General features: G+C 36.4%; 2 protein-coding genes across 12 annotated transcripts; one reads left to right on the top strand and one right to left on the bottom strand.

Moving 5' to 3' along the window:
• Window positions 1-5446: 5446 nt before the first annotated feature.
• Window positions 5447-8520, top strand: LOC111020012 (heat stress transcription factor B-3). The gene is made up of 2 exons (XM_022296549.2): window positions 5447-5858; window positions 7783-8520. The coding sequence occupies exons 1-2, from the start codon at window positions 5589-5591 to the stop codon at window positions 8290-8292; spliced, it is 780 nt and encodes a 259-aa protein (XP_022152241.1). The 5' UTR covers window positions 5447-5588; the 3' UTR covers window positions 8293-8520.
• Window positions 8521-10267: 1747 nt separating this feature from the next.
• ABCA1 (ATP-binding cassette A1) lies at window positions 10268-111277 on the bottom strand. 11 transcript variants are annotated; one of them, XM_088124926.1, is made up of 41 exons: window positions 111054-111270; window positions 110663-110742; window positions 109836-110004; window positions 104803-104885; window positions 93045-93267; window positions 80650-80879; window positions 80461-80521; window positions 80157-80243; window positions 65923-66155; window positions 65709-65823; window positions 65525-65614; window positions 62056-62249; window positions 61864-61976; window positions 55134-55262; window positions 53576-53682; window positions 47825-47887; window positions 44769-44855; window positions 43047-43148; window positions 42800-42984; window positions 42321-42375; window positions 42141-42212; window positions 40731-41450; window positions 40408-40586; window positions 38174-38384; window positions 36415-36498; window positions 35066-35107; window positions 34890-34986; window positions 26646-26773; window positions 26454-26558; window positions 25007-25153; window positions 18254-18532; window positions 16651-16786; window positions 16194-16273; window positions 15966-16073; window positions 14919-15069; window positions 13784-13920; window positions 13623-13697; window positions 12577-12877; window positions 11403-11536; window positions 10675-10736; window positions 10268-10569 (listed from the first exon to the last, which is right to left on the bottom strand). In XM_088124926.1, the coding sequence occupies exons 1-41, from the start codon at window positions 111138-111140 to the stop codon at window positions 10488-10490; spliced, it is 5823 nt and encodes a 1940-aa protein (XP_087981052.1). In that variant the 5' UTR covers window positions 111141-111270; the 3' UTR covers window positions 10268-10487. The 11 variants fall into 11 exon arrangements, with proteins under 11 accessions (XP_087981052.1, XP_022152228.1, XP_087981105.1 ...); XM_022296536.2 differs by having other exon boundaries at window positions 43050-43148; XM_088124979.1 differs by lacking the exon at window positions 65525-65614.
• Between the last annotated feature and the right edge of the window lie 6186 nt (window positions 111278-117463).

Here is a 117463-nt window from a genome sequence, read left to right as displayed (position 1 = left end):
TATGGTCGCGATCAACTACTAAAAGTGGCATGGCCGTCGTCTCATAGACGACCAAGTGGGGAAGCATTATTTTTTGAATAAATTTCAAATGAAGTATTTTTTTCTTTAATTTTATTTAATGCAGCATTATTTTAAAAATAAGTTTAAATAAAAATATTATTAAAAAAAATCCCTCAATTTTTGTTATAAATATATTACTTAACCCACCTTTGAACAAATTTTTAAAATGAGGATATTTAATTTCTAAATCAACTATCAAATAAATATTAAAAACACTGAAAATCTATAATACAACTTTACTTTTTATTGAATGACCTATTTTCAAACGACCAATCAAACATGTTATTTTTTAAGTCAAATTTTTACCTAAAAAGTCATAAAATGGTGATATTTACCCCTAAGAACAAAGTGGGGTAAAAAAAAAGGTGGATTTAAATGGGAAGAAGCTCAACAAATTAAAGAGTAAATTTTTCTTTAAAAAAAAAAAAAAATTAAAACAAAAGTTAATCTCATTATCTTCGAGAAATTATAAATTATTGAAGTAGATACGTTACGTCCAAGACAAGAATCCAAGAGATAATATACCCATTTGAATTAAAGTTATGTAATACAAGACAAAAGTGTAGCTACTTATGAATAATAAGTGCATGTCAAGCTTTTAAATTATTTAACATTACTTGTTTGGTGAGGAAATTAATTTTTTTTTTTATAATTATTAGAATAACTCCCTGTATCAAATACAAATAATTGATTAATTATTATTAGTAGTACTGGTAAATATGCACTGTATATGTAAACTATAACACTGGAAAACAGATTACAACATAACTAGCTACAAACAATATAGTTCTGACAATTTGATGAACACAGTTAAATATAGTAGTGACACGCTTCAGTAGCGCTGACGTGAAGACAATTATTCGCTCTGCACAAGCTGCTAGCAGTCTACAGCAATCGTTTCAGTAGGATACAACGACTAACTCTAGTAGAACAGCAACCTCGAACTACTCTGATCTGGCAGAACTCTTAGATACTTGCTCTCAATATAAACAAGATGAACAACTCAAAAGAAGAGAGAACTCTTGTGGGAGGAGGAGAATACTCAATTGTGTATGCTTGGATATTTCAAAATGAAGAAAATCACAACTATATATAGTTGTGTAAATATGAAACTCCTCACACATGAATTAAGTTAACTTTAACAACACGAAGAGAAACTCCTCATTTGAAGTATAAATTCAACTTTAACAACATGTAACTCTAACAAAATAAAGTTACATAACACAAAATTGAAACAAAAAACAACTTATGAAATAAATAATGAATTTGTTACAAATATAAAATAAGTTGTAAATTCTTAATACACAAATTTAATTCGGATGTTAAATTTGTATACTCGACGATTTTCTCACTTTCTTTCACATATTAAACATCCAACAATTAATAGAATAGATTACCATTTAAAATTTTAAGAATAATTAAAATTAATTTTATGTATTTTTATTTTATGAAAATTGGTTAATGGTTTATATTAACCTATCTATTATTTAAAAATTGTAATAAATTTAAAAATAAAACTATAATATTATAAATTTTATGGGGATTTATTAAAAATTGTAATAGACTCTTACAATAAAAAGATTGACAATTTAATTTTAAATTAAATATTTTTACTTAATATTCAAGTATTGTTATTAGAAAAATAAGAAAAAATAATTTGAAAAATATAATAAATTTCTTATAAATTTTGAACATAAAGGACATCAAGTTGATAAATTTAAAGCATACACAAATATTTTAAATATAAAATAATATTAATTATAAATTAACAATGAAAAGAAACAATAGATTTAAAAAACTAAAGAAAAGTATAGATATATACACTTTCATTAAAATAGTATTTATCTCATCTCGTAGTTGGTAACAAATACTATTGTTCAACGACGTCAAAGTGACTAAAAAAAAAAAAAAACGTCAAAGTGGAATTGTAACATCTGAAGCTAGATTTGAGATACATATTGAAATTAATTTCATGCCACTTCAATGTATCACATATATTTTAAGCTACTTTAATTTTAAGATTAAAGAGATTTTGAGAGCAACGGATTGAGAGAGACTAAAAAAAATAGAGGTGGATAAATTAGGTAAGAAAACAAACTAAAAATAAACAAAAAAATGGAGTTCAAAATGGTGGTAGATAAATTATGTATGAAAACATTCTTTTATAGTAGATGATGAAAAAGTTACAAAATTTTTTTTTTGAATTTCACGACTTATGAAATTTTAATATTAATTCTCAAAAGTATTAATTGAGGTTTTTATTTTCTTAGAATATATATTAAGTGAATATCTTTTTTTTAAACATATATTAAGTGAATGTTATCTTTATACATCTCAATGCATAAAAAATTATATTGTGTGCATCTCTAACCTACACTAATATATATTTTGAAACTATTTTAAATTAATTAATTAAGTTTAATATATGTTTTAGCTTTAATATTTTGATGATTTTTTAATTTAGTTTCTTACCGTTGGTAAATGTTAAAATTGGCTGATATTAACTTACATAGCATAGCATAATATTTACTGAATTAACAGAAATTTAAGAGAAGAAAACCTAATTCATCCTCTAAATTTCTATGAAATTAATACAACTTCCAAGTTTTGGAAGTTGTTTTTCTTTTTATGTTATTTTCTCTTCTCTGATTTTCCATCCATTCAATAAATATTATGTCATGCAAGTATATCATCAACCAATTTTAACACTCAGAAACATAGAAAGACTAAATTGATAAATTGGATCTTTTTAAACAATACGGACTAAATTAAAAAATCATCCGAAGATTAGGGCGTAAAAATTACATTTGGCGAATTAATTAGGTTGCCATGAAAGAAAAGGAAAAAGAAAAAGAAATCGAGTCGCCACGTGGCAGTTGGAGGGCAAAGAGGTAATTAAGAATTTATGTAAGGTTGAGAAAGAACTTGGCCTCAGCGGCCGAACCCCAATCCAAAAAATCCAATAAAATAATCAAATTTGTCAAAAATTGTAAATTTCTTCCACGCCTTCACGTCAGCGCGTGCGTTACACGCTCCAATAGTCAAAATGGTTTGTGGCCTAAAAAAGTTTCTAGAATGTATGCAATTTGAATTTTTTCAACCAAATGAGGCATATTTTGACAATCTTCTTCCACCTAATGGCCCAACATACCCTAAAATTCAAGGAATATCCGAGACTAATTACTATTCTTTTTTTAAAAAAAATATTTATACCTATCAGTGTCCCGATCCTACTTCGACTAATGTTACCGGACAACCGTTTGACCCTACTACATTTGGTTATCAAAGTTTCATATAAGAAATTAATTACTAAACATCATGTAATTTGAATTCATTCCTGAGATTAATTACTATTTTAGTCTTATACTTTAAGTTTATTTAGTCTTTTGTATTTTAAATTTTTATTCATCTTAGCTCATGTATTTTGTTTCGATCTCTGCACTACATTTCGCTCACTGAATTTTTTTTAAAATGTAGTCATAAATTTATATCTCTATTATATGTAAAATATGTGTTAAAATTTTATAAACATGGACTAAAATGATCTTTTTTAAAAGTACAGGAGGGCTCACGAATGACTCATGTTTGACATCCGAGAATTTCCCGCCACATAGCTAGGTTTTTTGTCATGACTCTGTTACCACTTGTTAAGGACAACATTATCCCCCTACTTCAAAGTATTTTTCACAATGATATGATATTTATCTACGCGCTCTAGACACATAACTCTCACGACTTTAATTTTGGTTTCACCTAAAAGGCCTCTGGCCAATTGAGATCGTTGTACCAAACATTTTGAAATTACAGAGATTGAAATGAATCAAAATTAAAAATATAGAGATTTCAAATAAATCAATAATTTGACGAGACTCTAGAAGATTGATAAATTGAGTGAAGTTTTTACCAAATAATATGCTTTAACAAATTGAGTTATACTCGAATTCTAATAAGAAGATGTAGGGTAGGTCATTGTTTTGATAGGACCAATTGACCCACCACTTGACTTTCTCTCTCTCCTCCAAGAAAATTTGTTCTTCGTAAAATTTTGGGGAGAGAGAAGTCAAAGATGAACAATTTAATTAAAGTGAGAGAGAGAAAATGAAATTAGGTGAAGGATTTGTGATGTTGTAATCAAAGAAAGTGAAGTATCAAACTCTCCCAACTAAAAAGAAACCCTCAACTTTGAACCAAACAAATTAAAATCTCAATGTTTTGCTTTTAATTTTCATGTATATATTATTGGATTGCTTTTCCTCCCCACTTTTGACTCAACAATTATAATATTTAAATTGTTTAAATTATGTGTAAAAAGGGTATAAAGTGGTTTTTCTCTTTGCTTTTTGTTTATAATCTCAACATTATAAACATGGGTTATTGTGAGGGGGTGATCTAGGTTTTTCTTTGGGGAAAAAATTGAGAATACCATAAATTTGAAATTATTTTAACAAAATATGATAATTTTTTTCTTTTTTCTAAATTTGAAAATATTTGTCTTCCTAACTCTGAACTCTAATAGTTGTGTCCATTTATTTCTTAGGTTAAAAATAATTTAATTATGTGTCTAAACTTTTCCTTCTGATTTTTATTTCATAAAGTTCTTACCTTTTAACACCTTGATGATATCTGGAATAAAATTAGATTATAATTTTCTATGATTTGTTTACAACATGACACGAAAAAAAACTTAGGTCAATTAGATAAAATAAGAGTAGGTGGGTAAAAAAATCAAATGGTTGAGTGGAATACATTTTAAATCATCGTTTTTGGCCCACCCCTCTTATATTATCTTATCCATCTAGCCATAACTCTCTTGTGCCACTTATTGTCACGGGATAGTACTCTAAAGGAAAAAAATTTGGTGTTACACAAGTATGGATACTCGTTTCATTCATTATTTTGACACGTTTCAGTATCGTATTTAAAATAAAGAAAGATCCACACTAACATTAAAAAATTATTTATAAAGGTAAACTAGATATGATATACCAATATTTTCAAAATTCAAAATTCAAAGACCAAAACTATTATTTAAACCTAAAATAAGAAAGTCTTTAGTTTCTCAAAAGCTCTTACTCACTCCTTTGACCCAAAGATGCTTAGTCAAAACAAAACCTCACACCATATATAGATAACATGAAAAAATGTATAATATATATGAATCAGTCAAAAGCCAAATACATATATTTAAAAGGAAAAAAAATCCATCTTTTTTTGCCCCAAAAGTAAATACGAACACATCATATATTATCTCTTCATCAAAAACTTTATCCTTTTCCTAACAACAAAGCAAGTTTAATCTTATTCAACACAAAAACCTAAAACAAAACATCATTAAAATATTCAAACAGAGAAAAATTTTGACTATAAAACATAGAAATGGTCGTCCATTTCTCGAGAGAGAGAGAAGAATTCTTGTTCTCTTCATTATATATCTACAAAACCCCTTTAATTTCTCCTTCTCTAAAATCCCACAAAATCCATAAATTCCATCCATATCCTCATCTCTCATATTCTACTTAATTGTTAACATGGAGGCCGGCGTGAGCAATGATCGGAAGGGGTCGCCGGCAGCGGCGGCGGAGGAGGAGAGTGTGATAATGAGAAAGTCAACGCCGCCGCCGTTTCTGGTGAAGACTTATAAAGCAGTGGAGGATCCGGCGACCGACGACGTGATATCGTGGAACGGCGACGGGACGGCGTTTGTGGTGTGGCAGACGGCGGAGTTCGCCAAGGATGTTCTTCCTACTCTCTTCAAGCACTGCAACTTCTCTAGCTTTGTTCGCCAACTTAATACATACGTACGTATCTTTTAATTTTTTTTGTTTTTATGGTTAAATTATGGATTTCGTCCACTAATTTCAATTTGGTCCTTATAAGTTTCGATATGGTCCCTAGTTATTATTTAAACTACTTTTTGCTGCTCACTTGAAAATCTTACCTTTTATCTTCAGCTAAATTTATATAGTTGGTGAGATTTGACCAAAATATAAGGATCAAATGGAAAATTTTGACCGTCAACTCGAAACTTTTGAAAAAATTATTAAATTGACTCAAATCATAAAGGTTTAATTTGATGGGGTGTGATTGGAAATTCAAATTTTAACTTTTAAGGAAATTCTAAATGTCTTTACCAAATCTTGGGTTGAAATATGTTTTGTTTTTAGCTTGGGAATTGACGAGATGAAAGAGAAAATGCATGGGTTTAGATCTTGTTAAGTTTTTACTAAAAATGGAAAATTAAATAGGAAAAGGAAGAACAAGATATAGTTTGGCTAAGTTATGTTTTGTTTTTTGTTTTTAAATTAGGTTTTTTTTTTTTAATTTCTTCGAATCGATTCCTGTAAGAGAGGCTCATTGTCTAAGTAACACAGTAACCAACATAGAGTTTAAATTCAAGACCTCATGATAAATGATACCACAAGGCCCAAGATCCTTGCCCTGTTGCGTTGGTTATCGGGAATGAATAAGTTTTGTTTTGAGTATGATATATATACTTTTTTAATTTTTGAGAATAGGAGAGTGGGTCCATGAATTTTATGATGGGGATTAGATTTTAAAGACAAAATATTATTTACATTTCTTTTCCTTGTCTCTTATTATTTTTTTTTAAGATATTACCCATTCAAACAAAAAGATGTAAAACTAAGGTCGTGAGGAGGTAAACGTTTTGAAATAAACTCAATGGCCTTTTTTGTACCTTAGTTTACTAACAAAAATAAGGAACATGTAAATAACTAATTCTATAAAATTATTTAATATATTTTTACCAATAAATTAATTGAAAAGTTAACGAGGTAAAACAAAGTCAAACCGAACAATACTTCACCCTACAACAAATCTTGATTTTTATTATCGTAGTGATCAGTAGATAAAACACCCATTATATTCGTTAGGAGGGTAAATTTATTGAATTAGAAAAAAAATAAAATAAATAGTAGAAGGGAGAATAAAGTCTTTGTTTCTATCTTCAAAATAAATTTTGATTTTGACCTTTAGAGACTTAGTTTACTTATAAAGATTGATATTTCAAACACAACAAAATGGTTAAGTTGTACTTGTCCAACCTAACTTGATTTTGAATTTTTTCAATCAATAAATTTATTTTATTTGACATGTGGTTTAATTAATTGCATAAATTAAATAATAATCATATTTGTTACCCATACTAAATGGACGATAACAAAAGAAGGCAAAATCTTTAAAAGGCTTTAGTGAGCATATTAAGGCATACTCCTTATTTTTTTTTGTCCAATTTTGTCAATGAAGTTATTATTTATTTAAAATTTTAGTTTAGTTATGTAAAAGACATTTTAAAGTTAAGGATCTATTATATTTATTGTAACTCATTAACTTAAATTTTTGGAGTCTTAAAAAGAAAAATAATAATAATTAAATTGAAATTTTGAGTGGGCCAGAAAATTTTCACTATTACATTTACTTTCTATTTCAATCCTAGTATTTTTTTGTTTGATTGATTTTGTTAATAAGTTTATATTATTTATTTATTTTATTTTGTTTAGATATGTATTAGACACTTTTAAAGTTCACAGTATTTTTTTTTGTTTGATTGATTTTGTTAATAAGTTTATATTATTTATTTATTTTATTTTGTTTAGGTATCTATTAGACACTTTTAAGGTTCAGAGATCTAAATTAACAAACTTATAATATTTAGCCATATCAAGTGCTTGATTCTCTTCTCAAATTCAAACTTTTTCGCAGGGGTTTAGAAAGGTGGCCACGACAAGATGGGAGTTTTGCAACAACAAATTTCAAAAGGGTGAGAAAGAAAAGCTCTGTGAAATACGAAGAAGGAAAGCATGGACGTCCAACAAACAACGCGTAGCCGAAGCATCAGAACATCACGAGCTCGATGAAGATCAAAGATCATCCTCGTCGAACTCGTCGTCTTCGGAGTACAATACTCTCGTGGACCAGAACAAGCGGTTGAAGGAAGAAAACGGGGCCTTAATCTCCGAGCTCGCGAGCATGAAAAACAAGTGTAGAGAGCTTCTTGATTTGGTGGCTAAGTGTGGAAAAAAGAGTTCAAAGGAAGAAGAGGTAGATGAGAGGCCAAAGCTATTTGGAGTGAGGTTGGAGGTTGAAGGAGAGAGGGAGAGGAAGAGAAAAAGAGGAGAAAACAATCAAGAGATCAATGAAACAGCAACTTTCTTGCTATCTCAATCATGCAAAATGAAGGTCAAAGAGGAGAAAGCAATTATTAGATTTTAAAAAGGCTACTAAAAAATCTAGTAGCTTATAGAAAGATTATGCTTGTTAGATGGCAAATAGTGCATTATGAAGAAGTATAGAAACATAATCTGTAAAAAGATTTTATTTGATTTTTTTGTTTTGTTTTTGTTATAATTTATAAAGACTAATAAAGGCTAAATGGCTAACATGTAAAATGGGCACAAGCTCCACTTTTCAATTTATATGATCAATGTGGTGTTGACACGATTCATAAGGGTAAGGGTTAATGTAGATAAAACTCCCTTCATTCATCTTTCTTTTGATTGAAAATTACTCTAGGATTTGTTACCAATGACACGAATCAGATTACTCTTCTTCTGATCCGACAGGTTCTTTCCCAACTCAAATTGAAAAGGCTGTCTCACATCGAGGACCTCGACCTTTCCTAAACCCTATCAGCCAGATAGAGGCAAAAAAATATCTTCAAAGACGATATTCAATAACTGAGAAAGCGCATCCGAACCAATGATATCAGCGACGACTTGCGTGAGACGGGAGCATTAGAGTTTATAGTACTACAAATGTCTGAAGTATTTATTTATTCTTACCAGGGACATAAATTTCAAATATAAAGCCAACCAACAGTTCAATGGTTAAGATATATAGTTATTCTTTAAGATTAAAGTTTGAATTCTCACTCCCACATTTATTATACTGAAAAGAAATTTCATATCACAAATATTATGAACATTTATTTCTCAATAGAATAGAGAAAAATGCAACTTCCACTGTTGGTAAACCACAGTCCTATATTTACACTAGATAGCAGTAATTTCTTTGGGCTTTTTCTGAATAAACAATGTTGGTGTCAAAGCAAAATAAAATAAAATAAAAGTTTTGAAACAATGAATATCTTGATAGATGATAACAACGATGTATAATTATTATAGAAAGAAAGTTTGTCCGCAAACCATCATCAACTTGAATTTGAAATAGCTTCTTCAATAAGAGCAATCTATTGACTTTATTTTAGTTGAAGAATTCAACCGTTTTGATAATGATAATGATAATGATAGAGCTATTTTTCATTAATACGCGTTGAAGACGAAGTAAAACAAACTTGAGAAAGAAAGGATCAAAGAAAATGAGAAATTGAGAATGATCTATAAATGGTTTAAGTAAAAAAAAAAAAAAAACTTAATCGAACCCATATTCGACCAATAGGATGTGGAAGAAAGAAAGCATCAAGCCTCACATAGATCAATTGCCTTGTATTCATTGCTGCTAGATGAACCCATCAGCTAGTCAGAATTAGCTTTGGACTCAAATCCATGCTAAAACAGTAAAATTGACCATTAATTCTATACACTGGTTCGGTTCAATTGGTTGGTCAACTTTTTTAAAAAATAATAATTGGATCCGTACTTTTTGTGCAAAAATATCATCTTTCATTAGGGTTCTCTAAAACGACGTTGTTTTGCTTGGTGCAAAATGAATCATCTTATCTAAATTATTTTTCTCCAATGAAATAATGAATCGCTTGTATATATGACAACAAAACTAATATAATAGCAAATATAACATCATGATGAATTTGGAAACCTAGGAGGGAAAAGAAAAAAACCCAACTCAAATCCACTCATGAAAAGATTTAATTAACGTTGAAACATCTATTAATCTATTAGAGAATATAATCTATCATTGATAGATGTATGATAGACTATATTATAAATATGTTTTTCCATAACAATTGGTGACGATCTATATCGACTGACTACTATCAATTTTCGTTCGTTTATACAATTTTCTAAAATTTAATGTGCGTCTCTAATGGCTACGATTACATCTGAATTACTTGACCAAATGCACAAATGATAAGCAAATAAGCGAATAGGCCTAAGAGAAATTATTCAATGTAGCGGGTACTCATAGATGCATGAGAAAAAGATTATTTTATTTTTTTTTCTTTTTAGGCTAACACGATTTTAAATTTAGTAGATAATGACAAGTGATATGCAAATTTCTGAGCAAACAGTGTCCTCCCTTTGTTGCTCATGGTCTTATAAGCAATAAAACCCCATACCATACATTTTTACATCAAAATGAGTAATTCTCATGCAACATCAAAGCATCTCATATCATATTACAATGTTATATTTACTAAAGTTGTGACATACAAAAATTTCTCAAGAAGTCTCATGGACTTGAATGAGAGCAGATATATTCACTTCTAATTAAGGATTTGAGGCAAAATGATTAAATATTGTTTCTAATGTTGATTGGCCGAGACTGTATTCGGCAATTCCGAGCTGTTTTCTGGATGAGGAAAACAAACATCACAGAGTAGATCAGATTGCTAGTCAAGCCAAGTGATTAAGAAAACTCAGAAGAGCACGAATTAAGTAAATGGATAGATCTTACCTGTTTCTCTCAAGGTGTCCAAAAGCATCTGCAAGCGAGAGGCCGTCCTCCCCACAAGGCAACTACATTTGAGAAGATTTTGAAGCAATTTTTAATGCATCAATCATTCAAGGAAAAGACATACATTACCGTGTAAAAAAATCCACTCGTTATCAATGGCTAGCCAAGAGCTCGAACAGAAACCAAATAAGACTAACCCTGAAAGATAAAAGGATAAAGGAATACAACTCCCCAAGTATTCGAGGTACTTCTTCAGTATTCTCACTCAAGCCTAAACCCTGCTAAAAAAATTGCCATACTTTTCCCGAAGTCCAACCCTTCTATTCATAGCAAACTCCTAAGGACAAACTTGTTAATTACTGTACTACCCCCGGCTACATAGTTCTATCGAGCTCGATATTCAATCCCCAAAATGTTGATTTAGCAAAAGATGAAAGGAGCAATAGGACTAAAAGAATATGCAAATGCCCCATCCTTTGAGGGATCTTCTGGTGCTTGTACTAAATCCTATGCCTCTTCTTCTAAAACTATTTTCACGTCTCTTTCCTTGGGAAGATCATGGAGGCTTTTCTGGGGCAAAGAAGTTTTCAAAGCATGCACAATTTGAAATGATGGTTCAGAAAACTCGTATTTCTGATCTAAATATATCAAGGAGATAGAAATTGTAATTGATAGTTATAGAAACTAAGTTCCAATACTCAGAAAGCCACTACTGATCATAGTCATACCTGATATTTCATACTTAACCCATTGCATCCTTGGAATGTTGCACCAGCAAATGAAGAGAGAATAAATGAATTAATCTCTGAGAACTTCTCTGTGGCTAACCACCACTCACAAAATATAGGCAATGGTATACTGCCTGCAAAAATCCATATAGAAAGGTAACTCAGTACCATAATTTAGTAACTAGACAGTTTTTATTCAGGAAAAAAAAACATGCTGGATGGAATTTACAGCCATCTCTCAAAACACGAATTTAGTTTTGGCCACACTGGCCGTAGAAGCTTTTTACTTGAGGGGGTGCTTCTGGAAGCTCTAATAGGAGTGAATGCCTTTTCTCCTACCCTATGGTGATGGTCTGAAAAGATAAATTTTAGATTTTTTTCCTCGTATAATTGCATTTACTAATAAATTTGTACTCTTAAGACTTTATACTAATAAATTTGTACTCTTAAGACTTAACAAGTACAATATACATGATGGGGTATAGGCCTAGCAAAATGATAAACTACAATAAGGCACTCCTACGTCCCATCATCAAGGATATTTAAGATTTTTTGCTCCATAATGAAAACTAAGAAAAATAATAAGCCAATGGTTGTTTTTGATTTTCTGTTTTTAAAAATTACGCTCAGAAACGTCATTTTTATCAATGTTGTTCTATTAAACATTTTCAAAATCCATGTCAAATTTTGAAAGCCAAAAAGAAGTTCTAAAATTTTTTTTTTTTTTTAATTTTTAAATTTGTCGAAGAATTCAAATACGTTTTCAAGAGTGTTGAAAGTTATAATGAAATTGTATAAAAACAAGCATACTTTTAAAATAGAAAACTAAAAACGAAATAGTTATCAAATGACCCCCAAGAATTTCAAATAAAATAGGATAATTTTATGTCATGATCAAGGAAATATGACGGTTGTCCAAGAGGCATGGACATAAAATGAAAAAAAGGCAGAGTATTCCCTCTAACTTTCAATACCAATTAACTGATAGGTTCAAGTAAAATATGTGCATGAAGAAATGAATCTGACAGACAATGAATTTACAAGATGATGCTACATACACTCACTATCTTTATGAAATGATATTGGCAATGAGATATTTTAAAACTGACTACTTATATTTGAGGCAAAAGAGAAATATAAATTTTAAGGAGATAATGACAAGAAGTCCACGTACCATCTCTGAACAATTGCTCTGTCAATTGTTCACCAAAAACTCCAGGAGCAGTAGACGGTGAGGATACAAGTGTTTTTATTCTTTCTTCATTACCAAGCCAACGTCCAATTATGGTTAACATTTGCCTCGACAAACTAACCTCTGTCACTGATTGATTTTCTGCTGTGATCTCAATAGCTCCAATACAAACTTCAAGGTCATTCAATAAGCTTCTTGGGTGTGAAGGAAAATCAAAAAACCGTTCACGAATGTTTTGGCAAAGCTTATACAAGTCCTCTGAGAGGATTTCATAAGGTTTGACCTGCAGAAAGAGAATTCAAAATCAAAATATTTTTTTGATAACCCAAAATTGGTAGCTATAATTGGGGCACCCGTACCTACCCCAAAGCTCGGATCTAGGAGACATCAAGAGTTTTTGGTATTAAGTTCACCCAAGAGTTTGAATGCAAGACTTTATAGTAGGCGATACACAAGACCCATGCTTTTGCAAATAGGGCTACCCCTTGGGAGCAATTAAAAATCAAACTATTGATATCAAAGAATTATAGGCTGTTTGGAATTGCTTTTGCAGTGGTAAAAAGAAATCATGAAGAATTTTAATGCAAGCAATTATTTTACCGTCACAAAAATCCAAACTAAAGCCTTATGGTGAGTTGAACATACCTTCTAATTTAAACCCTATAATTTGTTTTTCCTTAAAATGCTACTTTATAAAAATGGTAATAAAAAATACTTACATGTTTGGTTACATTTTCTTGATTTTAATCACAAGTTTGTTTGGTTGTACTATATCTAAAATTGATTATACAAATGCCAAATTACCATAAAGTGATTCTACAGTAATTCCAGAAATCACTTTAGAATCACTCTTTGAAGAATCAATTTTTTAGTAATTCTTCAAAAATGATTTAAAATCGATCCGATTACTTCAAAAGTGATTTTTATTTGTTACCGAACACTCTAGATTAGAAAAATAAACATTTTTGGCCTCCAAAATCACTTAAAAAGTAATCCAACTACTCTCCGTATGCCATATATTACAGTACCTCAAGCTCAAGATGATTTCCAAATCGTGTTTTCAAATGCTGGGGACTTCCTATGCACTGTAGTTGTCCCCCGACCTTCAAATGAAAAATAAGCATAGTTAACATACGTTTCTAGGTAAAATCAATAAATGATTCAGTTTGTAGCAAGAATCACTTCCTACCATTATCCCAATACGAGTGCAAAGTGCTTGAGCCTCATTCATGCTGTGTGTGGTGAGAATAAGTGCTGTCTTTCCTTGTCTGGTAGATATCCGGGATATAACATCCCACATGAATCGTTTGGCAATAGGATCCATCCCTAGCAATGAAATAAGACAAATGGGAGTAATTGAATTGTGATGGTGATATATAAAGCACTACGAGGAATAAAATGCTACATAAAAGTTAAGGTCTCATTTATCTACCGAGAATGCAAATGAAGAAAGGAAACCATTTTATTTCATTTCACCAATGTTGTTTACACATGCTTAAAAATATTTTGGGGCCGGGATTTGCACAAAAGTTAAGAATGACATTTTCGACTTGCATCAATGGCATAAAATTAAGAATATAAACAAAAGATTGAATTTATTGCTGTCCATCAGTTTAGGCTTTTGAGTTCAATAGTGATTTAACATGGTATTAGAAAAAGATGTCCTATGTTTGAATTCCTGTAATGTCATTTCCTTCCAATTAATATTGATAGCCACTTGTTACGTTTTGTTGCTAATTTTTAGGCACGCAAGTGAGAGTCTTTTTTTTTCCCTTTTTTTTTTCCAAGAAAAAACTCCTCATTTATTATGAAAATGCCATATATCCAAAATATGAATTAAATCTACCAAACCCATTAGATTAAGCTTTTGAGTTGAGTAGTGGTTTATTCATCCTTAATATAGTATCAGAGCAGGAGGTCTGTGTTCCAACCCCTGCATTGTTGTTCCTTACCAATTTATAATGATTTCCACTTGTTGGACTGTGCAATTATCCAAGCCCACAAGTGAGGAGGAGTGTTAGATATCCAATATATGAATTAAATTTATCCAACCCATCAGTTTAAGCTTTTTGGTTGAGGGGTGATTCGTTTATTCATCCTTAATAGAAAATAAATAAATTTATGGTAACTCATCCGTCTAAGCTTTTGGGATAAATGACGACTTAACATATACCTTGCAAAGGGACAATAATGATTAAATTAAAATCTTGTTTGTTCATTTATTTCAAAGTTGTTGAAAATTATTCACCAAAAACAAACTCGGTTTACAGAAGAATATCAAATATAACCTATCAACAATTAGAAAAAATAGTTATAAGGAGTACCTGTGGATGGCTCATCAAGAATAACGACAGGAGGTTCGCCAATCATTGCAATTGCAACCGAGAGTTTACGTTTGTTTCCTCCACTGAGTGAATATGAAGGTTTATTAGCATGCTTCAGCAAGTCAAAGTCCACCAGTTTCTCCATAACGACCTACACAGATAGTCATACAATCTCAAATTTTTAAACGATGTAGACATCAAACACTAGAGTAAACTTTAATGTATTTACTTTTGAGAAAATTGGTTCAGATTGATTCTTGATTTAGTCTTAAATCTAAAATGGAAACAATAAAGAAAAACAACCAGTCATGTTAGATTTATTGCCTAGACGAGCAATTTAATCGATTCACATCTTATCACACTCAAATCTAAGGCCCGGTTTGATACCATTTTGATTTTCGTTTTCTATTTTAAAAAAATTAGCTTATAAACGCTTCTTTCACCTGTATTTTTTTGCATTCTTATTATTAAGATATCTATAAATGATTAAATTTACCCTAATCCATAAGCTCAATCTTTTGGGATAATTGATGATTTAACATGTAAAATGGTATCAAAACTGGAGATCCTGTGTTTGAACCTCTATATTGTCATTTCCTTCCCATTTAATATTAATTTATACTCATTGGACCTTGTGCAAATTTCTAACCCACTAGTGAGGCGGAGTGTTAAGATAACTATAAAATGAGTAAATTTATCCTAACTAATAAGCTTAAGCTTTTGGGTTTATTGGTAATTTAACCTATAATTATATAATTTAAAAAAAAATTTGAAAATCTAAGCCAACCTTTGAAAAAAAAAACAATTCTTTTTTAAATATTGCCAAAAATTCAAACATGTTTCTTCAAATGATGAAAACCATATCAAAGAAATTGGGAGTAGACATAATTTTTAGAAACAAAAAGCTAAACATGAAATCGAATGGGGGCTAAATAATTCAAGTTGACTAAAAAGGGGCAAGAAAGTAGTGCACGTGAAATCCTTGGATACAAGTTCGCACCAACTATTTTGCAAAAATTACACTGAAAATTGAACAAAGATACGTACATCATTTATCTTGAACTCAGGAACACCTTTTATTCTTGCATAAAGTTCTAGATGTTCCTTGGCAGTAAGGAATTCAAGTAGAGCATCGAACTGAGGGCAATATCCAATCTGCTTACAGATAGAACAAAAAAAAGTTCAGCTGCAGTATATATAACCATTGCAAAAATAATTAGGGTGTAATAACAGAAAAGTTTAAAATAAATGGGTAAAAATAATTGTTTTACATACATGACAACGCGCAGCCTTGGGATCGAATCTTATATCTTTTCCAAAAATGAAAGCAGTTCCCTCACTGGGAGATTCTTCACCTGGAAACGTTTAGCTTTAACATTGAAATTATATTGACTTTAGAAGATTTAGGATGACGAATATTTGAAAACTGTGGGGAGGGAAAAGAACGATAATTAATTTAAAAAGCTACAGATATTTTGTAAAGGATTAAATCTAAAGTTATATGGATTAAGTGTTGGACTTCTTGATTAAACAATGGGAACTCCTTTGATAAGTTATTGCGCTATACCAAAGTTATATTGATTGATCCGGTGAATCAGTAAAAATCTCGATAAGTTTCATTAACAATTAACTAAATGAAAGCTCGGATTCTCATACAAAATACGAGAATTGATGTACCCCCTTATCAAGAGTTTTGCCATAGTAGAAACTAAGAGGGAAAAACAGGTTATACCAGTAAGCATTGATAGGGTTGTTGTCTTCCCAGCACCATTTGTTCCTAAAAACCCAAAGCATTCTCCCTCTTGAACTGAGAAAGTTAAAGAATCCACTGCAACTTTCTTGTGGAGATAATTTTCTCCAGGATATACCTGAAAATGGTCACAAATGACTAAGATGCTACAATGATGTTCAACTCTCAATGTCAACAAAGTTAAGTTCAATCCTATCCAAGTAGAAGATTAAAAAAAAAAAAAAAAGCTTAGATTCATGCAATAATTTTAATGCTATGAAGAATCTCGACTTCCCCAATCAAACTTCCAATCTCCCCTTTGTATGGTTAAATGTCCACTTTCATGTTAAGTATACGGATAGCAGGCAGATTATAGAAAATGTAAATAAGGGATATACTTCACTTTACTTAAAAAATGCAACTTTTCATGCCTTTAAGAACATTACATTTACTTCTAACATTACAAATTACTTTTGTAGTCCCTAAAGCTATTTATAACGATAAATAATAGCCATTTTACCTTCAATTACTGAGAACTACACAACATTGATTATCACCATAATGAATGTAAAAATAAAAACTATTTATTAGGACGTAAGAGGGGAATTGGCCTATTAATTATTCGGGAGGAATAAAATTGGTTCATCCCACTAAAGCTGAGGGAAGAATTTGCCTATCGTTTATGGTTAGAAAAGGAACTGAACTAGAGAGGAAAACATGCCTACTAGCAAAAAGGGAAAAGATCATTTTTTAGCCATAAATTTTCCATTTCATATAACCTAAACTTGAATAAGTGATGCAATTATTATCCTCATTTAGTTAAATTCATATTTCGCAGCCACATACTGTAATGGTTGGACAATACTATTTTGTAGAAATTGATTCTTTTGGTCATGTTGGATGCTTTTTGACTTGATTTCAATATTTTATTGTTGAGTTTGAACACTTTTATTCTACTTTAGTTTGTTGCTAGGTCTGGGTAATTTTGAGGTTCAGTTTGGTCAATTCTAACTCTAGAGTGTTTTTTTATTTGATTTTTTTTTAATATGTATTGGTTGGTTTAGGAGTAGTTTTCTAATTTAGTTTTGAGGAGGTATTATTTGTGCCTTATTCAAGCCATTTTGTTTTTCAAAGTTTATGGTTAAATTGACAAATTGAGCCAAGCACACGGGTAAGATATAAAAATATTCCTAGAAAAATCATATAAAAGAGTATCTAAACTACCCTTAGTTTCTGTGTGAGGCTGGGAGGAACCAAAGAAACATAAATTTGGGTGAGTAACCTAAAGGTAATACAATTTAAGATTGACATGTAATAATTAGTCTTCTCAATGGTGTTCTATTCATCTTTGTTCAAGAACTATTCTTCCAACATTAATTGTGGTTCTTGGAATGCCTTATTTTCTCTCCTTAGTTTTTCGGTCTTTTCTACGTACTTCTTTTTTGGTCTTGTTTTTCTTTTGTTGTTTCATTCACTCCTTTGTGAGTTTGTATCTTTGAAGAACTTTTGCTTATTTTCATTCATAAATAAAAATTTCATATCTTGTTAAACAAACCTACAAATATCCCATCATAATCAATTCAATAGAAAATTGTAAAGAAAATACCTTTCGAAGATTACTCAAGCAAATAATGGCATTGTCAGTAGAACCTGATAGCACCCTATTTCTTTCTGCTTTCACATCTACATCGACATCAAAATCAGGAGTAGCATACTCTGAAGAAGGAGCAAGAAGGGGTTCCAAGCTAGGGGGTGAAGTTCCCATTTCAAGATTTGTGAGACTATTCCTCCAACGGTTCATCCACCGTCCCTTGACTGCACTTGGAGTCAATTTATGGAGAGGCAGCAGTTCAAAACCAAGAGTTAAGAGGAAGTAAGAAACACACTGTCAGAAGGAAAAAAAATTAATCAGAGAAGATAAAATATTGCATAGATAGACTTGGTACTAAGTTGAGAGAACATTTAAAACCATACTTACTCAATTTTCATCAAGATGACTCTCGTCAACATGTCAATCAACTAAAATGAATTTGAATCATGAACTAAATAAATTATTGTCAACTTTACGGTAATATTCCGGACAATATGAAGGGCATTTTTGTCACATTGTAATTTGTTTCTAGATATTTAATTATATGTTTAAAGATACTCATTGACTATCATTTTGCCTCTTTTTTGGAAACAAATTACCCTAAGATTAATTGTCAGGACAGTTAATAAATTGCCTCATAAACCTTCAATTTAAGTAAGCTTTAGCGCATTGGAGGGTCATCTCATATATTTATAATTTACAAACTAAAACCTACTTCAGCTTATAAAAACTTCCTTCTACCTCATTGTCTTTTCCTTCTTGTTCCTGCTCAAAGAGATTCTCCCTTCTTCCAGTAAAACGTGAGATAGGTGTATGAAAGAGAAGGCAAGCTCAAGCCTAACGATTCAAAGAAATGATTAGTTTCTTCTTCCTTTCTAGTGTTACGAGTATATTGTTTATTTAGTCAGATTTAAGAAAAATTAAACTTGTGAAAGCTTGAGGATAAGGGTTTTCGTGGAATTGACATTTGGTTTTATGTGAATGACATTTAGTCACATAGAGTAAGGAGCAATGGAACGCTCTCTCTTTAGGTCTTTCGTATTTCGATTCCTATATAAGTTAAAGTTCATTTGCAATGTCCTCAGTGGGTTTTTCAGTTTATTAGAGAGACTTAATTGTCATGGATCATGGTTCCAACTTTCAAGTAGCTGCTCTGTGATAGATGAGTATTTTTTCTTGAGACGATCTAATGAAGTATTTATGTTAGACGAAAAAAGAAAGAACCGTAGATTTGGGATTTTTCTTTCCTAGAACCGATTGCAATGGGTTGAAGAGGTTATTGTGGATTTAATCCAACATCTGCTAAAAGTTCATTTCTTCAAGCAATCTTGGGAAGTTGAAGGCACTTGCTGTATTAGGAAATTTCTAAATCAATTTGGTTGGAGTTTCGAATGTGCAACCTGTAGAAAATCAAGCTAAAGTTGAACCAATTCAGCTAGAAATTAGGAAGTTAGCTAAGATCTTTTAAACTAAATTGTTTCTTTTTAGTTCATATGGTTAGAGCCCCTTGTATAAATATGGATGTTACTCACCACTTGAGGAATAAGAAAAAATCTCTCTCCTATACAAAGCTTCATGGTATCGGAGCTTTGATTTTTTTTCCCCTCAAAACCTTAGCTTCGTCGCCAGAACCCTAGCCAAGCCGGACTAGCTTTCTTCTTCAGACGAAGCCGTCGCCTCTGTCACTACCCTTAGACGAAGCCGCCGTCATCGCTGCCTCCGTCGCCTCCGCCTCCGCCACCATACTTTTTTTTTTCCTTCAGAGAGTGACCTAATTGTTCTCTTTATTTCCTCTTATTTATTATACATTCTCCCATAAGGACAACACTACTGAACTTCTACGCTTTATTATACCACTTTAACTTGCCCGTTGGTCTTTTTAGAGAGAAAATTAAACAAAAAACAGAGAATTGAATGGGTTATCAAACAACCTTTTTTTCTAAAACTAAAAACCAAAAACCAAAAACAAGGAATGAAATGGTTCTCAAATAGGCCCGGTTGGATTTATTAATATTTGTGTCAATATTAGTTGTCAATATTTAGTCTTTATTGTTGATATTCAGTCTTTATGGTGTTTATTACTTTCCTTGTTTGTAGTAGGTCATTCTCCTATATAAGAAGACCTAAGTTACATGTTTGAATCAAGGAGTATATTTTTTACTCTCTCCAATTAACATGGTATCAGAGCTTAGGAAGTAAACCCTAACTCTCAAAACCCTAGCCATCATCAAAAATACCAAAACCTAATTTCAAAACCCTAGCCGTCAATCAAAACCCTGGCTGTCAATCAAAACCCTAGCCGGCATCCATTCCTCCTTCCGGTAAGTCTACCTCCGACGAACTCCCCACGACAACGCAGCTGTTGCCGTCGATCCGTCGTCCTCACCGTCGATCTGCACCGGTGACATCCGCACAGATCCGCCGCTACTCCCATCTGCGACGCAACCTGTCGTTCGCCGGTCTCCGTCATCCGCACAGATCCACCGCGACGTGACCCCTTATCAGTCGACCTCATCAGTCGACCTCCGCGTCCCTTCGTCTGGTATTCGCGATCGCCCATCTTTGCCTGGCGCACATCCTCGCCGTCTTCGATCCGCCAGCACTCTTGTCGGTCACCATCTTCTGCTCACAGTCGACCTCTTCTGCTCGCAGATCTCACCACCGCCTCTGTAATCATCGTCAATCCTGTCCGTCGGAGATTTTCTAAGTATTGCATTGTTCAGGGCTTTGGTTCAAATCGGTTCGGGTTGGTTCATCTGCCGTAACTTATTCTGACTTGGTTCGAATCTCCTGGTTATAGTTATCTCATTTCTAATATCAATTTGTGGCCTGATTTGATTTGGTTAATTACTATCTGGTGGTGTGATTCTGTTGTCAGTTTTTGTTCAGGCAAAGTTGTTCAGGACAAGTTGTTTATTTAAAATGGTCCAAATCTCAACTGACAATGGTAGAGAAATGTTTGGTGATAGTCGTGGTGACTCAAGTATAGAGCAAATTCATCATATCCTAAAATTGCTATCCTCCAATTTACCTTCTAATAACTCATGTGTATCCTTGACACAAACAGGTATTTATTCTAAGGCTTTCTCGTGTAGTAACTCATCTCCATGGATTATAAATTCTGGAGCTTCTGATCATATGACAAGTTCTTGTAATCTCTTTGAATCATACCTTCCTTCATATTCCAATGAAAAAGTTAGAATTGCAGATGGTAGTTTTTCTTCTGTTGCAGGCAAAGGAACCATTAAATTGACTGAGACCATTTCGTTACAGTCTGTCCTTCATGTTCCACAATTAGCATGTAATCTTTTATCTGTCAACCAACTTTCTAAAGATTCTAATTGTCGTGTTACTTTCTTTGAATCCCATTGTATTTTTCAGGATCAGAACTCGGAGAGGATAATTGGCCGCGGTAGGATGATTGATGGTCTCTACTACTTTGATGAAGGTACCTTTAGTAATAAAATAACTCAGGGTCTTAGTAGTATTAGTTCTCTTCCTGTTAGGGAACAAATTATGCTTTGGCATCCTAGACTAGGACATCCCAGTTTTTTCTATTTAAAATATATGTTTCCAAAGTTATTTAAAGGAATTGATTGTTCATCTTTTAATTGTGAAAGTTGTTTTTTAGCAAAAAATCATCGCTCCACATATTTTCCAAAACCTTATAAAGCTTCCAAACCATTTTACTTAATTCACAGTGATGTTTGAGGTCCTTCTAAAATCAGTACTCATAGTGGAAGAAGATGGTTTATTATTTTCATTGACGATCATACTCGCCTGTCTTGGGTTTATTTAATGTCAAAAAAATCTGAGGTGAAAGACATTTTCAAAAACTTTTATGAGATGATTGAAACTCAATTTCAAACAAAAATTTGTATTTTACATTCTGATAATGGAACTGAGTATTTTAATGAGTTTTTGGGAAATTTTTTGAAAGAAAAAGGTATGGTTCATCAGTCTACTTGTCGGGATACTCCTCAACAAAATGGGATTGTTGAAAGAAAAAATAGGCATTTACTTAAAGTAACACGTGCTATAATGTTTTCTATGCATGTTCCAAAATATTTATGGGGGGAAGCGATTCTCACAGCGACCTACCTAATAAATAGAATTTCAGAACTCCCATTGAGTCATTTAAAAATATTTTTCCAACATCCCGCATATATTCTGATCTACCTCTCAAAGTTTTTGGGTGTACTACTTACGTTCACACACCTAGTCATTTCAGGTTGAAACTTGACCCTTGCGCTATTAAATGTGTTTTCTTAGGCTATGCTTCAGGTCAAAAAGGTTACAAATGTTTTGATCCTCAGACAAAAATTTTTTTTGTGAGTATGGATGTGTCTTTCTTAGAAAATCAACCATATTTTACCCAAAATTCTCTTCAGGGGGAGAAAATGAATTTGGAAAATAATTTTTGGGATATTTCTGTTCCCCTTCCTAGTCCTACCTATTTGGATTTTACGAGTCCTTCGATGCCAAGCATAGAAACTGTCCAATTAGGGGGAGAAAAATACTACAAAACGATTTTGCGAATCCTAGTTCTGAGTTAAAGTTTTATACTAGAAGGAAATTCAATCAGAGGAACCAAGATCAAATAGTTACTCCTTCACAAAGCCAATCTGAGACTCCGAGAAATGAAACTGAACTGTCTGATAATCCTCTCTCTTCAACATTGTCTGGTAATCCCTCTTCTTCAAATTTTCAAAATAATTCACCTGTTGTCTCTGACCTTGATGTTCCCATAGCTATTAGAAAAGGCGTTAAAAGTTGTACCAAATATCCTATTTCGAACTACATTTCATATGAAAAACTATGAAATAGTCATAAGGCCTTCACATCTAGGATAACTAATTTGTTTGTTCCAAGGAATATACATGAAGCTTTAGAAGATCCAAATTGGAAACTAGCTGTCATGGAGGAGATGAATGCTCTAAAGCAAAACAGTACTTGGGAGATAGTAGAATTTCCAAAGGACAAGAAACCAGTGGGATGTAAATGGGTGTTTACCGTAAAATGTAATGCAGATGATAGCATTGAGAGATACAAGGCTAGATTGGTAGCTAAAGGCTTCACACAAACCTACGGGATAGATTATCAGGAAACATTTGCTCCTGTTGCAAAAATTAACTCCATTAGAGTTCTTTTGTCTCTTGCAGTTAATTCAAATTGGCTTCTCCACCAACTTGATGTGAAAAATGCTGAAGAAGTTTTTATGGATTTGCCACCAGGTTTTGAAAAAGAACTCGGTTGGAATAAAATCTGCAGATCAAAGAAATCTCTATGGCCTCAAACAGTCTCCTAGAGCTTGGTTCGAACGATTTGGAAAAGTCATATCGAGTTATGGATTTCTCCAGAGTCAAGCTGACCATACTATATTTTATAAACACTAAGAATAATAAAATCTCAATTCTGATTGTCTATGTAGATGATATTATTCTCACTGGTGATGATGAAGCAGGACTAGCTGGTCTCAAGAAAAATCTGGCAAGTGAGTTTCAAATCAAGGACTTGGGAACATTAAAATATTTTCTAGGAATAGAATTCGCAAGATCGAAGAAAGGTATATTCGTTAATCAAAGAAAATATGTTCTTGACTTACTTGGAGAAACAGGATTGCTTGGTTGCAAGATCGCAGAAACTCCTATTGAACCTGACTTGAAATTACAAGCAGCAAATGCAAAAGAAATAAAGGATAGAGAGCAATACCAGAGACTCGTGGGAAGATTAATTTATCTGTCACATACACGACCGGATATTGCATTTGCTGTAAGTATGGTAAGTCAATTCATGCATGCACCTGGACCAACTCATTTTGAAGCTGTCTACAGAATCTTGAGATATTTGAAGGGAACTCCTGGAAAAGGTATTTTATTCGAAAAGAATAACCACTTCCAAGTAGAAGTTTATACTGATGCAGATTGGGCTGAAAGTACTACCGACAGAAGGTCTACTTCTGGTTACTGTTCCTTTGTTGGAGGAAACCTAGTTACATGGAGAAGCAAAAAACAAAATGCAATGGCCAGGAGCAGTGCTGAAGCAGAGTTTAGAGCATTGACTCATGGAATTTGTGAAGGTATATGGATCAAAAGGATACTTGAAGAATTGAAGATTCCTCAGCCGACACCTATACGAATTTATTGTGACAATAAGTCTGCCATATCTATAGCTCATAACCCAGTGCTACATGACCGAACCAAACATATCGAGGTTGACAAACATTTTATTAAAGAGAAGATTGATGCAGGTACAATATGTATCCCTTATCTTCCGACAACAGAGCAAATTGCCGATGTTTTAACCAAGGGACTTCCAAAGAAACAATTCGACAATTTAATCAGCAAGCTGGCTATGGACGACATCTTCAAACCAGCTTGAGGGGGAGTGTTGGATTTATTAATATTTGTGTCAATATTAGTTGTCAATATTAGTCGTCAATATTTAGTCTTTATTGTTGATATTCAGTCTTTATGGTGTTTATTACTTTCCTTGTTTGTAGTAGATCATTCTCCTATATAAGAAGACCTAAGTTACATGTTTGAATCAAGGAGTATATTTTTTACTCTCTCCAATTAACAGGCCCTCAGTTATTTGATTAAGTATTTGTTTGCAATGCTCATCCAACACAATCTACAATAAAAAAGCCTCTAGAGGTAACATCAACCACATTTCCCATGAATATGAAAATCAAATATATTCCCCAAAAGCTGCATCCATAAAGTTGTAATTAGTCGTAATACAAATCAGTGCCAGGGATACACAAACCTGAACTGCAAGATAACACATCGAGGCACCCGTAACATTCCAATCATATACCCCATCACTTGTTTTATCTTTCATCCCCTGCCGAAGAAGAGCCAATGAGGCAAGTCCATCAGCAAAGCAAAAGCCAGGTGATATTCTGAAGAATTTCTGCACAAATACCCGATTAAGTGAGAAAAAATTAATGCTAAATCCATGCTTGGTGATGAGAGAACAAATTTTCTGAGGAAAAAAGAACTGAGATAAGCAGATCTGCATCAAGATGCTACACTGTCAGTTTAACTGCCACAGTTGTACACGACGGTTGAAAATCAACAGCAATGTGAGAAAAAGTAAAAATTCCCGTTGATAATCGGTCACAGATGTGCACAAAATCGAGATATTAAATTTGGAAAGACTAAGGTGATGGCACGGTTAGCTGATTCAATGGAGAAAGATATAGTTCGAAGTTACTTTTTCCTATCTACAAATTAGACTACGTGGTTTCTATAGCAAAGACTGACCGTGGATAAATCTCTCTGAATTATGAAATTAAATCTCAAATCCATATTTGCTAAGTATTAAATCTCCCATCCTTACATCCCCACTTGACTTGAGTTGCTTAAAAGAGTGGAGACTGTTCCAAAAGACCTTGATAGGTCCTTTCAGCATGATTTGTCTTTACTCACATGCTTCTTCAAAAAATTCCTCCAACCTAAAGATGGCTCCAAGTCAACATACTTAACTTTGAATTTTCTTATGAGTTATGATTGAGCTACCGAAAAGGAAAGTAAGCCTTGTTGGTATAAGTAGTTACAATCAATATTCTTTTAAGCCTTTCTTAACCATGCTGGTATGATCTCAAGATCCCTCTCATTTATTCTTTTAAGCCTTTCTTAACCATGCTTGTATGATCTCAAGATCCCTCTCATTTAGATGTAGCATTGGTTCATTCATGTACTCCTCCTATCTACTCGAGTATCACAGAGACCAAAAATAGATACCTTTTGAAAGTTCAGAAACTAAAATCGATATTCCAAGAGTTAAGGTACCAAAATGAGATTTGAAACTTTAAATTAATATGACAAATTAAACATTAATTGAATAATTTTTTGAATAAGAGATAAAATGGATGAAAATGAAGAAAAAAGTTAAAGGATACAAACTACAAAAGAGAAAAAGGACTAAATAGCCAAATAAAGAACAAATCTTCAAATATTACAAGAGAACAAAACATTGAGGAACGAAACGCCTAATATCTTAAAATACTAATTAAAGCTTCTAATTTGAATTTAGGATCTACCACTTGATCGCATACAAAAATTTAAGTACTCTTAATTTCTTATCAAGAACCATGAAAGAAAATATCTCTAGATACAACAGAAGACGAGAAAACCATTTACAATAATATTGACTTGTAAACCAATCAACTTCAATCAATGGCAATAACAAATGTATAAAGAGAATCAACCTTAAAAAGAGAATTTGTTTTTGCCGTTGCTTCAATCAGCCCCATAATAAATGAAATAACCATAAGAATGAGTCCAGTGAAAAAGTGGACTGAGAGAACCACGTTCTGCAGAGAAGATGAGACAGCATTAGTAATAATGATAGTTCATATCATATATTTTTAGATACGGCAAAAGAGTGAATTTTCTTCGACCTGGGCCACGGTATGGTCCAAAAAGAAAAATGTAAGGCAATATGTTGATGATGCAATGGCCAATCCATACTCCAAAAACATGACAGCCGTTGCTAGAAATCTACCTTTACCAATAAATTGATCCATACCTGCAAACATTTTTCAATGTGACAAAGATAAATATAAATTTACAAAGTATACCACAAGATTATCAGAACTAACAGGTGAACAGAGGACTGACGTCAATTTAAGGAAATATAAAAAGTTAACATATAAAAATTTTTGTAGACTTGATAAATGACTAAATTTACCATAATCAATCAGTTTGAACTCACAATGTAATCTAACATGGTATCAGAGTAGGAGATCTTGTATCCAAACTCCTATAATGTCATTTCCTCCACAACTAATATTGATAACCACTTGTTGGGCCTTGTATAAATTTTCAAGCCCACAAGGGGAGGGGAGTGTTAAAGTATTGATAAATGATTAATTTATCGTAACTCACCAATTTAAGTTTTCGAGTTATATGGTGATTTAACAAATTTAAACTAACATCTTTTCAACTGAGGCTATATTTAAAAATAATTTAAATATTTCAAATCCTCAAGAAATGCAAAATCTTCCATTTGTCTCTAGTTGGGCAGTGTCAACGCCATAGACAAGATTCAGTTCAGACATCCAACCTTGGTGCTTAGTGTCACAATCACACTTTCATGGGACTCAGGAAGCGATTGTTCGGAACTTGCTTTCACCCTCTAGCAAGTCAGCCAATGCGGAAATGAATAGCCGGTGGCACAAAGGCTATATGTCGCAACCTCCACCCCCGTTCTCGAGAAAACGGTTTGGAAAACGGGGTTAGAGAAAAAGGTTTTGGAAAACGTTTGTAAGCATTTTGGAAGTTGTTGTAAGCTTGAATGCAAGATAATAGATTAGCGGCAAGACAAGAATACAACGCAATGTAGGGAGGAGACTAGGTGTACCCCCCAAGGTAGATTATAAAGCATTTTGCCCTTGGCAGGTGTGAACATGCAAAGTGGCGAGGAGTCACTCGCTACCAAAAGTACAAGGAAAACTAAATACATGACATGAAAGTATGTGGAAAGAGGTTGTTATGGGCATGCGGCCACGGGCAACAGGCCCTGGACAAGCATGACCATGACATTCTCCCCCACTTAAATGGTTGACGTCCCCGTCAACTGTCGCTGCTCGAACTCTTCAATTGCTGCTGCAGCTGTCTTCAGTACGCTCCCAACTTATCTCTTCATCTGGGAGCCCTTTCCACTTGACTAGGAATTCCTGGACGTCCCGTCGTGGTCTTCCTACTCGGCGTGTTCTTTCGGCGAGGATTGACTCAACTTCTTTGTCAACCTTGTTTGTCAACGTGACTGCTGGACGGGTTACCTCGTTTCGTGTAGGGTCGACAGTGTCGGGATGGTAAGACTTCAAGTTGCTCACGTGGATTACTGGATGGACTTTCATCCACGGGGGTAGTTGAACCCTATAAGATGTCTTGCCCACCTTCTGAAGGATGTTGACGGGTCCTTCATATTTTCGCACCAGGCGTTGGTCTTTGTTACCTCGGAACCGAAGCTGTTCAGGTCTCAGCTTCACAAGGACTTGATCTCCTGCTTGGAATTCTAATGGTCTTCGCTTTTTGTCTGCCCACTTTTTCATGTGTTTAGACGCCTTCTCTAGGTATGCTCGGGCCACTTCGGTGGATTGACGCCATTCCTTCGTGAAATTGTAGGCTTGAGGGCTCTTGCCCACATAAGGATGGTCGACAACATGAGGTAACACCGGTTGTCGCCCGCACACGATTTCGAAAGGGGTTCTTCCCGTGGTGGTGCTTTTTTGGCAATTGAAACAGAATTGAGCTACATCGAGCATCTGGATCCAGTTCTTTTGCCGAGCATCAATAAAGTGGCGGATGTACTCTTCTAGCATTCTGTTGAAGCGTTCCGTCTGTCCGTCTGTCTGTGGGTGATAACTCGAAGAGATGTTCAAATTGGATCCTAATAGGTGGAAAAGTTTTGTCCAGAATGTCCCTGTGAAGCGTCCGTCTCTGTCGTTCACGATGCTCTCAGGAACACCCCATAGTTTCACAACATTCCTGAAAAATAACTGTGCAGTTATTTCGGCCGAACACATCTTCGGAGTTGGAATGAAGGTAGCATACTTAGAGAACCGGTCAACTATCACGAGAATCGCTTCTGTCTCTCCGACTTTAGGTAGGTGGGTGATGAAGTCGAGAGACACACTCTCCCACGGTCGTGATGGGATTGGCAGGGGTTCCAGTAAACCTGCAATTTTGTTTCGCTCGACCTTGCCTTGTTGGCAGATGAGACACGTTTTGGTATACTGCATCACGTCGTCTCTCAAACTCGGCCAGTAGTAGCCTTTCTTTAACAGGGCGTAAGTTCTCTGCCATCCAACATGGCCTGCCTACATCGTGTCGTGACATTCTCCAAGTAGGAGCTTCCTTAGGTTCCCAGAACGGGGAACATACAAACGGTTACCTTTGGTGAAGAGAAGGTCATTCTCCACCCAAAACTGTCTAGTCTTCCCTTCGTTGGCTAACTGAATTATCGCTTGGGCAGCTGGGTCATTCTGTAACTTCTCTCTGATGGCTTCACGAATGGATCCGGTGAGCTTGCTCGCTTTTAGGTGAGCTAACATGCACAGGGCCGCATGTTCGCCCTTTCTGCTAAGGGCATCTGCCGCCTGATTTGCTCGACCGGGCTTATGTTCGAACTGAAAATCGAACTCGGCAAGGTACTCTTGCCACCTAGCTTACTTGGACGATAACTTCGGTTGGTTGAAGAAGTGACAGACTGAGCTGTTGTCGGTTTTGACAACGAACTTGGCCCCTAGGAGATATTGCCTCCAGACCCTCAAGTAGTGGACTACTGCTAACATCTCTTTCTCGGAGGCGGCATACCTCCTTTCAGCATCATTCAACTTCCGACTCTCGTATGCAATGGGGTGACCGTCTTAGAGAAGCACTCCTCCCAGGGCGAAGTCTGACGCATCTGTCTCGACTTCAAACGGTCGTGTGATGTCTGCAATTCCCAACACCGGCCCCTCCATCATTGCCTTTTTCAAACTCTCAAATGCGGCGTGACATTCTGGGGTCCAGTTCCACTTCTGGTTCTTCTTCAGTAAATCCGTTAAGGGCCCGGTCTGTTTCGAGAATCCTTCCACGAATCGCCTATAGTAATTGGCTAATCCGAGGAATGAACGTAGTTCTGTGATGGACGTCGGAATTTTCCACTCTTGAATGGCTTTGACCTTTCCATCCTCCATGCCTATTCGACCACATTCTATCACATGACCCAAGAAACTGATGCGTTCTTGGGCAAACGAGCACTTTTCTCGTTTAACATACAACTGGTTCTCTTTGAGCTTCTCGAAAACAAGCTGTAAATGTACCTGGTGTTTTTCCATGGTTGGACTGTAGACGACTATATCATCTAGATAAACCACCACAAATTTGTCGAGGTATTCGTGAAACACCTGGTTCATTAAGGTACAGAAGGTGGCGGGAGCATTCGTAAGGCCGAAGGGCATGACAAGAAATTCAAAGGCTCCATACCGAGTGACGCAGGTCGTCTTCGGTTCATCTCCTTCTGCGATGCGCACCTGATAGTATCCAGATCGCAAATCCAGCTTAGAGCAGTACTTTGCCCCATGGAGTTGATTGAACAAGTCTGTGATGATGGGCAAAGGGTACTTGTTGCGGACTGTGAGTTTGTTTAATGCTCGATAGTCGATGCATAGGCGGAGACTTCCGTCTTTCTTCTTCTGAAAAAGGACTGGGGCCCCATAGGGAGCCTTAGCCGGGCGGATGAATCCAGCATTCAGTAGTTCATCAAGTTGTTTCCTCAGTTCGGCTAGCTCGGGAGGAGCCATCCGATAGGCGTTCTTGGCGGGCGGTTTTGCCCCCGGTAACAATTCAATCTCATGGTCTATCCCCCGTCTTGGAGGTAGATTTTTGGGCAGGTTGTCTGGCATTACATCGGTATACGCCTCCATGACTCGTTGGATTTCTCTAGGAACTGGCTCTTCAGAATTTCCGCTTTCCGCAACAGGAATGGCCATGAAGGTCGGCTCGTCACGGGCGAGACCTTTCTTTAGCTGGAGTGCTGATATCATCTTCACTCCGCTTGGTTGTTTGATGCTTGTTTGAGCAACTGTGGGATCGGAACCCGTTACAACCAGGCACTTAGCAAGGGGCATGGGGATGACTTTGTGTTCCAGCAGAAATTCCATCCCCAATACTACGTCGAAGTCGTCCATCCGCACTATCACAAAGTCGACCAGTCCACTCCATGTCCCTAGCTTTACTGAGACTCTTTTTGCAACTCCCATGATGGGGAGGGCAGCCGAGTTGACCGCTTTCATCTTTCCTGGGTCTTTATCCCATCGTAAGTTCAGCCGACGTGCTTCGGTTTCCGTCATGAAATTGTGGGTGGCACCAGAATCTACCATAGTGCTTCTTGCGGCTTTCTGATTGACCCATGCTTCCACATACATCAGACCACGTTCCAGGGGTTCCTTCACCTCCTCGGCTTTCTTCCTCGGCTTTCTTCGGCGTCTTCGGGAGGAGTATCTGTTTCGGGGCCTTCCGGTTCGATCGCTCGGTCGTTCGTCAGTGTGGCTTGGAAGGCCCGGAGAGCAGCTCGATTCGGACACTCGTATACTCTGTGCGGTCCCTTACAAATGAAGCAGGAGGGTCCTGCCCGATTGTTATTGTTTGGTGGGTTCGACCCTCTCCATGTATTTCCCCCTCTCTGCTGGAAGGGTCTGCGGTCTCCTCCTCCATTTCTGTCGGCTCCCCCATTTTTAGGAGACCCCGATCTAGCGGGTCTGTTTCCACTACTGGAAGAAGCTTGGGTCTTCCTTTGCTCTTGTGTCGTATCGTTGCTAAGATCGAACAGCCGTTTGGCTGTTGCGTAAGCAGTAGGGATATCTTGTACCTTCTGTTCATACAGTTTGGCCCGGGCCCATGGTTTCAAGCCCTCCACGAAGGCGAAGACCTTGTCTTTCTCGAACATATCGCGGATATCCAACATCAACCCTGAAAACTGCTTTACGTAGTCTCGAATATTCCCTGTGTGTCGTAATTCACGCAGTTTACGACGAGCAAGGATCTCTACATTCTCCGGGAAAAATTGGGATCTGAGTTCCTGCTTTAGTTTTTCCCACGTGTCGATGGTACATTTGCCCTTTTGTACATCTACGTATCTCGCTCTCCACCACAACTTCGCATCGTTAGTAAAATGCATTGTGGCTAGTGTGACTTTCGATTCCTCTGTCACTGTGCTTGTCGCCTTGAAGTACTGCTCAAGTTCGAAGATGAAGTTCTCAAGAGCTTTAGCATCTCGCGCCCCACAGAAGGGCTTGGGTTCGAGAACTTTCACCTTGTTGAACTGAATCGGTCCCCCAACTGGGGCCTGGTTTCCCACCGCTCTCATGGTGAGATTTATTTTGGTGCCTAATTCGGCCATCTCCGCCCTCATTTTGTCGATGGTGGCTTTGAAGTCGTCGGTCAGCTCACTGACCATCTGCACAATAGTCTTTTGGGAGATGTCTATTTCTTCGACACGCTCCTCCATGTGGGCGATTGAGCTCGATGAGCTTTCGCCATGCTCAAGGTTATCAGTACACTTAACCTTGTCTTCAAGGGTCTCAACCCGAAGCATTAACTCACGTATAGCAAGCCCGTCTATGCGGGCATTCACGACGTCAATTCCGTCAGCTTTGGTGGAGATCTCATCCAGCCGAAATTCCACATATCTAAGGTTGTCAGGGATTTCCCTCAAGAACAACAGCTGTTCTTCGATCTCGACGAGTCTGTCGACGTGGGACTTGCCCAACTGCTTTGTCGCGGACATGGTTACTGTTTTCCAACTCGAGGAGCCAACTAGGCTCTGATACCAACTGTCACAATCGCACTTTCACGGGACTCAGGAAGCGATTGTGCGGCACTTGCTTTCACCCTCTAGCAAGTCAGCCAATGCGGAAATGAATAGCCGGTGGCACAAAGGCTATATGTCGCAACCTCCACCCCCGTTCTCGAGAAAACGGTTTTGGAAAACAGGGTTAGAGAAAAAGGTTTTGGAAAACGTTTATAAGCATTTTGGAAGTTGTTGTAAGCTTGAATGCAAGAGAATAGATTAGCGGCAAGACAAGAATACAACGCAATGTAGGGAGGAGACTAGGTGTACCCCCTTAAGGTAGATTATAAAGCATTTTGCCTTTGGCAGGCGTGAACATGCAAAGTGGCGAGGAGTCACTCGCCACCAAAAGTACAAGGAAAACTAAATAACAAGCAAAACTAAATACATGGCATGAAAGTATGTGGAAAGAGGTTGTTATGGGCATGCGGCCACGGGCAACAGGCCCTGGACAAGCATGACCATGACACTTAGCCCCTCTTATGTAGAAATGCGCAAGAAGATGTTGACCACTTATTTATGGCTCATTCGGTTGCCGTAGTCGTTGGTCCTCCTTGCTCAAAGCCTTCAAACTTGCTTGGGTCCATCACTCTTCTGTTTGACATCCTTTTCTACAGATCCAGTTCAGACAACCTTTCCCCTATGAAAAGTTGGAACTGTGGCTCCTTGCTTTCTCGGATTTGATATAGGTTCTCTAGCTTGAATACAACAAACACACCTTTGCCAGCAAGGAAAGCCCTCCAACTAGTTGTAATCATGGTTTTAAATTCCAATGTCGAACATTTTGACGTCTCAGCTTTATGGAAATCTCGACAGAAATATTGATAAAATATCGATGTTCATGGATATTTCTTAAAAGACTATTTAAATATTAACAAATAAGCCTGTTATTATTAATATTATGCCTACATTAATGGTTTTTTTTTTTTTTTTGTATTTTGTCGATTTTATAATGATATAATAAAAATGTCAATTCACCCCCTTATATCTGTAGAACCCACAGACATATTGAAATGTCCATGAAAATTTAATATCCTAGTTGTGATATAGTATTGTCTACTATATGGCCTTGTGGGCCCTTAAATATAAATCCTTTTGTAATCGCACTGTAATTGATTATTGAACAAGTGGAGAGCCTTTATTTGACTCCATGGTCATGCTTATTAGGTACTTTTAAAGATCTTAATAGAAACAGCACATTTCTAACCAAAAACAAAAAAGGAAAAAAAGATCGGAAACAAAAGGTGAAAGCAATAGATATGAAGACTTCTGTTTATAAATTATAGGTCAGATGATAAGGTGAAAGGAGGGTCTTTTTTTTTTTTTTTTTTTTTTTTTTTTTTTTTTTTGAGAAAGGGTTTTGTGGTTGTGGGACACCAAAAATGTTTTCCTTGAGTTTTTAAATTTCTTGTTTCCAAAAAACTAAATCCCAGCTAGCATTAAACCTTTCAATCCGAGAGGAGAACCACCTCTTTTTTCATTATTTATACCAAAACTTGCCGTCATAACCTCACATCACAAGATTGTTTTGAGTGGAGACAAATGATTCATGAAAAAAGTTATACTGCATTATCTAATGACTAAGGTCATGTAGCTAGTCGGGTGTTAGCAACAAGCTGTCAATTGGTTATCTGGAGTGCAAGTTTTTTTGCCAGGTGTATTTGGATTTAGAGAAATAAGAGAACTTTGAGAGGTTTAAGGGGGAGGTGTAGTCTCTTGTCAGGTTTAATGCTTCTCTTTGGGTGTCTGTTACCAAAACTTTCGAAATTATCCTCCTAACCTTATTGTTAGGTCTAGTTTTGTTTGGCTCCTTTTTGGGCTGCCACTTTTCGTACATCCTTTTGTATTCATTTATTTTTTTCAATGAAAGCTCGACTATCCAATAAAGATAACAAAAATAAACACTGACAGTTTGTTGTTTGGTTGTTGATAGGCTAACTAACTAATGTTACCCTATAAGATGTATAGAATCTTGAGTAAGGAATTGCTCTCTCTCGATGACCCAATAACTTTTCTTGTTGATCACATTAATGACCGGTAAAAAATATATATACTAGTTCAAATACTAATAAATAAATACAGGGCCAACAAAAATGACTTGAAAGAAGTTTACTGTTGGTAACATAGACCTCTTGAAGTCCCCTAATAATGTGGGAAGAAATTGTAAAGGCAGTCACTTTCATTCACAACCCCCCTCATAGGCACAAAAGATCAAATTCCAAATTTCATTGAAGATTGGCATAAGAATAAAACTTGTAATCATCTGAACTCTGGAACGAATATAATTAGTAGAGAATGGACGTACCAAATATGTAAAAGAGTAAAAGTGCTAAACATGTAGGAACCAAGAAGCTGATAATGTCCCATACATATGTAGATGTCCAATATGAAAGTATTGAAACCTGTTAACATTATATTGTAGACAATGTTGGGGTTAAAAATTTAATAACAATGACAGAAGCAACTGAAGAGATGTCTTACCCCACTGATCATTTGCTGGTGTTTAGCTTTTGTTTCACGTTCCTGGATAGATTAAGATAATTTTATCATGCTTACATTAAAATAACTACAAGTCTATTTGAAAAGTGAGTTGCATGAGATATTTTTATTTTATTTAATCTAATCTTAAAATAAAATTGTGTACTTCCAAGCAAGATAATCATTCAATAAAATTACAAATAATTTACAACGTAATAAATAAGACCCTGTTTGTTTCAAGAGAATTTGAATGTAGGAATGGAAATAAAATTCTCTTTTATGGTGTTTACTAAAATTCTGGATAAGACCCTGTTTTTTTCAAGAGAATTTGAATGTAGGAATGGAAATAAAATTCTCTTTTATGGTGTTTACTAAAATTCTGTATTGGAATCCACTCGTGAGACCTAAATTTGAGAATCATTTCCTAAAAAGGGATGATTTCATTCCTCTCCATAAACTTCATCAATCTCCGTCTCATTCCATATTCCATGGCCCCAAGAACCTTTATTTAATTTTATACCATTGTTATTATTTAATAATATTTTATATTGATAATTATTGTTCTAATAAAATTTATATTAATCTGTTTTAATTGATGTAATTTCATTTTAATTAATTATTATTTGTTAATATCAAATAATTTGTGGAAATAAAGAATATTACAATAAAGTAAGATACTAATAAAATAATTTATAATTTATAGTTAGCTTTTGTTATTTTAACTAAAAATTATATTAGCATTTTTGATTAGCTAGAAATATGAAAGCAGTATTCTAGTAATTATGGTATATTTGATTTCTATTCCGATTGCAGAAAATTTATAGTAAACAACATCAAATTAATAACATTCTTATTTTGATTGATATTTCATTTCGAGTCTATGCAATACATTTTGGTAGATTTTTGTTATTCTAAAATTTTTATTGGAGAATGATCCATTTACAAAAGATCAGCATGGATAAACTGTTCTTATATTTTAATGATAATTTTATCATATCGTAAGAATTTTATTATTGCTATCCATTTGGAACTCTATTCACCAGAACCATTAGTAACCTATCAACTTATATTTTTGAGTTCAATGGTAGTTTAAATACCCGATTAGGAGGCCCGTGTTCAAACCTCTATAATGTCACCCATTAGTATTGATAGCCACTTGTTGGGTCGTGTACTAATTTTCAAGCCCACAAGTAGAGGAGAGTGTTAATAGTATGAGCAAAAAGATTAAATTACAGGAACCTATGGCTATTAGCCTAAACTTGGGTTCAACAATAGTTAAAAAGAAACACCGTTGAATCAATACAGCAAAGAATTTATGTCATGTTCAGAAGGGATTAATAAGAGTTTCTTACCTTTACAAGAGAGACAGCAAATGATGCAGGAATAAAACAAAATGCTATATTGACGATGACAGCAACAGCAAAAGCATCCAGATCCTACAAAATGACAAGATTCTTTTGAAGCGTACAGAAATGTATATATAGCACATAATATTAAGATCCCTTTTCGTATATAGGAGAATTTGTGGAAGAATCCGATTTAGTACGTTCCAAGTTAGTTTGCTTTTTTCTCTATAGTTTTTTTTGTTTTTTGTTTTTTTGTTTTTTTTAGCAAGATATGAACTCTTCATTCTTCATTGATAGATGAAAATGAACATAAATTTTTAAGAATACAAACTTGCGAAGGAGTGAAAGCGAGGATAAAGAAACAAAGAAACTAATAAGAATTACGAACATCCTAAGATGAACAAAGAATACTAGAAGAATAATTCACAAATAAATTAGAAAGCGAGCACCATTGAGGATACAAACTCTAGTATACGAGAAGGAAACATAGGAGCAGTAAAGCAAGAGATAGTCAACATCTTTTCTCTATTTACCAGACATGTTTTTAAGGAACTTTAAACACAATATAATTTTACTATAAGCGGAACTCCAAACAAAGATTGGAATCACTTTTGAAAGTTTAACCTGAATCATTTTGTAAAAAAAATAGAGATCTATAAATTTGAAACTCAATATAATTTTACTATTAAGCGGAACTCCAAACAAAGATTGGAATCACTTTTGAAAGTTTAACCTGAATCATTTTGTAAAAAAAATAGACATCTATAAATTTGAAACTCAATATAATTTTACTATTAAGCGGAACTCCAAACAAAGATTGGAATCACTTTTGAAAGTTTAACCTATCAATCATTTGTAAAAAAGATAGAGATCTATAAATTTGAAACTAACAATGGCGTTGTGTCAGTTCAGAGGAATCTATAGACTAAGTTATTTTAATAAGAGGAGTCTTCCAAGAACCGTAAGTATGTGAAAACGAATCATAATAGCAATGAAGCAAAAGATGGTAAATTTCTTTTCCCTATTTACCAGACATGCCCCAAATTTTTAAGGATGGCCGCATGTCAAATGAATGCCATGAAAGGAAAAAAAAAAATCTCTGACAGAAGATGATTAAGGTCGAAAGCATCTTTTGTTTAGAAGAGGAATAATTTATGGAGATGAGAGAAAACAAGTCATTTGTGTACTCCAATGATTACTTAATCTATGGGCATAACATATCTTGGAAACGCCATTTTATTTTATTTTTGTCACTAAAATCAGAGAACTTCCCATTAAGATTCTGAAAAGTAAAAGAGGGGGATTGGGCCAAACATGTCTCCACACAACACCATTTTATTCTTTTTATTTCTCGTTAAGAAACTGATAGATCCCCAATAACGAAGGGGGGGAGGGGGTAGGAAGTAAGGGGAATGGTGGTCCCTAGTTAGTTAAGAGGCAGTTGGGGTATTTTGTAAATAGGGTAAAAAACACCAACGGTAGAAGGTAGGGCTATCTTTTTGCTAGGTGTCTAGGGCTGTGTGGGAGAGGTACGAGAGCTCTCTAATCCTCCCTTGGCCCTTGTAATGTCTTCTGAATATCTACTAGAAACATATGAAAAATTTTAAATTATGATTCTGAAAGGTACACGAGGCATACACGAGGACCAAGGGATGACACAATATACTTATCTGCTAGCCTGTCATCCTTGACTGGAACCTAGTATAACAAAGTTCATACACACAAAATGCTGCCATACTCATATTCATAGAAAGAAATGACATACATGACGTTGCAAGTGCTGGCTTTTTGTCATGGGGAGAGGATGATTTCGTGTTTGAATGCTCATATTCTGGTCACCCGTAGCAAGCCTCAGAACTGCAGCATTGACCAAATTGATAAAGGTCGGAGCAGAATGTTGACAAGAACAGTTGTGCAGTACAGTGTATCCTAAACTGCCGTCACTGTTCTGATCATCCATTACAATTGCTCCATACCTGAAAAGCAGAAGCAGCGATCATAAATGGGTGCAATTTTCAATCCTTATTAATTCAAGGTACTGCTTTCTAGGGATCATGTGCACAAACAAAGGCACATGTTACAATATGTCCTATATTTTTTTTTTTTTGACAAAATACAAATGTTCAAGGGATAAACTCCCAAAAGGGAGTGAAAGAAAGCAAAGTGAAGAAAAGAAAAAAAAAGAAAAAGAAATCGAGCATCCAATCTTCATCTCCAACCTCTTTTATTCTGACATAATGCTATGACTATGAGCTTTGGATAATAATCCTCTGCATTCCAGCCCATAGTCATAGATTTCCAGCTCAAAGATTGTTGCAAGAACCCATTCCAAAGCTCATAGTCAACATCAAAATACTAGAGAAGTGCGGGCCAAACACCTACAAAATACAGCTACCTTCTGACTACAACATCAGCCCAATCTTTAATGTGGCGGATGTTTACCCCTATCAAGCACCAAATACCTTCACACTTGCAAAGTAACCGGAGGACGAGTTTGATTTTTAGGTTGAGGGAATCTGATGTAGCCTTTAGTTGTATTTTTAATAGCCAGTAATCTTATTGGTTGGTTAGTTTGTTAATTAGTTGTTTGTTTTAAAGGCCATTCGGTTAGGCTGGCTTATTTCCCTTACCCAAGACTCCTTTAGTATAAATAAGAGTCCTTTTCTCTTTGTAAGGTTGAACATTCTCTTCTCAAATAATATCCCGTCCTTTGGTTACACCACAGACTTCGTAAGCACTTTCATTATCCACTGCTTCCTCTACTTAAGGAAAGGGGATACATGTGTTGAGCATTTCTTTGGTGTTTTAAAGATTATCCTCTTTCAAGCCTGCATTTAATTCTCCAGTTTTTCTTGTGTCTCCATTTCTGATTGGTCTATCGATTCTCCTTTGAGTTGCTCGAAGGACGACATTGTTTCAGCTCTCAAGTTGAGTATTTGTGAAGAAAAAATATGTCTATATTGCTTTTATCTCGAAAAGAAGATTCAGATTCTTAAAGATTTCTTGAAGAATTGAAGGTATTAGAGTTTGCTTTACATGATTCTCCTTCTTCGGATTCTTCTTTGTCCAAGTATATTTTGAAGGCCCACGGTGCTTCAACATTTCTCTTTAAAGTTCTTTGGTTTCTCCCATGGTGGTTCTTGGCTCGTTTTGCTTCTTGAAGATGTTTTTATGTCTTTAATCACTCTTGTTCAATTGGGTTGTTTTTTCCCTTTTTGAAAAAACTCAAATCTCAAGAAGTTACATGCATACAAGGGAATCCTAAAATAAAGAAGGTAAAATGACAATAAAAGATAATATAAAGGGCTAATAAAATTTACTATAATACATAAACATACCAATATAAACCCTATAACATATGTAGTAATAAATAGTAGTTAAAAAAAAAAGTAAAAATTTGCATAGGAAAGGTTAAGAGTACTCGACTCATTGTGGCTTAGGAAGTGGCTAACACATTTGAAAGACCAGATAACGTCATGGTAAACTCGTAACGGCTCACATGTTAAAAATTCAATATGGGGAAATAGTCATGAAATTAAATTTAATGCTGTTTGGAGTCAAAATTATGTTTGGATAAAATGATTGGGCCATGAAATTCTAAGCATCATCAAACTTATTTCAAATATTATCTTTAAACTTTAAAAAAAAAAAAAGCAGTTGATATAACTCAACTAAAAAAAAACAGTTCTGTTCCGAGGCCTAATCTCCAAATAAATTCCAACGATAATTTTAAGTTATCATGTTAGCAGAACCCACAACATATCAAACCTTATCAGCCATGAAGCAGCTTGAACCAAAGCCCCTTAACAAAAATATCAAAGAAACAAATGATCTAAAATTGTAGTATTGAGTAATAGAGAAATAGAGAAGTTACTAGTGTCAATCTTGAGTAAGGAGAAATAAACTCATTAAACGAAGATCAACACAATCAAGGTTAATCCAAAAGCGACATTAAAAAAATGCAGACTTAAACAAACTGAAAAATATGTGTCAGCAGACCTTGATTGGTAGGATTCATTGAAGCTAGACATTAGATATTCGCTCATGGATAATAGAATTGGCCCCAGTGTTTCCCCTGCTGCTTCTATTGCGTTGGACAATGCTTTTTCAGCATCAGGGAACTTATAAGCACTAGGTTTATATTCTTGAATCCAACCACCTTCAATGTAATGTGCAACCTGTGCAACCAAATGCCAATTAAGTAGTTTTCACAAATGCCATAAAATGAAGCTTAACCCCAGGAGTATCCAGTGCTGTCTAAGAAGAAAACCTTATACACACACCAAAATGAAAGGACAAAGGTTTAAAGGATAATTGATAACCTGCTTGGAAATAGGCCAGTGCAGATCAAAAGGAATTGGACCACCACCACCACCACCGATTAATTGTGGATTAAATTCTGAAGTTGTCAGAGTTACTGATAGCTGGTCTGGATGTGGCTTGAGCTTAAGAAAGAGAAGACCAACAAACAAGAACACAGCAGGAATCAAAAGTTGAAATACAAGTGTCCTGCGGTCTCTACGAGCAGTTATGGCCCTCTTAATAAATAATGCTTTAGAATGTTGCCAAAACTTTGATCTCCATATTATGTCACAGCCACAGCATTGTACACTCAGAAAGTTCATAATACTGAAAACTGTAGAAAATATCAAGCCAAACGCTCTCTTTACTACAACAGCCAAGAACTCAGACTTTTCAGATTTCCCAAAATGCTGAGACGGAGAGAATTTGCTTGGCATGTGTTGAACAGAAATGTCAGAAACCACAGAACTAGCAAGGACATAGCTTTCTTTAAGCTCACTGGGTGCAATGTCAAAATCACATCCAGCAACTCTTAGGAATACTTCCTCAAGAGTGGTAACAGATATACCGTAACTTTCAATTCCAAGATGGTCTTTTTCATCACCAGCACTAGTACCGGAAGAACAATTCATTTCAGAATTAGAAACCGATCTTCGCATGTAATTTTCAATTTCCCTAAACATGCTCTCAAATGAAGAAGAGGATGTTATAGGAAGCTTAAAGGAGATCTCAGTTCCAACCTGAAAAGTAAAGTAAACATTCATATTGAAGGAAAATCCAACAGGGTAAAAAAAGTCAAAATTGCTTTATTATGAAACTATGAACTTCAGAAAAAAGTCTGTGCCCATCAATTTTCCTTCTTACCAACTTTATCAGTGCATTCAACACAAATAGTCACAAATTTGAACACAATATATTGCTCTCTATGGCCAAGGAATAATAAACACAAACATAATACACCAACCGTTGAAGTATGGTCTCCGGATGGAGGGTTGCCAAAACCTCATGCACAAAAATATTAAGAAAAAGAAGGGAAGAGGATAGAGGTAAAAACACACTTGTGTGTAAGAAAACAAACTCAGCAAATAAGAATCAAAGAAGCAGGCTTAAAGAGTACCAAGTTTACAGATGGACTGCCAAAACCTTATTTTCAACATTTTTTTGCATGTGTCACTCCCTAGGTGAGAAGGGAAAACATTGAATAGTGTTTGCAATATCTTTGTTCTTCAAACATAGTCAACCAGAAAGGCATTTGTAGCCTCGAGACGTAACTGTCACTATAGCTCATGTAAAAGCTTTGATTGTGAACACTTAAGATGTTCTTCAAGCAACAGCAAGTTGTGGGTGATCACAAAAAATAAGCTAATGGTGAATCTACATCCTTGTTAATAATTGAATGGAAAGAAATGAATAACAGGTGAATTGACTACCTCACTCACGCATACTGCTGATGGAATATGACGATAGATGATATCTGCAGCAACAGAGACAGTAGGTGCAGACTGAAAGGAGGCATTGTGACAAGAAATAAGAGCCAAAGATTACAAAATATTGAGACCATCATTCAGTAAGATCACAAAGAGAAATCAAAAGTAGGAGAAAACCTTTACCTTCACTAAAGTAAGAGTATAACCAACTCCGTACTGATGCTTTAAGAAAAGAGAACTGTCAAAAAAAAAAGGGAAATAAAATGCATAAAATATAAATTAATAAATAGTTGTGAAAATTTTGACAAGTCAATAATTGATTCCACCCAGACCTTAATAATTTATAGTTGGACTCTTTCTTATATGAAAAGCACAATTGTTATATATTTTATAAGGAAAGAGTAGAAGATAACTATAAAGGAAGGAAGGATGGAGAATATGATACTATTTATTTCATATTTAATTTAACTAGAATATCTTGGCTACTTAAGACCATTTGCTTAAATGGGCGGATAACATACATAGTGATCCTGCAGCCTGTCAATGATAAGAAAATAATTCTTGCTTACTTGCAAAAGGATGGATAAAAGGCCAGTATAAATAGCAAATACAGGAAAAAAACAAAAAAAAGGAAGAAAAAACTGTACTACCAGAGGTTATACCTTCCACAACATTTCAGAGATCCATTAGCCATAATTGCTATCCGATCTCCCAGTTCATCAGCTTCATCCATTGAGTGTGTTGTCAGCAATATGATCCTACCCTTTTTTATCTTTTTAATTAATTGCCACGTCAAGCGCATTGAGTATGGATCCATTCCACTAGTAGGCTCATCAAGAACAATAACCTGTAACACTAAAATATTAAACACGTAGGAATTATTGAGAACGTAGCTTAGCTTTATTTGACCACCTTGCTGTTCCCTATCAACGCAATTCCTAGGGACAGTTTCCTTTTCATGCCACCAGAAAGAGCCTTCACAGGAGTGTTAATTTTATCGGCCAGGCCAACCTGCCATAAGGATAGAAATAATTGCACACTTGAACTTACAAACTGTAGTAACCCCCAGTGGACCAAGAATACATAGAGGAAAAAGGCTGAATATTTTGAGCATCAACAGTAGGAAAGATTTGCAGTGTACATTAAGAGACAACAAAAATAATATCTCACTAGTAAATGTGTTGAGATACTCATAAGTGAATTAAATTTACCCAACCCATTAGCTTAAGCTTTTGGGTTGAGTGGTGATTTGTTCATCTTTAACATAGTATCAGAGTGGGAGGTCTGTGTTCGAACCCCTGTGTTGTTGTTGTTTCCTCCCCATTTATTATAATTTCCATTTGTTGGGTCTTGTTACAATTTTACAAGCCCACAAGTGAGGGGGAGTGTTGAGATACTCATAAATGAATTAAATTTACCCAACTGCTTAAGTTTTTGGGTTGAGTGGTGGTTTGTTCATCTTTAACAAAATGAATTCATCATCTGATCTTTATTTATCCTCTTATATATTATGATAAATGAAAAGAAGAAAAATATCAGGCCTCTAGATTCAATAATGAGTTAAAATTCTACAAACACAAAAAGCTGGTCTTCTTTTATGAAAGAGGTGGGTTTAGCCTCGTGTCTTCCCAGAACATTCGATGAGTGGCTTCTTGAGGTGTTTCAAGGTTGGCAGATTAAAGGAAAAATTGGAACTTTTATGGAGTAGTGCAGCTAGAGCCCCTTTTTGGTGTTTGTCGCAAGAGAAAAATATTCGTATCTTCAACAATCAAATTCACTCCTTTGAGATTTTTTGTAATAGTGTTCAAATTACTGCTTCTAAGTGGTGTTTAAACGACCAAAATTTTTTTTGTAATTCTAGTTTATCTATGATCAATAGAGATTGAAAAGCTGTACTTATGTAGCTCTTTTGGAAAGAGGATTTCTCATCCTTTTGTCCTTAGGATGTTCTCCCACAGTTCCATATATTCTTTTGTTTCTTGCAAAGAAAAAAAAAAGAAAAAAAAGAAAAAAAAGAAAAGCTTGAGATTTTTGTAGCTAATAAAGGAGAATGGTATGGAGAGGAGACTCAATCCTCTAGTTTTGATTAATGAAATATTAATTTTAAATTTTAAAAGAAAAAAAGAAAAGAAAAAAGGATAGTAAGGCCTGGTGTCCTTCCTATAAGATATTGTACTTGTCAATCCAGAAAAGGATTACTAATCCTTAACTTTTTGAGGAATCCTTCATCAGTGGTTGATAGTAATTTCAAATGTAAGATAATTATAATTTTACAAGTCAAGTCATCATAGTTCTTAAAAATAATTCAAAAATAATTCTGGAAACAAAAGTAGAAAACTGTTTTGAGAACAATCTCTTAAACAAGCATAAGAATGTTCCTTCTTTTTTATGCTAACTTTTCAAAGTTTATAGAAGTTACCATGTATATCAAACTGATTATATCAACAATGCATAATTTAAGAACGTATCAAAACAGTTTATATTCTCAACTACGATAGGAAAAATAGTAGCAGAATTTACTGGTCAAATCTTGCACAAAAATTCCATAGTCGTTTTCATCAAAGGCAACAAAACTAGAGAACATGTATGCTATTCCGATAGAAGCCTGTTCAAGCACACTTAAGTTCTTACTTCATTCACCATATCAACAACAGTCCTCTCCAGAAAGTCTTCTTTCACTCCTTTCAATGTAGCAAATATTTCCAAATGTTCTCGTACCTGGATGAAGTAATGAAATGAGGGGCAACCAACAAAACTAATATAATACCAATTATCAAACTAAATCGTCAGGGTGAGACAAGACAACTAAAACTTGGAACCCTATCAAAGATATAATAGCATTAATTAGGGAAATACAGATTGAAAACTAGTTGTACATGCACAGAGACCGTGATACATGTATAGACATGATGTAATATTAGTCTCCAAGATATTAATAACTGGTTAATTGGAATGTTATGTAAGTTCTAACCAGTTATATTCCTAGCCGTTAGATGAATATTGGGTTAGCTGGCCACTTCGGTAGAGATAAGACACTAGAACTTCTTTCCTGTAAAACTTTTTGGCCTTGGCTCAGAGAGGATGTATTCAAATTTGTTAAATGATGTTTTACTTCTACACCTCTAAAGGATAACCTCTACCCATACCTCAATTTTGTCAAACATCTAAAAGTACATTCAAGACCTGCTAAAGAAGACCGGTAAATTTTTGGTGCAGCAATCTAGTCCAATACCGAAGTGAAGAGGTTATTGCAATTGACAAAGGTATGAATCAAAGACTTGTCGGGAAGTTTCCGTCAATGTCAAGAAAATAATTCTTTCTTTATTACAAAGGATGGATACAAGGATGGTCTAAAATAGCAAGTACTGAACAAAAAAAAAAAAAACCAAAAAGGAAAATAGCATACAAGAAAACACTTACCAGTTAGGAACTAATTTCAAATAAAGAAACTATACAGTATAATTAAACACTATCTATCACACATTAGACCAAACATTGCATACTCTATCAACAAGTCATCTAAAGACGGGTAGGTAGAGATATATATTGATGTTAGTTCGGCCAGTGTTTTCAAGGCGCAACCAAGCGCTCGCCTATGGTGAGGGGCGAGGTGTTTTGGGCCTTTTGCGCCTTGAACACCGCCCTAGCGAGCGTCTTCAATCGGGCGCTTGCCTTCGCACGTCATTCCTCACCTTGGCACACCATCACCATAAGGCGAGGAAAGCGCTTGGTTGAAGGTGGGCAAAAAGTCGGATGTTTCGTTCGATTCTTCTCATGTTTTACTTCGATTCTTCTTAAGTTCTTCCATTATTCTTTAAACGATTCTTTAATTGAGAAGAAGAACCAAACAATAGAAGAATCAAAATTTGAAGAAGAGAAGAAGAATCGAGGAAGTAGAAGAAGTAGAAGAAGAATCGACAAACTTGCAACTCCTCATATGTGCAGTTCAACCTTTCTCTTTTCTTGAAGTAGAAGAAGAATCGACAAACCTACATCTCCTAGTATCTGCTGCTTCAACCTTTCTCTTTATATTTTTTTTTATTTTTTTACATTTTCAAGCTAGGGCCAAAATACTCACATGCAATTGCCATCTAGTAGCAAAATGCTAGATGGTAGTAAACACCTTATTTCTTGTAGGGAGGGAAACTAAATTGCAGGAAAGGAAACTAAATCCCAAGTACCATTGTCATCTAAGGCAGCCATCTCCTCCGACATAGAAGCATTCCAACCAAAATGAGACAAAGCTTCACAAACAATTCTCCTCCAACATAGCAGCATTCCAACCAAAATGAGACAAAGCTTCACACACAATTTTAGGAATGGATAAAGACTCGAGAGATGCAATAAATGAACAAGTAGGGGAGCACAAATGGTTATATGAAACAAAAGAAGAAAAAGGATAAGTACACTGGCGTTCACCTTTTGGGAGAGCAATGACAAGATCATCACTCATTTCTAAATCCAATGACGAAGAAACTGCTGGTATGGGACATGTGACCAAAGGAGGTTGCCATCGAGAATAAACCTAAGTAATAGGTGGGAGAGGAGCAGGCACAAATGAAGATGTATCGCTAGAAGGGACTTCAGTATAATAATGGACAAGGAAGTCATCATCCCCTTTGGATGCTCTCCCTGACTATCACTCAAAGATGATGAAAAAGAAGTATCTTCAAAGAACGTAACAAAGTTACAAGACCATAACTTCAACAATGGACATAGAAAACTGCACTGAGCTAGACCAAACCAAATTTAGAGGGGAAAAAACGAATCGAAAGACCGAACCTATGTAACCGAACCAAAATACCAAATAGACTGAAGCGAATGAACTGAATCAACTAGAACAAACTGAACCGACCCAAGCAAAGTTTTTGATTTGAGAAGTCCTAGCAGTTGTGAATGAAACTCACAACGAAAGTGTGTCAGCTGACGACAAAGGGTAGCAACAAAAGACGAAGTACAGTAAGCAAAGACAAAAACCCACAACTCACGAACTAAAAACAGATACCAACCACACAAGACACCCGCAAATGACGAACTCGAATCCAAACGCAACAGTGGCAGAGGATGATGGTACTGCAGCGAGTTAGAGACTAACCAACACTTGAAAGAAAGTGTTCCAAGCTTCAAACCCTAATGGGCACAAAACCCTAAGGTTCACAGAAAAATTTTAGGAAAAGACCTAGGGCTCCGATACTATGTAGAGACTAAGGTTGGAAAGAATCAAATCAATCCATTATCATTCACAGAAGAACATATATCGACAAATATACAACATTGACCTAAGTAAAGAATGTAAAAGGATGATAAATGACAAAATAATAAAGACTATTACAATAATATGAGATATAAGTATTCTAACATTAAGGAAATTCTACTCTTTATCCATCTTAATCTCTTTCTCAAATTTTAGTCACGATTGGTTAGCAAATGTTTATGGCCCAAAAGATTAACCACCTACGGGCGGAATTGCATAATGTGAAAATTATTGCTGCATTGGTGGCAATATTAATATCACAAGATGGTCTTCTAATAGATCCTCGGGATAAAGGTATAAGAGGTTAGTAGGAAACTTTATTATCTTAAGAGTGACTCAACTAGACATAGTTTATCCAATGCCATTATAATAAAAATAATAATAATCTTTTGAATATTAGTAGTGACAAAAGGAATAAACTAATTTTGCTTACAGTCAGCTCTGGGAAGAGAATATCCTTCTGGGGACACACACCCAACCCTTTCCGTATTTCTTCCTACAAAACAATTCAATAGAAATAAGTTTCAAAATTAGAAAAAATACATGATGCACATAAATGTCAACAACATTATGACATTAAAAAAATTACAACAAAGCCTTAAAATGAAAGAAAAATCATGAGGAAGAAGACTGAAAGATTCTTTGATTCACAAGATTCTTTGAATCAAGAGAAGATCCTGGGTTAAGCGTTATGAATTAGCTATATTCAAAGCTTCTTCTTGGAATTCTCTCTCTTTTATGTTTTCTGTTTACTCGCCTAGCCACATTTATATGAACTAGGAGGCTTTTATTCACCATCGTTAACTTTCTGTCTTCTTTTTTTTTTTCACTCCTTCGGCTGTTTGTGTCTTTTGAGCATTTGTATCTTTTTATTTTATCAATGAGAAGTTCGTTTCTAGTTTTTTTGTTTAAAAAAAACATATCCAATCCTAGGCGATTCGTCTCCGTTGGTTTGCTTTGACGGTGAAATCTTTGAGTTTTAGTTTGCAGTAAGTTCTTCAGCATGGATTCAAGGAGTAGTCGAGTTGCAAACAAGTCTTTCTTCATCATTCTTTGCTTAACGATTTTTTCAAGTTGGACTAGTTTTTTGATAATCGGCAGTTTTATATTTCATTCCACAAGAAGCAGCTCATTTGGCTTGAAGAGGCTATTGTGGATTTGATGCAACATCCATTGAGTGCTAATTTTTTCAGACAAGCAAAAGGAGAGTTCAGTATTTGTAGACTTATGAAGAGTTTTAACAAGGAAGTTGTTGCTTTGATCGCATTTTGATCCCTAAATCAGGCATGAGAGGAAGAATAGTGGTCCCTACTGGACAAAAGAAAAGAGGATGGCTAGTCTTTTGGGAAATGATGAAGGATTCTATCTCTCTCTCACAAAATAAGGCTGATTTCCTGCGCAAGTCCGATTTTCAGTTTTCTATGGCCTTGGAGAGTTCTCAAAAGTCGTTTGATTTGGTAGGTGTATCTGCTCCCTCAGTCCAAATAGATGTTCATCAAAGCTTTTGAGTTAAAAAAGAAAGGGATGTGGTCGAAACGGACTGCAATTCTTTGATGGTATAGACTTAAAGCTCATGATAATTGGGAGGAGATAGCTACTACTTTGAAAAACCACTTTGAGGTTGATTGTCTTGTTAATCCTTTATGGCCGATAAGGCCAATTAAAAATGGAGGATGAGAGGGTCCTAAAACATCTCGGAGTTAAAGGAAAAATAAAAGACTTTAGTACTATAGTCAGACCTTTAACTGATTGCCTAAGAAAAGGGAACTTTCATTGGGGAAAAAATCAGCAGGATAGCTTTAAAACCTTAAAAACTAGACTCACCCAAAACCCGGTATTATGCCTCCCTGATTTCACCCTACCATTTGAGGTCGCTGTAGATGCATCTGGCATCGGAATTGGTGCTGTCCTATCACAAAACCAACACCCTATTGAGTATTTCAGCGAAAAACTTAGCCTCTCTTGCCAAAAGTGAAGCACATACAAGCAGGAATTGTATGCCCTTGTTAGGGCCCTAAAACAATGGGAACACTACTTATTAAGTCAAGAATTCATCCTTTTCACAGATCACTTCTCTCTTAAATTTCTGCATACACAAAAATCCATTTGCCGCATGCACGCACGTTGGCTCTCATTTCTTCAACACTTTGATTTTGTTATAAAACTTAAAAACAGAACAATAAATAAAGCTGCCGATGCTCTTAGTAGAAAAAGGAGCCCTGCAAACTATTCTCCAAGGAGAGATTACAGCCTTTTCGGATATACCTACACCCTATACAAATGATCCTGATTTTCATGCTATTTGGACTAAATGTGTTGATCACAACCATACAGCAGATTTCCATTTACTGAATGGGTACCTCTTTAAAGGAGACACTTTACGTCTTCCCCACACATGTTTAAGAGAAGCCGTAATTAGAGATCTTCATTCAGGCGGCCTAGCCGGTCATTTTGGCAGAGACAAGACACTAACCCTTGTAGCAACTCGGGTTTTTTGGCCTCAGCTTCGAAAAGATGTTTTTAGCTATGTTTCCAAGTGTTACATCTGTCAAACTAATAAAGGTCAAAAGCAAAACACAGGTTTATATATACCTCTACCCACACCATGTACAATTTGGGAAGATTTGTCTATGGATTTTGTGTTAGGATTACCTAAGATCCAAAGAGGATATGACTTTGTGTTTGTTGTGGTTGACTGGTTTAGCAAAATGAATAACTTTCTAGCTTGTAAAAAAACTTCAGATGCTGTCCATGTGGCTAACCTATTTTTCAGGGAGATAGTTCGCTTACATGGCATTCCAAAATCAATCGTCTCCGATAGAGATGTCAAACTTTTGAGCCACTTTTGGAAAACCCTTTGGAAAAAATTTGATACATCTCTTAAGTATAGCACCACCAACCATCCTCAGACGGACGGACAAATGGAGGTGACCAATAGAACTCTTAGCAATCTCATTCGATGTCTATGTAACGACAAACCTAAGCAATGGGACTTGGCATTAGCACAAGCAGAATTCGCATTTAATCATATGAAGAATAGATCTACAGGGAAGTCTCCCTTTTAAGTTGTTTATACGAAACTTCCTCGTTTAACTGTGGACTTGGCTAATATTCCTTCTACTGTCGATTTTAGCTTAGAAGCCGAACAAATGGCAGAGCAAATGACAAAATTACATCAAGATGTCTTCAATCACATCGAGGAAGCTAATGCCAAATATAAAGCAAAAGCGGACAGCAAGAGAAGAGCAACAGAATTCAAAGAAGAAGATCTTGTTATGATACACTTATCCAAAGGAAGATTACCAACTGAATCCGTCCATAAGCTACAACAGAAGAAGTTTGGTCCCTTTAAAATTTTACAAAAGTACGGACACAATGCTTACAAAATCAAACTCCCTCCAGAGTTCAACATAAGTCCCATCTTCAATGTTTCGGACATTTATCCTTATGATCCACCAGATTCTTTCACTTTGGCTGCATAACTCGAGGACGAGTTTCTTTTTGAGAGGGGGGAAATTGATGTAACTAACCTTTAATGGAAGTTAGTTTAGCTCCTAAGGTTGTTAGAAGTTAGTTAGCCGTATCCTAGCTATCTATAAATACTAGGATCTTATGTATCTTTGAGGACATTATGAAATAAACTTCTTTCTTTCCAATTGGATTACATCACTAAGACTCAGTGTTTTCGAGGAGCGCCCAAGCGCTCGCCTAAGGCGAGGGGCGAGGCGTTTTGGCCTGGACGCGCCTTGAACGGCGCTGAGGCGAGCGCCTTCAGTCGGGCGCTCGCCTTTGTGCGCCTTGCTGCGCCTTGGTGCCATCGCTATAAGATGAGGCGAGCGCCTCTTTGAAGCGAGGCGACTCCTTTTTTTTTTGTTATAATTTTAAAAAACCCACAAAAGAAGCCCCAAAAAGATGCAAACCCACACAAAAGTCTTCCTCTTTCACCGCCGCTTCTTCCTTTGATGCTGCCATTGCTACCGCCTTTGCCCCCACTCATTGCACGATATGAAAGCCATCATGCCTTCCTTCTCCTTCTTCGTAGACAATCAAAATATTTAGTTTCACCTATGAATGTGTATTCAGGGCAACGTAGGTGCTCGGAAAGGAAGAATTAGAGATGAAGAAAAAGAATCATGAAAGAAGAATTAGAGATGAAGAAGAAGAGGAATTGGAAAAGTAGAAGTAGAAGAAGAATTGAAAAATAGATTAAAAGATATGGGGATTTGATGCTTGGTTGAGACTTTTCCTATTCCTTTTACGTTTTCAAGGCATGCACATTAATTACATGCAATTTTATCTTGCCATCTGGAAGCAAAAGGGAAAGATGGCAATAATTTTTTTTTATTTAAGTTAATTTATGATTTAATTTTAGTATTCTACTTAACCACTAATTTTATTAATTTCTTTTTAAATTTATATTTTTAATTTTTCTTAATTATTTAAGTTAAAATTTATTTGCACCAAATATTTTCACCTAAAGTATTTTTGATATTTTGGTATTGATTTTTTGTATTGTTGACATTTACTATTTTGGTATTGATTTTTTTAAGGTAATTTAAGCACTATATGTATAATTTTTACTTATTTATTAAGGTGCGCCTTGCTTCAATCGGGCGTCGCCTTTGTATCGCCTCTCGCCTCAAGGCGATCAAAGGGTTTGTCGCCTTGCGGTGCGCCTTGGGCCTCAAAAACACTGGTAAGACTCAAAAGGGTTTTGACTCAATCATGGTTGTTGCTGATAGATTTAGTAAAATGGCCCATTTCGTGGCCTGTAAAAAGACTTCGGATGCAATTTCTATAGCTACTTTATTCTTTCGAGAGATAGTTCGCCTTCATGGTACTCCAAAATCAATTGTCTTCGATCGAGATTTAAAGTTTTAGCCATTTTTGGCGAACCCCATGGAAGAAATTTTATATTACACTAAAATTCAACACCACAAGCCATCCACAAACGGATGGCCAAACGAAAGTTACAAACCGTTCATTGGGGAATTTACTTCGCTGCATTAGTGGAGATTGTCCAAAACAATGGGATATGGTCTTAGCTCAAGCAAAATTTGCTTTTAATCACATGCGAAACAGAACAACAGGGAAGTCCCCATTTGAGGTAGTTTATACTGAACTTCCCCGACTAACTAAAGATCTCACTAACCTCCTGTATCTGTTGATCTTAGTCTGGAAGTAGAAGAAATGGCAACAAGGATTACCAAATTGCATAAGGAAGTCCGTCACCACCTGAAACTATCTAATGCAAAGTACAAGGCAGTGGCTGATAAGAAGGGAAGATTCAAGGAATTCCAAGTTGGGGATCTCATTATGATTCATCAAGTAAAAGTAGATTTCCGGTTAGCACCTACAATAAGCTAAAGAAACGGAAGCTTGGTCCTTTTTCAATACTTGAACGGTTTGGAGCAAATGCCTACAAGATTGACCTTCCAGCCTATTATAATATCAGCCCAGTCTTCAATGTAGCAGACATTTACCCATTTTACGCTCCTAATGAATTTTCTTTGGCCGTATAACTCGAGGGCGAATTGTTTTTTTTTGGGTGGGAGAAATTGATGTAGCCATATATAGCCTTAGTTGGTTGTTAAGTCTTTAAACATTGCTTGTAGCTCCCGTTTGAGATCTTTTTAAAAGCTACTCATTTACTGTATGGTAACTTGAAGTTACTAGTTAGCTTGTTAAGTTCATAACCCTCTATAAATAGAATCCCTATGATGAATAAAATCAGATTTGAGGTTTTCTTAAATTCTGTGTGCAAGTGTGCATCATTTTAGATAAATGCTTTTTTTTCTCTCTATCCACTTTGTTTTCTCTTTCCTAGTTATATTTGTTTTCTTTGGGAGGCTTTTATTCACGATCATTAGCGTGCAGTTATTTTTTATTATTGCTGTTTTTCACTCCATTTGGGGGTTTGTTTCTTTTGAACATTTTTGTATCCTTTCATTATATCAAAGAAGTTCATGGAAGTTTGTTTCTTTTAAACAATTTTGTATCTTTTCATTATTTCGATGAGAAGTTCCTATCTTGTTCAACACTACTGTTTTTTATAGTCTTGAAGAAAATTAGCAACGGTAATATTCTTACAAAGAGTAATAATGAAAGTTACAAATGGACACAAACGTAGGATGAGGTAGAAAATGTTCATAAGGGGAACTTGACTGCGAAAAACAATATTTACCATATCTGTTATGATATTCTTGCCCAGCACCAAAGCATCCCCAGCAGTAGGAGGAAGAAGGCCAACGAGCATAGATATTGTCGTACTTTTTCCAGCCCCATTATGTCCTGAAAAATAAAAAATACAATTCAGAGATCTTATTCACTAAAATAAATTATATGAGCACTATTGTCTACTATTTTCTTATATATTTAATACGTATTTTGAAAAGCACGCTTCCTAGAAAAGCATTATAAAGGTACCTAAGCACCATAAAACTACCTTGCTTCGCCTGTATCCCTTTTCGTAAATTTTAAAATATTTATAAAGAAACTATGAAAAATCTTTTAAAATGTTCATTTCTTCCGACAATATCTTACAAAAGGTCTAATTTCTTAAGTTTTCATTATCTTACTGTTAAATCACACATCATTCTAAAAGCTTAAGTTGATGGGTTACACCAAACTATTTTATAGATACCTTAATACTCTCCCTCACTTGTGGGTTTACAAATTTGCAAGGTCCAACAAGTAGTAATCAACATTAAATGGAGAGAAAATGATATTACAATGGTCCGAACATAGGACTTCCTATTCTAATACCATCCGGTGCTAATGGCTTACAGTAACTTTATTATTTTATAGATACCTTAACACACTGTTTGTAATAATATTTTTTTTTCTCAAAGCAGAATCATGTCTTTTTGGCTGATGCTTCGTTTTTATTCAATAGCTTGAGAAAATGAAAAGTCAGATTACTTGATTTATTTATTTATGGTGGATCATCTTTATTTGAAATTTTTCTCTTGAAAGGTTACCTTGGTAGTATGGATCTTCCCTCACAATGAATGGGCTTTGATGTTTGAAGTTTTTTCTAGAAGAAGGTTGGAGATAGAAGTTGCTCAAGCTCGAGAATTAGCTGAGATTCATGTCAAGTTCTCTCAGAAACTCAAAGATCTATCTACGGGAGATAACGTTGGCGATTCCGAAGCTAAAAGAATCTTCTGATTGAGTCCTCACATCTTGGTGGATAGTTTTGTTTTGTAGTTAGCTCGATATTATCGTTGGATTTTATTATTCTTAATACTCCTGTTGAGCCTATTCTATGTTTGTCTTTTCTTTTTTCCTCTCACTCCTCTTGGAGTTTGTATTCTTGAACTTTTTCTCCTTTTCATATATCAATGAAAAGTTGTTTCTTGTTCAAAAAGAAAAAATAATATATTTTTTCATATACAAAAAATTTATTACATTTTATAGGTGTGCACTTAAAAAAGAAGCCCTCGCTCTCCTTTGTGCTTCACACTTGAACCTAATAGAACTATAGGGCTTTCATGCTCCTCATGCTTTGAAAACATGAAAAACAGTACTGTCAAGTATTTTTCTTTTAACAAGAAACAACGTTTCATTGATATATGAAAAGGAAAAATGTTCGAGGCACAAAACCCCAAGGGGGTGAAAAAAGAAAAGGAAAGAGAGAAGAATAGAAAAATAACAAAAAAATATCGCAACAAGAGCAATACAAGCTCAAAAGAGGTAAAAGCATTCTAAAACAGAAATCAGAAAAACTGTTTGCTGCCAACCTTGGGAAAACAAACTAAACCCAGGGACACAACCGCATGAGGGAAAAACCTTCCTTAGCACCAAGAACGAAGACCAAACTCCAAAAATAACCAAGTAGTAGGTCACAAGAATAGACCGCAGCCGAAATGCTAATAAGGAGAAAACACCAAATACAAAGCCTCAATGCTGTCTTCAAAAAGCCTTCATATATATATATATATATTTTTTATAAGAAACAAAGAGAATGCATTCAAATCAAAAGAGCCCAAAAAGGCGAGAACAACCTAATGGCGGAGGGTAGAGAGAACCCTCCCCAAAGAGAACTATACAATCGCATTCTTCCATCCTGTGAAATTAAAAAAAGACTGTAGTTTCCAAAAGCCTTCTTGTGGATTGTGGCCCACCAAGACTGTATGCTTTGTATTCACACAAAAAGAATCTAAAGGGACAGATTTGTCCTAAAAAAGTCTACTATTTCTCTCTTTCCAAAGATGCCAAAGGAGAGCCCTCGCTGCACACTGCCATAGGATCGCAGCTTTGCCTTTGAGCGCCACCCCACCAAATCCTTCCGCTATGAAGTCATCTATATGTTTAGGAAGACAGAAGGAGAAATCCAAAAGCGAAGCCATATAGTTCCAAGCCTGAGTGGCAAAAAAACAGTGGATGAAAATACGATCCACCGAATCTGAATTTCTTAGGCAGAGACCACAAACTGAAGGGTAGAGCGTCCAATGGGGGAGCTTTCTTTGTATTCTCTCGGCTGTGTTTGTGCTCCTATAAAAGAGAGTCCATAGGAAAAATTTCACCTTTTTTGGAACCCTAAAATTTTATATCATAGAAGCTGTGGTCGTGTTCAATTTAGGGGAGGGAGCCGTTAAAGCTATAAAAGCTGATTTCGCTGTAAAACGACCTTTACTATCAGCCTTCCACCATAAACGATCCTTGCCTTGGCCCGGAACCATACCTCCTAATTTGAAAGAAGCCCATCTATCGATCTCCCTATCAAAAAGATTCCTTCTCAACCCGATCTCCCTATCAAAAAGCCTTCATATATAAACCACTAAATGTCAAACCACACACTGGAGAAAGACTTTGAAAACCTCATCAACCAACCAACCGAACTAAAACTGCAAAGCTTTAAAATCTGCAGAAGGCATAATTGAGAACATTCCAACATTTCGAACAACTTAAAACTCAGAAAACAGATTCAAATGGGACAAGGGTAATCCCCATTTCTTCAAAAAAGGAAAGAAAGGTTGTTTGCTGTGGGAGAACAGGTTTCTCATCTTCTTTTTGCTTGTTAAATAAGGATTGAAAATCGTCCGCATAGGAATGCTCACAAAAGTCCTCGATTGGGATGTCTGACTTTGGAGAAGAGTTTAAACTACTAATACTGATTGCGCCATCCTCATCTTCAAAATCATTATCCGAGAATCCTATGGAAGATGATCTAAGAGGCAAACCTTCGTTAGTGGAGTGGATAGTGCCAATGGACAAAACATTTACCTTAGCCGAACAATCTTTACTAACTACTTCTCGTTCCTCAAAGAAAGCCTTATTAAGGTTAACTTGAACCCCTTCAGCTACTGAGGGCTTTGCAAGCTCGTTTCCAAAATTAGTAATAGGTTTTCTACGAGACTAGTAAAAAGGAAGGGGTTGAATTAATCGTTCAGTATTCTTCATACTCGATGGAAACGGGTTGCCCTTTGGCTTTTGGTTCAAAAAAGCTTCTACATTTAGCTCTTGAAAAACAGTAGGGCCAATAATGCCCACTTCTTGACCAATGGCCACTTCTTTTCTGACCATAGGGGTGCTCAACTGACTCGGCACATTGTTTGGGCCAACTGGTGCGTTTTGAGTAGACGAGGGGACAATTGCAATATGCTTTTCCAAGCTAACCTTATTAGAAACATTGTCAAATTGAAACTCTTCGTCTGCCCAGACTTCTTGAAATCTTTGGATATCCAAAGGATTTGAAAGGATTTGAAGAATCTGCAATCAATGAAGTCTTTGAAAGCTGAACGGAGGGAAAAGACGGCTTGATAGCTTCATTTAAGGCAACCACGTTTACCACAAACACTCCGCGTTTCGTAGTTATCTCGATAGAAGCCGGAATAAAGCTGCAATCATTATTCTCTACTTGAATGAAAGCTGCTGAACAATCTAACAGATTTAGTGTTGCTGAAGAGATTTTCTTCAAACCTCCAAGATGGGTTCCAATGGCCTTGAAGCAATTTGTGTTCCAAAACTCTAAAGGTAAGTCGCAGATTTTCACCCAGCCACCAAAACAAACTGTCATTTCATTCTTGCCATGCTTTTCAAGATCCCACTTCTCCAACTTCACGTGAAATCCATCTAACTTGCGCCATTTACCATTGAGTCAATTAGAGTTCAAGGATCTTCCACTTTCGAATCTAAATAAAGCCTTATCTGCTAAGAAATGGTTAATTTGGCAATTTTTCGAGAAGAAACTTTTGAGGGAGGCAGCGATTGCCTTCCAGCTATCCTGAGCACAAAACCTTGAGATAATCATGCATTATCCCAATCTATTTCCACAACTTCATGTTCCTTTTGAACGCAATAAGAGTTACTCCCTTTTTTTTTCCTCGAAAACCTCATCCTCTGCGGTAGGGGATGCCATCATACTATCTCTGCTTTTAGCCCTCTCAGCAAAAGAAAAGTTTGAGACGCCCTGCAATACCTTCCCTTTGAAATTCACCAATGAGTCTTTTATCAAGTCCCAAAAGATTACCCAACCGATCTTTCTAATCCCTGCAGGTACAATTATGAATTTTCTTCCACCCGAAGAGGGCCAAACAACCCATTCCAAAAACCAGCCTTTCAAGAGTCTTTTTTCTGGAGTCGACAGGTTCTGTTCCCATCTCAAACTTGCATGAAAAATCTTGAATACAAAGGACAACCCAGTAGTAACTGTTTCGATTGCTGCAATTTCTCCAATCCATTTGAAAGCAGCCAAAAAGGACGGTGAGCTGGTTAGGAGGGTGTTGGCGACGGCTTAGGATAGGAGGACGTCGCGGCGGAAGAGTACTGCCAAGTATTATAACAACCAAAATTATGATTTTGGGTGCATTTAGAGTCCTTGGATAGCCAACATAATTGTTGGAACGTACGGAAATATGTATATAAGTTGTTAACATGTATATAGAAGTTGTTAGAGTTAGTTAGGTTATTTTGAATTTGTTGTATTATTCATTAGCATGTATTGTAAGGATTTTTTCAAAAAATTATGTTTTGAAAATATATATATACAGAAACAAGGTAGTTTTGAAACTATTTTCTTATGTGGGGTAGCTAAATCGCATATGATGGACACGATTTAAAGTGAATCGCGTACGGTAAATGCAATTTTGTCCTAAATCACGTACATTGGATGCGATTTTGGCATAAATCACACGCATTGGGCACGATTTCAAGCACCTGGTAACCAAGAAGAGTCACTTGTAGGGAACGTAAATTGTGTCACCTGCTTTTATTATTTTTTTATTTTTTGGTATGACACCTAAAATTACGGGAGGAAGAGTGCATGAAAGAAGGGGCTAAAATTGGATGGGATTTATAGGCGGCCGATGTCGTTTAGTTATATCTTACAATGTTTGGATTTTCTTTTAAATAATGTATTAGAAAAATATATAGAAATAGAGGTTTTTAAAAAACAGGTCGATTTACCTACTTTTAATTTATTTTATAATGCCTGCATAAATTTTGTGATTATGCGAAAATAATATATACACCTTGCGAATTTATACAGAAGTCAAATACGATAAAAATGGGAGAAAATTAAAATTCAACCATCCTATCTTCAAATCAATTTGATAAGGAGTTAAGAGAGAGGAAACGAAGGTTTCTTGGCTTTTCAGCATCAATGAAATTTCTAGAAGTGCGAAGAGATTTCTCCCCATTTTGATTCTCATTTTCTTCCATATTTTAGAGGAGAAAAAGGATAGGAGTTTGGTTGGATCTCAATCTTATCTTCGAGCACCTCCACACGTGGCCATATGTGGCATCATAAATCGTATATGATGTATGCGATTTTATACTTTGACCACTCCTACCCTAATTTTCAAATTTTTTATTCAATTTACCTTTTTTATATTTAAATTGAAACCTACTATATTTTTGTAATTTTTTTTAACATTACATTATTGATGACATTTGCCTGTAATGTAAAGGCATCCTTGAGTAATTGAATTAGGGGGATGCTAGAGTTCCATAGTTATGTTCTCCACAAATCGGCGTAGTACCCTGAGTTCTTTGATATTCGTTGGTTGATACCGTTGAAGCATTGCCATCACTTTCTCCCAATCACTCCCTTCGCTGATACTCAGTGCCCCAAATACTTAATTTGATCCTTGGGCGAACTAACAGTTCTTAAAATTTGCAAACAACGAATGATCCCTTAGCACATTGAAGAACACGATGAGGTGGCGAATATGGGACTCCAAATTGAGGCTGCAATTCATGAGAGCTTGAAATGCGGCTGGTGCATTGGTGAGCCGAAAGGGCATCACAAGAAACTCATAATGTCCTCCTTGTGTTTTGAAAGCTAGCTGGGCTACATCCGTTTCAGACATACGAATCTAGTGGTAGCCGAACTTTAGATCAATCTTCAAGTATATATGAGTCTCATGTAACTCATCGAGAAGCTCTTCGATCACAGTTAAAGGGCCTTCCACTTAACTTGAGCCATTTGCAATATCATCATCTACATCCAGAAAGCCGTATTGAGCCAATCAGAGTTAAAGGGTCTTCCACTTTAAAATCTAAATAAAGCCTTATCTGTCAAGGAGGAGTTGACTTACACTTTTTAGGGAAGCAGCAATTGCCTTCCAACTATCCTGAGCACAAACCTTGAAACAACCATGGCCTTATCCCAATCTATTTCCACGACTTCGAGTTTCTTTTGGACCCAAGAAGAGTTGCTCCCTTTTCCAAAGTCTCGTTGCATGGGCCAAAGGGCAATTTTCCTCAAAAATCTCATCCTCTACGGCAGGGGATGGCATCATGATGTCTCTGTTCTTAACCCTCTCTGCATACGAAGAGTTGGTGGCCTCCTTCAATAGCTACTCATTGGAGTTCACCAAGGAATCTTTTAGAATGTCCCCGAAAGTTTCCCAACCTTTTTTCCTAAGGCTAGCAGGCACTGATATGAATTTTCTTCCACCCAATGTGGGCCAAACAACACATTCCAAAAACCATCCATTCAAGAATCTCTTTTTCTGGAGTCGACAAGTTTCGTTCCCATCCCTGACTTGCATAAGGAACCTTGAATGAAGTGGGAAGTGTAGCAACTCAACCAAAGCCTTCTCAAGCCACTCGAGGAATCTAAAAATTCTTCATAGAGTCGATCAAAAAACAATCATCATCACACCAAATCTAATATTAATTGTTTGCTATGCTGCAACTTCTCAAGTCCATATCCAAACTTGAATGAAAAAAATCAATCCAACGAAGGGAGACACAACCCTAGGATGAAGAACATAATCGAAAGAGCCAAAAGGTAGACCAACTGATCCAAAACTACCCTGATGGCGAGAAAAACTCCAGAGGAAAAATACGTCAGACAGCAGCGATTGGAGAAAGCGTCATCGACAGGCAGCGAAGGTGACAAACGCCAAAGGCAGAGTTAGGGTTAGGATTCGCTGGTGAGCAGCAACAACAGAGATAGGTTTAGGTTTCGGGTTAGGGTCGTGATCGGGCGAGGCGAAGTTAGGTTTCGAGTTAGGTCACGACGAGAAGAGGCAAAAATGGAAGGGTAGGGTTCAGGTTAGGGCCGCAGCATACGGCGAAGGTGGACGTGGACGACAGACAACGGAGTTAGGGTTAGTTAGGTTGGCGGGTAGCAACGGTGGGATTACGGTTAGGGTTCGGGTTTTGAATCAAACTTTTAACAACCAAAGTAGAATAAAGCGAAAAGGAATTTGAGATTCAAATTCCTTTTAGCTTTATTCTACTTAGAAATGCTTGTTAAAAGTTTGGTTTGTCTAATCCGTGCATAAATTAGTTGAGCATAGTATAAACATATATATATCAGCTTTTGGTGGCAATTAAAGTTGAAAAAATAATAAATAACACGTTTTTGTGCAGAATTATTAAACCACGCTCCACGCTCCTCCCTTAATTTTTGAAACTACCCTTTAATGAAACGCGAGTTTCATTGTGTTTTGACACATTCTTTCTGTGCAACATGTCGTCTCAGCAAGGGAAGATAAGATTTCATTTGTAATTGGTCAGTCAAAGGGATTAAAAACTAATGAAAAGCCTTAATCTTCTCAACCTCTCCAACAACAACCTGCAGCAGCCCTCTTCTCTCATTTCATGACAATTTAAAGCTTTGTTTTAGCTTCTTTTAGTTATGCAACTTGTAGTTCACTTGTTAAACTTTCAAGAATTCTTTCCTTTAGCTTTTTGTTAAGTTTTCTATTTATTTTCCCGCTTGTTATTTGTTTTTATTGTAAAACGTAAACCTTGAGTATTCAATGTTAAACTCCATTGCAACACAAAATGGAACTTAATAATGACTCGAACTTAAACCCCATGAGGCCACCTACCTTAGGAATTAATTCCTATGTGTTTCTCGGCACGAAATGTTGAAGGATCAGGCAGTTGCCCGAAAAAAAAAATAATAACAATGACTCGAACTGCCAACATGATGATCTAGGGATCCTAGCATTCAAACTCATAATAAAAGGAAGCAAAATAGCAATAAATGAAAGCACTAAAGAAACAAACCTAAAAGAGCTAGAATCTGATTTTCATAGAGGGTGAGTTGTAAAGAGTCAACAGCACAGCATTTCCCCATCTTTGTATCATAAACTTTATGCAGATTTCTTATCTGGATGCACCTACAAATAAAGTTATGGTTTAAGTAGAAATTCTGAAATAAATTAAAGGCAAATACCAACAATAATATAAGAAAATGACCTGCCATCGAGCTCTTGTTGCTTCATATCCAAACTTATTGCCTCCACAATAGGATCAAAGGTGCCTTTTCCAGAAGCATTAGCATTTTCTAAAGAGATCACATCAGAATCTTTGATAATACTCCTCTTCCTTGAGAAGAACTTGCGGAGAAAGCAGCTCCATAAATAACCAAACCCATTTTCCCTTGAAAGAATCTACGCCAGAGAGAGGCAATAGTTCACCAAACAAGTTATTCCTTTTCAATAATAAACCATAAAAATGGAAGAATCAGCATACTGAAGTGAAGTCATAACTGAAATTGAAAGGAATTTTAGTTATTGGTATTTTTGGCAAAAACACATAAATAAGGATCTAACAATTATATTCTCAATTTGAAGTTTCTTTCTACTTTTTTTTTTAACAAGAAACAACTTTTCATTGATAGATGAAAAAAAAAATTGTTCAGGGTACAAACCTCCATAGGAGAGAAAGAAAAATAAAAAACCAAAGTAAATGATGAGCTCAAGAGCAATACAATCTGATTGAAAAATGAAGAACATTAGAAACAAAACATCAAATTCTTTCTTTGAGAGATTAGCCACAAAGCCATTAACACTCATGACAAGCTCCAACATAGGATGCCTTACATGAGTATCTCTCCACAATGGTGTTCTTTATCACCTGTGAGTATGCTGCAAGATTCTGGGATTTTCTTAGGTCCAATTTTGGATGTACATGGCTCTACCAAATGACTCAATGCTTCTCCTCTCCAGTGTTCTCGATTCCACCCATTTTTAAAAGGAAAAAAAGACTTCTTTTCTTAAGAATGAACAAACCACCACTCAACCCAAAAGCTTAAGCTAATGGGTTGGATAAATTTAATTCATTTATATGGATTCTAACACTCCCCCTCACTTGTGGGCTTGGAAAACAACATCAAGACCCAACAAGTGGAAATCATAATAAATGGGGAGGAAACGTCAATGCAGGGGTTCGAACATAGGACCTCCCGCTCTGATACCATCTTAAGAATGAACAAACCACCACTCAACCCAAAAGCTTAAGCTAATGGGTTAGGTAAATTTAATTCATTTATATGGATTCTAACATCTTTGGATGAACTTTATCAAAGCCTTCTTTTGGATTACTTGGTAAGAATGAAATCAAAGAATTTTCAAAGAACATGAGTTTTCTTATGACCCTTTTTTTAACGCTATAGTTCTCTTGGCTATTACTTGGTGTAAATGTTCTCCATTTTTCCATTACTAATAGTTATTCTTCTCTCATATCTAAATGGAGAACTGAACCCTGAAAGTTCAAGTTCAAGAACTGAACTTGTAATTTGACCTAAAGATAGATATTATTCTGTGTATTAATTGTCCATATTTATTTAATATTTACCTTTTTTTTTCTTTTACAAGGACCGAAGAGTTTTCATTCAATTAATAAAAAGAAAAATCTTCAAAGGAAAGAGAAAAATAAATTTAACTAAGGAGTTATAAAAACCTCCCAATTCATACAAATACTTGCAACGAGAAATCTGAAATTAATTTAGAAATGGAACATCATTGAGAAGCCATAAATCTAACCACCTCGAATCGAGGTTTTGCATAGCTAAATTTAAAACTTCACAATGATGTTCTATGCCAACTCTTTTTGGAAATTATTCTCCTACTCTAATTTGTTATAATTGGGGTGCTTTCAGTTCCCAAATTTAGTTTGTGTTTTGTAATGTTTTTTTCACTCTTTCGAGAGTTTGTATCTTTGAACATGTATGTTCCTTTTCATTATTTCAATTTGAAGTTCTTTTCATGTCCAAATAGAAAAAAATAAAAATAAAAATAAAAAATAAATTGGATTCTCAAGATGATTTGAAATATGGAGTCTTGAGCTTTCAGGTACTTTCTCAGTCAAGACAGCTTGTTTCATCTTCTCCATTATCAAAAGATTTTTTCTCAGCAATATGAAAATCAAAAAGTCTCAAAAGAATCAGCATTATTCTTTGGGTATTACTTACAGAACGGTTAATACTTCAGATGTTTTACCAAAGAAAATGTCATCTTTTTTGCCATCAGTTTGCTATTGGTGTTTTGCAGCTTCAAAACCTAATCATGTATTCTTTGGCTGTCCATATGCCTTGTATTGCTGGAATCACCTCTTATGAATCTTTAATTTGCATTGGGTTTTTTTTCAAGATTCACCTCCAGAGGTCTTCGTATTGATGCATTTGTATGCATGGTCTGGACGTTTACTTTCTACCATGCCATTATCGCACTCTTCAATAATTATTGGTTCTTGCGCTTTACATTTTTTTTCTTGATTACATTCAACTCTCAAAGATTTGCAATTTACTTGTCTTTGATATGTCTGAGAGAATCTTTAAAATGATTCAAAATTAGACTAAGAGCAATACTAATACGTGAATATTTGATTCAAAATGATGCTTCTGCTTGCTGGAGATATCTTTCTCTTGTATTCAACATGTCCTGGGTTTTTGAGTTTGGAGTTCCAAAGATAGTTTCTCATCTGTTGTTTGGTCCGGATCTTTTAGATGCTCCAAGATTGTTATGAATCAATGGAGTTAAAAGCACTGTTATATGAGCTGTGGTATGAAGGAAATCAGAGACTTTTTAAACGAAAAAGTAGAACTCCAGAGGTTTACTTTGACATGAATAAGATTATAGCCTCTCAATGGTGTGCTCTATCCAATCTTTTTTCAAATTACTCTGTTAGCATTAGTTCATTTTTCTCTTTTTGTTTTCTTCCCTCCTTTTGGAGTTTGTATCTTTTATCTTTGAACATGGTATTCTTTTTCATTAAATCAATGAGAAGTTCGTATCTTTAAAAAAACAAAAATACGTGAATATTTGATGTCAGTTATGGCGACTCTAGTTTCTTTAGCATGGAGCAAATTGATACGATGACAATGATAAAATTTTTTTGGAACAAAGATACAACTTCTCATTGAAATAAGATGACAATGATAAAATTAGAACAGTAGATATTAGTTTCTCATCTATCGCACAAAAGGGAACCATTCAATTGGGCAAGTCAGTTTTCCTTCCATATGTACACATTGTCCATCAGTAAACTTTCTAGGAATTCTAATTGTTGTATCATCTCATTGTATTTTTTTTAGAAGTCAAGGATACAGAGGTATAACCTATAAAACAGATCTTGTTCAAGTAAGGTCGTTCATCTCATTGTATATTTTAGAACTAAAAATAGAGAAAGATGATGGGAAGTGTTAGGATGCTTGATTGTCTCCTACTTTGGTGAAGGTTATTCAAGTAAAATAACAAAGGATAGTTTTAGTTCTCTTTCTGTTAAGGAAAAAATCATGCTTTGGCATACTAATTTTTTTGTCTTGAAGTTTCAAAAATTAGTCACAAAATTGATGTTTTAAAAGTTCAAGGAACAAAAAGTTCTGGCATGAATATTTATGAATGGAAAGATTCACCTTAAAAAATATTTGAGTTTAAAGTCGTACCTTATCCATGTAAAGACCAATTACACAATAAAGCAACGCATCAACGAACATCATTAAAAGACACACCAAAAAATTTACTCCAGAGGATGCCTATCCAAATCAAGCTGCCAACAATTAGTCCCCCCCCAGAAAATCCTGCTGATTACTGTAAAAGGCACAGATAAACTCTTTAAATATAATATACCCTCCATAAGTTACTCCATCGAAGTCCAACACGAGCACGCTCATAATCTGCAAAGTTAATGGATCCTAGAGCAAAAGCTGTTGGTGAAAGCAATGAAGCAGTTGTCTTCACTATCCTGATGTAGAGTTTAAAAAATTGGATCAAATTTAAATTCAAAAAATGAAATTGTCAACTAAATAAAACAAATATAATTCCTAGTACCAATGATACTTACATGGACACAGTTTCATCATTAACAGTATAGTAAGGAAAATAGGCACCTAGAAAAGAAAGTGTTCCCACTGCCACAGCGGTTTTTGCTCGTTTGAAGAATGTAGAGATCAGAAATGAAAACATGATTGCACTTAATCCAAATGAAAAGAAGTAGATGAAGACCACTGTCTTATCACTGTACTTGAAAAGGTTATTCATCGTGCAGAAAGTGATAATTCCAGCAGATATTGCAAACTGTAAAAGACATCAGATCAAGCAAAAAATCAAAACCACGTGATCCCATCCCACAGAACAAAAAAATAATTACTAAAAGAAGGCTGGTGGAGGATTTTGATTACAAGCTTAGATGATGAAATTAGAATTCTGTTTAGTATCATATGCATATTAATTATCATATAAAAACCGACCCCTATCACGAAATGGAGGGTGGTGAAGAACCTCCTCTAACATCAATTTACGCTCTCTAGCGCGAGCAAGACAAACTCCAAAACCCCAAACACAACAATCTAGAACTGACGAAGCAAACTGGCAAGACCAAAAGATATGATCGAGATCCTCTTAGAAAGAATATAGAAATGGGGTTTGCTTAGAGCAAAAGAATGCCTCATGATACGATCCAAAGGATTAACCATGCTATGCAAGACCAACCATGCAAAGAATCTAATCTTCTTTGGAATCTTAACCTTCCAAAGCAAAGAAAAACAGAGCAACGAGAAGGATGGGGATCCACCAAACACAAGAAGAAGGGATTACAAGAAAATAGGAGACCAAAGACGAGAATCCTTCCTCCTCAAATTAACAACAAAATCCCCTAACAAAGCTAACAAGACAAACTTCGTCGTGTCCCTATCGGACAAAGGACGATGAAGGCAAGATTGAAGCCACTGAACGACCCCTCATGGAGGAAAGGTGGTGAAGGCAAGGCAAAAGAGAACATAATGGACAATCCCCAAGCCACCTATCCTCCCAAAAGTAAGTATCAAACCTATCCCCCACCCGACAACGAACGAACAGAGAAAAACAGGGAAAACCAAAAGAGATAGCCACCCAAGGGTTCTTGGAAGTGCCTTTAGACCCCACCAGTCATCCACTCAAACGGATGCGAACCATATTTGCTTGCTATCACCCTATGCCACAAAGAATTTGGCTCTTGCGGGAAGCATCATAGCCCTTTTGCCAACAAGGCTTCATTCTGCCATCAAACTGTCAATTGCTAACCCCTTCTAACCAGAGGCTTATTCACCAACTCCTACTTGACAAGATGAGTCCCCTTCCCTTCATCGACCCCTCCTCAAAGAAAGTCACACATAATTTTCTCCAAGGATTTGCTAATGGACGCTGGCATTCTAAACAAAGAGAGGAAGTAAGTCAAAATTCCAATGAGGACAGATTGAATGAGCGTTAAACTCCCTCCCTAGGAAAATAAGCCTTTTTCTAGAGGAGATATGCTTCTGCACCTTTTCCACAACAGAGCCCGGCCTAAGGAAGACCCAAATAAGAGGACGTGAAAGACCCTACCTCTCACCCCATGAAAGAAGCCCACATAGACAACTTATAAGGATAGTTAATACCTAAGAAAGAGTTCAATTTGGCGCAGTGGATTGACAGGCCAAGCCCACTGGGTTGCCTGAGTTCGAATCTCATACAGTTAATACCTCAAAACTAACACTTAATCTTGTTAATCTTAAAACCTGAAATCACCTCAAAGAAAGAAAGGAAGCCGTTGAGATCAATAAAGGACTCTTCCATACCATAACAGATAGTGTCATAAGCAAACTGGAGGTGAGACAAGGAAACCTATCTTTCCCCACCTAGAAACCTTCAAGAACACCACCTTCAACCCCTTCTGATCGCTCTACTAAGCGTGTCCACAACAAACATGAAAATGAGAAGTGAAAGAGGATCTCCTTGTCTCAGCCATCTCGATGCAATGATTTTACCTCTAGACCTCCCATTTACAAGAATGGAGAATTTAACTATCCTGATACAACTCCAAATCCAAAATCTCCATTTATAGCCAAAACCTTTCTTCCAAAGCACTTTATCCCAAAAAAATTCCCATCCATATGATCGTGGGCCTTCTCGAAATCGATCTTAAAAATGACCCCTTCTTGCTTACGAGACTTATAGTCCTCAATTGCCTTATTGACTCTGAAGACTTGATCTAGGATTTGCCTACCTGCAATAAAGGCTCCTTGGAGATCAAAAATCGTATCAGGTAGGATTTTCCTAAGTCAATCAGCCAAGACCTTAGCTAGGATTTTATGAACACTCATAACCTGGCCTAAAGTCCTCGACTCTCCTAGCCTTCTCCTTCTTGGATTGAGATTTGAGGCAGACAAAGGTGATGTAGGAAATGTTGTAAATTAGCCGTTGGTTAGTAATTCTTCTAGTTAGCCGTTAGTATCTTTTCATTTAGCCGTTAGTCGGATGGTTGGTTAGGTTGGTTATCTATAAATACCAACCCTTGTGTATTTGGAGGATTCATTCAAAAGTGAAATAGAAAATTCTTACTTGGTATTACACCAAATTGGTATCAGAGCCCTTTTTCGAAACTTAAGACCTGATGGCTGGGAAGAACACAGCGACTTTCGGCAAAGGAACCACAGCAGATCCTTCAACATACCAACCTCTGTCACCAAAATCCACCACTGATTGTTTACTGTTAGTGGAAGATTCCTTAGGAGAGGTTCGATCCAGTGTACAGACAATCCACGGACTTATGGAGAACCTATCAAAACATCTGGAGAACATAGAACTTGAGCAAGAGCGGCTACGGGATGATCTAGGCAATCGCGGCGGTCGCCGGGAACAAGAACGGGCATATCAACCAAGAAACCGATCACCCACTCCCGTTATTGCAAGAAATATCTACAGACGGGACCGACGGCAGCAAGAACTCCAACTAAGGGTCCAAGATTCAGATTCTTCAGGGGAATAAAAGGATTTTCTTCGGGGGAATCAGCGCTTCGATCGTTTTGGATGCCAGAATGGAGGAGGTGTTCGTACTGACTTCTGGATGAAAATTGACCTCCCAAAATTTAATGGAAAAATGGACATTGAAGCATTCTTGGATTGGGTCAAGAATGTAGAGAATTTTTTTGAATATACCAATACTCCGGAGGATAAGAAAGTTCGGTTGGTTGCCTTCAAACTTAAGTCTGGCGCCTCTGCTTGGTGCGATCAACTGGAGGTTAATCGTCGACGGCAGGGCAAACATCCTATTCGCAGCTGGCCGCGCATGCTTCGGTTAATGAGCGAACGTTTCCTACCAACCAATTTTGAGTAGCTCTTATATCAACAGTATCAACGTTGTCGACAGGGGACCAAGACCATTGCTGATTATACTGAGGAATTCCATCGTCTGGGAGCACGCACCAACTTGACCGAAACAGAGGACTATAAGATTGCCACGTATGTTGATGGTCTTCGCGAAGATATACAAGACCAGATGGATATCCAACCAATTGGCTTCCTTTCTGATGCTATAACCATGGCAACCAAGATTGATGAAAAAATGGACAAAAAGAAACTCAAGACTCCTATTCGGCGACTTCCCTGGGATAAAACTGTAAGTTCAAAATTCCCTACAGTCGATTCAGGGAAAAATAATGGAGTCCCCTCATCCTCGACCTCTGAAACCATTGATGACATTGCCAAACCTTCTACCAAACCGGCGGAGTTGGCGCCTAGGAGAGGCACAAATCAATATGCCAGGCCTACATTGGGCAAATGCTTTCGTTGTGGGCAAGTTGGCCATTTATCTAATGATTGCCCACAACGAAGAGCTGTAGTCTTGGTCGATGATGACGGTCAGTATGACCCTGATGATGTTGAGATTACGAAAGATGACACTACCTATGTCGAACCAGACGAGGGCGAACTCATTAATTGTGTCATTCAACGGGTCCTTCTCACACCCAAAGTCGAAATTGCTAATCAACGTCATTCCCTCTTCCGCACTCGCTGCACCATTAATGGCAAGATTTGTAACGTCATCATTGACCGTGGAGTAGCGAGAACATGGTCTCCCAAAGGTTAGTTACTGCTCTTAATTTGAATATTGACCCACATCCACAGCCTTATAAAGTCTCGTGGATACGAAAAGGGGGTGAGGTTCAAGTTACTTCTGTTTGTACTATCCCTCTATCCATTGGAAACCAATATAAAGACCAGGTCATTTGTGACATCTTGGATATGGATGCATGCCACATCCTTCTTGGTCGCCCTTGGCAGTATGACTTACAAACTATACATCGTGGCTATGGTAACACTTATGAATTTAGTTGGATGGGTAAAAAGATTGTCCTTTTACCAACAACTTTGGATAGTAAACAACGGAGGGATACTCCTTCACCATCCAAACAACTCTTTTCGCTTATTCCGGGTAAAAACTTCCTACAAAAAGATGAACCTCTTCTCCTTGCCCTTGTGGCTAAAGGAGACGCAGTGGTACCCCATGACACTTCCATTCAGCCAAGAATCTCCCAGTTACTCAACGAATTTAAGTCAATATTGGAGGAACCTACTGATCTGCCACCCTTAAGGGATATTCAGCATTGCGTTGACCTTATACCCGGCTCTTCCTTACCCAACCTTCCACACTACAGAATGAGCCCTGCAGAGTACCAAATTCTGCATCAACAGGTACAAGAACTCTTAAATAAAGGCCATATACGGCCAAGCCTTAGTCCATATGCGGTACCGGTCTTACTCGCGCCAAAAAAAGATGGTTCGTGGCGTATGTGTGTTGACAACAGGGCCATTAACAAAATCACCATCAAATATCGCTTTCCAATTCCAAGATTATCTGATCTCTTGGACCAATTATATGGCGGCCGTTTCTTCTCCAAAGTAGATTTAAAAAGCGGATATCATCAAATCCAAATCCGTCCGGGGGACGAATGGAAAACGGCTTTCAAGACCAATGAAGGGCTTTTTGAATGGCTAGTCATGCCATTTGGCTTGTCCAATGCACCGAGCATGTTCATGCGTCTAATGCACCAGGTTTTACAACCCTTCATTAATACCTTTATTGTCGTTTATTTCGATGACATCCTTGTTTATAGCAAAACTAGCGATGAGCATGTGTTCCACCTTAGGACCTTGTTTGAAACTTTACACAAACATAAGCTCTATATCAATTTAACCAAATGTTCCTTTATGACAACCGAAATAGCCTTCTTAGGATTTTATATTAACCAATTTGGCATCTCCGTCGACCCCTCCAAAATTGCTGCAATTCAGAATTGGCCGACACCTACTTCTATTCGGGACATTCAGTGTTTCTTAGGACTTGCTTCCTTTTATAGGAAATTTATCAAACACTTTAGTACTCTACCAGCACCCTTAACCGAATGTCTAAAAAAAAGAGAAATTCTTTTGGGATAGCGATCAAGCTTCTAGCTTTGCTACTTTAAAGGATAAACTTAGTCATACACCTGTCCTCGGCCTCCCAGACTTCAGTCAACCATTTGAGGTCGCCGGAGATGCTTCAGGAATAGGCATTTGTGTCGTTCTTTTCCAACAAGGCCATCCTTTGGAATATTTTAGTGAAAAACTAACACCCCCTAGGCAAAAATGGTGTACCTACGAACAGGAACCATATGCCTTAATAAAAGCCCTCAAACAATGGGAGCATTACCTTATAGGCCGGGAATTCATCCTTTTTACAGACCATTTTTCTCTTAAATACATTCAGACCCAAAAAACTATTAACCGAATGCATGCTAGGTGGGTTTCTTTCTTACAAAGGTTTGATTTTGTTATTAAGCATAAGACAGGAGCAACTAACAAGATCGCTGACGCGTTAAGTCGCAAAGCCAGCCTCCTCAGTCTCCTCTCAGGGCAAGTAATTGCTTTTGACCACTTACCTACAACATACGAGAATGACAGTGATTTACATACCATTTGGCAGCAGTGTAATCAACATGTAAATTGTAATGACTTTCATATACTGGATGGGTACTTGTTTAAAGGTGACTGATTGTGTATTCCCCATACTTCCCTATGGGAATCCTTGATTAGGGATATGCATAGTGGGGGCTTGGCTGGCCACCTTGGTCGAGACAAGACATTTGAGCTAGTAGCTACATGATTCTATTGGCCTCAAATTCGAAAACACGTATATAACTTTGTTACTCGGTGCCTCACTTGTCAGAAAGCTAAAGGTCAGGCACAAAACACCGGGTTATATTCTCCGCTTCCAATCCCTCAATCTATTTAGGAGGATTTGTCCATGGACTTTGTCCTTGGTTTACCAAAGACTCAACGTGGTTATGACTCGGTTCTAGTTGTCGTGGACAGATTTAGCAAAATGTCTCACTTCTTACCTTGCAAGAAAACATCGGATGCCATTTATGTGGCCAATCTTTTCTTTCGTGAGATTGTCTGCCTACATGGCATCCCGAAAACGATAGTTTTTGACAGAGATGTGAAATTTTTGATCTACTTTTGGAAAACCTTGTGGAAAAAATTTGATACAGGTCTAAAATTTAGCACGACCAGCCATCCACAAACCGACGGCCAAACCGAGGTCACTAACCGCACATTGGGGAACCTTATACGTTGCCTTGGAGGAACTAAACCGAAGCAATGGGATCTTACAATGGCGCAGTCTGAATTCGCCTACAACCATATGAGACATCGTTCCACAGGGAAGTCCCCCTTTGAAATAGTATATACTAAACTGCCCTGACTTACTGTGGACTTAGCTAATATTCCTTCTAATGTCGACTTTAATCAGGAATCTGAACACATGGCCGAACGAATAGTGGAACTACATAAAAAGGTCACCCAAAATTTGATGAACGCTACGGCAACCAATAAGACAAATGCGGATAGCCATCGTCGAGAGAAACATTTCAACCTCGGCGATCTCATAATGGTCTACCTAAGAAAGTGTCGCTTTCCAACGGGAACTTATGATAAACTACACAACAAAAAGATCGGGCCTTTTGAAATTCTGGAAGAATATGGTGACAAGGCCTATAAGATCAATCTTCCCACTGATCTACACATCAATCCAATCTTTAATGTATCAGACCTACATGAATATCAGGCGGCAGATGCTTTCCAATTGGCCACATAAACTCGTGGTCGAGTTTTCTTAGAGACGGAGGGAATATGATGTAGGAAATGTTGTAAATTAGCCGTTGGTTAGTAATTCTTCTAGTTAGCCGTTAGTATCTTTTCATTTAGCCGTTAGTTAGATGGTTAGTTAGGTTGGTTATCTATAAATACCAACCCTTGTGTATTTGGAGGATTCATTCAAAAGTGAAATAGAAAATTCTTACTTGGTATTACACCAAAAGGTTTCATTTAGAGAACTATCCAGGATACTCCTCTCATAGAACTCAGAAAAGACTTTCTAAAGATCCCCTTGATAACCTCCCAACTATCCTGAAAAAAAAAAGGCCTAGGAGAAAGCAACAGATCCAAGGCTTTATTTCTATCAAACCCAAACACCACCTTCCTAATTTCCTCACGGGAAAAGGGGGACTCCAACTCTGACTTGTCGACCTTAGTAATTGGGCACCACTCTTACCCTTCCAAAAAGGTTTGTAATAGACCTTAGAGCCATAAAGGGATATAAAGAAGGTAACCACCTCCTCTTCAATCTCCTTATCCCCACTAAGAGTCTCTCCTACATCATTTTCTAAAGAAAGGATGATGTTCCTACTCCTTCTCCCACTCGCGCTCAATGGAAATAGGCTGAGTAGCAATCACCTTCATTAGCTCATTTAACCTTAACCTTTTTCCTCCTGTTTATCTCCTCTCTCCTCACCAACTCCTCCAAAACACTCCACAGCTTGAAGTGATCCCCCTTAGAGCCTCTATCAACGAACCCTCTTCTTCCAACCCATCCAAGATCTTGATTCTTCCCAAAATCTCGTTTCTTTTTTTTTTTTAACAATATACAAACTTCTCATTGATTAATGAAAAGGAACAAAATGTTCAAAAGATACAAAGGAATTGACGTATCGCCGTGTCCTGTCGTGTCCGTGTCCGTGTCCCGTATCCGTGTCCGTACTTCATAGCTCTCAACCTTCATCACCGGGGACCTTCCCTCTCCGACTCTCATGCTCTCAACGATAGAAAAGTTTGTTGCGGACAGGCAACTTCTCATCCTCTATTTATTCATTCGATGGTTTTTTAAGTTTTGAGGTTTTACATTTGAGATCAAATCAACTCTCATTCTCCTTCCTCCAAGTTATCCATGGAGCCTCCACCAAAACTTCAAAACCATCTAGTGATTTTTATCTCAACTTACAGAAATGGATTGATTATCTAAATCCGAAATTGCAAAAATTGCAAAAAGAGATGGTTTCTTGCGAAGAAGATCATGCTAGAAGAAAGTTGGAGTTGCAATCTAGTACAAGAAAAAATTAGCATATGCTTACGCTAAAATTTTAGCAAAGTACATAGCCTTGGGTCTAGAAGATGAGCCAGAAGTTAAAGATTATTGAAGACGGTCACTTGAAGGTTGGAGACTTTTGTAGAAAAAATGGAGTTTTGGGCCCGCCTAAGATAGTTCTCTGTTTGTGAAATTACTATCATTATTCCAGCTTGAAGGAAATGGTTTAGAATCTTTTGGCGCGTCGTTTTGTCAAGAACTAGGGTTTTGCTCATCAAAGTTTTATTCTCACGTATCCTCTTACTTTTTACATATTTTTTGTTATGCTTTCATTTTATTAACTTTTTGTTGCTTTCCTCCACTCTGTTTGGGAGTTTGTATCCCCTAAATATTTGTATTATATTTTCATTAATTCAATAAGAAGTTCGTATCTTGTTAAAAAAAAGTGCTTTAAAAATAAGGAAGAAAGAAGATACTAACGAGAGATTTAATCTTGACTAAATCAAATCTATTACATTGACCATAATGAATGATTAATAAGTTAGTAACTACTAATGTATTAGAGAGAGTACACTTTAAGATCTAGATAATTAACTTTATTGGCATGCTTTGTAATTTAAAAACTGATATAGGGAATTCTTTATCAGATAATTCAGTGTCAAAATTTTTTATAATTACTCCTTAGGTTTGATCTTGATAGATTGGAGTCCATTCTTTTAGTTTTGCCCCTTTTGTTTGGCTGTTTTTTCGGGTCAACTTTTCTATTCTTTCATTTTTTTCAATGAAACGTCGTTCCGATTCATATTTGCTCAATGAAACTCAGCTTTTCATAAATATATATATATATGTTAAATTATAGTTTATTTTATTTTAAAGGTTTCCTATTTTATTTAGGTTAGGGTTTTATTGTTCTAATAGGTAAGTATTTCCTTATCCTAATAGGCAAGAATTTCTTTTTAGTTTCTTCTTTGTGACTGCTATTTATATAGCCTTGTATCAATCATTTAGAGTAATCAAGGAAGAATTATTTTCTTTTCTTATTATTAACATGGTATCAGAGACAAGTTTTCTCTAAAATATTTGTAGGAATTAGGGTTTTGTGTCCATTAGGATTTTGTACCCATTAGGGTTTGAAGTTTTGAAAACTATTTTGCAAGTGTTCATTGTACCCAACCCACTGCAGCACCGCCGCCAACCACCGCCGACCCCCACCGCCGCCGTTTGCTGATTCGCGTGGCGTTAGGGTTGTTGTCGTAAAGGGTGGCTGCTAGGGTTTTAAAAGGGAAATCTAAACATTTGTTGGTTTGGTTCACTATTTCCGGTTCGGCTTGGTTCAGTTTCTAACCTCTGTTCAGCTTAGCCTCGATTCAGTCATTTTTTGGTCCGACTCTACTTGATTCAGTCTGGTTCAGTTCATTGTCGGATCGTTTCGACCGGTTTCAGTTTGTTTCAGTCAGATTTGGTTCGGTTTGGAATATTTTGGTTTGATTCAACTGTTTTTTCGGTTCAACCCTCTTTCGATTCGGTACAGTACTGATTTTTCAGTTTTTGGATCTCCATTTTTGAGTTGTAGTTTAGTCTTCGTATCAATGTCACAGTCGTCCAAAATTACAAAAAACTTGGACATAAATGAGATCAAACAATTAAGGAGCTTCTTAAAAACTTTGGATAATGCTCCTAGTCAAGGTACAGGTTCGATAACTTTGACGAGTACAACTTCCCAGCCTAAACTTTGTACCTGGATTATTGATTCTGGTGCAACAGACCATATGACAAATAGTAGCTGTCATTTTATCTCTTATAGTATTTGTCCGAGCAATAAGAAAATTTCTACAGCAGATGGTACCTTGGTAACAGTAGCCGGTCAAGGAGGCATCAAGATAAATTCAGACATTACTTTAACGAATGTGCTTCATATACCACGTTTAACTGTTAATTTGATATCGGTAAAGAATTCGATCAAAGATTTAGGTTGCAGAGAAAAAGATTCTTCTTGTATTTTACAGGACCAGGGCAATGGGAAGATTATTGGACTTGCTAATGAAAAAGATGGACTTTATTATCTTAATGAACTTGTCGGTCAGACTAGTGTTCCAATCTCCTTCACCTCACAAACTAATCATCCTTCAAGTAAGCTTTTGTTGAATCATTATAGACTAGGACATCCTTCATTTCGAACTCTTAAAATATTGTTTCCCGATTTATTCCAAAATCTTATTCCTGAGTCAATTCACTGTGAAGTTTGTGAATTCGCTAAACACAAGCGTGTACCCTTCCCTAGTAACAATAAACGAATATCAGTTTCCTTCTCTCTTATTCACACTGATGTGTGGGGTCCCTCCAATGTTCCAAATGTTTCCAAATTTCGTTGGTTTATTGTGTTCATTGATGACTGTACTCGAGTCTCATGGGTTTATCTTTTAAAACAAAAATCTGATGTTGGTTCTACCATTCAAACATTCTTTCATATGATAGAAAACCAATTCGGAATCAAACCCAAATGATTCCGTTCTGACAATGCTCGAGATTACTTCAATCAAAACTTAACATCCTTCTTTCAAAAACATGGAGTCATCCATGAGTCATCTTGTGTGGACACTCCTCAACAGAATGGAGTGGCCGAAAGAAAAATTGGTCACATCCTTTCTGTGACACGTGCCATTCTTTTTCAAAGAAATGTTCCTAAATCCTTCTAGGGGGAAGCTGTGTTAACATCCACTTATTTAATCAATCGATTACCATCTGCTACTCTAGACCATAGAACTCCTATGAATATCCTATCAAAATATTATCCTGATTTTCGAACAGCAAATAACTTGACTCCTCGAGTATTTGGTTGTGTAGCCTTTGTTCATGTTCACGGTCATCAGCGAGGTAAACTTGATCCACGAGCACTCAAGTGTATTTTTGTCGGATACTCGAACACTCAAAAGGGATATAAATGCTATCATCCTCCTTCAAAAAGGTTCTTCATCACTGCTGATGTTACCTTTTATGAAGACACCAGCTTCTTTACCTCACCTTATCTTCAGGGGGAGGAACTATTATTGGAAGATAAGGATTTGCCCATTCCCAACATCACATTTCCTATATCAAATCCTTTACCACCACCCTTAGACACCTTACCAGGACCATCTAACCCTTCTACTACTACACCATTACAGGTTTATTCAAGAAGGAACACTGAAAAAGATAAGCACGTCCAAGTGTCTGAACATATCCCTGTAACTGAAATTGACGAGAAAATAATCAATGATGAATCAGAAATTATAGTATCTACTAATGATGAGTCAAGAAAGGGAAAACGGACTTGTACTCAGTATCCATTGTCTCACTTTGTATCATATGACAAACTCTCAAGTCAGTACAGAAGTTTTATGGTTAACCTTACTCAGATAAATATTCCAAAAACATATATGGAGGCAATACAACATGAAGAATGGAGGCAAGCAATGAATCTTGAAATGCAAGCTTTAGAAAAAAATAAAACATGGGAGTTCGTTACTATGCCTAAAGATAAGAAAGCTGTAGGATGTCGATGGATATATACTGTAAAGTATAAAGCAGATGGAACACTCGAGAGGTACAAAGCACGGTTGGTTGCTAAGGGATATACTCAAACATATGGAGTTGATTACCTTGAAACCTTTGCGCCTATTGCCAAGATTAACACAGTACGAATACTTCTATCCCTTGCTGTAAATCATGAATGGGACATGTTGCAATATGATGTAAAAAATGCTTTTCTACATGGTGATCTTGAAGAAGAAATTTATATGGAAATTCCACCTGGATATCAGCAAGCAGGAAATAAAGTTTGTAAATTAAAAAAGGCGTTGTATGGATTAAAGCAATCTCCTAGGGCATGGTTTGGTAGATTTTCTCAAGTCATGAGGAAGATGGACTATAAACAAAGTCAAGGAGATCATACATTATTTATAAAACATTCTGCTACAGGGGGAGTAACAGCATTGATTGTTTATGTGGACGATATTATCGTCACTGGCAAGGATAATAATGAGCAAGAGAAACTGAGAAATTGTTTAATCGAAGAGTTTGAAGTTAAAGAATTGGGAAGACTGAAATATTTTCTTGGGATAGAAGTAGCCTATTCTAAACAAGGCATATTCTTATCACAACAGAAATATGTGATTGACTTACTTTCTGAAACAGGAAAGCTTGGCAGCAGACCAATAGGAACGCCGATTGATCAAAACCATAGATTATGTGCATCTGAAGAGAGTCTTCCAGTAAATAAGGAAACTTACCAAAGGTTAGTTGGAAAATTAATATATCTTTCTCATACGAGACCAGATATTGCTTATGTTGTAGGAGTGGTAAGCCAATTTATGTATAGTCCAAAAGAAATTCATCTTCAAGCTGTGTACCGAATACTCCACTATTTAAAGAACTCCATTGGGAGAGGATTGTTGTTTAAGAAAGGCGAGAAACTCAATCTAGAAGTTTATACAGATGCAGATTATGCAGGATCGATAGACGATAGAAAATCCACTTCAGGCTATTGTACTTTCTTTGGTGGGAACTTAGTGACATGGAGAAGTAAAAAACAAAATGTAGTTGCAAGATCAAGTTCAGAAGCGGAATTTAGAGCAATGGCATTGGGCATCTGCGAATTACTGTGGATAAAAATTATTTTAGAAGATTTGAAGATTCCATGGGAAGGGCCTATGAAACTTTATTGTGATAACAAGTCTGCCATCAGTATTGCACATAATCCAGTTCAACATGATAGAACCAAGCATATTGAAGTTGATAGACACTTCATAAAAGAGAAGTTAGATAGCGACCTCATATGTACTCCATTTGTACCAACAAACAATCAAATAGCAGATATTCTAACAAAAGGATTGAACAAGAACAACTTTGAGCATTTGGTTAACAAGCTGGGAATGGAAAATATTCATTCACCAGCTTAAGGGGGAGTTTTAAATTATAGTTTATTTTATTTTAAAGGTTTCCTATTTTATTTAGGTTAGGGTTTTATTGTTCTAATAGGTAAGTATTTCCTTATCCTAATAGGCAAGAATTTCTTTTTAGTTTCTTCTTTGTGACTGCTATTTATATAGCCTTGTATCAATCATTTAGAGTAATCTCCCTTGAATAGTTTATTTTCTTCCTTGTCAAAATAGGGAGGTTATTCTCTCTTGTGGGTATGAAAGAAAGAGAAACAATTTCCCGAATTTCATCATAAACCTTTACGGCTGATATGCCGAACTATTAATACTTTCTTCTCATGGGATAAAAGGATTGTAATCCTGGTAGGCTGGAACAAAGAAGGCAAGTATTAAAGAAAAAATGGAAAGTTCAGGTTCACTCTAACCTAACAGCTTAAGATTTTCATTCTACTGAATTTGGTTAGTGGTGATCAACTGGCTCCATTCTAAGCCACTTTTGTTTCAATCACCCAACTCCAAGCAAGTTAGCCCATTTTACAAGGCTGTGGATTATTGCCCAAAGGTTTTTGGGCGTACATGCTGTACTCGTAATTATATCCATTCTTGTTGGAAACCGAATCTCTAGGATCTATGTGCATCTTCCTTTAACAAAAAGAAAACAAACGGTTTACTCTTGAATTTACTCTTCTTTTTATAGAAGGAAACAGAACTTCTATTGATGATTGAAAAGTTCCCAGCTAACAATAAATTGGGGAGCTATTCCTCTTAAGAAGATTCTTTGTCTTTTTTTTCTTTTTTTCTTTTTTCTTTTTTCTTTTTTGTCCACAAGAAGAGTTTTTGTCTTCAACAACGGGTTGCTCTCAGTTTAAGCATGCAAATACTATTGCACAAAAATGATATCAAAGTATTAACAATATCATGGCTTATACACGAGATAAAGCCAAGAATACATTACGTCATTACCTGCACAGCATATGAAATAAACCAAGAGATATGGAATATCCCGTCTTTCAGGCCCATCATGTAGAGGCCTTCTTTGATCTTCTCTTCCTATAATATCATAAAAAGTAGAGGGTTGAGTCAATAACTAATGGAAATAATATTCTATGCACATATTATAATCAATAACATACGAGAACTATAAAACAACCAAAACATGTCTAAAAATGAAATAAGAACTGATCTTTGTGCTGATCACAGTAAACAATATCTTCTTTTAACAATAAAAAGAGATTTATTATCACTGTAAACAATATCATTATCGAACCTTTTCAAATGCATAATAGCTGATAAGGCGAGAAATTGGGTAAAGAAATCCCAAAAGATACCTGCTCAAATATAAGGAAGGTTGACTAAGCACATCTGGACAAAAACTAATCTAAAAATGTGTGCATAACAGGCTTAAAAAAGATTATAAATAATTTTTAAAAAATAATGACTGTCAGGAGCTACTTACAACACACCCATCACTTTCTTGACAATAGACTGGAATTCATCATCAACATATTCCCGAGTTGGAAAAGGAGAAATTCGTATTTTTGAAGGGCTAAATTGTGTCCGTGGCAAGTTCGGCAAAGAAGGTCTACTAGATGAGTTTGATGAAGTATTTTCTATACTTACATGGAGGGTATTGGTTTTCATTTCCTGGGAAGCAAATATTATGAATGAATCCACTACTTGCTGGAGCTGCAGAAATTAAGTTATATCGGTCATTTTGGAAACATAGGGAAAGAGGAAAAATAAAAAGAAATAAACCAATACTTGAGTTTTTTTTTGGTGGATACATTTCAAGTGGAAAGAATACTCATGAAGTGGAAACAGTTCAAGTCACTTTAATGGCATGTGAGCTGTTGTTGAGGTGGTTGGGGGATTAAGCAGGATAAGGAATGATAACAAATCAATACATACAAATCTATGAAGGGGAAAATACAAAGATGGTGATATTCTACTAGATAGATAAAAAAATATATGATGTTGATTTGAATCGTTCTGCAACTCCCAAAAGTATATCAACTGTATGCAAGACCATCAACTCACTCTATTCTAAAATGTTCAACCTAGTTTGAATTACAAAAATATTCTGCAACTCCCAAAAGTATATCAACTGTATGCAAGACCATTAAATCATTCTATTCTAAAACGTTCGACTTAGTATGAATACAGAAATATACTTTGTACTTCTTAAGGAATATTTTTCTTTTAACAAGAAAGAAGAAAAGAATGCTCCAGGGTTACAAAGAAAATGCTCAAGCAAAATTTTATTATATCTATGTGATGTAGTTAACAAATAGTTAACTTTGTGTTAGTTAGTTGGTAGTTAGTTGTATTTGTAAGTTAGGTCGTTCCCCTTCCATTGTGTGGCTTCCTCTATAAATAAGGAGCCATTTGTACCTTTTAGCATCATCTAATACAATTCAATTTTCTCTCAAAATCGATTACACCAATTTTGGTATCAGAGCAATCAGCATCCTCGGGCTTTCTCAATGGCAGGAAGAAAGAATGCTCCATTAGGAGGAGATTCTTCACTTGCCGACAAAGAGGAGGAAACTACTGCCGCCCTCTCTCCACGATCATCAACCATTCGTTGGTTGAAGGAGCTGCAGAGAATTTACAGCGGAATGTGGTAGAGATAAAACAGATTCTGAACGTTTTGGTAGACAAGATCGATAGCCTACAAGTACAGCAAGAACAGCCAAGAAAGAAGAATGGTAAGGACATTCAAGAGCAAGGGATTGTTATTGGGAAATAGGCACAGCAACCACCTTCAAGATTGATTCAAGATCCCCTCCCTCATCAAGAATCCCTCCCTCTCCCTCGCAGACATTCTGATGTTCCTCTAACCCCTCACGAAGAAGTATATCCCAGGGAATGCCACTTTTTGGTTTCGGAAATATCATTCTTGGGATTTATAATTAGTAACCAAGGTCTACAAATGGATCCGAAAAAAATAAAAGCTATTTCGGATTGGCCAGAACCTCAATCTATCAAAGGAATTCAATGTTTCCTTGAGATCACATCCTTTTACAAGAAATTTATTCGGAATTTTAGCACTATAGCTGGCCCCCTCACCGACTGTCTAAAAAAAGGACGTTTTCAATGGGGAAAAAACAAACTACCAGTTTTATTACACTCAAAACCAAACTCACCGAGAGCCCAGTACTCAAACTTCCCGATTTTACCCAACCCTTTGAAGTAGCTGTTGACGCCTCTGGGATTGGCATCGGGACAGTCTTGTCTCAAAACCAACACCCCATTGAATATTTTAGTGAGAAATTGAGTACTTCCCGCCAAAATTGGAGCACCTACGAACAAGAACTTTATGCCCTTGTTCGGGCTCTAACAACGGGAGCACTATTTGTTAAGTCAAGAATTCATCTTATTTACCGACCATTTCTCCCTCAAGTTCCTACACACACAAAAGTCCGTGAGCAGAATGCATGCTCGGTGACTTTCTTTTTTACAACGATTTGATTTTGTCATCAAGCACAAGAATGGTACACTATACAAGGCCGCAGACGCCCTTAGTAGAAAGGGTTCTTTACTGACTATCCTACAAGGTGAAATAACAGCCTTTTCATCCATGCCTACAACTTATAAAGATGATCTTGACTTTAGTTCCATTTGGACCCAATATCAGCAAGACAAAAATACAAGGGAGTTTCACATCCTCGATGGATTCCTTTTTAAGGGTAGCCAACTTTGCATCCCTCACACTTCTTTAAGAGAAGCCTTAATCAAAGATCTCCACGCGGGGGGATTGGCTGGGCATTTTGGTCTTTATAAAACCCTTACTTTAGTAGCAACCCATTTTTTCTCGCCACAATTAAGGAAAGATGTATTCAGCTATGTGTCCAAGTGTTTCATTTGTCAAAAAAATAAAGGGACTAAGCAGAATACAGGCTTATACATACCATTACCTACACCAAAAACTATTTGGGAAGATCTCTCTATGGACTTTGTCCTAGGTCTACCCCGCACTCAGCGAGGATTCGATTCGGTGTTAGTAGTGGTAGACAGATTCAGCAAGATGGCTCATTTTTTGGCTTGTAAAAAGACATCCAATGCTGTGCATGTGGCCAATTTGTTCTTTAGGGAAATCGTTCGCTTACATGGCATACCTAAGACTATTGTTTCTGATCGAGATGTCAAATTTCTCAGCCACTTTTGGAAGACATTGTGGAGAAAATTTGACACGTCACTAAAATACAGCACTACAAACCATCAAAATACAGCACTACAAACCATCCACAAACTGATGGTCTGACAGAAGTAACAAATAGGACTCTTGGCAATTTTTTTTTTTTTATATGAAATAAATATTTCATTGATAGTATGAAATATACAAAAGGCCACATGGGCAATTACAAGAGAGCTTTCCAACTTGTAATAAGATCATTAGAGAATAGCTACTAAAAATTGGGTAGAAACATTTGCACCATCCGAGAGCTAATGTTATGACCCTATCAAAAAATAAATCAAAAGGGAGAGCCTTGTCATTGAAAACTCTGTTGTTCCTTTCTGTAGAGACTAAGGTTGGAAAGAATCCAATGTTGTGTATTCTCATTATTAAAGTCTATATATATAGACAAATATACAAGGTTGACCTAATCCTATAAGGAGAAGCTAAAGGACAAATTAATATTAATACAAGAATATAAAATATACTAATATATACTCTAACACTCCCCCTCAAGTTGGTGCATATATGTTAATCATGCCCAACTTGTTAGACAAATAATCTATTCGTGCTCCATTCAACTTGTGTTCTGTGATTTTTGATATCATTGGGATCACCTCAGAAGTTACGATTGATTTCTTCTCAGCCATAACAAACAAACAAACTTATTTGAACAAAACGACAGAACCAGACCAAACCAAATCTGAAGGAGAAAAGGGAATCGAACCAAACCAATTGAATAGAGCCAAGTGAACCAAACCAATTGAATTCAAACAAACGAACCGAACCAAAACCGGTATAAATCAATCAAACCGAACCGGAATGTGACGAACCAGACCGAATCAAACTCGAACCGGATGAACCGAACCGGATGGACTGGACCGCTTGAACCGGATCAAGTGTTTTCTGAAACTAGAAACCCTAAGTGCTACCCCACGACAACCAGAGGGGCGAAGGCGATTGGCGGTGAGGGAAGCTCACGGCGACTGGCGGCGACGAAGGTGCGAAGGACGGCAAGACGAAACCCACGAATAGCAATTGGAAAACAGCAGCGACGGCGGTGGTCGGCGGCGGCGGCGGTGGTGGCAGCGTCGGTAGTAGTGAGTTGAGTTGGATAGCAATAAACAAAACCCTAAGGGACAAAACCCTAATGGGCACAAAACCCTTATGGGCACAAAACTTTAATGGGCACAAAACCCTAATGGGCACAAAACCTAGAGCTCTGATACCATGTAGAGACTAAGGTTGAAAAGAATTCAATGTTGTGTATTCTCATTATTAAAGTCTATATATATAGACAAATATACAAGGTTGACCTAATCCTATAAGGAGAAGGTAAATGACAAATTAATATTAATACAAGAATATAAAATATACTAATATATACTCTAACACTTTCCAACCAAAGACTCCAAAAGAAGGCCCGAGCAAACTGTATCCATAGAGTCAGTTTTCTTCTCTTAAATGGGTGCCCCACCAATATCTGGTCAAGAAAGATAGGATTTGTGTGTAGGGGAGTTTCCCATCCAAAAGCTACGAGTAGTTGGCTCCAAAATTGATAAGCGAAATCACATTGTGTGAATAGGTGACCCTGTGTTTCTGTAGCTTTAAAACATATAAGGCAACAGTTTGGGGATAGGGTGATGTGGGGGAGCTTTTTCTGTAGTCTGTCATGGCTATTGATCGCCCCATGACTAAGTTCCCAGCAGAAGAACTTGACTTTCCTTGGGCATCTCCCATGCCAAATTCGAGGGAATAGAGTGGAGGCAGTGAGATCATTGTTGGTGGTGAGAATGCGATAGGCAGATTTTGTAGAAAAAGATCTGTTGGTTTCCAAAGGCCATGCCCATTGGTCATTAAGGGAGGTAAGTGTGGTTGAGTCTAGTATATGAGAGAGTGCTAACAAATCAGAGAGCTCATCGTCTTTTAATGGTCTGCGGAAGTTGTAATCCCAGGAGGCTGTGGTGTGTGACCAAAGCTCGGAAATAGTGGCTTCTTTGTTGGTCGAAATAGCATAGAGATTGGGATAGAGGCTGTCCAGAGTCCCTTGTGATAGCCATGTATCGTGCCAAAAACTGAGAGCGCTTCTTTCACCCACTTCGCAAATGGCATATGTCCTGACAATTCTGATTTGCTTAGTAATTCCCGTCCATGGCCCCTTAAAACGATTTCTGCGAGTGGATGGCCAGGTAACAGAGAGTGAGCCATTGTATTTGGCTGCTATGAGTCTCCTCCATAGGTGGTTTGGCTCTGTAATGAATCTCCAAATCCATTTAGATAATAAAGCTCGGTTCCTATGGTTGATGTTACCAACGCCAAGGCCTCCTTCGTGTAGCGGTAGTTGGGTGCAGGTCCAATTAATAAGATGGGGCTTGCCATTTGAGTTTGATCCCTCCCACAAGAAATCTCTGAATATTTTACTAAGACGATCCGCAGCCTTTCCAGGTAGCTTGAAAAGGGAGAGGTAATAGATAGGGAGGTTTGTAAGGATTGATTGTAAGATAGTAAATCTGCCTCCTTTGGAAATGAAAAGGTTTTTACATCTACTTAGCCGATGCTGGAGTTTTTCAATTAAAGGGAGCCAGAAGCCTTCCTTTCTATGGTTCCCATTTAGGGGGAGTGCCAAATAAGTGCTTGGCCATGTCCCAGATGTGCAGCCCCACTCTATAGCAATCTGATTTGTTATTTTTGGATTAATAGCCACTCCAAAAACGCTGGACTCTTTGTAGTTGATGTTGAGACCCGAGGCAAGCTCAAAATATTTGATGGTTTTGTGGAGAGATTTGATGGTGGTAGGATTCATCTTAGAAAATAAGAGTGTGTCATCTGCAAAAAGATGGTTAATAGAATCCAATCCACATCTAGAGACATAACCTGATATGGAAGCCATTTTGTTCGCCGTGGAGGAGCAAACGGCTAAGGACGTCCGTGATCAAGATAAAGAGGAAAGGTGACAGCGGATCCCCTTGCCTTAATCCTCTTGTGGCTGTGATTTTGGCTCTTGGTTTTCCGTTGATGATAATGGAGAAACTAGTGGTAGAAATGCAAGCTCGGATCCATTTCCTCCATCTCACTCCAAAGCCTTTGTGGTGGAGAATCATGTCTAGAAAATCCCAGTCTACCATGTCAAAAGCCTTTTCAAGGTCGAGTTGAAAGACCCAACCTTCTTTTCTCACCTTCCAATCGTCAATAATTTCATTGGCTATAAGAGAGGAGTCAAGGATATGTCTACCTTCTACAAATGCGGACTGGTGGGCTGTAATCGTTTGGGGCAGCAGGTTTTTTAGCCTCTCAGATAGGACACGGGCAATGATTTTGTATGCACAAGGAATGAGGCTGATAGGGCGATAGTCATGGACTGTTTTTGCATCTTTTCGCTTAGGGATAAGGCAAATATAGGTCTCGTTTAATGCTGCATTGAAGATTCCATTTTGGAAAAAATCTTGGAACATTGCCAAAATATCGGATTTGATAATGTTCCATGACTTTTTGAAAAATTCTGCAGTGAAACCATCCGGCCCAGGGGCTTTGTCCTTTCCAAGACAGCAGACTGCTTTGTAGATCTCTTCTTCCGTGAAAGGGAGCTCCAGCCTTGTAGAGTTGTCTGTAGTGATGGGATCCCATGGGAGATTGGTAGGGCAACTTCTCTGTCCAGCTTTCCTAGTGTAGAGGGATGAGTAGAAATCAATGAATTCCTTTTCAATATCCCCAATTTGTGTGAGGCTATTACCTTTCCAAGAGATTAGTTCAGTAATGGTGCTTCGTCTTCTTTTGTTAGCTAGGAAACGGTGGAAGAATTTAGTATTTTCATCCCCCTCATGTAGCCATTTTAGCTTGCATTTCTGCCTCCAGAAAATCTCTTCTTTAGCAGCAAGAGAGAGTAATTCCTCGCGAATAGTCAGGCGCTCCCGAACCTTGTCAGGGGATAGGGTGCGGGTTCCTTCCAAATCATCCAGTGTGGATAAGGACTGGATGAGCTTGTCCTTTTGAGAGTGTATGCAACCGAAGTGTTCTTTGTTCCACACCTTCAGGGCTAGCTTCAATGCTTTGAGCTTCATCATCAAGCCATGGCCAGGCCAACCATGGATGGGGTTTCTATTCCACCAAGACTCTAGGAAAGGCTTGAAGGAACTGTGGGCAAGCCACATATTCTCGAATCTGAAGGGTGTTGGGCCCCAATTGTTTTGTCCAAATTCCAGGAGGATGGGGAAATGATCGGATGTGGTTCTGTCCAGTCTCTTAGCAGTTGGCATCCCAAGTTTGTCCGTGCACCCTTTAGCCAATAGGAAGCGATCAATTAAGGAGTGTGATTGGTTCTGGGACCACGTGAGCTTGTCGTTGCTGAGGGGAATATCAATGAGACCAGATCCATCAATGAAGGAGTTGAAAGTCTGCATACTTTTGGTGAGGGGGCGGCCACTGGATTTTTCCCAAGACCATCTGGTGACGTTAAAGTCCCCAGCTAATATCCAAAGATCCTCACAAAGGTCAGAAAAATCTTTGAGCTCCTGCCAAAAATGATGGCGGTGCTCAGAGGTGGATGGACCATAGATTCCTGTGATCCAGAAAGAGAAACCGTCAGCTAAGATAAAGTTTAGGGAAAGGGAAAAAACACCTTCAATAATCTCCCTTGTTGTAAAGACAGCGTCGTTCCAAAGGATAAGTATCCCACCAGCCGTACCCACAGCGCCAAGAGTCGCCCAATTTATCCCATGGGAACTCCAAAGGGATTTCACAATGGGGGTCGATAATAGCCATCTTTGTTTCTTGTAGGATCACCACACTAGGATTAATGCGGGAGATAGTTTGCTTGATGAAGGCCCTCTTCTTCCATGAGCCCAGACCCCTCACATTCCAAGAGATGATCTTCATATGGCACGGGATGGTCCCCCCTTTAAAAGCTTTCGTTTATCATAGTTGATGGAAGAGGTTAGGCAGGCAGATTCTACCTGTGGGATGGCCATGATGCATAAACCCGACTCGTGTAGGTAGCTGGCCAAGTAACGTTGGAGATAGCTTGGAGAGAAGAGGTTTTTGGCCAGGTTTTTGTCAGTAAAGACAGGGCTGTCATAGGTGTCTGCCATTGTGGGTAGTGCGGCAGTGTCAGTGGCCATGGGGGTGAAGATGGTTGTTTGGGTGGGTTGGCGATGGATAGGGTGTTGGATGGTGAGTTGGGTTGTGTAGGGGTAGAAATGTGAAGGGGGGCTGCCTCGGTAATCGGTAAATCACCAAAAAGAATGGTGGGGATAATGGGTGTGGATGGGCTATTGCAGATAGCCAAAAGTGGCTATCATCGAGGCGCGGACTCGAAAAATAGTCAACCTCATCAAGGTCATCAATGAAAGGGCTGCTAGGTATGGGGCTAGGTTTCCTTCTTCGCAGGAGAGAGATGGGTTGGGTTTTATCCCTATTAGTCACGTGATTTCTTTTGACATGATTGGGGGATGGCTTCTACACCAATGCTTTGGGAAGCGGTTCATAGGGAGGGAGGGTAGCAGTGACTTTTTCCTTCCCTTTAATCGAGGTTGGGGATGCTTTTGATGGGTCAACATCCTCTGTCAGTGGTTTAGATGGGGCAGGTGTGACAGGCTTCTCGAGAGAGAACTCTCCGGCTGGTGTACTGGTGGTTCCGGTGAGTGGAAATTCCGACCAGTGCTGTGTGATTGTATCTCGAAAAATTTGTAGTTTTTCCCCGATTTCCGCGAGCTCTGATCAAGTTCCGGTCAGTAAAAAAGGGGTCAATGTGTACAGTGAGGGCATCCTCTTGAGTAAGGAGTGTTGGGAGTTCAAGGAGAAAACCCGCATCATTTTCTTTTACTTTTATCTTCAGCTCCATCAGGTTTCTAAGGCTAGAGGATTGCTTAGAAACTTCTATGAAGCCGCCACATTTGTCCCCAATGAATGGGATGACGGTTTCGTTCCAAAGGTGTAGAGGGAGGTCTCTAATGGTGATCCAACCGCCATAGGATGGAACTTGACGATTTGAGTTAATGTTGTGGGTACTCCATGTGATGAAACGGAGTTTGTATAGACCAACAGATTGCCAATCAGGGGAAGAAGTGAGGGATGTTGCTTGTTCTAAATCTTCACAACGGAGGAGGGCTTTGTCGGCATGAATGGGGCTGATGGAGCAATAGCCACTGATAGATGCTTGTAAAGCCCACAAGATGGAGTGCCAATCAGCATGGAAGGAGTGTCGCTGCACTATGATCCATCTACTCCAATCAAATATCTCAGGGAATAGAGTTGACCTTGTTGGTGAATCTGTGGTAAGAGGGTTGGTCTTGGGCAGTATGGGTGGTTTAGTTTTTTGTATGGGGGGATGTGGTTTTGGAGGTGCAGGGTCAGTGACGATACTAGGTGGCATTGGTATTCTTTCAACAGTTGGGTAATTGTTGATAAGGTTGTGGAAGGTCTTCCAACCACCTTTCTCCGCACCAGATGGTATCATAAGCTTGTTCGAACCTCCGTTGCAATCAAGCTTGTTTATCTCTAGCCATTACCCCTTTTTGTTGCTCAGCTTCTCTATCCACAACGTGTAGTCATTGCTGTGATGTTCCCTGAAGAATTTGAAGGTGAGTGGGGAGTCAATGAGGTGGTTTGTGGCGGTGTTGAGCCAATGGATGGAGTTCCAAGTAAGTGAAAGGGAGTAGGTGGTGTCTTTTCCAATCTCAGATAAACGAGCACGACTGCCTCTGAAGTGCTCATCAACCTTGATAGAAAAGGATTTGTGTTCAATCTTGATTCTGCGGGGAGGATAGTTCCAAGGGATCATGATGATTGGTTGGTCGGGGGGAGAGGGTGTGGGGGTTAGGAGGTGAAAGAACCATCGGGAACGGCGGTGGGGCGGCGGTGGAGGGTGGGTGGGTAGCGGTGGGGTGGGAAGGGAGGAGAGAGCATTTTTTCCTGGGGCTTTTTTCAGGACTCTTGGCAATCTTATTCGGTGTCTTTGTAGTGACAGGCCAAAGCAATGGGATTTAGCTCTTGCACAAGCTGAATTTGCTTTTAACCACATGTAAAATAGAACAGGAAAGTCCCCCTTTGAAGTGGTTTACACTAATTTACCTCGATTAATCGTGGATCTAGCTAACATACCTCTTTCTATTGATGTTAGTGTTGAAGCAGAGCAGATGACCGAGAGGATCAGTCAGCTGCATAAAGAGGTTTGAGACCATATTGACACTGCCAATTCCAAATACAAAGAGCAAGCGGATACTAAAAACGAGTACAGGAGTTCAAAGAAGGAGATCTAGTCATGATACACGTAACGAAGGGACGACTACCAGCTGGGGCTGCTCACAAACTTCAAAAGAAGAAATTTGGTCCTTATGTAGCATTAAGGAAGTATGGACCGAATGCCTACAAAATACAACCACCTACCGATTTCAACATTATCCCTATCTTCAATGTATCGGACATCTATCCATATGAAGCACCAGATTCTTTTTCTTTAGCATCCTAACTCGTGGTCGAGTTTTTTTTAGGAGGAGGGCAGTTGATGTAGTTAACAAATAGTTAACTTTGTGTTAGTTAGTTGTTAGTTAGTTGTATTTGTAAGTTAGGTTGTTCCCCTTCCGTTGCGTGGCTTCCTCTATAAATAAGGAGCCATTTGTACCTTTTAGCATCATCTAATACAATTCAGTTTTCTCTCAAAATCGATTACACCACTATGCCAAAAAAAGAAAATTACAGTGAAGTGTTGGTCCCTGTGGCAGTTTTCTAATAATAAGGTCCTCAATTTTAGTAACAACATTCCTCGTACATTTCCCTTTTTTATATAGAAAGAGAATTTTTCATTGAAATAGTGAAAAGTTACAAAGGATTGTAACTGCTGCAGACCTTAGGAAAAGCGGTTGGTTAGCTTTTTGGGATAGGGTGAAGGACAGCTTATCAAGGGAGAACTCGAGAAGAAAGTTTCAAGGGAGAAGAATGCATCAAATTCTAATCTGGATTCTCTTGAACAGCCGCTTGAATACAGTGGATATCCTCCAACAGAAGCTTTCTCATTTTCAGCTTTTATCTTCAATTTGTTTCCTCTGTTTTGCAGATTCTTTTTTTCTTCTTTATTTTTGGATAAGAGACGATATATTCCAGTATAACAAAAAGGAAGGACAACTTAAGGGCGGAGGGTCGAAATCACCCTGCTCCGAAAACTAGACAATGGCAGCCTTACAATTTCTAACCATCAAGAGTAGGCTATAATTATAAAAGAATTTTTGTGGTTTATAGACCACTCTGAAGTAATATGCTATACATTGCTACAAAAATCATCCTTTAAGGACTTCTTATCTTCAAAAAGCCTATTATTCCTCTCTCCAAATAAGCCATAAAACCACCCTCAGCGCACAATACGAATACCAAAATCACATCTTTTTTGGTTGTTCCTTCTCCTTGAAGTGCTGGTTCCGTTTCTTTAAAAGATTTCGGATTCCTTGGGTCTTCTCGAACGACTACAAGAGTAATGTTATGAATCTCTTGGTTGGGCCGCCTCTACCTCCAAGAGCTCATTTATTATGGTCCAATGGAATTAAAGCTATTATTTCAGAATTATGGTTGGAATGTAATAGGTAACCATAGAATCTTTCAAAACAAGTTTTGCAGCTCTTCATTTGGTTTGACATGGCTTCTCAAAAGCTTTGCAATGGTGTTCTCTTTCTAATACCTTTTCGGACTATAATTCCCTTGATATCTGCTTAAACTGGGAAGCTTTCATTTTTTATGCTTAGACTCTTTAAGTGTTTCGGTTTGGCCTTTGTATTTGGGCGGTTTCGATTTTTTTTTTTCAAGTTTCTTCTTTGTATTTTCTTTATTTTTTCTCTTCCTTTTACTTGCATTGAAAATTCTCGTTTCTTGTCCAAAAAAAAAATAATAAATAATAAAAAGAATATTCTCCCTATTACAATTCTTGAAGATGATTTCAATTGTTGATGATCGGAAACTTTTTTTTTTTTTAACAAGAAACAAACTTTTCATTAAAAATATGAAAAGGAAGAGAAGTGTTCAAGGATACAAGCTTCCCAAAGGAAACGTAAAGAAAAGAAAAAAGTAACCACCAAGAGGCAGAGAATCAAAGACAGAGACCAGCAACTACAAGATATCGAAGAACACCAGATAAACTAAAGCCAAAGAAAGCACAAAAACTGAAGAACAAAGAGCCAGAGAATCGGAAACTAATATTGTATGATGCTAAATCACCACTAAACCCAAAAATTTAAACCGATGGGTTATGGTAAATTTAATATTTTGTATATACCTTAACACTCCACCTCAGCTTGAAAATTTACGCAAGACCCAACAATTTATAACCAATATTAAATGGGGAGAAAGTGACATTAGAGGGTTTCGAACATAGTCCTCCTCTTGCTTTGACACTATGTTAAATCACTACTGAAGTCAAAAGTTTAGATTGATGAGTTAAAGTGAATTTAGTCTTTTATAGATACCTTAAAATATAATTTATAGTTTTGTCTTCCTTTAGTAGGATCACTTTCCAACTTCTCCTTGCACAAATTATAAACGAAACTAATTTCTTATCCCAAAAAAAGTAATGCGTCCAAATAATATTGAGAATGTATAAGCTAAATACTAAATTCAATTGAAAAATGTTGTTATTTGTAGTAAGCAGCATATTAACTGAGAAATGAAATGGTACCAAGGGATCCACAGAATCATACTGTTAAAAATCCACTGAAGCTATACTGCATAGTTGGTATATTAGTTACACCCAGTTCCAAGTCATTGAGATAAGGACCATTTGTGTCCATGATGGATCTAACATCAGGAAATCCTGAGAAAGCCCAAGTATGGTTGAGACGAATGCTATAATCAAATAACTTGGGACCTTGCTCATGGAATACCACGGCTCCTTTAATTTTGGGATATGAACAGTTCAAGTTCCTGAATAAAGAATGAAATGGTTTGATTATATTTCACAGAGCATGTAACCCTTAAAGGCAATCATAAACAGAAATCAAAGAAACCTTCATATCAATCATCATTTTCTATATGAACTGCCTATGAGAAGTGCTTATTATATAAGTATGTTTCTTGTTCAAAAAAAAAAATTATTATAGAAGTATGCATGGAAGTATCTCCTACAAAGGGAACACATTTCAACGAGTTCAAACTATCTTACTACTTAAATCAAAATCAAGTGAGGATACAGAAGAAGGTAATTTCTAATATTAACTTTGTCAATTTCTTTGGGTGGGGACATGATGTGGAAGGTCAAGATATGTTAACACCAGGCTTCACACACGTCTTCTCAATGACATTTGATGACAAAGAAGGTATCAATTCGTCCTTCCCCATCCATCTTGAGTTCTGCCTCACCTTGAGTACAGCAATGTATAAGATTGTGGTGCTAGATTTTTTTTTTAATGAGAAACAACGCCTTCATTGAGAATAATGAAAAGAGATACAAAAAGAACAAAGAACCAAAGAGAGCCTACAAAAAGGGCCTTCAAAAAACACAGTGAGAGAGGAAGTCCTCTAAAGAAAAGGACTCCAATCCAAAAAAAATGAGACCTAACGGATAATTACAAAAAGCCTTAGAAATCGAGTCTCATAACGAAGTATTATATCTAATAAGATCCCAGACATCATCCATAGATTTATCTACCCTCTAAACAATCAATGATTCCTTTCCAGCAAAATACCTCATAAAGAAGCCAGAAAACAGGCTTGCCACAAAAAGCGCCCCCTATCACGAAATGGAGGATATAACATGTTGGATTTATCAATATTTGTGTAAATATTAGGTGTCAATATTAGTTGTCAATATTAGTTGTCAATATTTAGTCTTTATTGTTGATATTCAGTCTTTATGGTGTTTATTACTTTCCTTGTTTGCAGTAGGTCATTCTCCTATATAAGAAGGCCTAAGTTACATGTTTGAATCATGGAGTATATTTTTTACTCTCTCAAATTAACATGGTATCAAAGCTTAGGAAGTAAACCCTAACTCTCAAAACCCTAGCCATCATCAAAAATACCAAACCCTAATTTTAAAACCCTAGCCGTCAATCAAAACCCTAGCTGTCAATCAAAATCCTAGCCGGCATCCATTCCTCCTTCCGACAAGTCTACCTCCGATGAACTCCCCACGGCAACGCAACTGTTGCCGTCGATCCGTCGTCCTCACCGTCGATCTGCACCGGTGATATCCGCACAGATCCGCCGCTACTCCCATCCGCGACGCAACCTGTAGTTCGCTGGTCTCCGTCATCCGCACAGATCCACCGCGCCGTGACCCCTCATCAGTCGACCTCCGCGTCCCTTCGTCTGGTATTCGCGATCGCCCATCTTTGCCTGGCGCACATCCTCGCCGTCTTCGATCCGCCAGCACTCTTGTCAGTCGCCATCTTCTGCTCACAGTCAACCTCTTCTGCTCGCAGATCTCACCGCCGCCTCTGTAATCCCTGTCAATCCTGTCCGTCGGAGATTTCTAAGTATTGCATTGTTCAGGGCTTTGGTTCAAATTGGCTCGAGTTGGTTCATCTGCCATAACTTATTCTGACTTGGTTCGACCTGGTTATGGTTATCTCCTTTCTAATATCAATTTGTGGCCTGATTTGATTTGGTTAATTACTATCTGGTGGTGTGATTCTGTTGTCAGTTTTTGTTCAGGCAAAGTTGTTCAGGACAAGTTGTTTATTTAAAATGGTCCAAATCTCAACTGACAATGGTAGAGAAACGTTTGGTGATAGTCGTGGTGACTCAAGTATAGAGCAAATTCATCAAATCCTAAAATTGCTATCCTCCAATTTACCTTCTAATAACTCATGTGTATCTTTGACACAAACAGGTATTTATTCTAAGACTTTCTCGTGTAGTAACTCATCTCCATGGATTATAGATTCTGGAGCTTCTGATCATATGACAAGTTCTTGTAATCTCTTTGAATCATACCTTCCTTCATATTCCAATGAAAAAGTTGGAATTGCAGATGGTAGTTTTTCTTCGAACCATTAAATTGACTGAGACAATTTCGTTACAGTCTTTCCTTCATGTTCCAAAATTAGCATGTAATCTTTTATTTGTCAACCAACTTTCTAAAGATTCTAACTGTCGTGTTACTTTCTTTGAATCCCATTGTATTTTTCAGGATCAGAACTCGGAGATGATAATTGGCCGCGGTAGGATGATTGATGGTCTCTACTACTTTGATGAAGGTACCTTTAGTAATAAAATAACTCAGGGTCTTAGTAGTATTAGTTCTCTTTCTGTTAGGGAACAAATTATGCTTTGGCATCGTAGACTAGGACATCCCAGTTTCTTCTATTTAAAATATCTGTTTCCAAAGTTATTTAAGGGAATTGATTGTTCATCTTTTAATTGTGAAAGTTGTTTTTTAGCAAAAAATCATCGCTCCACATATTTTCCAAAACCTTATAAAGCTTCCAAACCATTTTACTCAATTCACAGTGATGTTTGGGGTCCTTCTAAAATCAGTACTCTTAGTGGAAGAAGATGGTTTATTACTTTCATTGACGATCATACTCGCCTGTCGCGTTTATTTAATGTCAAAAAAATCTGAGGTGAAAGACATTTTCAAAAACTTTTATGAGATGATTGAAACTCAATATCAAACAAAAATTTGTATTTTACATTCTGATAATGGAACTGAGTATTTTAATGAGTTTTTGGGAAATTTTTTGAAAGAAAAAGGTATGGTTCATCAGTCTACTTGTCGGGATACTCCTCAACAAAATGGGATTGCTGAAAGAAAAAATAGGCATTTACTTGAAGTAGCACGTGCTATAACGTTTTCTATGCATGTTCCAAAATATTTATGGGGGGAAGCGATTCTCACAACAACCTACCTAATAAATAGGATGCCTACTAAAGTTTTAAATTTCAAAACTCCCATTGAGTCATTTAAAAATATTTTTCCAACATCCCAATATTCTGACCTACCTCTCAAAGTTTTTGGGTGTACTATTTATGTTCACACACCTAGTCATTTCAGGTCGAAACTTGACCCTTGCGCTATTAAATGTGTTTTCTTAGGCTATGCTTCAGGTCAAAAAGGTTACAAATGTTTTGATCCTCAGACAAAAAAAAATTTTGTGAGTATGGACGTGTCTTTCTTAGAAAATCAACCATATTTTACCCAAAATTCTCTTCCGGGGGAGAAAATGAATTTGGAAGATAATTTTTGGGATATTTCTGTTCCCCTTCCTAGTCCTACCTGTTTGGATTTTACTAGTCCTTCGATGCCAACCATAGAAACTGTCCAATCAGGGGGAGAAATACTACAAAACGATTTTGTGAATCCTAGTTCTGAGTTAAAGTTTTATACTAGAAGGAAATTCAATCAGAGGAACCAAGATCAATCTTCACAAAGCCAATCTGAAACTCCGAGAAATGAAACTGAACCGTCTGATAATCCTCCCTCTTCAACATTGTCTGGTAATCCCTCTTCTTCAAATTTTCAAAATAATTCACATGTTGTCTCTGACCTTGATGTTCCCATAGCCATTAGAAAAGGTGTTCGAAGTTGTACCAAATATCCTATTTCGAACTACATTTCATATGAAAAACTATCAAATAGTCATAAGGCCTTCACATCTAGGATAACTAATTTGTTTGTTCCAAGGAATATACATGAAGCTTTAGAAAATCCAAATTGGAAACTAGCTGTCATGGAGGAGATGAATGCTCTAAAGCAAAACAGTACTTGGGAGATAGTAGAATTGCCAAAGGATAAGAAACCAGTGGGATGTAAATGGGTGTTTACCGTAAAATGTAATGCAGATGGTAGCATCGAGAGATACAAGGCTAGATTGGTAGCTAAAGGCTTCACACAAACCTACGGGATAGATTATCAGGAAACGTTTGCTCCTGTTGCAAAAATTAACTCTATTAGAGTTCTTTTGTCTCTTGCAGTTAATTCAAATTGGCCTCTCCACCAGCTTGATGTGAAAAATGCTTTTCTCAATGGCAACCTTGAGGAAGAAGTTTTTATGGATTTGCCACCAGGTTTTGAAAAATAACTCGATTGGAATAAAATCTGCAGATTAAAGAAATCTCTCTATGGCCTCAAACAGTCTCCTAGAGCTTGGTTCGAACGATTTGGAAAAGTCATATCGAGTTATGGATTTCTCCAGAGTCAAGCTGACCATACTATATTTTATAAACACTCTAAGAATAATAAAATCTCAATTCTGATTGTCTATGTAGATGATATTATTCTCACTGGTGATGATGAAGCAGGACTAGCTGGTCTTAAGAAAAATCTGGCAAGTGAGTTTCAAATCAAGGACCTGGGAACATTAAAATATTTTCTAGGAATGGAATTCGCAAGATCGAAGAAAGGTATATTCGTTAATCAAAGAAAATATGTTCTTGACTTACTTGGAGAAACAGGATTGCTTGGTTGCAGGATCGCAGAAACTCCTATTGAACCTAACTTGAAATTACAAGCAGCAAACGCAGAAGAAATAAAGGATAGAGAGCAATACCAGAGACTCGTGGGAAGATTAATTTATCTGTCACATACACGACCAGATATTGCATTTGCTGTAAATATGGTAAGTCAATTTATGCATGCACCTGGACCAACTCATTTTGAAACTGTCTATAGAATCTTGAGATATTTGAAGGGAACTCGTGGAAAAGGTATTTTATTCGAAAAGAATAACCACTTCCAAGTAGAAGTTTATACTGATGCAGATTGGGCTGGAAGTACTACCAACAGAAGGTCTACTTCTGGTTACTGTTCCTTTGTTGGAGGAAACCTAGTTACATGGAGGAGCAAAAAACTAAATGTAGTGGCCAGGAGTAGTGCTGAAGCAGAGTTTAGAGCATTGGCTCATGGAATTTGTGAAGGTATATGGATCAAAAGGATACTTGAAGAATTGAAGATTCCTCAGCCGACACCTATACGAATTTATTGTGACAATAAGTCTGCCATATCTATAGCTCATAATCCAGTGCTACATGACCGAACCAAACATATCGAGGTTGACAAACATTTTATTAAAGAGAAAATTGATGCAGGTACAAAATGTATCCCTTATCTTCCGACAACAGAGCAAATTGCCATTGTTTTAACCAAGGGACTTCCAAAGAAACAATTCGACAATTTAATCAGCAAGCTGGCTATGGACGACATCTTCAAACCAGCTTGAGGGGGAGTGTTGGATTTATCAATATTTGTGTAAATATTAGGTGTCAATATTAGTTGTCAATATTAGTTGTCAATATTTAGTCTTTATTGTTGATATTTCAGTCTTTATGGTGTTTATTACTTTCCTTGCTTGTAGTAGGTCATTCTCCTATATAAGAAGACCTAAGTTACACGTTTGAATCATGGAGTATATTTTTTACTCTCTCAAATTAACATAACAGCACCTCCTCCAACATTCCCCTACACTCCCTAGCACGGACCCAAGCCAATCCCAAAACACGTAAAGAAACGACGCCATAAGTCTTGAGCAAACTGACCATTTGATGATCTTGAAATATGGTCAGCTATTAAATCTCTTGGGAAAAATAAGGCCCCTAGACCAGATGGCTTTACCATTGAGTTTTTTGCCAAATTTTGGCAACATTGGAAAGGGGATTTTGCTCGACTTTTTGCAGAATTCTACACAAGTGGTATTATAAATGCTTGTATCAAAGATACTTACATTTGTCTTATTCCTAAGAAGGATGTTGTGGACAAGGTTAAAGACTTTAGGCCCATTAGTCTTACCACCTCCACATATAAAATTATGGCTAAAGTCCTCACCGAGCGGCTTAAGAAAGTAATATCCAGCACAATCTCCATTAATCAGCGCGCTTTCATTGAGGGTGGACAAATTCTAGACCCGATATTGATAACAAATGAGGCGGTGGATTTTTACAGATTACAGAAAAAGAGAGGTTGGCTTTTAAAGCTAGACATTGAGAAAGCTTTCGATAAGGTGGATTGGGATTTTCTGATTGCTTTCCTTAGGAAGAAAAGATTTGGAAATAAATGGATTCAGTCGATTAATGGGTGCATTCGAGGAGCTAAATTTTCAGTCTTCATAAACGGTAGACCTCGTGGAAGAATTCTTGCTTTGCGTGGCTTACGTCAAGGTGATCCCCCAGTGATGTTCTAAGCAGCTTAATGGAAAACATCCACGATAGAGGTTTGTTTAAAGGTTTAATTGTGGGGAGCAATACGGTGCATATTTCTCATTTACAATTCGCTGACGATACATTGCTATTTTGTAAGGATAATGAAGAGATGTTGGATGTCCTTTTCGATACTATAAAGGCATTTGAATGGCTTTCAGGCCCTTAAAGTAAATTGGGAAAAATCTTCACTGCGCGGACTTAATATTGACCTTCAAAGGGTGGTTAGGGTTGCAAAGAAGTTTGATTGTAAGTTTTGAAACACTGCCTATTGTTTACGTAGGTCTACCTTTGGGTGGAAATCCTAAAAATATTGATTTTTGGAATCCCATTAAAGAAAAAATCATGAAGAAGCTCGATAGATGGAAAAAGTACCAGCTTTCTCGTGGAGGGAGGTTGACGCTTTGCCTCTCGGTTCTCGGCAGCATTCCATTGTACTTTTTATCAATATTTCAAATGCCAGTTATTAGAAAACAGATTGAGCAAAGTTTGAGATCATTTTTTTGGGGAGAAGAGTACATTGAAACACTTGGTTAGGTGGGATATTGTCTCTCGTTGCAAGGAAGAAGGTGGTTTGGGTCTTGGGAGATTGTTGCATAGAAATCATGCTTTGCTAGCCAAATGGGGCTGGCAGTTTAGTATAGAAACTTCAGCTCTTTGGAGGCAAGTTGTGGCAAGCATTTATGGTATTGACCGTTTTAACTGGAATGTTTCTGGGAAAAAAATTGGTAGTCGTCGTAGTCCATGGTTTTGCATTAAAAAACAGTGGTCGTTGGTGGCAAACTTCACCTTTTTTAGGGTTAAGAATGGCAAACGAGTTCTATTTTGGCACCATTTATGGCTGGGGGATTCTATCTTAAAGGATAGGTTTCCATCCTTATTTCGGATCACCTCTTCTCCTTCTATACCAGTCCATGATGCTTGGGACTCACATTCTTCTTCTTGGAGAATTGAAGTTAGGAGAATGCTAAAGGATGAAGAATTGGAAGAATATTTATCTTTGCTGTCATGTTTAAATCCGATTCAGCTTTGTGATGATGAAGATCAGTTGAAATGGAGTTTAAACTCTTCTGAATCCTTTTCGGTTAGCTCCCTTTTAAGCCTAGAGTTGGTACTTCATCTCTGCCTAAGGATTTTGTTTCAAGATTGTGGAATTCGTGCAGCCCAAAAAGGGTGAATGTTCTAACATGGATTCTCCTTTAATGGGAAGGTAAATACTTTCGAAACTCTCCAAAAGAAGCTTCCTAACATGCTCCTCCAACCTTCTATATGTGTTTTGTGTGCGGCGAAGACCAAGCGCATTTGTTTCTCTTTTGTCCTTATGCATCAGTTCGCTGGGATCTTTTCTTTCATATGTTCAATTTAGCTTAGGTAAAGGATAAGTCAGTATCTTCATCAATTTTCCAGTTGCTATTTGGTCTTTTCTTTTCGCCTAAAGCAAGTCTTCTTTGGGTAAACGGCCTTAAAGCGCTTATATCTGAGTTATGGTTTGAGCGGAATCAAAGGACTTTCGAAGGGAAAAGCCGCTCAGCTTTCGAATGCTACAGTATAGCTAAGTTCAAAGCCTCACAATAGTGTGCTCTCTCCAATCTCTTTGCAAATTATTCTCCTAGCATGATTTGTTCTAATTGGGAGGCTTCATTTATTAAGATTGGTTTGTTTGTATCTTTTTTTTTTCTCCTTCTTCATCCCCTTCATTTCACCCCTTTGGGGGTTTGTATCTTTGAACAATTTTTGTTCCTTTTCATTTATCAATGAAAAGTTCGTTTCTTGTTCAAAAAAAGTCTTGAGCAAACTGACAATTCCACAGCAAATGCTCAAGGTCTTCCGAAGCATTCCTACAAAGAACACACCACTGCAGGCCCAAACAAAAGGAAGAAAACCTTTGGATTCGATCCAAGATTGTGGTGCTTGATTTCCCACCTCCTCTTCTCAAGCCACCTGCCCCACCGCTGCCACCACCGCTGCCACCCATGGGAGCGGAGCTGAGATTGCTCCATCACCAACATTTACATCCACACCTCTACCATTATTTTTTTTTTTTGGGAAAAGAAACGATTTCATTAATTCAATGAACCAGTCATCATGGAAGTATTTTCTGAAAACAATAATGAAGGAGTCGAGGTTCGGGTTTGCATGGGAGTAAATGGAGGGAGAAGTACCTTTCCATTCAGCCACTTGCAGAAGTCTTGTCTTTTTCTGAACTTCACCTGTTTTTAATATGTCACAGTACGAGGTAGAAGGTTTTTGTTGTTGACTGACCGATGTTGTGGCAATAAATTTATGGGATTGGGTGTTTGGTGAGAATTCTTTAATGAGCTTGTAAAAAGAGTGCCAGCCTCTTCTTTCTTCACCCATGGGGACCAGAATTTTGTTTATTCTCCCATTGTTGTCAAGTCGTGCAATTTGTGCAATGTTGCCTTTCCTGTTTGAAGATTTTTCAACCCAGATGGTTTGGTCATCAAATCTTATTTCTCTTAAGAATCTTTGATTGATTGGGACAGATAGGAGGGCGGAGAAGCTCAAAGTAAGCCATGTTATGGGGGGCAATGTAAGGAAATGAAGAAGGACTTATCTTTCGAGGCCTCTGATAATTTGAGGCGACTGCCTCGGTATCTTTGGTCCACTTCGACCAAGAAGCGCTTCCTTTCTATCGTGGCACATCTGTGGGTTGTTGCTGGTTTGTTGGTCATGATTATCCTTACAGGAGCTTAATATCGGCATATAGTCGAAGATGAATGTTTGGTAGGGATGGTGGTGGGGAGAGAGAGGGGAGAGTTTTCCATCCCAGCTAGTTTTTCTTCCACTTTCTCCTTATAGAATACCAAAAACTACCTTCACTATGGCTTTCCTTCCCCTATCTCACCTTCCTACCATCATTTCAACCTCTCTCACTCCCTCACAAATATCACCTCAAAAACCCTGTTGCCAGCTCAACTATCTCTACCGTTAAAATTGAGACTCAACATCCCATTAATATTGATATTAGTTCACAACAACAATTACTTTCTAGACATCTTCTTCAAAATTCATTAGAAAGCATCCATATATTCTATAGTTATCACACTTAGATTAAATATCCATCCTAGAGTGAGATTACTAAATCCTAGAATGAGATTACTAGATCTGTATCAATAAGCCTTAATACTGATCCATGTTGACAAATTACCAGCCCAAACCATTACAACCTTTTGCACCAATTCATGTGCCAGTGGACTTGAAGCCCAATAAACCATGCTTAAAAAATATATATCCCAAATAAATTTCTTCCCGAGACAGATTCTCTTGACTGAGCTACTACAGTTGCTAATGAGTATTTAAAGGGAGTCTTTAACTTCAAATTTCGGTTTGAGACAAGGTGATCCTCTTTCGCCTTTTCTCTTTCTTCTTGTCAGGATGCTTTTAGTAGCATTTTGGAAAGCATCAACTTGGGAGGTTACTATGAAGGTTTCTTGGTTGGAAGGGATAGGGTCCATATCTCCCATTTACAATTCACTGATGATATACTAATCTTTTGTAAAGATAATGATGGTATGCTGGATAATCTCATCAAGGCTATCAAAGCTTATGAGCGTATGTCAGGATTTTCGGTTAACTGGGAGAAATCGACAATTTGTGGCATTAATATACCTTCTGAAAAAGTTCTTCAGAATCTTTAAACTGTCAGATGGTTTCTTTTCCTTTCTTGAATTTAGGGTTTCCTCTGGGGTAATCCGAGATCAGTAGCATTTTGGATTCCTATAATGGAGAAAATTGAGAAGAAGCTGGATAGTAGCATTTTGGAGTCCTATAATGAAGAAAATTGAGAAGAAGCTAGATAGATGGAGGAGGTTCAATTATCTAGAGGAGGCCATCTAACTCTTTGCAAATCGGTCTTATCTGACCTTCCTCTATATTACTTTTCTTTGTTTCAAATCCCTTCTAGGGTTTGTAAACAAATTGAAAAGAATATGAGATCTTTTCTTTAGAATAGTGGTTCTTCGGGATCCATAAATCATTTGGTGAATTGGAATATCACTTCTCAGCTTATGGAAGAGCGGTCTGGGAATTGGTGGTTTCTCTAAGAAAAATAATGCTCTGTTGGCTAAATGGGGTTGGCGGTTTGGTGGTGAACCCAATGCTCTATGGCAAAAAGTAATAGCAAGTTTGTACGATGAGTCTAAAATGGGATGGTCTTTGGATATTATGATGAATGGTTGCCTCAGAAGACCTTGGATCAACATCTCTCGGAAATGGTTGCAATGGAATCAATTTTCGGTTTTCAGACTTGGCTCAGGTGTGTCTATTCTGTTTTGGGTACACAAATGGGTTGGAGATCAGCCCCTTAGGGATAACTTCCCAATGATCTACAGGCTTTCACTCCTCCCTCCAGGGTCTGTAGCAGATTTTTGGGATTCTCACACCTTGTCCTAGAAAATTCTTACAAGAAGGTTATTAAAAGATGATGACTTGAGATGGAGGAATTTTCTTCGTTTTTGTCTTTGCTGCACCCTCATTCTCCTAGTAACACTCCAGATAGCAAGAAATGGTCTTTGGACAGTTCGGGTTCTTTCACAGTTGAATCAATTTGCAAAAAGCCCTCTGGTGTCTCTATGCCAAAAGTCTTATTTAAGGCTATTCGGAAAACTAAAAGTCTAAGGAAGCAAGCTTCTTTTCTTGGATTCTTATTCATGGTAAGGTTAACACGATCGATGTTCTACAAAAGAAGCTCCCAAATATCAGTCTTTCTCCCTCGGTTTGTGCATTCTGTATGTCCAATGAAGAAAGCATGGTACATCTATTTTTCTTATGCCCTTATGCAAGACAGTGTTGGAGTTTTTTGCTAGAAGAATTCAATTTGGTTTGGGTTTTCAGCAAGAAGATGGCAGATAATTTGATTCAGCTTCTGATGGGGCCGGTTTTGAATCCTAAAGCTTCTCTCCTATGGCTGAATGGAGTTAAGGCATTAGTGTATGAGTTGTGGTATGAAAGAAATTTGAGGATTTGTTAAGAAAATAAGCAGCCTCCTTCAGCACGCTTCAATCTCGTTAAATTCAAGGCTTCTCATTGGAGTTCTTTATCTCCTCTATTTAAACATTATTCCCCTAGTTTGATTAATTCGAATTGGGGTGCTATTGTTGCACCTTCCTGAGTTTTTAAATTTTATTTGTATTTTTCACTCTCTCGACATCTTTGAACAATTTTGTTCCTTTTTATTATTTCAATGAGAAGTTCGTATCCTGTACAAAAAAATTGCATAGGTTAAATTGCTTGAAAATTTACCTTTTTAATGAGAAAATTAAAACAAAGCCATAAATTTAATTTAGAAAATATTTAAATACTTACCTAACTACATTGCAGATTCCATATAGATCAGAACGAATGTAGGTTTCCAGCTCTTCTTCATCTTTGTAGACTCTAGTAACTACCTGTCAGTACAAGGTGGTATAAATTTAGTTACAGTAAAATAAACAATTATCGGCACAAAAGTTAGATTTGTGAACTCATTGCTATAATTAAGTGGCTCGTCCCTTACAAAGGAACCATCGGCTCACCAACTTCACTTGCCTCTATGGGAGCCTCGCTGTATGCGCATTCACACGACGGGTACATTCCAAGATCTTTATAAACGAGAGACAGCAGGGGTGAATATCCGCTTCTAGAGGTTTGAGGCAAGGGGATCTCCTTTCCCCCTTCTTCCTCTTAGTTAGCGACGTATTCAGCAGTTTATTAGAAAGAATTTACATCAAAGCGCTTTTCGAAGGTTTTTTGGTGGGCAGCAAGCTTATCCATGTTTCTCATTTACAATTCGCTGATGACATTTTGATCTTTTGGAATGAAGATGTCAAGATGCTGTTTACTTTGCTGAAGGTGATTAAGGCCTTTGAGTGGCTTTCGGGCCTTGTGGTAAACTGGGACAAGTCAGCTCTTAGTGGGATCAATATACAGCATCAAAGGCTTCAACAGATCGCTTCTTATCTCGATTGTAAGGTTGATTCATTGCCTCTTTTATATCTCGGCTTGCCCCTAGGTGGGAATCCAAGGTCTTGGAATGTACCCATTGTTAGAGTATAGATATTAGTATATTTTATATTCTTATATTAATATTAATTTGTCATTTACCTTCTCCTTATAGGATTAGGTCAACCTTTTATATTTGTCCATATATATAGACTTTAATAATGAGAATAGAACATTAGATTCTCTCCAACCTTAGTCTCTACATGGTATCAGAGCTCTAGGTTTTGTGCCCATTAGGGTTTTGATGCCCATTAGGGTTTTGCGCCCATTAGGGTTTTGATGCCCATTAGGGTTTTGTGCCTTAGAGTTTTGTTCATTGCTATCCAACACAACTCACTACGACTGCCGATCACCGCCGACCACCACCGCCGGCGTTACAAATTCTGTCGCGGTAGGACATGTATTTCTATTACTATGAAATTCATAAATGAAGTAGTTAATGGTGGGGTTACCATTATCCTTTTTGCAATGACGAATCTTGTATGTGTTCCGAAGAAAAGTTGTTCAGTTTTCGGGGTCTCGAAGGGGCGTGGAAACACATAAAAACTCTGGAATGGAAATGGAAAAGAGATGTAACTCCAGTTCCTTCGGAAATGGTAAGATCTTTGGCACAAGAAGAAGGGGTTGATTCGTATCATCTTGACTGGGTTCTGATTTCTCTATTTTTTTAATAATACCGAGTTGGGTTCTTTTCCTACCCGTATCGAATAGAACATGCTGAGCCAAATCTTCTTCATGTAAAACCTCGCCACCGACCACCACCGCCGGTCGCCGCATACCACCACCGCCGGCCGCCGCCGTCGACCGCTGTCGTTTGCTGATTTGCCGGCTGTTTTCCGATTGTTGTTCGTAGGTTTCATCTCGCCGCCAAACGCCATCGCCGTGTGCTTACGTCACCGCCAGTCGCCACCCGTCGTCTTCACCCCTCGGGTTGTCGTGGGGTAGCACTTAGGGTTTCTGGTTTCATAAAACACCTGATCCGGTTCAAGTGGTCCAGTTCAACCGGTTTGGTTTCAAGTGGTTTGGTTCATCCGGTTCAAGTTCGGTTCGGCCTGGTTCGTCACATTCCGGTTCGGTTTGGTTGATTTATACCGATTTTGGTCCGGTTCTTTTGTTTCAGTTCAATTGGTTTGGTTCACTTGGCTCTATTCAATTGGTTTAGTTCGATTCCCTTTTCTTATTCAGATTGGTTTGGTCTGGTCTGTCGTTTAGTTCAAATAAGTTCGTTTGTTTGTTATGGCTGAGAAGAAATCAATCGTAACTTCTGAGGTGATCCCAATGATATCAAAAAATCACAGAACACAAGTTGAATGGAGCACGAATAGATTATTTGTCTAACAAGTTGGGCATGATTAACATATATGCACCAACTTGAGGGGGAGTGTTAGAGTATAGATATTAGTATATTTTATATTCTTATATTAATATTAATTTGTCATTTACCTTCTCCTTATAGGATTAGATCAACCTTGTATATTTGTTTATATATATAGACTTTAATAATGAGAATAGAACATTAGATTCTCTCCAACCTTAGTCTCTACACCCATCGTGTGAATGCGATATTCGCCCCTGCGGTCTCCCATTTATAAAAAGGATAGCAGTCGCTAAATTTAAAGATCTACTCACTTACAAGATACAAACTTTTCATTGATTTAATGAAAAGATAATACAAATGTTCAAGGGATACACTAGGAAGCACGAACACATCATTTTTATGAAGTGTCCGTGTCGCCATGTCGAACACGTATCTAAATAGAGGACACAACTCGAACACACCTATCTAAATAACTCAAAGAAAATGTAGGCTATTTTTAAAAAAAATGAAATGCCAGCCCAACCCATGTTAAAAGTAAGCCTCCTATTCTTTTTTTTTTTAACAAAAAAACAAAAAACAGCCCTAATTTGTCTTACGGAGAATAAGAGTCCCATGCCGCTACTGTGCTTCGCCTCCCACGCCTTCAACCGCTGTTGTTCTTCGAATTTTGTAGTGTTGAGCACATTTTGTTTTGTTTTGTTAAATTTGTGTGGTTAATTTATCTAGAATCATTACTATGTGTCGTCAATACGTACGCATGTATTATCTAAAAAGTTTCAAAAAACATCACGTGTCCCCGACATGTCCGTGCCCAACATTTTTAGAAATTGGTGTGTCGCCATGTCTGTGTTTGTGCTCCTTAGGGAGTAAACTCCCAAAGGAATTGAAATAAAGCAAAGAAAATAAAAGAAAGAAAAAATAGAAATCAAGCATCCTATCTTCATCTCCAACTTCTTATAATCTGACAAAATGCAATGAGCTTTGGATGCAATTAATCTTTGGCATTTTCAATTCCTTAGAGTTGAAAGAACCCTTTTACCGACAAGATAACCTCGTGTTTGGGTGAAATATCAACTTAGGAACTTCAATAAGAACCACTGGACACTTCAACATCTTTCTCACAAAAGGGCATCCTTAGAAAATTGGGAAAGGATTGACAATCTTTAAAGAATTGACTAATATATTGAAGGTTTCAGATTCCACCCAAATTTCACACTCCACCATTTCTGGATGAATAATATTTTTGCAACTTCTTGACCGAATTTCCCAATGAAACCAATGGTAAAATTTTGCCACTTCATCACCTTGAAATCTCAACTTAAATTCTTGAGGAATATCGGAAGTTTGGTGTTCTGGCAACACCATAAAAGCCAACAAATCTAACTAATAAGAACTCAAGCACTCTTTCATTATCAATGAAGGAGAAATGGAGCAAACTTGGGCAAAATAAAACACCTTTATTCAACCATTGGGTCCAGATTGATGCTTTTGGGCTTAATTTCAAGCTTCATCCCTATTGATGATCTGGCGGCCAATCTTGATTGGGGTCCTCAATAGTTAAATATTAAAATTACTACTTTTTTTTGCCTGGTAGCCAGTCTTTTTTTTTTCTGAAATCTTTTCTGGAAGAAAATTACTACTTTTCATCTTAATTAGTGAATCTTTAACTTTTATTTCTACATCTTTTCTTTCAATATTTCTCACAGTCATCTCAGGACATGAAGTGACATCTTCTTTTCCATTTCTTTTAATAATATCAGCATACGAAATTTTGGATTGACTGGTAGGATTCTTTGAGCTAAAAATTCCTTTGTTTCTAGTTAACCAAACTTGAAAGATATCCCAAAAAGCCAACCAACCACTTTTATTGTGTCCAACAAGAACGATAATACTCTTTCTTCCTCCAGAGGTGGGCCATACTACACATTTTTTATTTTGCATACATTCTAAAGAGTTGTATCTGAATTTTTGGAGTCTGCAAGTTCCAAAATCATTCCTAACTTGCTTGAAAAAGTAGTTCGAATAGGACAGTGCGTTAACTCGACAAAAGAGTCTTCAAATGAGGCTAACTGAAATGAATGGAGAGGCAACAACAAATTTCTTTCCATGTCTTCAATGAAAGAGCACTCATTTTCAATCCACGTGCAATAGTGCTTATTTTTAATACAACAACTATTAACTTCCATCGTAAAAGAAAGAATCTCTACTCTTGAGCACTTACTTAACTTGCAACTTAAATTTACTGGACCCAAAACAACCTTGGACGATTGAATCTAGATCAAAAAGTAACTGAACTCAAATCTGGAAACTAGTTGGATGAAGCCAAACCTATGAATCTACAACCTTGGATAAGAGAGAGAAGAGAGCATTCCCATTTGGTTTGTATCCCCTCTTCCCAAGAGTGTTTTTTTTTTTACAAAATAAATTAGATAATGAAACCTCGACAAATCATGGGGATTTATTTGCAGATCGTAACAAAAAAAAAGAAAAAATTGTAAATGAGGTGGTTAATCAATATATATTACTTTTAAACCTGATTCAAAGTTCAAACTAGCAAAGAAAACAGGATCAATCAATTTTTTGTCTACCATTTGGTACTTTTCTTTTTTTAATTAACAAGAAATAAACTCTGCATTGAAATAAGGAAAAGATACAATAAATGATCAAGGAAACAAACTCCTACTGGAATGAAAGAACAAAAACAAAAGAACCTAATTTGCAAAACTAAAAGCATCTAAATTGTAACAAATATCAGTCACGGCATAATTAACTAAGCGCTTAGACAAAGAACATCAATGAGAGGCCATGAACTTGGAAAATGAAGCATTGAGATCATTTATTCCTCGCAAAGGGTCTATGATATATATGTTCTAGTACGACTTTTAGTGTATTCCTTTAATTATATGTTGGGGGCACAGCCACAGAAATTCATACTTAATGGTCAAACAAAAAATACCATCAAAGTGCAGCAGGAATCCTGCTCCAAATCATTTTTTAATACTAATTGAATTAAATCACAAAAGTAGACACTGATAAGTACCTTTAAAAGAGGAAATTTTATCGACATCAAACGTATCATGGTTTTCGTCTCGACTGTATCTGGTGCAACAGCCAAATATTCTCCATCTTTCTGTAGAGATTCCAGAACTTCCTGGAAATTTGGGGACATGCCTTTGCCAATTTCTACAAACATTCCTTTCTGTATATGCCTGACACAAAACAAAGGATAATGCCCGGGATCATAAAGTGGGGAATATATTTCAAACGTGCTTAAATAATTGGAGCCAATTCTTTCCGCTGACTACTCATTTGCTTGATCAATTATACAAATAGAATGTAAACCAATTATAGGATAACACATATTCAAGCCTGAATATGCACGAAAATTTGAAAAGAAAAAACTCCAACTAGGATGCTTATGCATATTATAAAATAATAAATTTAAAAAAAATAACTAAAGCCTCCTTTTTCATTTTCCAAAAGAAAATAAAACCACAACAAACAAATATCAGCTTCTCCTCTTTTTTCAACTCCAGCTAAGAACTCTCCATTAATTTGATTAATGAAAATATACAGTCCGAAAAATTATCATCTTAGGAGCATTTATAAGAGAACGTCCTCAAAACCACTGAAGCTAAATACAGAAAGGCCTTCTCATCTAAAATTAATTACATCTTGAGGATAGTCGTAAAAATATTTTGAAAGAGAAGCATGAAATTTGGCAAAACGCAAAACAAAAACACAGTTCCACGAACAATACTGCGATACACACTCAAGCAAACAAATCAAAACAGGTAAAATCACATATCACTCATAAGACAGATAGAAACAAAATGTTAAAACTATTAGTAAATTTTTAGAACTCACGGTTGCGGAGGATGAACTCTGTTACCAACTTGCGTCCTCACGGCAATCAGTAACAACATCACAACAGCCGGAAGTAAAATCTGCCGGAAACAGAAACAACATTCCAGTCATTCAATCATCAATTCCAGAACAAGAACATAAACCAAAAAAAAAACGCAAAGTCTTCTTGATTATGAGCCAAACAAAACAGAAACTAAACTGCGTATGCCACAGCCACAGCCAGTTGCACATCCTATTGCAAATTTAATCGATGCCGAAAATAGCGATACAGTGATGGAAACATGAAAATGAGGTCCACAGGGAACGAGAAAACCCTAGCGTGTAGATTACGATGAAAATGAAGAGAAGTGTAAAGCAGCCGCGAAATCAAGTGAATGAATAGAGAGGAGACCTCTGCAGAGGTGATGAAAGGGTGGCGAATCTTGAGGAGCCAGTTCTTGCGGAGCATGGCCTTGAGCTGCCTCCATGCAGTTCCCATCTCCGGAGAATCGTAGAGAGGACGGAGCTTCTCAGAGTCGAAGGGAAGACAGAGTCAGAGACATAAGGAGGATAGAGAGAGAGAGAGAGAAGGTGATCAAAAATGGAGGCAGTTGGCGCTGGCGAGGCGTCTTTTAGAGTCAACAAGTTTGCACTTCTTTTTCTCTTTTAACCAAAAATAATAATAATAATAATAATAGAACTCTAGATTTATATAATTATAATGATTAATTACTCTTTTTCTTTTCTTTTTTGTGCATTCATTTTTTTCCCTAATAATTTGATGCCACGAATCTCTTTAATGCTTGAGTTTTGAGGAAGTATAGTTGTTCTAAAGTTATTTGTCAAAGTTTTAAATCAATACTTTAATAGTTATGAAATAGTTATGTTTAAATTCTAACTAAACTACCTAAGTTAAGATGCAAAGGTCGGTGGAGCTTAGCAGAATTATCACATCCTTGATGTAACTACTGCACGAGATATGGTGTTGTGAGCACTAGTTACTTAAGAGTGATAAATAATTTGTTGAGGTTAGTTTATTTTTTAATAACACCCCAAATTACGAGATGTCGTGCTAAATTGTTAAATTATGTTGATTGTTGGGTGTGTGATAACTAAAGTCCCATATTGGTTAGGAAATAAGAAAATTGTGGGTATATAAGTGGTTGACAACATATTTATGAGGCTTTTTTTTGTGATATGAAAAACAAAGTTATAATATCGTATTATTGAAAAGAGATCCGAGACAATAGATATTTACGTAATTATTCCATACCTAGTTAAATGAACAAGTAAGTGTTAATGCGAACATATCTCAGTGGTAATTGACATATATTTCTAATCAATAAGTTATTAGTTTAATCCTCTCAACATGTTACTAAAAAAAGTAACCATGAGCAAGTTTGTAGTCCTGTATTGAAAAAGTAAAAATAAGATTTAGAAATAAAATACAAGGAAAAAGAAAAACACAACTTCATAGTTTGAGGTATATGTCAATTACCGCTGAGCTATGCTCACTTTGGCAGCTAAAATTAACTTAATTGTCACGTTAAGACATCTTTACTTATTCTTTGGGAGCGGAATTTAATTCAATCATTTGCTCTTATATTTGTTGTGCTAATTCAATTATTCACTGTTTTTTGGATAAATTTATTACAAATTGTTGGGCTCATTTGTCCTTCCACATTGAAGCAACAAAGAGGGAGAACAAAAAATTTAAAAAATAGGAACAGTAAATTGAGGGTTTTGAAGTCGATGATTAAATATTATTATCATAATGGCCGACCTTGTGGTTCAAAGCTCAAAGATAATCTATTTTACTTAATAAAATAAAATTTAAAAAACAAACCTATTTTAGAGAGGGAGGAAAAAAATGCTAAATTACAAGTGTAGTATCTTAATTTTTTAAAATGGTGTCCAACACTACGAATTTAAAAGGTGCATATCATGTAAAATTCTAATAATTTTCGAAACCTTTAATTTTGTATATAAGATTCTTAGCATTTCCAACATTCTTCAAAATATATAGATTTATCAGCACAAAATTAAAATTTTCTATTACGAGCAGTAAATTTTTAATTTTGTATCTAATAAATATATATAAATTAAAAAAATATTTTATAAACACAAAATTGAAAATCTATTGACTTATCAGGTACATATCTCTATTAAACTTAATTTATAAAGTTATATGACTAAATTTGTAATTAAAAGATAGTAAAATACATTTTTAGTCCGTTTGGAATTGGTTTCTATTTTGTCACTGGATTTTTGGTCCATGAGATTTTTTAGTTTCTATTTGTTCATTAAGTTTTCAAAAGTGACATATTTGGTAAGGGAAGTTTGAATTTAGTTTTTAATTAGTTCATAAAACTTGAGTTTGGTTTATAATTGATCCTTGAAGTTTGAGTACGGTTTCTACTTAGTCCCTAAGTTGAGTCAATCGTTATTTAACTTAATTTAATGATAATGTGACAACTAATAAATGTTGATTAGAATTTTATACTTAGACAAAAGAGAAACAACAATACTATTATGTTAACTAACGGTCAACTTAATTTGAGAACTAATTAGAAATTAAATTCAAACTTCATGGTCAAACCAATAAAAAACTAAATTCAAACTTCAATAACTAAACATGTCACTCTTGAAACTTCAAGGGCAAAAAATGATAATTTTTTTAAACTCATGAACTAAATAAAAAGAATCTTAGAGACAAAAAAAAAAATTGTATTTTCATTTTTTTAAAAGAAAAAAGAAAAGTTTCAAGAGCAAGAAGGAAATAGACCATTATAGCTAATGGGAAGACAGTGGCGGTGCGAAATAATAATGTGGTAAGAAAAATCAGCACGCCGCGTCATTGGATTAGCTAGCATTAATGAAAAGGCCTCTTGAATCTGGGCCCAGGCCCAATATCCTTTTTATTGGATGTAAGTATGTAACAATAATATATATATATATATAGATATCTTTCCTCTTTCTAACTTTTATACTAGAATATGGATGAGATTACAACTATGTCATGTATTAACCGGTTCCGACAAGGAAAAGTTTATGCATGGCAGAATACGAAATTGAACGATGGTACATACGGCTTAGAGCCCAGACATTCATAGGCCTCCTTCAGGAGATATAAAACAATTGTTCATCCCTGGAAATTGAGTGTGTTGATATGTGTATAAATGACGTTTTGAGGTGAGCGTATGACCTATAAAAGAGAGAAAGCAAACTTCAACGCTTAAATCAATAATATCAGAAGTATTCTCAAGACGAACTATCAATCATGCATATACCTGAATATTATAGTGATTATCATATTTATACCGTTAGCAAGTGAGGTCCACTAAAAGGTCACTAGACATCACAACGGATGAGAATTACAACCAATATTTCGTTCAAGTGCAATAGTTGACAGGAGTTTACTTCGAAGTACATTGAGTCGAGGTTATGTCGAGGTCCGAGGTCTGAGGTCTTTTACCTTGTCCTTCCTCTTCTCATCTTTCCTCTATTGCTACACCTAACAACAATATTATTCTAAGGGCCCTTTTTTTTAAATGACACCATTATCTTATTTACCATGAACTAGGGTATGAATTAAAATTTCAAGAAGAGTATGCCCACCAATGAAATCATGAAAGAGTGAATTACAAATTTACAAGGATGGTAGAATGAACAGTATAATTCAAAGAGTCATCTTTTAAGAACAACAACTGGTTAAAGGGCCAATATGATATTTTTCATCCAAATTACTGATGACAGGCCCGTTAAAGAAGGCAATAGCCCAAGCCCATATTTCATGTATGACGGCCCATAAAATATCAAACCGCTAATACTTCTCATTTTGTTATTATTCACCAATTTAATAGCTCATGTCCACATATTCCAAATATTTAAAATCTTTTAAGAAATTAGACAAAAAAGAAACACTCAAAGTTGATAGAATTTATAACTCTAAATAAAATGGGTACATATCTAAGAATTGTGTCAAGGATCTTTTATATAGTTGTATATAGTTGATCAAATTAAAAGTGTCATTCCAAACAATTTTCGATGGATCTCTTATCAGTTAGACGTCAATGATTCTATCTCTATCTTAAAAAATCAAATTAAAAGTAATCAAAATATCTAGGGCACTATATTTTTGTTGAGTTTTGTGGAGCCCTAAAAAAATATTATAAATAAGACAAGATTATAGGGTCATGATCCCAAAATATATCCAACACAATTCAATTCTTCGATAGTGTCAACATATAGAGCCTTTCATGTCAACAGGTTGAGCTTCGTCTTAATGAACCAATCTATAAGATCTCAAGAATTGACATACATTATTTTGATTATTATGAACATAATTTATGTTTTAATTCATGCTTTAATCATTTTATTCTAACCAAAATCCAATCATCACAAAAGAAAGAGAGAGAGAGAGAGTTTAAATAGTAAAGACACTATCAATCCTAATCACAAATCAAATAACAAAAAAGGCATTTAATTCAATACTAGTGCGTTTGAATATAGCCAAAAGAAACATAGATCATAGCTACCTACAAATCTCTTTTTTTTTTCTTTTCTTTTCTAAAATCAAATTGACTAGATGAAAATATTAATTTCATTATTGGAGTTAAATGTGATATAGTTAAACTTGATTTATTTATTTTGAGAAAATACTTTTCTACTAACGAGATATCAACATGGATCTCCTACTTACCATGGTTAAATTTTTGACAAAGAGAAGAGAGAAATGCAGAAAGAGAGAAAGACGAACAAAATAAATGTTTTTTTTTTTCAAATTAGTAAATAGCAGTTAAAATTTGGTAAATAAGAAAATTCTTGCTGATATATGATTAGGCAAATGTTTATTTTTTTTGTAGTAGAACAAATGCGAGGTTTCCAACTTCAAGAGAGAAGTTGATGTTATTGTTGGATAAATATACTGTATATGTAAATTGTGTAAAATTGGCAAACACATTACAACGTAATTGACTATAAAAAATTATAAGGTTTGACAACTTGATGAATACCAAAATTTAATGAAATATAGTCGAAGCATGCTTCAATAACACTGACCTGAAAACAATTATTCGCTCTGCACAAGTTGCTAGTAGACTACATCGATCGTTTCAGTAGGATACAACGACTAACTTCGATAGAACAGCAACCTCGAACTACTCGAATCTGATAGAACTTTTAGACACTTGTCCGCAACTTAAACAAGAACAACAAGAAGCGAGAATTCTTGTAAGATGAGGAGAAAATCCAATTGTAGTATGTTTGGATATCTCAAAGGAAGAAAACAACTATAAATATGTTTGCACTAATATGAAACTCCTCGCACGTGAATTAACATCAAGTTTAAGAGAAAACTTTTCATTTAAAATATAACTCCAACTTTAACATAAAATAAAGAAACAAAACGAATTAATAAACAAAATATAAAATAATAGTTAAAAGTTATTCAAATTCTTAATAGTTACAAATTTAATTTTCGAACATTAAATTCGTATATTCAACTGTTTTTCAATATCTTCAAATTTCACTTTCTTTTACTCATTAAAAATCCAACAACCTCAACCGTTGAACTATGTTTATGTTGGCTTGAACAGATAAGGTATTATTATTTATGTTTCGATAAAAAAAAATGCATTTAAAATTTTTTTTTTTAAGTAAAAAGCACATACTTTTTTCTTTCACGATTGACAATATTTCTCCCTCATTCAAAACTCACTTATTCTGGCAAATTGCTCTCTCTTTTATGGTTGATAATTTATATATAAGCCATGATCATTGCCACTACTACAGATTATGCAAGGCCATTAGTGCTCTTTCATTTCAAAATTTTCAACTATAGAGAAAACTTTACCTTATGCTCAAACATTCAACCTAACCTCTTTTTTCTAGCCTTAAAACTAGGCCACTATCTCTCATTCAAAATCATTATTGGTTTTAATTTTTTTAAATATTATTATAATGTTAAAATTTTAGTACAGGTCAATTGTAACTCCATCAATTAGTGTTCTTCAGCTTTTATATTTTGAAGAGAGATTTATTTTTCAAAAGAGAAATTATTAATCATAAGATAGCTTTTTTTAGGGTACATTGTGTGGGAGTTGGGGATCGAACTCACTACCTCTTGGTTGGAGATATATGTCAATTACTATTGAATTATGCTCACTTTGACAACCCTATAATAGTTGAATGCACGTGAGAGAAAATAAAAATATTTTTTAAAATCTTATTTTAGTTCTTCATGTTGAAATATAACCTATTACCTACTTTTGTTCTAAGATTTTTAAAATGGCTCCGTTAATTCTTAGACCTTTGAAACAAAATTATTTTGATCATTGACATTATTTTGTGCTGGTTATATATCTATCTTATCCATCTCTGAATATTTTGTCCCAACCAGCAAATGTAGCTTATTTACAAGCCCAAATTAACATACTAATAGACATGTTCAAAATCACACCATCAATCAGTTGAATAATTTGAGTACAGAAAAACGGCAATGAACAAATTTTTTTTTTTTAATCTATCGTTTGTTAATCATTTTGTTTTTAGTTTTCTATTTTGTTTTAGTATAACACGTGGGTGGAGATTCGAACTCTCAACTTCATGGTTGGATATATGTACCTTAATCTGTTGAACTCTGCCTAGAGATGTTCATGGGCGGGGCGGGGACAGGGAAAGCTTCTTCATCCCCATCCCCACCCTCCATTTAATTCCCCTTCCCTGCGAAATTCCCCACAAAATTTTGCGGGGATCGGGTTTCCCTTAGGGATTTTTTCCCGTTTATTCTTTTACTTTAAAATTATATTTTTTCAATTAAAC

The sequence above is a fragment of the Momordica charantia genome, assembly GCF_013281855.1.
Source record: "Momordica charantia cultivar OHB3-1 chromosome 1 unlocalized genomic scaffold, Mcharantia_2.0 BLBB01000001.1, whole genome shotgun sequence".
Taxonomy (NCBI): domain Eukaryota; kingdom Viridiplantae; phylum Streptophyta; class Magnoliopsida; order Cucurbitales; family Cucurbitaceae; genus Momordica; species Momordica charantia.
The sequence above is the reverse complement of the archived record's forward strand: the minus strand, read 5'-3'. Positions and strand labels throughout refer to the sequence as shown.

Excerpts from the sequence above, each read along its gene's own strand:
- ABCA1 (XM_088124926.1), bottom strand. The coding sequence starts at position 111,140 with ATGGGAACTGCATGGAGGCAGCTCAAGGCCATGCTCCGCAAGAACTGG. Across the intron at positions 62,250-65,524 it reads TTGGTCTTTACATGGATAAG|ATTCTTTCAAGGGAAAATGG; the intron begins GTACGACTTTAA and ends TCTCTGGCGTAG. Across the intron at positions 43,149-44,768 it reads TTGTTGATATGGTGAATGAA|GTTGGCCTGGCCGATAAAAT; the intron begins GTAAGAACTTAA and ends TCCTTATGGCAG.
- LOC111020012 (XM_022296549.2), top strand. The coding sequence starts at position 5,589 with ATGGAGGCCGGCGTGAGCAATGATCGGAAGGGGTCGCCGGCAGCGGCG. Across the intron at positions 5,859-7,782 it reads TTCGCCAACTTAATACATAC|GGGTTTAGAAAGGTGGCCAC; the intron begins GTACGTATCTTT and ends ACTTTTTCGCAG.